Below are 121,896 nucleotides of genomic sequence, written 5' to 3'. Positions count from 1 at the left end.
TTCAGTTAGGTACTAAGTACTTAATGCAACTGCAGTATATGTGTCCACTGTTTCTTTGCAAAGAAGAGGATAGGCAGAGAGCCAGAAATCTTCTAAAATACAAATTTAATCTGCTGTGAATAAAATGCATCTAGATAGCAACAGGCTGCATTACACAGAAACTGGTTTTATGTTTATTTTGAAGTCCAGAATAACAATGTTCTTCACTAACCAGCTGCTAATAATAATTCAGAAATACTGGTTTTAAAAAATCACACCCAAATGTGTGCTATGTGTGTCCATGTGCATACTTAAAATTTATATTTTGGATGTGATCCAGTGATGTATAAGAACGCACATTTATATCTCTAAGTTGTGAATTCTGAAAAAAATACGTAATGTGCTTTCCCGAATGCAAAAACATGCCAGAAATGCTCAAGCTTCAAGGCTGGTTTCTAAAGAGATAGGATTCTTTTAAATCTCTCTCTCCCTCCCTTTCCCCTAAGCCTCTGGGTCTGAGGCACCATGACCCTCTCTTCTAGAATTGTCAATATTGGTTATCTGAAGTAATTCCAAGAAAGAACACATTCTCTGAACTAGTGAGTACATCTCTTTTGAGCATTTTTGTAGTGCTAGGTCATCCAGTCTTCTGCAAAACCCTGTAGATATATTAAACTGTATATAGAAATGGAAGAATAATGTGCTTACTCACTTCTTCATTTGATTATTTGTTAAATGTTGGAAATGTTTTAAATATGCCCATTTACAGCTTATTATGTTCGCTGTTAATGTACCATAAAAAATGGGCGCAGAACCCGTGTGGTCATTCAGTGGTCTGTTTTTGTTGCCGAGTTCCTCAGGCATAGGATTACTGGGATGAACCATGGGTGGCACCATCTTGGGCTCATTCTGCACCACTGTAGCACCCCTAGACTCCCCTGTCGTTGAGTGCAATTCACTGGGGCGGCCCCTCATTTTTCCTGAGTTCCCAGCCATGGAAGCAGGAGGTGGTGAAAGCAAGCCTGGCTAAGGTGAGCTGTGCGTAGCGATTTATCCATGACTTGGCAGAGAGCATCCTGTGCCACATGCACCACTAGCGTGGGCTGTGGTGGTACAACTAGACAGTTGTTGGCACAGACTCAGGCCCACAATCTGGTCTGTCTGTCCAAGCTGCACCACTACCTGCTTGGTGCAATCCACAAGGGTCCCTATATTTCGTTTTGGAGTAACTACAATTTTAGGCCTGAGCTGTGGCATGCTGGATAACATGCCACCCCCAATCTCCAGGGGGTTCCAAGAGCGCTTTACCTAGGGTCTGTTTCCTTTTGGAAAATAAGGCACAGTGGAGACATGGTTTTTTTACACACATATACAACCTGAGCCTACGATGGTGGGGTTCACAGCATTAACACTCCCAAGAGGTTCTTGCTTCTTCTTGGATCCAAACAGAAATCAGCCATTGCTTTCTGAATCTCTTTTCAAGCTTGCTGTGTTTTAAAGATTGCTACTATTTTCCTCCAGCCCACATCATTCCGAACTGTAATCCCCAAACTCTCCACTCTGCTTTGTCTCTCATTGTTCAGAGAGGGGCTCCATCCATTTGCTGGCTGGCAAAAAGACTTTGCTGATGGCCCACCTTCCCTGTATTTGTTGTCTGTTGATAGCCTGTCTCTCAGGCGATCTCGTAAACATCGGAAACTGATTTGGCCTGTATTTTAACACTTTGCGAAATCCAGTGTCTGGCAGGCAATGTTAACACCCCAAACGTAATTACATTACCTATCAGACCCAGTAATGTAGGGGAATCTGGCACCACAAACCCTGGCATCTGCAACTCATAACAATATTGTTGCTAATCACTTTTAGATGTTCCAAAGGAAGTGGTTCACAAATGGAATAAAATAAATAATGAGACCACAACTCCTAACTGCTCAGGTTTCATGAAGCACTTTTTCTGAGAACTGTGAAAGAAGGGGAGGGGAGGACAAGCTTTTTACAAAAAAAAAAAAAATTAAAAGAAAAACCAGTTACTTTTCATCCCACCCATGTTACTTGTGGTGTCTAGCCTGTTACAAGGCATAGTCCTGAAGACTAGGTTTATACTGGAAAAGATACCGGTAGATATCTTAAAGCACCCATGCAAATCCATTGTTACTTAAGTTAAATTTCATAGTAAATTGTTCCTAGGTGTGAGGATACAGTATGCCAAAGGCCCATGTACATGCAAAGAGAGCTTTGTGGCTGGCACTGCAGTGGCACTACTGTACCTGACTTTCCCCTGATTATTATAGAGGCAATGTAAATTGACTAGTAAGGGGCCCTGGGCATGGAGTCCAGCTCACTAGCTTTAAAATTATTCAGGTTTAAAGGTAAAGGTAAAGAGACCCCTGACCATTAGGTCCAGTTGTGGCGGACTCTGGGGTTGCGGCGCTCATCTCGCATCTGGCCAAGGGAGCTGGCGTACAGCTTCTGGGTCATGTGGCCAGCATGACTAAGCCGCTTCTGGCAAACCAGAGCAGCGCACAGAAATGCCGTTTAGCTTCCCGCTGGAGTGGTACCTATTTATCTACTTGCACTTTGAGGTGCTTTCGAACTGCTAGGTTGGCAGGAGCAGAGACCGAGCAAAGGGAGCTCACCCCATTGCGGGGATTTGAACCGCCGACCTTCTGATTGGCAAGTCCTAGGCTCCGTGGTTTTACCCACAGCGCCACCCGCGTCTCTCGTTCAGGTTTACTAGTGTTCAAATCTGGTACAGCAGACGAAAGAAAAAAGGGTTGGTCATTATATATACATTATATGTAAAGAAAGTTTATGTACACAACAAGGCACCTGTACATCAGTTGGTCAGCCAATGCTCAGCTAAATGTGATATCTTTATCAGATGATGATACAGAATTTCTATATTGAAATATCAATTTGTGATAGGTCCTTCACACATGCGGTCAGTGAATATTGATCATCCGTGTTGTGGCTTTTGCTTTGCTAATATAGCATGCAAATCACCCACATATTGGCAATAGAGATTCTGGCTGGTGGCTAGTCTTATAAAATAACACCACTCCAATCCTATCTATGCTTGATAATTGCCTTTCTCAAATTTCAAAGTGTCCATAATTTTTATCTTGTCAGATCCAGTAGAAGTTCTATCAAGCCCAGGGTGACTCCTTACCCACCAGGTATTATTGGACTACAGCCCACAACATCCTTGATCAATGACCAATGAGCTGGAGTTCAATAACATGGCAGCCCATAGGTTAGTCACCCTGAATTTTGCTGAAATTGCATTCTGTTGCCTATCGAAGCACAGCTCACTCCTGGGGTCAGATCTCGTTCACATAATGACTGGTTTTATTTCATACAAGAAGGCTAGGAATTTACTGCTTAATGAACCTCTCTGTTCACTGGTCTTATCATAGGTTCTTCCACAAATTCAATCAACATGACTGGTTTTAATATATAAACATGTGCTTTCCAAGAATTGTGATAGCCTTTTAATTAGTATTTAGTTGTGTGTGTCTGTTGGATTGACATAAAGTGTAGCCCAGCCACAACTGAAATAGATTCTGCGTAGCAGCATCTGCACACTGCTGGTGTACTATAGCATGGTTTAGAATAGATACATCTGCTTCACATGGAGTTTGTTCCTCACTTCCAGAGGCTTCTAGGGGTTGGTGGTGGTGCAATAAGGCTTCATGCGATGTGAGAATTCACGAGGCAAGTTGTTCCACTCCCTCCCCACACTGCACAGAAAGATTAGCAGAGTGGGGAGACCTTTGGGAAGAGATGAAGCAATATAATCTGGCTCCCAATGGCTGCTGGTTATTAAATGTGCTAATAGGAATGGCTGGGTGGAGGCTTTTAAAGCAGTAATAGTGAACCTGCAGCTCTCTCATCTTACCCAAGCCATCATGGCCAATAATCAGGGAAGATGTGAGTTTTAGGGCACAGTGAACACATTGGCAAAAACGACTTCTTTCCCCAAATAATAAAAGAACCATGGAGCCCACTGCCTTATCACGGGCTAATTATTGAATATTTATTTAGCATGGCAAAGGTGCATTAGTTGCTGTACTCAAAATGGAGCTGGCAGATTGCCTCATAATTTAAGCGGCCTTCAGTTGCTTTCCACCCCGGGAAGGGCAAAATTCAGGACCCAACTCCTCCAAAGAGTGGGATGAAAGAGCAGGGCTTGGGATGCCCTTTCTTCCAGCAGGTGGCCTCCCTTCCATCTCTAAACAAGCTGAGCTGGTGGAAAATGTAACCGAAGAAGTACTGATGAGCTTATTTGTTGTCCTTAGTTTACAGCTAAGAAGTCTTTTTTTTCCTTTTACCATTTTTTTTTTTTTGGTAAGAGGATTTGAACTTAAATAAAAGTCAAAGTTCAGTAGCAGCCCCAGCTGTGTGAGAAAATGCAGTGTAGGAAGGGGGAGCGGAAAGGACTACACAGGTCAGGCTTGCCTGCAGTAGCTTGCTGGACTCTGGCTTGTTGTTGCTGAGGGTGTGGCCTTTTCGGATCATTGACACATGGATTGGATGAAGGTTCTGCCTTGCCTCAAACAGAGGCTTCAATTTAGGGCTGCAGCTTACTGATAGGGCATCTGCAGGGTATTCTGAAGGTCCTCGGTTCAGTTCCTGGCATCTCCAGGTAGGACTCAAGAGAGCCTTGAGAGCTGCTTCTAGTCAGTGTAGACCAAACTGAGATAGATGGATTAACGGCTTGACTAGCTTTCCTCTGCCATTACCTAATGAGCATATTATTAAAATGTATGGATAATTCTTATTTCAAAAATATGTTTTGTTTGTTTGTTTAATGACTGCAGCTCCAGTCAAAATATTCTAAAGATCGGACAATGCTCATGACCCGTATTCCAGAAAACCTGTTGTTTTTCAAAACTAGCCCTGACAAAGTGCCAAAATGCAGATAAGAGGGCCAAGTACATGGAATTTGTTTTAAAAGGGGAAGGTTGAAGGCAGCTTTTTGTATTTTATACTTGTTTTTAGAACAGGAATGCAGTTCAGTTATTATGTCTGGTTCATCTACCAGGGTGCAAGTCTTTGGCTTTTTAGACATACCATGCTAGGCAGAAGGAACAGCTCACATGTTGTGACATTAGCCCCGTGCTATTAGTGTTTGGCTTAAATGCTCTCTCAGCAGGCTTCTCTCAAACCATTCCATCTGGTTTTAGATAAAGAATCAACAAGAAGTCTTTTCCTGGAATGAGTCAGCTCCTCAGTTTGCATCTCCACACACCCTCCTCTCAAAGCCTAGTTAAGTCTTGAGAAACCACTCCTCTTATTGCAGCATAATGTTTGAATTTGTATCATGCTTTACAAATATTTCAATGATCACTAACTGTGCTTTAGCTGACCTGATTGATTTTTCTGGGACTCCAAAATATTCTAAAAGGAAATTTAGAATTCAAAAGGAAATATTCTAATAAAAATAGCCCCTCCACTTATATCCTCTTCCACTAAAGACTTGCAAGGTATTTTTATTCGTTAAATGTGTTTATATCCCACCCTTCCTGCAAAGCAGACAGTGGTGGCCAACATATCGATACTAAAACAATACAAATGAAACTTCTAAAAAGAGTTAAACTCATAATAGCAATCGCCTACTATAACAACTCATCATTTCAGGGTGACCAGGGTCTTTCAGCCATCAAACCCCAAGGCTAGGCATAGGCAAACTCAGCCCTCCAGATGTTTTGGGACTACAACTCCCATCATCCCTGACCACTGGTCCCGTTAGCTAGGGATGATGGGAGTTGTAGTCCCAAAACATCTGGAGGGCCGAGTTTGCCTATGCCTGGCCTAGGTTAACCAGAATGTTTTGAATTTATGGAAATAGCAAAAATTATGGAGGTGCCTCTAGGAAAGAAAGCAGCAAGATTTCAGGAGGCTGGATGTAGTGGTTAGGAAGTAACGATGAATGGGACTAAAGGTCGCACAAGCGACTCATAATGCTGATTTGAGGAACAAATGTGGCACAAGGGCAAAAGGACTTGAATGTCCAGCATTTGAAAAACAAGCAGTACTTGCAAAGAACACAGGATAGACAAGAACAAGATGATATGTCACTTCAAGAACATTTCCACGAAGCATGGGGATTGCAGAGATTCTGATGAAGAGCTAGATGGTCACCTCTTCACAGCACCATGTTGTTTGCCTAATAGGGCGATTTTTACCAGCACACCTTTTGTATAGATTTTGAAACACCTGAATTGGCCTGAATTACTTTAGAGGTCCCCAACTTCAGTTACGGTGCTTTGGAGAGATCCCCCTTCAGCTCAGACAAGCCTGAAATTTGTCAAAAGTGCCCCCACTTTTGGGGGGGATCTGTCTGAATCTGCTGCTCATGCCTGTCCTTTACAGGTCATTGGGTCTGACTCCCAGGTAAATGAAAGCCACTGCAGAGATCTCTGTGGAGGCTAAAGCGAGACTTAGGGTGCAGCCCCCAAATCTCCAAGTTAATAGAATTTTTGTCATTCTTTTTATGCATTTCAGTGCAGGTGCTGCTCCAATTTAAATGCGGCATTAGCAAAGTTGAAGGCAACTGTTTTATAGATTTCACCAAACTATTTCATTAGAAGTGCAACTGCATTTGTCCACTTGTTTCTTTCTAAAACAAATTAAGTTGTTTTGCCAACTCACTTAGGTCATTAGCACGGTCTTTCAGCAGCTTTGGTTGCCTTGGTTCCAATCCATTAATTTAAAACTGTGGCTTCAGTGAGATTCTCATTTGTGACTTAATGCTTTTATTTTATCCAAGAAAGTCCTTTGTCTCATTCTGCAGTGAACCCTGCTGCTTTAACCCTGACCGGAGGTTTTGTTTCACTTAGCTGGCAATGGAGCTCAGGTTCTGTCATTCACACACACATTTCTTTTAAAATCCTGTTGCATGCCTTCCTCATTTAGTGAATTACTGTATTCTCAGGAGGCTATTTCAGGAGCAGAAAGCGCTCTATTTGTGTTCAATTTGGGGAATAAGCAGAATGGTTGCTCGTCTTTAATTCCTGGATTCTTCATCTGCCCCCACTGGGATAAGGAAGGGTGGGGTCAGGTCACTGCCGTCATATTTAAAAGGTATTAACTGCTCTCAGGAGGTATAAAACTGTTCTGTTCGTGCTTGTTCCCTCAACCCTCTTGGAAATTCCAAGAATCTGTCACCACCCTGATAATTCGGAGTGGGGAGGTGGGGAGAAGATGGTGGAGGGGTTTCGTGTGCAAGATAAAAATAAATTTTCAGTAAAGTTTTTGGCATGCTTCTGCTTGTATTATTTTCACTGACAGTACTCTAACGCAACCACACACAGACTCCCAGGTAAATGTTTATAGGATTGCAGCCTTAATTTTTGTAGGTTAATAGAAGGCTGAACTCCATCTGCAACGCACTGTACAAGAAACAAAACGAAAAACCCTACTTCAAAGGGTATTTGAACATGTAATGAAAAAGCAGGTTTTTATTATGTCATTTTGTCCATTATTCAGCATTGCTGTAAATGGCTTACATTTACTGCAACTTTTGTACAGACGTGTGGCTTTGAATTTAATAGAACAGCAAAATTTAAAATGAAAAATAAATGCTCAACAGTTCCACACAAGATTTTACAATCCAACATTTCACTGTGTAGGTGAAAAGACATGGTTACTACAGAGTTATTCGGCATGAATAAAAAACTACAACTTTTTATCTTTAAACAGGAGTCACTTGTTTTAATTTTTTTTTTACACTGTTTAAAATTACTGTGATAAAAATAACAAAAAAAAGCTTTTTAATAATGCCATACACCAGCATAATATAGGATTTGTCCCCATTATATATCTTTTGTATAATATACAAAATAGAACGTTGACACACTATTGAATCCGTGCTATTAAGCCTGGGCTTGTATGGTTTTGGGAGGTTGGGGAGGAAGGAGGCTATTTTCACACACGCAGCCTTTTTACCAGCAAACAAAAGCCTCAAAAAGGGCCCTTCAGTGTTTTCCAATAATATCAGGCTCTATTTCTTGCTTGAAAGTACGGTTCCTACATTGACAGCAGTAGCATAAAAATGTGTGTACATTCAGGGCAATTGTGCCCAATTGGTTTTAATATTGACCAGGCAGTGGTGGATGAGGCTCAATTCTGAAAGAGGCTGGAGACTCTGGTCCCTTTCCACAAAGTACTTAAGCACATACTTTATCTTGCAGTGGGTTCAAAACGCCAGGGCCTTGCCACCCATTCCTCGGATGTCTCAACCCTCCTACACTTGAGGGGCCAGAACTGGCCCCATGGGCTAGTCAAAACATGCAAAAGTTTTCCCCTCCCCTGACATCGATTTCATTTGCCATGCATTTGCTGAAAATAGTGGGAGCCTGTTGTTCTGTGATGTCCAAATACCACCCCATCTTTCTATGGGTGTTCCAAAAGGATTCGCTGACATGTCATGCAGGGCATAAACAGCCCCATCATGATAAAAGCTTTGTGTAAACACCACAACGGCAACTTAGTGCTGATGCAACAGTAAAGCTAAGGAGGCATTAACTACCCAAGTTAATTTTAAAATTTTAACTCTTATGTCCAAAAGCTTACACAGCACCAGGGAAAGCATTTGGGTAACAGTATGCCAGGTAGGTTCTATAAAAGTTCTCGGGCTTCTGCTTGACGAAGCGGAAGAACGTCTTTGGATTTATTTTCACTTTACTTTGGCACTAAAGTACATAACACTACTTGTCAACAGAAGACACCTTCTGCAGACACAACTGTAGCTCTGGACCCAGCTTTTCTGTTGGAGCGGGGGGAGGGATGCATCTCTCAAAGGAGATGTTAAAAGCTGTAGAAATTACAGACCTCCCCACCCCACCAGCTACCACCCACCTGTACATTTAATATGGTTTTGTAAATAGTACTTAATTTTTTTAAAAAAAACTAAAACAGGTTCTGCCTGACAGCATTTGATTTAACTCATTCTTTGCAAGTGTAGAAGGGTTAAGTTCTTTGCATAATCAGCATCGGAATACACACTAGGTTGAAGAATTAAGGCCCCACTGAGTTTCTGCATGCTGAACAAAATGAAGATGTGCTATCCTATCTCATGAGCCTGCATATTTGTAATCGCTCCACATGATGTGCGTATATGAATATGGTAAATGGGACTAGCCTCGGTTCTCAGTTCTCCACCGTCTGCTTTCTTCCCACCTCTGTTCCTAAGACGCTGTTATTTTGTCAAGTTAAGTGGCTGTGTTTCTAAAGGTAGGCTGGCACTTGTTCCCCCAGTTGTGCGCACTTTCTCAGCCTCTGCTGTTTTCAAGGAAACTCAATGCTGTATTTTTGGTTTAATATGGTACGGCTGGCAAGATTGGCAAACCAATCCTAAGCACATTTGCCTGGAAGTCAGTCCCAAAGATTTTATAGGACTTACTTCGAAGTAAGTGTGCTCAGGCTTAAGGCTAAGGCTCTCAGTTACTTTAGTGGTGTATAAGTGATAAAATTTCCTCTCTCCGCTTGCATGCCCTAACATATCCTATGAAAGGCCATTCCTATTAGTTTCCAAGTGCAATTCTAACATACAGCATGCATATCTGGGGCTACCCATGTTATTTCTGTTAGCATGTTGTGGCAAGGCACTGAAGAGACAGAAGTCAGAATATTCCCTGCTTTATTTGAAGTGCTGATTTTCCCCAGCATGAAAAAGACTAGCCAGACAAGAAACAACATACCTTTTGCTGATGCTTATGTACTTTAAATGGCTTGTACTTATATTCTTAACAGCACATTTAAATTGAAAGTTCTTTTCCAGAATCAGCATTTTTAAAAAGTGAAATCAAAGTCCAAAAACTGAGCAAAAATACATGAAATCAAAAGAATTAGAGCCTCTTTTCCACTGCTGAAATACTTGTTTGCACATAGTCATAATATTGATTTCTGTATACCTCACTTGTATAGGTAAACCACCACAAATACGTTGTCCATGGATGCAGTGCTAGCTTCCTTAAACTTGGACTAAAATGTTTACTACACATCAGTTCCCAAGTTCAACTTTCCAATTTTTCCTTTCCTTTGAAATAAAGACAGGGTGTCATGATTTATCTTTTCAGGAACCTTTTTGAAACCAAATACTTGAGTCTCTTAGCATTAACTAAAATCAGGCAGAATACACGTTTTCATCCCAATGGTTTGCAAACTAATGTTAAAATACTCTCTGAAGCTTAGATTAACTGTTAAAACATACATACTTTAAAGAGCTTATTCAAGAAGAGAGACAGGTTTCTTACCTGTTTCTGGTATCCTTTGAGTGGTCATCTGTGCATAACACAACTGTATTCTATGCAGAACATGTTTAGAACCTTCTAGAGCCCTAGCCAGGGAGCTGGTGCTCCTGTGGAAAAGTTCACAGAGAGAAACGCAGGCAGCACATTCTCAAGGAGGTGGCGCTTGCCCTATCCCCCCCTCCCCTCCCCAGTTAATTGCAAAGAGGCTCGCAGCACCAGAGGATGAGTTACTTGACAAAAGCTCTGTAAGGTTCTCAAGATGCTATGCATAGGTGCAGCACCCAATTGTGGGACTGCACAGAGATCAAAAAGAATAATTACTGTTATTAAAAGGTAGTATTTTACTTGAAAGTAGCTGGGGATTTCCATTTATAAGCTTAACGTTTGTTGTTGGTGTTTTGTTTTGTTTTTTAAAAAAAGATTTAAAAACAGATAGTTCAGGTAAAACTCCTATTTTACCAGGAACATTTTTGTTGAATAATTAGAAATGTATTTAGTAGACGGCGAACAACCTATGCTCTATTATTTACATATTGCTGGTACCTGTATGCATTTTAACTGCCAAATTTGTCTCACTGTTTTGCGGTGCTCTGTGAGGCTATATGTGAAAGTAACCCCATACATAGAGAAGTGTGGACATACGAACACACTACTTTATTTTTGGGGGGTGGGATAGGGGGAAGGGTCAAATAAACCTGCACATCTGCTGCAGGTTTAGTCCTGGAATGTGAGGGGACCAAGCGCACGGGCTGGGCAATTAAATTCAACCTCCAGCTCCCGTGTTTTTCTTACAGCGGACTAATGGATTTAGGTTTCAGCCCGAGGAACTCCCACCAAATATGGGTAAGTGCCTTTAAAACAAAAAGGAAAGCAAAAGGAAAAGGATAAAAACAAACAAACGATAGAAACACACCAAGTAAAACTAGAGTACCTCTTTAGATACTTCAGAACAATGCTGCCAGGATTAATACTTCCAGACAAACCACAATTTGTATGGGTTACCATTTAACACATTTGTGACCCCTAGAAAAAATATATCACATGTCATGATAAAGCAATCTGTCATCTAAAAACCATTCTTATGATACACTATACAAGCTATTTTACAATAATTTTATAAATTGCTTTTAAAGCTGTAGTAGCCCTTCCTTCCTTTTCAAACTCTACCAAATGATATCTATTTGAAAATATAACTAAAAAAATATTAGTAGCATCATATTATATTTTGATTGTTAACTCCTGTTAAGTAATTAAACCCCCATTAATTTCTTTTTACAGAAATATCCAGGCCACTTTGAACAAAAATATTTTTTCTTTCTTTCTTTCGAGTGGCGTAGCATTTACAATTTTCTGAGAATTCCTAAGGTGCTCAGAGGATAGGCTACTACAGCTTGCAAATTGTTTTAAAATATAAATCAATGATGACAAGGAAAAATTCACAAGACTTACATGGTTGTAAATTCACAAGACTTATATGGTGGTTGTTTTTATGGCACACTAGTAGTTTGATGCAGAAGGGTTGGGAGACGTACAGAGACAAAGCTCTAGTCTACACCACTAAATCAGTAGCGGAATTTTCGTGTTCTCCAGGAAACAAGATAGGATTGTTTGGGTGACGAATGAAGTGAAAATGGGTGTGTAACAACACAAGTTTAGGGTTTTTATTTTCCAGAAGAGATTTGTTTCTTTCTGTAGTTTGGTCTATTTTATTTTCTGCATAAAGGTAAAAATCTTACTTGAAGTAAAATCTTTTAAGAATCATTATAATACTAAACATAATATATACTGGGCATAATTACATTTATTTTTTTGTAATTCAATGATATTTATGTATATGTATTTATATAAAGTATGCATACGTGTACATATATACACATATAGAGTTCCTGACTATTGAAGTCAACAGAAATTAACCATCAACTTAAAATAGAGTCAAGATTTTGCCCAATCCAGGGAGTGATCCACAAGCAGAAACTGGCTTCTTTCTACTTATTGTTCTGCTTTACTGGGGTTCAAAAAGCTGCTGCAAAGGTAGGCTTGGGTGTGTGTGTTCAGGACTCGGGGCACTACTGCACTGGTGAGGCATGAGCTGCAGTACTATCATCTCGTAAGGCAGCCTTGCCATCCTCCAACCCCTTCCCTATAGGTTGTAAGAAGCGGCAGTGCCAATCACATCTTAGGTTGGAGGGAGCAGATTCTCTGGAATGGCAACACTGGCTGTAATCCAACAATTCTGAGAAACCCAAGGAGGCAATTGCACAGCTTTGCACTTGTGGGAAAAAAGATGAACTGATCATCAATATTGTCCTCCAAATAATTTAAAAAAGCACAGGTTTTGCTACTTCTCAGTTATGTCCAAGGAGAACAGTAGACATGCCAATTTTGGTGCACATCAGTTTTGTTCTGCGTTATGACAGCTGCTCTGGATTGTGGCCACTGTATATATAATATACACTGATGCACACAGAAGTATACACTCATATGGCAATAGACTGAGTATGGAAAAAGTTAATTTTTCCATGTAGAAGTAAACTTTTAAACAATTATGCATATTTTCCTGAAGGTTTCCTGATGGGCAGTCAAGACTGATGTTTTTACTGTCAATCCAGCCCAAGAATCTTACAATTATGGCTATCACATTAAATGTAAATATCTAGTATGCTTTGTTTAAAAAAAAAAGTTTCTGTTGACAAACCTGTTTAAGACAGAGCTAGTTTGCAAGTAGCTCACAGAATCTTTGACCAATATCAAAAGTATGCATGTCCAGTGTTCAGGTTAGATTTGGATTACATTTCAATCCCTCCCACCCCACCCCCGCCACTGAAGAAAGCTGATTTTTATAGGCCAAATTTAAAAGGTGACATCTAAAAGGTGACTATGACAGTCTTGATCAGGTTAGAAAAGTCAACCTATATTCACATGAGTATACTTAAAAGATTAATATCTAGAGGTCATTAAGCTATGAGCTGCCCCACTTTAAAAAAACAGCTGTACAATAGGCATCTTGACGTTTTACAAAAATTATGTAAGAAAAAATGAGCAAGCTTAGTTCACTGTATATAAAGTTAAAGGAAATTGCTAAAACCAGACAGTAATAGCTATAAAAGGCACAACTTCCCTTTTCCGATATACAGTTGTAAACTTTCTTCATGTTACATGCATAAATCAAAATGCTACCTTAACTATACAAAAAATCTATACCAAAACAAAAACCTAGAAAATTTTATCCAGCCAACTGCAGAAATTCCTAGCAGAATGTTGACAATGTAGATTCTGAACTTGACACTGCTGTTTTGGTATATCCTATCCTGTGAATATGATGGTGTTTCTGGAGGGAAAATCCCAAATCATATTTCCTTCTTTTCCTTCTTCCTGTAATCATTCAGTTTGAGGCATCTGCTTCTGAAACCTAGGTCTTGGCCCTCTGTAAACCACATGTAGTGCATAATTACAAAACAAAAACAAGAACACCCAATATAGTTGCAAGGACAAAATTAACAAATCTTTTAGTTTGTAAAAAAGAAGCTATAATTGACTTTTTTTTCCTTAAGGCATTATTTCTGTATTAAGGCAGTCACTTCTGATGAAATAGGAGTTTCTTGATATTCCCATTTGAATATTTTGGTAACTGATTGCTGATGATTTCTGCCAACATTTCTGGAAATTCAATACTCATGGATTTATCCAAAAACGTTTGGAAGCAAAAGCTTAGAAGATTCTCAACCACCTGCAAATGATAAGAGAATAATTTCTTAAAGGAAGCCTGAATTATGAATACAGTGTAGCATATATAAAATGCTGCAAGACGTTAAATATATCACAGCACAAATTAAAACTGGCAAAAGAACGCTGGCTTAAATCAGATTTCAGAGCTGCTTATGAGTAAAACTCTTGTTATAAAAATCCACAATGAAATACTGACATATAAAATGCCGTCAGGATCCTTCCCACAGGGCAGTTGGTGGCAGAGTGGCCCTGTGAGGGACGCACTGATGTCTTCTTTGCCTGCATCCCTACTCACTGTAATACTTTACAATCAATGGCCTAGAAGGGGCAGTGGGAGTCCAGAAAGGTACCTTTCTGAAGAACCTTAGCTTTACAATCAGGAAAGCTGTGCCTAGATGGCTTTTTCATTGGCTAGGTTTCATCCACATTGGTACTATCCTCAAATTGCACAGAATCAATGTATGGAAGCAAAACTTACATCATGCATGGAGTCCAAAAGTTTTGTCAGTTGATAAAATCGCTGCCAGTTCTGGCTCGAGTTTCCCTCTCTCTTCACTATAGCTTTCCCCAGTTCTTTGATGTAGGTCATACGAATTTCATCAAACAGAGCCTGACTCCTCAAGCCCTCCTTAGGAACTGAAATATGGAGATTAGTTTTTAGATCACCTGAGTTTGTAAGCGTCATACAACAGGATGTTTCTATTTACCGTAAACCAAGACAAGAGAAGTTAGAATCATGGTTTTAAATTGTGGATATTTATGCAGACAATTGCAGAGAGTTCAGAGTTTCTGCATAAAATAAGTATTGTGAATAACACCATTAAAAAGCCGTTTTGGTTTTGCAGTCTAAGACAGTATGTAACACAAGGAAAATCAGTACCCACACTTGTGCACAAAGCTCTCAAATTATAGGAAATTCTAAGTGACCTTGTCCATAGACATAGTATGGTTGTAAGATTTTGCACTATGGAGATTAATGTTTCCTGAATTCATCCATCAACCATGTCTCCAAATGGTTGTATTTCCAGGAAGAAATAAATGGCTATTGATTCTGTTTATTCTTCTTGTGTACCTAGAAAAAAAACACCTCCCTTCTACTGAAAAAGCTTCTGCAAATTTCTCCTCCACAGGACACTACTGGGCTTTGATCACACCAGAGACTCATACCTATTATCAGAGTCGACTTAAGTCTGAACAGAGCTTCCTTGTCCAAGCATTTATGTGCAAACTGCCACTTTCATCAGCTCTCCAGCTACCACAAAGCTTGAACCCGTTTAAGAATTGAACATTTTAGTTATTTCTGGTGGCAAAATCGGTTTGGTCCAATAGATATTGTGACAAATTGTTAATTTCAAAATAATTTCAACATGCTTTTTTGGACTATCATTTATGAGGTACACAAATGCTGACCCAAGACTGACAAAATGTGGGGGCCACAGAACTCTCTAATAAACTGGATCTGAGAGTTCTAAATTCAGTTCCCAGATCAGTGTTGAAGGAGAACTCTTTAAAAAGTGGTTTTGTTTTTTAAAAAAGAGGAATCACCAATGTTCACGTACTTGTAGAGAGAAGCAGCAAGGTTTTCATGCAGAGATATTCCTCGTATGAAACTTGAAGACGTGCTAACTCATTAGTAACCATCAGCAAACGCTTGCATTGTTCATACATACAGGGTAAATTCATTCTCTGCCTGAGGAGTAAATAGAATATACACATCTGAATCAGTACAAAAGAAATTACTTTGTACCTTGTTTACCAGTAAGGAGATGCCTCTATTTACATGAATTCCAGAAATTATAGGCTGGTAAGATATGCATACTTTTTCCAAATGAAGTCACAAAGCAATGCCTTTAAATAAACTGCAGTTTTAATACTATTGTGAAAGGTTTACTCATAATAGTAAAATGGTATTTTATCATGAAGGGTAAAATAGATATACAGCAGAAAGGTCAGAAGGAAAATTCTGTAAATAAGTATACAATTGTTTCCTTTTAAAACTTATTGCACTTATGGATTCTCCTATACAGTGAACGTGATCCGTGAGGGATGCATGTTCGCAACCTGCAGCGGCGCATCTGCGGGTTGTGATTTCGTGTGCATGCGCAAAGCGCGATTTAGTGCTTCTGTGCATGCGCGACCCCCAGAAGTACCCCTTTCAGTACTTCCGGGTTTCGGCAGGTCCGTAAACCAAAAAACAAACAAACAAAAATCCACAGCCTGAAGCGTGTGTAACCCGAGGTATGACTGTTTTCCATGCTTTACAAATCATCTAGACATAAGTTATTAACAAGGCAACACAATAAATAAAACAACTAGACTTGTAGCCATAGATGACCAGGAAGGAATTCCATACCGACGACAGAGTGGGTTGGCAGAGGAGGAACAAAACCCTCTACTCCTTCTCTGACAATCCATGGGATTGGGGATGGCTTTGAAGGAAGGAAGCCAGTTTATTAGCACTTTCCCTGATCTACTAGCCTGTTGAGAAGATATTTGAATTTCCAGTCTGGCCACAAAGGAAGGTAGGTTACTAATGTAAGCGTCTCCCCTTTTTCTTTAGAGAAAGTTTAAGCCAATTCTTAGGACTTTATTTCACCTTATTAAATGTTTGGGCGGGATATTTTATATACTGGTATTTACTGATAAAATACTGATATTTTTAATGGCTAAGAAAACAGCAAGATCAGTTCAATTTTAGAACTGCGTTTGTTGAATTAATATTGCTTTTTCCTATTTTCAAATTTATATCCCTTTTGCACTTTGACAAAAGGGTGTAGCAGAAAGGCCCACACCCTGTGATATGTTTCTGCTTGAAGAGGATGTGGGGCGTAGCTTTGAGGCTCAAGATGCGCTAAGCTGTAGGTCATATTTTAGATGCTTTGAAAGCCTGCAATTTTAGAATCCTGTATCATTACCTGCCACAATTATCATGCAGTACACACTTTATGTGAGAGCTAGTATAACTCCTCCCCAATACAAATGAACAGGGAGAGGTACTAGCACTTCCAAAACATGGGGGTGATATCCATCCCTGTTAAACTGTTCTCACTATACCTTTCCTTGGTTCAATCCACCCAAAGCTGTTCAGACCATTGAAGATCCTATCAGACACAATGGCTAAATAGAACCTCTTTGTTCAGAGACAGCACACCTATGAATACCAGGTGCCAGTGACATCAACTGCCATAATGCCTTGCTTGTAAGCTGCCCAGAGGCAATTTTCTGGCCACTATTGGAAATAGACTGCTGGAGTAGATGGAGACAAGTAACTTGCATTGAACTTATTTAGTAGTCTTGGGCAGTTACTTATTTCAGCATAGCTCAGCTGTTTGGAGCATGGTGCTGATAACAGCAATGATGCTTATTCAACCTGTGTATGGGACAGCTTCATATATCTGCATTGCAGGGGGTTGGACTAGATCCCTTGCAACTCCAAAATTCTTTGACTCTGTGACCCCACATTTGCTGCTGCAACGTAGGAAGAAGAATGTGACAGGAGCTGCTATGACCTCCTGATCCTGGGCACATTTTCTGGCTCTGCTCTCAGATTTTGTTTGAGGAGGACTTGCTATTTGTCCCAAGGCTGCCAGAACCTGAACAAACATCAGGTGCAGGGAGCTGGACCTTGCAGAGTCCCTTGTAAATGGCATTATGTTTGCAAACCACCTTGAATGATATCCTGCCTTTCCACCTTTAGGCAATCTTTTAAAATCAAATCAGTCAACCAGCCAACTCAACACTAAAAGCAGAGGAAGAAGTAATTTGCTGAAGGTTCCATCTAAGCCCCAAACATAAAACCCACAAAAAAATTCCCTTTCCAAAAGTTCCAACTACTGGCCCAACATACGTCACACTGCTCTAGTGTTCTTTGTGCTGAACTGTGTTTCTAAACTCAATTCAAAGTGTTCATTAATATATCTAAAGCCCCAAACAGCTTAGTTCAATATTATTCAAAGAACCGCCTGCACCCATGTAGTGGTGTCTATATCTTAAAATCTAGTTCAGAAGGCCTGCTTCAGCACCCACCAGATGGGTGAGGATATGGATTGATGGTAGTTAACTGGGGTAGGGCCAAATCATTTCTGTGTTGTGCTGGTTATTTTAATGTTACTGTTTATTCTAATTTTATGTATTATTGACTGCAAGAAGCTCCAGGTGGCATACATAACCACCGGAAGTCAGTTATACCTAAGTTCACTCAGTAAGCTTCATGGCTGATTACAGATTTGAAAACTGATACGCCGGGTCCTAATCCTGCACTTTATCCACTACACCACACTTAACAGCTGCTTTTTAAAGAAAAACTTTTATGAAATATGCAAGCTGCTTTGTGAAGGATTTTCTCAAAAAGCAGAGCAAGCATATCTCCAATAAAATAAATTATCAAATGCTAGGGACAACCAATATGGAAAGCCTATTTCCTTCATGGCCATCTTATGAGTTTCCAGAGGGATCAGAATAGCTCAAGTCAGCCTTTCCAAATCTGATGGTCTCCAGATCTTTGGCTCTCCCAACTTTCATCAGCTTCAGCAACCATGGCCAATAGTCATGGACGATGGGATCTGAAGTGCAAAATATGGGGAGGACATCAGCTTGGGGAAAGCTGGCAGCTAAATTTAATGGGTAGCTTTTGTTTTAATGAGTACTTTGAATTTGGGGAAGTGTTTGATTATTGTTAAGTTTCATCAACTAATGTTTCCTAACCATTGATATTGACCATTAAATTGTGCTAAATAGCTGCACTGTGCAATTAAGGAGCACTGGGAAGAGGGGCTGCTTGTAACTGTGGCCTTAAAGTGCACAAGTGAGAATAATTATATATAAAAAGCATGAACAGTGAGTAACATTCCTACAGCTAACCTTCTCTTCTAGGAAAATGAATAATTAGTAATGATATGGTGCTACAGCAAATCTGCAGTGTAATTACATTATAACTACCCTGAAATTACAATTCCCACTTCCTCCCTGTGGTATATGTTCTTGCTCCTATTCTGAGTATGTATATTTATTTTTGAATAGCTTAGACTATGGGTTCCTAAGCAGAGCTATCTATTCAGAACATAAATATAATCTTGGTGGTCCAATTTTTCATTCTACAATTGCCTTACATCTGCTTCAGCTAACTTGCTATAGCCATAGGTTGGTAACCTACTACTCAGATTACTGCAATGCATTCTACACAGATCTACCTTCCAAAACAGTCTGGAAGCTTCAGTTTGTCCAAAATAGGTTGACTAAGTTATGGGTGGGGAGCTGTCCAGAGTTGTTGGGGCAACCCAGTCAGATGGGCGACTTATAAATGAAGTAGTAGTAAAAAAATGAATGAGTGAATGAATGAATGAATGGATGGGACTGGTAAATATAATTATATCATACCAGTGCTTGATCATCTGTAGTACCTTGTAGTCAGTTTCCAGTTCCAATTCAAAGTGCTGGTTTTAACATTTAATAACCTAAATGAGTTGGGGCAAAGCTACTTCTGCAATGCCTCATCAGAGGTCATTCTCCAGGTTCCCCTACCAAAAGAACTGAGATGGAAGGCTACTATGCAGGCTCCTTAATTTTAGTTTATGAGGGCTACAGCTTTTTTGGTAGAAGAGGTTATATAAAGCCCTGTATATTCTTATTTTGCTAGATAAATTACCTGAAATTATTTGCTTAATAGATGAGAGGTCATAGATTATTTGCATTAGTAAAATTATTGGTTAACCAACAGTTATCCATAGGTGTGAAATTAAATTAGCAAATGGGAGGTGGAAAAGATTTACACCATCACTAATGGGAAATTTATATTGTGCAATACAGAATTTATGCAAGTCAGGCTGTACTACATGCCACTTGCAAGTCTCATAAGATACAGTAGCCTACCAACTTGTATTTCCTGTTTCTCTCATACACAGACACACGCACAGAGCGAGCGCTTTGTTAAGGGATTTTAGCAAACAACACTTGGCTAGGAGATAAGCTGAGATATTGCATCCATGACTGGTTAAAGCAAGACCTATTATGGACTGATGCAGGAATTGGGAGTTCAGAAATAGCCACATTTTCATTGTGCAATTTATACCTTAAACTGGTAACACTGATGTTAAGAAAATTGAAATGCTCAAATATTCAGGTAAATGATCAGCATTCCAAGGAGTAAAAATTGCTGGGAAACCAGATTACTTCTTCCACAAAGGTCTGTCCCTCCTCCCAAGCTCAAATGGAAGTGCCAGCCAATATTCCTGAACTAGTGCCAATACATCTATTCTGCATTCCCTTTATAGTGAGTCTGAAAAGACAGATACCCTCCCGTAATACACAAACTACTCTGAGAAGCACCTATATTTCTCACAACTTCACTTATCAGATGTTTCATTTAACCTCATTAAATGAGACTGAAAGTGGTGAACCTTTAGTTCATGTATCTCTCCTTTTCTCACTTATTCCCAGACCTTCACTTCAGAGAACTAGAAGTGCATAGATATCCATCAAGCTACATAACAAGGACTATGTATATGGAGTCAGCAAAACAGCACAGGCCAATGGAGCTGGCTAAGACTACAGTCTCTCTGCATGCAGTTTCCTGTCAGCTGGGTAAGCAGCACCTCATAGTCTCTTGTAAATGTAGATGCTGACTAAAAGGCTGCAGCAGTATTTTCTTGGAAATAATGTTAATGAAAGGTGGTGGGTATTTTTTGAAGCATTCATTTATAGATAAATAACAGGAAGTATCATAATATGGGAGGGCATTTATTTAACCTTTTATGTGTTTTTGTAGTATAATATATTCATTTTTATTTGAAGTTGCTACCCTTATCAATTTTATATTGGTGAAATCCTTGGTATTTGCAGATGATCATGTACAGTGGTGCCCCGCAAGACGAATGCCTCGCTAAACGAAAAACCCGCAAGACGAAAGGGTTTTCCGATTTTTAGCGGCTTCGCAAGACGAATTTCCCTATGGGCTTGCTTGGCAAGACGAAAGCCCATAGGGAAATCTCCGGGGACAGCGGGGAAGCGCAGCGCGCCTTCTCCTCTGTTCCCGGGGCTTGCGGTGGGAGGAGGGTTTTTCCTCCCCACCGCCAACATTCAGAACAGCTACCCCTATCCGCAGCTTGGAGAGCCCTGCGGGGAAGTCCTGCAGGGCTCCCCACGCGCGAGGGGCACTCTGCTTAAGAGCGCCCCTCGCGCGGGGCAGGAGGCTGCTATCCGCAGCCTAGGCAGCCCTGGGGAACTCTTCTGAAGGCTGGCGGCGGGAGAAGGGCTTTTCTTCCCACCGCCAGCCTTCAGAAGGCTGTTCTGAAGGCTGGCGGTGGGGAGAAAAGTCCTTCTCCCCCCGCCAGCATTCAGAAGAGGTCCGGGGACAGACTGTCCCCGGACCTGGTCTGAAGGCGGTCTCCATAGGAACGCATTAATTGATTTTCAATGCATTCCTATGGGAAACCGTGCTTCGCAAGAAGAAAAACTCGCAAGAAGAAAAAAACTTGCGGAACGAATTAATTTCGTCTTGCGAGGCACCACTGTACTTTAAAACTATATCCCTGTAGCATTAATGGGTGGGCAGAAAAAGTGGATTGTGTTAGCTCTTATGGTGGCTAAGAGACTTCTACTTTGAGACTGCAAGGACAAAAATCCACTATCTATTACACTATGGTCTGAAGAGTTCATTTCATACAGGCATCAATCTTCTGTGGTTACCTATTTGGAGGGTTTATATTAACTTATATGCTTTTTTTAAATGGCACCGAAGTTTATCCTGTAGTATAGGGCGGTATACAATTTTAATAATAATAGAAATAAATAAATAAAACCATTTTGATTGGCATAGGCAGTTTCCTATGTTCCTATATATGGAAGGGGACACCTGCCTAGCCAGCCAAATCAACCCTGGTGATCAATGGGGTGACAGATGTCACAGCCAGATCATCCTCACATATATGGTGGGTTAACCAGAAAACCTCAGCATCAATCTCCTTTCATGAAATGCAACTAGAATACAATAATCAGAATCGGGAAGAGCACAGTATATCTCAGTAAGCTACTTTTTCAGCTTCCTTCTCAATCCACATAACAGAATAAAAAACAATAAATTTAGCTATGATGTTTTATCACTCAGTATTTTTTTTTTAATTCACTATTTGCATTCAATACAGGGACTGATATAGAATTTCCACATACTGTATTTCATTAGGAAACCGTCATATTTCAAAGTATACAGGTGGTTATACTAAGCCTTTATTTTTGACGCAAGCAGTATCAATCTGATGCATTGTTTCTTTCAGGTCAAGATTGGGTTAATGAAGGATAAAACAGCAAAAGAGAAGAAGCCTCACAGTAGAAGAAATTATTTGTCCACTAAAGCAAGTAATGAACACAAAAGATTACAGTGCTGTAGGTCAACATGCAAGACAGGCTTCTTCAGGGAGGAACAAAGTCATTAAGGATGAGATCATAGTCCATCCTTATTGTAGTTGCTCAATAGAATTTGATACAAGTTTTCTATTTGGGTGAGTAGAATAACACAACACTTGAGAAAGCTTTTTTTTTTTTTTAAATAGCCAGGTCAAGTTCTGTTCATCAAGATCCTTGTAGGGCATCGAGGTTTGCCGTAAACTGAATCTACCTATGTTGTTACAGTATGTAATTTTTTCATGAAACTGCACCAAGTGTCTACAGAAAGTGGTGAGAACATCCCACAAGTGACTATTCTGGCCCTGCTGCAGAAAATATCTACCACAATCAGAAATGTTACAAAAATGTAAAAAGGCTTGCTTTTGAGGAATAAATATACAGACGCTTTTGGAAGCAACTGTTCTCACACAATATTAAAATACAGAAATAATAGATGTGTTAAGATTTAGCGCTTACTTACTTACTGTTTCAGAGCTTTTTTCAATTGTGCAATGTTACAGTGCCATGCAAATACCATTACTGTGTTACTAGGATTCTGTGCTACAGTATCACATGTATTAGAAGTGTCACCATTTATTATGTGAAACACTGTCTGCAAAGGGCATCTGAAGGGAAGAGTTTATTTGAGTGGAAGGAACATTTAATGCTCTTAACTTATTATGACAAAAGGATTCACATATGCAAAAACAAGGTCAATGTAGCCAGACAATATCAGTTTATAGTTGTCAACAAATAATGTTAGACAAATACAGAGGTATGATAATGGAACTATTATTATTGTGTCAGTAAGCTAGAGCATTTCAAAATTAGAATTAAACAAGACAAACATGCACTATGAAAGATGGCAGTTTTAGAATGTGAGAAGCGGAGTCTGTGGAAAAATCTCACAGGTCAAAGGGGAAGAGAGAAATTAGTCTCCAGAGGAGTGTATCCTCTGTGGCATTCAGCCTTTATCAATTTGTATAATTTCAGTAAAGGTCAATGTTATGCCATTTCAGCCTGCCTATATTATCCTTTGTTCTACTGTCTGCCTACCCACCCCCATTTTTGATTCTCAGCACAACTGTGCATAGCATCAGAAATAGCACCAGTTATTTCATCTAATAGTGAAATGCAGGGTACCCAAATAGCATACTGCTATAACAAGCAAAAAGAAAAGCCTAAACAGAAACAAACAAATCTAAATATATTCTTTGCTTAGTTGAATATTTATTAATAGTAGACAGGCACTCTAATAGATATATTTGACCAATCAATTGAATTGTGACCTAACCCTAGTACTCACAAAAGTAACCTTGTTAATATATTCAAAGCATAATAAAGTAGAGATGGATCGTGCATATATTCTAACAACTATTTTACTGGGAGACATCACTAACATATTTTGTGCCCCCCCCCGACTACTACTATCCTAATGTGGACATCATCACGATGCAAAACAAACCTAACCAACTCATCATTCCCCACCTCACCTTTGGCTTGCTTCTGGTAATTTAAATTTAGCCAAATTAGGTTGCCAACTAACATATGCACATTAGGTCCTCCTAATGAGCTTCATGCTGAATTGAACCTAGGTGCCCCTTGTCATAGTATGACACTTCCTAACTATTGCACCACAGTGGCTCTCATCCTGCCAACTTGTGTTGCACAGGAGGAACACCACTGTAGTGTTACCATTTTCAACAGACAGATGTAGTTATGCATTATTAAAGTAAAAGCCAAAAGAGATTTTTTAATACCTTCATTTCTACTGTTCTATAAGCAGTACAAGTTACTGAAATATTCAAATTCAAAAATGAATAAGGAATTGTTTTTTATAAGCTAAGTCTTTATACACAATTATAGTACTAATTGTGCACCTAAGTTATAAGAACACATTTCTAGAAGTGTAGCCAAGCTTTAGACACACAGAGAGAAGGACTCGAATACTACTTACTCATTGATGATCAAATCTGGTGCAAAACACAATAAACTTCCATTAGCCTGTTTATATGATCTCCATCCTAGGGCAAAAGCCATCAGAAACATCCACGAATACTGCAGAAGTGTCATTTGGTCATCCAGATGCAAGTTTCTGAAACCTGATTGGAAATAAAAGGTACAAGATCTAGCACATTTCCTGTTGTAATTAAAGTACTGCTTGTCCAAAGTGTTATTTTGAATCTTAAAGTTCAGAATGACTTCTTGAGAGGGTCCAGAGTCAAAATGCATCAAAAATTCAGTAAAGGGACATAAGATTCAAAATAGTTTTATGAAATAGTAATGCTAAATAGCAAAAAAATGTTAATAAGAGACATATTAATACCTAAAGGTAAAGGGACCCCTGACCATTAGGTCCAGTTGTGGCCGACTCTGGGGTTGCGGCGCTCATCTCGCTTTATTGGCCGAGAGAGCCAGCGTACAGCTTCTGGGTTATGTGGCCAGCATGACTAAGCCGCTTCTGGTGAACCAGAGCAGTGTACGGAAACGCCGTTTACCTTCCCGCCAGAGCGGTACCTATTTATCTACTTGAACTTTGGCGTGCTTTTGAACTGCTAGGTTGGCAGGAGCAGGGACCGAGCAATGGGAGCGCACCCCATCGCGGGGATTTGAACCGCTGACCTTCTGATTGGCAAGTCCTAGGCTCTGTGGTTTAACCCACAGTGCCACCCGCGTCCCATATTAATATCTACAAATATGCAAATTACAGTTGATATATTGCAGTGAAATGTAACCAAGCTCTCTCCTTTGTATAATGCTCTTTGGAAGAGGCAATTTCCACTGGAAAAGGAACATTAAGGAAAAGAGTGTTTACTCTTTTCCCTGCCAGGGAAGAAGTTGATGAGACTTTCCAATCCTAGTATTAGTTCTTGTTTCATTTTTTTCCTTTCATGGCAAGCCACAACAATTAACAGTAAGGGAATAATTTATCTCTGTGTCATTTTGGAGGTAGAACTGCAACCTATACAGTGGTACCTCGGGTTACATACGCTTCAGGTTACAGACTCCGCTAACCCAGAAATAGTACCTCGGGTTAAGAACTTTGCTTCAGGATGAGAACAGAAATCACGCGGCAGCAGTAGGAGGCCCCATTAGCTAAATTGGTGCTTCATGTTAAGAACAGTTTCAGGTTAAGAACGGACCTCCGGAATGAATTAAGTACTTAACCCAAGGTACCACTGTATGCTGTTACAAAATGGAAACCAGGAAACCAAACCTTTCTCTATGGTGTAAGATAAGAAGCCTATGATTTAGGGCTGGACAATGTTTGGTTTTCAACATCACAATCTGGCAATAAACCACGATTGTGAACTATGCCGCATTGGCCCCAGCCCACAAGGCACAGGGTGAAACTGCTGCAGCTCTTGCCATGGGAGTGGAGGCACTTTCACCCCAGTGCCTCATGGGCAGGGGACAACTCAGCTGGTTTGTGCTGTTCAGCTGGGGCCCCCACCCACGCAGGCCGGAGGCTTCTTTCTCCTGCTTGCCCCAAGATGGAGGGAGCCTCCGTTCGCAGGGCTCCCTCAAGTGTAACGGAGCCCCAACCTTGCCACTAGCTTGTGCGAGCTGGAGGCTCCTTTAAAATTCTCCATTCAGGGGCAAGCAGCCACTAAGTAGAGAAGTTTAAAGGAGCTGCCTACCTGCATGGGCAGCTGAGGGAAGAACAAGTTGCATGACGGCCAGAGCACAATGGCTGATTCACCTGGCAGTATATTGCAGGTGAAATCACTGCTGCTGCAGAGACCCACTGTGGCTTGTTCCTCCCTCTCACACTGGGTGCTGACAGCAGAGGGACTCGGCAGCAGAAGCGGCTTCACCCACAATATACCACTGGGTATATTGGCCCTCCTACCGGTCCTGGGCAATGTATTGATTCATGGTTAGGAGCAGAATATGGCCTTGCAAAACACACTTACATTAAGGAAGTATAGTCTATATTCATGTAATACATATACAAACCTGGTATTGCCTTTGCCCATTTCACAGCAGCAACCACTTGCCTTCCTCCTAGCATATTGAGAGTTGACATAATACGCCAAGTTGTGTCTGGTACTGTGCTGTCATAGCCTGAAAACATCACTTCTGGTTCAATGACTTCCAATAGGGAAACCAGAGTAGGCGTTAGCTGTGGCAGGGAGGCAGGAACAACAGCCTTATTTGTGGGACTTTCTGCAGTCTCTCTTCCTGCAGCCACACTAGATTGCTGGATTCCTTTTATCTTTTTCTTTGTCTTTCGTGCTAGAAATTTTTAAGAAAATAAAGTCAGCAATGCTTTCTGGTTTTATTTTTTAATGTTAACACAATCAATGCAATCTTCTATGCTGCAGGCATACAACAGACTCCTTATGGCAGGGAATCCTGTGGCCTCCTAATCTTGTTGGAACAACAACTCTCATCATCCCCAAACGTTGGCCATGCTTGCTGGAACAGAGAGGAGTTGGGGGCCACAGAGGTTTCCTGCCCTTCCTTTATGGTTTATTTGTATGAACAGAAAACGAAACCTTGGATTAAATGTGAAAAGGAAGAAAAAGCAGTAGTGCACCTGGGGGAAATTACTAAAAAACTTATTCCATTTACAGCTTTGGAATGGAATGGTTTCAATGAGGCCTTTGCATTGCACTAAAACCAAGACAACAGAACTTGGCAATGGATGAACAAAACTACATACACACCATGGAATTATGCCTACATGCACATAGAATCATAGAATGCATTACTAGAAATGAATCACCATAGCCAGGATTTTAATTTGTTTCTTCTACAGCTGGACCAAAAAAGATAATTGTTTTTCTGACAACTGCTTGCCATTATAATTAAACTATGGAATACATATGCCAGATAAACTGCTTAAAATACACTTCTCCATATACTGTTTTTATTCACATTTCCACAGTATCTATGCTGCCTGCATACTTTTTTACTTATACGAACCATATATCCTGAAAATTTTGCAATACTGTATTATCTTACAGTGGAATTACAAAAATGGACAAAATAAGAGTACCAGATAATGAACAGCAATTATAAAGTTAATACTGGTCCCTTCCAACTTCACAATTCAATGAGTAGCAAAGAGCTGTAAAGCACTTAGCCAACTAGGACTTTGAAAAGATAGCAAAGGGCCAGATCACTTGCATGCAGCAGTGCTTCCACGTGGTGCTATACACTTGATGACTCCAACTGCAGCAGTGCTTTAGACAGCAGTTGCCATTACAGAAATCACAGCAAATGTAAATCATGGAGGCACTTGTGAGCTTACCAGTGATCTTGCCTACTCCATACCTGAGTTAGCACACAATTAGAGGTGTTTTTGAAGACACATACATGCAATAACATACAAAATCATTAGTTGTGTTATTAGCTATTATACTATTGGCTGCCTATTACCTACTGAGATCGAGGTGATGTGGTTGACATTTAAAGTACTAAACAACTTGGGACTATTATACCTAGGCAGACTGCCTTCCCCAGTACAGACCAAGTTGATCTTCCAAGGAGACTCTGCTGGTTGCTCCACAACCACCAAATTGTCATTTGGTGACAATGTGGAAGTGGGTCTTCTTGGTGATAGCATCCACACTCTGGATTGCCCTTGCTTAGATATTTTGTAAGACAGAGATTTAGATGTTTTGTAAGACAGAGACCAAAACGTATGCAAAAACACAAGCAGCCAAGTATTTTAGTTGTTTGTCCAATTAAATTTGTTATCTGCAAAGGCCTAAAACATACCGCCTCTAAATTAAGTTTCTGGTAAAGACATTCTATTGTTAGACATAAGGGCTTAAAATAATCGAAACACTTTATATTTCAGGGGCCTCTAGAATTATATAGTCACAGCATTATTATGAAATTGCTATAATAATTAGCAATGTTTACAAAGTTTGAATGTGGGGGGGGATGAAAAATGTCTTTGCTCCTAAATATAATGCCACATGGAGAAGCAGAGACAGATCACAATGCAGGCTTGCCTCCCTAACTACTGAGCTAGAAATCACAGAACTGCTGGGTTGGAAGGGAGCCCGGGGATCATCTAGTCCAACCCCAGCAATGCAGCACCTGCACTCTGTCTAATGGTAAGGCCAGGTCAGTTTTCCTATCACACAAGTGGAAGTCTTCATTCTGCCAAACACTACTAACATTGCTACTACAAGACTTCCTGGATTGCAATGACAAGCCTGCAACAGTTACCTCTCCTCAGCCAGAAAGGACCAAACATGTGAATTTGCTCATTATGAATTTGCCATACAGTATTACTGAATGTTATCACCTATCCATACTTTAAAAGTTTCATATTGTTGACAATTGATTGCACTCAACCAGGTGCTACTCAGAGTAGACCCACTGAAATTAGTGAACAGAAGTTAGTGGTGTTGATTAACTTCAATGAGTAACTCTGAGTAGAACTGGTATAGAATACTGCCTGATGAGTCAACATTTTTGTTTCTTCCTGATTTGCATTCAAGCTGTTGTACACTCAAAGTATGGGGTTTTCCCAACCACAGTATTTACTGAAAAAAGGAGTGCACAAATACGTGAAATCGGAAAGTGAAAACAAAAAGAAGAGAAACGGAAAAAAGAGAATAGCGTGCATACAAATCATACTACAGGAACACTTCAGTGCAAAATACAGTTCTTATGAGAGTCTGGGAAAGATTGGAAATGCATGTTGAAAGAAATATCCAAGTTCTGCCAAGAAAGACGTGCATATATTAAACATATACAGTGATAAATAGTTACTCAGAAAACATTAAACAACTGCATATATTGCCACTAACCCACTTAAATAAGTTAAATAAGTTGGAATCCTTGTTATTAAATATACCAAGAAAAAAGCACAACAAGAACTCAGGCCAATGTAAGTTTCAATAGTGGGAGTGGTCCCTACTCACAATTCAATAGTCAATAGGACAGGTACAGGGCCCTGTTTTGATGTATTCACCTTCATCAGCTAATTTTTAAGTTTGAAGTTTGTAAGTTTGAAGATTTTCAGATAAATATATCCTGTTATATATAGATATATAGAAAATAACAGGATATATTTATCTGAAAGTCTTCAAACTTACAAACTTCAAACTTACAAATTAGCTGATGAAGGTGAATACATCAAAACAGGGCCCTGTCCTGGTTTCCAATCCATAATTGACTTCTGACTTCTGCTCTATGATTGAAACTGAGTCTCCATCTGCAAGCTGATAAATTATAAGGATCAACATTATTGTCGAGTGAAAAAGAGAAAATCTTTGTAACGAATTATTGTGTTATACATATCTCTTTGAGTTTGAGTTTGTAATCTCTGTTAGAGTTTATTATCTCTATTTGAGTTTGTAATCTTTATTATAATACATACTTTTGAATGGATTAGTTTTTGTTACTATTGACTATTGAATTGTGAGTAGGGACCACTCCCACTATTGAAACTTACACTAACCCACTTCATGCATTATTCCAGTGATGGGATCAATGTGTAGAATGAAGCAGAGGGACTAGGCCACCAGTCCTGCACTCAACATCATGCAGCTTCCCCCATCCCTGATGTTCACATATTAGGCATGGATTTCTGAGTCTATGGGTACAGGCTGCCATCACAGCTGCGCATCATAGGAAAGGCCAGGAAAAAGATGTGCGGCATTGGATGCAACATGTCCCCACTGTCCTTTTCTATATTTGGGACATCTTCATATGAGTAATGTGCAAAGAGGCTTTCCATCTTTTATATATGCAAAGATGAAGGATTTTCTAGGTTTCAGCTTTAAAACATTTCAAGTTACCTTCCAGGTTCATGCCAGCTTGAAGACATTTCCGATAGCGGCAAGCTGGGCAGTTTTTTCTCCGGATTTTGTCAATAATGCAGTCATTTCTTCCAGCACAGAGATAATTGTGCTGCCCTGCATTTGCAAACAAAGCACAACACCTTTATAATTATGAGCATTTAATTTCTAACATGCACTTGTTGGGTTGGGGAAGAGAAGAAACAAATGGACTTATCTATCATATCCATGTACATCAGGATGGTCTAACGTTTGGGGACACCCCTTGCCCCTTCAGCCTTTGTACTGCCTTCCCAAAGCCAGGTAAGCGAGGTACTGGGCTTTGGAAAGGATGCATGAGGGCTCCGACAGGGTTCTACAGTCCCCCCCCTTTCCCAAAGCCTAGTTAGCTCTTTCCCAGCTTTGAGAAGGAGATGGGTGGGCTCTAGGACCCTGCCAGAGCCCTCACACCTCCTTCCCAAAATGCAGTGTCTTGCTTAAGGGGCATGAAGGGGTGTGTGTGTGTGTGTGTGTGTCAAATTTTGGTCTCAAGCTCCCCCTCCTTTTTTGGCTCCATGGGCCAGATCTTTATCAGGATCTTACGCACAGGTAAAATCTGACAGGTGAGCAGGCTGTCCACTTTACAAAATCCTTTGAAATCCAATCTTAAGCAGGGAAGGAAGAGAATTGCAAAGGTTTTTTGCAAACCCCCTCCCATTTCCCTTTTAAGACCCCAATATCAGTGAATTAAAAGGGAAGTAGGAAGAGGTTTTTTAAATCATCTGCAAGTCTCCCACTTCCCTTTTTTGCTCTGAAAGGGGGGGGGGGTTACACAAAAAATTTGAAGAGTCAGATGAGAGGTATTGGAGAGGGAGTGAATATAAGGAAGGCCTACATTGTTCCAGTATTCTATAGGTACATGTCCATGAAAATCTGAGATGGATGAGACAGAAAGAGGCTGAACATCTGCAGCAGAATGTCAGTTGCTAGGAAATCAGTGTGGAACTGGAGTACTTTTTATGACCACTCACATTTTTATATCAATGTATATATCCAAGTAGTCATTTTATTGTACTGTATAATTTCTCCAACACAGAACTTTTGAAAAAAAGTAAACTGCTTTTTCAAAAACTCGCTATGGAATAGTTCACTATAAAATGTCTATCCATACTTTTTTCCTGGAACAGAATTACGTATTCTCTGCATTTTTTAGGTTAAAGTTGGTACCACCAGAGCAAGCAGCCAGTAATCCAGTTTGAGAAATTTTGTTTTGAAATGCTGCTTTAGGACATATTGATTTTACCACTTTAAAAGAACAGGGAGGAAACTATTTGGTTTTTGGAGCTTGTGAAGCAGGCAAACTAAATCCTTTGGAATTTTTATGGAACCAAAGATCCAAGTATAAGCAAACCTTGGAAGCAAAGTAAAGTCAACTATAACTTTTAAAGAGCAGATTCTTTCCATATTGAATTAAATAGCAGTGTTAAACATGAGCAACAATGGGAGAACAGTGAACCTTGGTAGATCTATTTACCAGGGTCTATTTACTAGAATCTATTTACAAATAAAATCAAACATTGAAAACAACTTGACCTAAAACTTGTCAAGATATAAATAAAATCAGAAGTTTTAAAACAACTTATTATCTTATTGTATTATGGATGTTTAACATTACATGTCTGGCTTAGTTTGCTGTAAACCATACAGGAAAAGTTCCTGCTTAATATTAATAGGGGGGGGGCGGGATTCCAATGCCTGGTGTGCAAGGATCATAAACAACACTATGGTATGGTATCTTGGAGGTTGGGTAAGCAGTTACACTGAGAATCTTCCGGCACAGAGTGGGGCCCTCTTTGTGTGGGGAGACAGAGAAAAGAGCAGACTACCATTAGTGAAAAACAGGCTGGGAACTTGCTAAAACCACTGGTTGTTTAAACTGTTTGAACATCTTGTGTTTGCTTTTACCTAGGTATTTGGTTAAATTGGAAATTTTTAATTTTATTAATGTAGTTTTGCTTCCTTTTCTCATGACATAATTGTTAAGTTTCTATTTCTTGGGCTTGTTTATATGTGTTTTTTTTTGCAATATTGTATACTACTTTTCTCTGTTTATTTTTATTACTTTGCTCCATGCTCTGGGATTGCAAATATTCAATGACAAGTGAGCTATACCATAAATGAAGAGTGGGCTGTATTGTAAATAAAAATAAACAAAACAGCCCTCTTTGGATGTTCGTTCTTTCATGTTAAGTAAATACATGAAGAAGAGTTAGGAGAGCAAGCTAGTTCTGGCTCCACCCACATCACCACCCATGATTTGGAGGGCGAAAATCTGAAGAAAGTAGCTTCCACAAGTATAGAAGGCTCCCACTTTAGAAGTCTGCCCTCCAACTTGTGAAAAGCAACGGAATCGGAACAGGAGGTAGAGCCAGAATGCTTATTCCCACCGGCTGCTTTCACGTGCTTACTTAACACGCACATACACACACTCACACAGAAAAATACTTGAAGATGGCTACTGAAGACCAAAGATTTTGCAAGAGATAGGAAGAGATAGCATGGAAATGAACTCCAATAACCTTTGTAAAAACCCACAAACATTTGAGGTGAGATATAGACCATACGTTTTAAATAATTGCGATATATCCTACCTTCCACGGCTCTTTTGAAGAACACTTTGCAGCTGCCACAAGTTAGGACACCATAATGACACCCAGAAGCCTCATCTGAGCAAACAAGGCAGAGCTTGGGAGGTGGTCCCGTAGTTGTTGAAGAGGTAGATGGTGAAGTGCTTACATCAGATCTCATTCCAGGGCTAAGGAAACAACAAAACACAGACCAAACTAAAGAAAGGAGTAAAAGTATAGAAATACTAAGTTACAAAAACACTGACTCTTACTCTGGCTCTGTTAACCAAAACACAAGAAAAGCATCTTGAGTTTTTGCTGAATTCATTATACTCACAGTAAGGTACTTCACATTTTAAAACCATAAAAAGAAAGTGCTGTTACAGTAATACTGAAGGCAGAGCCTGGGATTTTAAAAGGCACAATATTTAAAAGTATGTTTTCACCCTATTTATTCCATAATTGGAAGAAAAAACAAGTAGGGAAATGCATTGTGGATGCATGCTATGTACTTGTATTTAATGTATGCAATTTTTATTTCAATAAATGGTGCTTGGATGTCAGCTGGAAGTCAGCCTAGATGCTCTTTAAAAGTATTATCTTGAGGCCATTAGGATCAACCATTTTTTTAATGCTTCATTTTGCACACATGATACTTTCAATGGGATAAAAAACACACAACACTTTCTGTGGGATGAAACATTACATAATGATCGGCCCATTTACAACTGGAACTAAGCTTGTTGCTGAAGGAAGTTTGAATCTGTGATGCAACTGAATCTTAACATTTGAGCTTACACAGCAAAATTGAGCAAAACAAGGTGCACACTTCTGAGATCTGCTTAGATAACTGAATCCTAAGCTCCAAATGAAGAGATGATGCAGGGCTTGTTTGGATTGCAACCAAGAACAGAAGCCACTGTAGGTTTATGCCACTATATGCTACATCCACCAGCCACAAAGTTGAGGCCCAGGCCAATGTGGATAACCAACTTTTACTCAGGCACTTGGCCTCATGGGCGCAAACAAATCCATTTCATTGCCCCTTCCTTGGAGAAATTGGTATGAGTGCTCAAAGCACCAGCAGAACACCCCTACAATCCAAGTTATGAACTCCACCACTATCCTAGCTGTTGTCCTTTATATTTATATTTAGACTTTAGTTAAACCAACAGTCTTAGTTCTGTTTAGAGGTGGTATTGCCTCTGTGCACTTTCAAGATAAAACTCCAGATACCCTCCTTCACTTAATTAATCTAACCCCCATAACACATAAAAATTTACTCAATTAACTTTCCTAGGGCACATGGTAGTATGCCTATATTCAAGAAAGCTTGAAATGAGAGGTAAAGCTGAGTGTCATTTACATGCTGATGACATTGCAACCCAAATCTCTGGAAGACTTCCCCCCAGTGGTTTACATGGCTCCCTTGTTCTTTAGTATTTACAAGATAATACTTCTGTAGGACATAATAAGGCTTTGGCTGTAGAGTAGAGCAAAAGTTCCCCAGCACCATCTTCTGGAACCTCGCCTTCAGAAGTACCACAATCACTTTAAAACCATGCCTTCCAAACTAATCCAGATAAGGTTACCATGGACAACGGTACTGAAAGCTGTTGAGGTCCAGGAGAACTAACAAGGTTCCTCTGAATACCAAGGAACTGACACCAGATCTACAGACAGGCAGAAAACATTTTGAAGTAGTTGTACTGATGACCTAAGTCATATCCTCATTCTAAGCAGAGACCTCAATAAGACTGCCAGTTAAACCTGTGAGAAAATCTCCAATTGGCTTCAGAAAACCATCCAGATCCATCAGCTTCCAGGGAGTAGACCAAATCTGATCAGTTAATGATCTGTACATACCAATGGAGTTGTTTCTCTCTCACACCCACATATTATTTCCCTCTACTTCTGTAGAGAAACAAGATCCAAGGTACACCCTGCCAAGAATTGGTTCAGATCTTGAGACAGGTCCATGGTTGACAGGGCAGCTATGAAATCCTGAGCTGCCCCTGAGAAGACAGCATCAGCATGAACATTTAAGTTCCACAAGACTTGGAGTTGTCAACACAACACTCAAGACCACAAGGGAGGGACATAGAATGAGGGCTTCTCTTAGCACACCGTCATGAGAACCCAGCACAAGTTAGAGACACTTAAAGCTGACTGTTGGACTGATGACAGAGAATGTACCCCTAGAACAAAGTAACCCCTCCTCCAGTTGTCTGAAACTATACAGCAGGCATCTCTAGTTTGTGTGTAAAAACTAGGCTACTGAGCAAAGGTAATATTTCCATTAATTGCTCCACCTACTTTTGCCTCTGTTCCCAACCCTCACTGGCATGTGTCCCAAGGATGTTATTCACAAGGGAATACAGCTCATGGTCTGAAAAGGTTCCTCATCCCTGAGTAAGTTTTAGCTTTACTTCATAACCTTTAAAAATACAATTCAGCACAACAAAAATGCTTCACTGCAGTGATGCCCACTGCTAATACTTCCCTTACAGTCCATTTTTTATTTAAACAAGTTGAAGAGTAAAACTACTTTTGCAAACACAAAGCTAGAAGTGGGAGGCAGGATTTATCAGATTTACAGCCCAGAACTAGGCAGATGAAAAAATGCAGCAGTTATAAAATACAGGTGTGTTGGGGGTTCTTAAACGCCATGATTATTATCCAGTAACAGCATGTGTTTAAAATGTTTTTTACCTTTTATTCTCAAAAAGCAGGTTTATACCCCATTATAAAATAAGTGTATTTACTTCCAGAAGGCAAAGATAAGGGTCCTCTGAAAGTTCAGAGGACAATTTCTATTGACAAACCATGTTACCCAACCTAATTTTGTTTATTAATGATTTGCCAAAGTCTTTCACTCAAGCACAAGGTCCAAACTTACATGTTCGGAATAAATTGTCTAATATTACACTAAAAGGTAGGATTCAAAAATGCTATTTTTCAGTGGAACTCACAGGCATAAAATGAAAGGAGCAACATTCACCGAAAGAACCCAGTACAACTGGGAGGAAGGTCTATGAGGAACAACAGATAACATTATGGCTAAAACAACGTGTGCAAATGGTACTGAACATAGTTACAAGCTAACCTGAGAACTCTGTATTAGCTTGGAAAGTTTTCAGGAAGTTGCAACAGAAGAAATTTCTCTCATCTACCAACAAGCCTTCAGCTTCACCATACTTTTGTGCTAACCACCATGTAATAAATTCTGCCTTTCTTGTTTTCTGTACCACCCTGCCCCTTTTAAAGGTAAAGGTATACTTTATTCCATATTTCAGAACATATTTTTGCATTGTTTTGGGAAAGTTTTTAAAATAAAAGCAAGTTTAGGATGCCTGTTTATAAAGGTGTGAAAGCTAAAGGTTAAGTGTCACAAACTTTCTGTCACAGCTCAAGGGTCTGATTGTATCAAGTTTCCAAGGCTTGGTGGAGAATATTTAAACATTTGTAGAAGAAAATATTCAAATTGTTTTATTTCTGGGACAGCTGATATAAATGCTACACAACAGGGTGGGAGTGGGGGTGGAGGAAGAAGAGAACTGCTCCTATTTTGGCATTATGAACTCTAATTGCTGGTTTATGAGTCCTTCCTGTTTCATTAAATGAGATGGCAATGCCTATACAGTATTTGAACTGCAGTTCCACTTCAACTACAAGAAGAAACTGCCAGTCTTGTCCCTAATGCTCCTAACATCTACATGAATATGATGGATATGTCTGCCACTGAGTGGGGCATTCTTTACCAATGATGAATGGCAACTAATGGGAGAAAGAGGCATGCCCTTTCTAACAGTAATCAAAGGGCAGTGGTTGCATGGGGTCATTCAGTGCACAGCTATTAAGAAACCTACACCAAGTGGAGAAATGTCATTAGCATCATGCGTTTATTTGTATGCTACTCTTCCACAAAACTATGCCCAGGGTGGCTCACAATATATCATGAATAATAATAAATATAACAAAAAAAGAACAATTTAAAATGATAATGTCAATAAAACCTAACCTGAACCGAAAATAATTATGCCATACAATCTACTACATATTTTAGACTACATATTTACTACATATTTCTGTTTGTTGTCTATATGTTCAGACACCACTCGAGATATCATCACCAAACTTGGCAGGAGGAGTCCGAAGGTGGGAGTGGCAATCTTTGTTAATGTTTGGATGCTAGCCACCATTTTGAAACAAGGCGGTGGACCAAATCATCACTTTGGCCTGATTTTGGCTGTGTTTTTTGGTTGGCTTTCGTTTTAGCTCATTCTTCGCTGACCTTCCCCTCCTTCAGTTGTGTCTTTTGACATACAGTAGGTTTGGCTGCCTTTGATATATCACTGCCAAATACAGCACAACAGTTCCCAAGGTGAGAGAGGTGGGCATATTTAACTTTTGGATGCCAGGCAGAACGCTAAGTCATATGTTGGTCAACTAACAGTACTGAAAAACAACTGATACAGATACTAAAATTATTCACATAGACTGAGCCATTAGCAGGGAAAATGGTAAGTTAAATTACATCACAACAATCTATTACTATTGATTTTAAAAACTCTGAACAAACATCCTTAAAATAAAAAGTCTGAAAACTGAAGTTTTGAACTTCCTGTAAGATTCCAAAGAAATCTCATTTTAAAAAACGATTGCACTCTAAACCACAACCCTGAAACGCACAACTACATTTCTAACTCTTAACGGATTACATGCGAAGTGAAAAGAGTTGTGCTGAAAAAAATGAAAATTCCAGGAATAACATTCCAGCAATTCTTAAGAGATTCACTTTTATTGTTTAAATCACTGTTTAAAAAAAATCACAGCAGCCTGCAAGGGAATTTTTAGAAAGTTTAAGCCAAGATTATAATTACTATTGCTGCCAGAGAGAAAGCAATTTTGCTTCTACAATACCTTATTTTTAGCTTTCATTTTTATAGATATTGCAAGAATGTTACGATATTTTGAGATTAGGTAAAATGATAGTTGAGCATTTCCTCAATGTTCAAAGAACACCTCTTACTGCCCTGCCATAGGCAAATGACCAATTAATGGGGCTTTCCTCATCTAGGAATGTGGTATAAATGAACACAAAGGTTCTATCATACAGGTTGTGCTTCATGAACTGTAATTATTACTGTCTTAAGCACTCTGCGTCTTGAGTCCCTGCAATAACAAAAGGCTCTTTCTACAGTACAGATGACTCCCCTATTATGGGCAGGTTATGTTCTGGGCTGCCACACACATAAGTGAAATTGAGTAAAATGGGGTGCACCCTCTAAACACACTTTGTATTTTATTTTAGATTACGTGAAAATTGTTCAGTTTGGTTGTGTATTTTTTTGATGTTTTATTTATTTATTGACGAGTTTTGTTATGCTGAAGTTATGTCTTTTTTTCTTGTTGTAAGCCACCATGAACATGGTTTGAACTGTGGAAAGGTGGCGTGCAAATAATATTATGTATGTATGCAGGTACTCAAGAAGGGAAATTTCTGAAAAATGGAATGAAATATAAGAATGATAAATATTGTATACAATGCTTAGAATATGACAAGCAGACAAACTAATTTGTACCTTTCCTACTGACTGAAAGAAGACAGCTATGTCTGTAATTTAGTATGTATTAATAGCAGCTTCATGATTTATGCAATTGTTGCAGGTACACTGCTGTTACACAATACATAAAGCAGGGGTCGGCAAAGTTTTTGTGACTTGGGCTGGTTCATGGTCCCGCAGATGCCAGGGTGAGCCGGAGTGCATGCACACATGCGTAAACGCTCCTTCTGGCGCGGAGGAGGCGTGCACAGCTTCTCATTGGCTGCAGCAGCTTCCTGCAACCAATGGGAAGCCAGCCAGCGTCGCAGAAGCTGGTCCCTGCTCTGTTCCAGTTTAGCACGGCACATGGGAGCCGACCGAGTAGGCGGTGGTGGTCCATGGGCTGGTTAAATGACCCCCATGGGCCTTAGGTTGCCGACCTAAATGAGCAACATACACATTTATTTTATAAAATTCACATACCACTTGATTGTATGTGGAATCTCTAAATGGTCTACTCTACATCATCTAACCTCCATCTGAAAACAGGAGTACAAAAATTAATTCTAATGCTAAGCAGGTATGCTACTGGTCTACTTCTAAGTATGATCAGTCTGTTATATCAACCATAATCTCCTGCAATGCCTCAAGGGTGAATTTCTTTAATTCTGTTATGAGATTTTAGGACACTAGGAAACCATGCCCCTCTGCCGACTTATGTACCCTCCCCTGACAGGCTGCACACCTGCAACCTAAGATTTCTCTTGTATGGAAGGTGCTTCCTGCTTCAAGCCCCTCCTGGTTCGAGGAAGCAGTGGGGCAGAGGACAGTGGGGAGTCTACTGACCCATCTGTCTGCTGAACCGCCTCTTCTTCTTCCACCACATCCACTGCACCTTCCTCCATCTCAATCTGCCTTGACTATCCTTCTTTCCCTGGTTCCTGTATTGTGGGCGACGTCATATCCCATAAATCTTGTCCCCTCTTCTGGTTCCCTCCCCTGGTCCCATCACACACTCTTCAGAGCCCTGCCAGTCCCTGCCAGTTTACTACTTTAAAAACAGGGAAACCAACAGGTCTTTATTAATGAAGGCCATTTATATAGAACTTGCTTAGGAGATCACTCTCTTATTATAAGATAGCCCACAGGAATCTTAGACATTGCACATTCTTTGTGCAAGTATATAGAATGCATTTAATATAAAACTACTGTCTACTTGTGTTACCACAAATATTTAAAAGTCTAACAAGTGTAAATGGGTATAATTATTATCATGGTGTGATTTAGTTTTATTAAAGGATCAGCTGTGTAGCATGTTTATACACAATGCCCTTCTTTACAAGATGCCAGGAGGGATGCTTTTAAACTACAGAAATTCATACCAGTAGTCAAAAGCAGAAGCACAGTTTTTGACAAAATAATATGTCTTTGAAGAAAATACAAGGGTATATCTCTTAGAGCAGCGGTTCTCAACCTGTGGGTCCACAGATGTTGTTGGACTACAACTCTCATCATCCCTGAGCTCTGGCCTTGCTAGCTAGGGGTGATGGGAGTTGTAGTTCAACAACATCTGGGGACCCACAGGTTGAGAAAGGCTGTCTTAGAGGAACAATTTCTTTCTAGTCACCTTTTTCCTTGTCTACAAAAATCAGAACATTTGACTCATGCAAAGCCTTTCACAGAGTATTTTTACATTGCCCTGAACTGAACCACTAGTTCAATGTCCTTGACGTTTTGTCACACTGGGGCAATATTATGATTTGTGATCTCTATTGACCCAGAGACCTGCTGCATCTTTTCCTAACTATATTTTGCCATAGAGGCTAGTAGACCATATTATTTTCAGACTGTAGCGTCTCAAATATTTCCAGGAAATACTTTGAAGTTTTCAGTCACTAGTCTAGATTAGAGGGATTAGCATATTAAAGGGAGAGGATCAAGTGGGTGGGGTAAAGTTTGAAATTGGGAGTTGGAGTCAAATCCCCCCCCCAAAAAAAAACTATTCCAAGGTTATTCTATAAGGTTACTAAAATTTGTATGAGGTGAGGATAATGGTTTTCTGCTGAGGTCTTCCACATCCAAAGCATTTGGAAACCCACTGAACTTTTATTGAGGAAAGTGAACAAACAGTGTAGCATGCTGTTGGTTTTGGAGACCCTAATGCAGAAGATACAGGATGGCTTCCAATTATGTATCTCTAGTGACAGAAAGCTCTTCGATCCTGGTTGGGATTCCATGAGGAAAAACAAAGGGTGAGGCTAGTTTCCCCTTCATTCTGCAACCACCTTGGAAGGTCCCAAAGTTTGTCCCAGTGGAACAGCACGGTGAAGGGGGACTGCAAAAGGAAATAACATTATGCTAGCTGTGTTTGAGACTCCCATTGCTCTAGGCACATTCTACAAGAGGGCAATTCATTAGCGCAAGCAGTTTCTGAGCTCTGAGTGCAGTACTGCGCCTAAGATTTCAGATTAAAACTGCAGAGTGGAAGGAACAGAGGACCTTCTTCTGCCTCCCCACTTCCATCTATTCTCTGAAGACTGGAGAAGAGACCCTCTCAAGAATATTAGGGGGGTGGGCAGGGGAAGGACTAGACCACGAGAAAAATGAAGATAATATTTTAGCTGCAGTTCATTCATTTTCAGCTTTGCATTCTAGTTATAAAAAAGTGTACCTAGATATTCCGTTGTGCCCATAACCTAGGTTTAAGGTACCATTTAGCTCTTAACTTTCATATCTCAGTTTCTAACACTGCCTGCTAGCAGAAGGACATAATTGGATACAAACCCTTAGATAAAGTTAAAACAATACAACGTTTGTGCAAAGGCCGTCAAGAAATTCCTCATTCTATCCTAAAAGCAAAATAACCTTTGTTCGCCTCAGACCTTATACAATCCCTTTAAGACTAATCTAGCTTTAAGAACACACAAGCACGTACAATTATGCCTGGTTTGTGTCAAATTTTGCTAAAAGGCACAGTCTTTGAAGTAATGACTTAGAAGCAAAGGTATGATGATTCTGTTGTACCACTAATTTTACGTTTCATCTCAGAAATATTTTAAAAATGTCAAATTGATAAACGATAAAGCCTGTGGGTAAAGAACAAAGCAAACCATGCTACTAGGCTTAGCTCCTTGTTTTGGTAAGCTCTTATTAAAACCTGTGGTTAAATGCATGTTTTTAGAGGGATTAACACAGGAACAAAATTTATGGCTGTGCTTTTCGCGCAATGGTAAATTATGTGAATATGTATTCCTTGTAAAACTCCTGTCCTGCTTATACCCACAAATAGCATTTCATCATGAAGGGTTCCACACTCAAATACACCAAATGTTTTTAATTTATGCAAGCATTTATTTACAAGTTGTTGCACCTTCCTTCAGGCACAAGCTCTCAGGGAGGCTTACAAAGTTAAACAAAAATGGTAACAAGTTTTTAAAAATCAAAATATAAGCAATGATGTAAAACAGTATACAACAGGAGAGCAGTAAAGCACAAGATAAAACCAAATAAAGTAAAATATAGAAACAACAACAAAAGCAGCAATATAAGAATTTAAAGTGCTGGAAGTTCTGGAAAAAATCAAAAGGTCTTTATCAGGCTTCCTCAACCTTGGCCCTCCAGATGTTTTTGGCCTACAACTCCCATGATCCCTAGTTAGAAGGACCAGTGGTCAGGGATGCTGGGAATTGTAGTCTCAAAACATCTGGAGGGCCAAGGTTGAAGAAGCCTGGTCTATATTCTGGTGCTGAAAAGCCAAAGCTAATACCAGGCCAGCCTCCCTGGGAACATCAATTGGCATATGGAGTGTTCCAACTAAGAAGGTTTTTTCTCTGGTCACCCCAACTTTTGAAGGTGGTGGGGGACGACGACACAGAGAAGGTCACAAGGAATATAACACTTGGGGACATCCTTCCCAAAGCTGGTCCTTCAGATACTTAGGTCCCAAGCCTTATTTATTTCGTAAGATTTATGCACTGCTTAATTGTAAAAAGAGAAAGAAACAAACCTTAAAGAATTTTATGGAGTCAATTTTATTGCCAATTTACCAATTTCCTGTGGACCAAACGTACCTTATGCTGCTCCGAACTAATGTTTTGAGAATCGAAAAATAGTACTTGTACCACAATTGCTGCTTAAGTAACCTCAACCATGTGCCACAGTTTTGTTTTGTTTTTCAAAGTCCGTTATGTCATCATCCAGACAAAATATGTAACTAATTGAAATTCAAAAAGACCAAGTCCTCAAAATGTAAGGATTTTCTTGCTGGATTAAATTATGGTTCACATAGTCCAGCATTCTGATTCCAACAGCAGTCCAATACCACTGGAGAAACTCGCAAACAGGATGCAAAAAAGATGAAGGCCATTCCCCATTGTTTGTCCCTGGCATCTGGAACTAGTGTTCTCTAACTCTTGGGTGCAATGTTTCAGAGTCAGGGGTGAGGGTTGGGACTGTAACTAGAAGGGTGTGTGTGAAAACCCCCTGCATACATCCCTACTGCATTCAAGTTTTAGTATGTTCGAGAAAGTCAACTCTTACATCCTTCTAAACACAAATGCACAATTTCTGGCTAGCCTAAGCTGCAGGTCAAAACTATCTCTATGTTCCTGCCCCTTCTAGCTTGTCTGGTGCTCAAAGAGGGGGTTCAGAGCACCCCTTTGTCAAGGAGCAACTTAAGAAGCTCCTTACCATTTGGTGCTATTATGGTGAAGGTTCTCCAGAGAGCCAGTGTGGTGTAGTGGTTAAGAGTGGTAGTCTCGTAATCTGGGGAACCGGGTTCACGTCTCTGCTCCTCCACATGCAGCTGCTGGGTGACCTTGGGCCAGTCACGCTTCTCTGAAGTCTCTCAGCCCCACTCACCTCACAGAGTGTTTGTTGTGGGGGAGGAAGGGAAAGGAGATTGTTAGCCGCTTTGAGACTCCTTAAAGGGAGTGAAAGGCGGGATATCAAATCCAATCCAAACCTTGGCCTTGCGGTTACTGAACCACCTCCCAAGTTTTCGTCCAAGCTGGAGCGAAGGTATGGGCTGCTGCGTAACTGCTAGGAAAATTCTTCTCCCACTTTGGAATTTGAAAGTTGGTTGCTTATCACACGACATGGCAAGTCAAGTAAAAAAGTGAAAGTAAAGTCATACGCACACCAACTACGTACACAGCATCATTGTTATCATTTCTATATGCTTGGTTGGTATACAGTATAAAGAAGAGGCCATGCTACTAACCTACACATTTTGGTGATGTGATATTCACAAGTGTTTCTATGAAACTGATTATCTGAAAATAAACTAATCACATCCACATGTATGGTAGACTTCACACACATTGCAAAAAACATGATGTTGATAATGGCAGGTATGTGTGCATCTCAACACATAATTCAAAATACAAGATATATTATCATTTCTGTATGCAACAATATATAATATACTGTTATAGCAAACAGAATTTGAGAAACATTTCTCACATTTAATGGACTTGTAATTGACTAAACTGTCAAATTAAATGAAATGGATGCTCACATATTTTCTGCACACATACATAATAATTATGATGAAATCTTAAATTACATCCTGATTTAAGCAAAATATAAACTGATTTTAAATGTTTTATATATGTTTTATTGTATTTTTACTTATACTGTTTTACTCATATTGTTTTGCTGCTTTGTTGTTTGCTGCCCTGTTGTTGTTTGTTGCCTTTCTTCCTTTGGAAGAAAAGGTGGGATTAAATTTAATGTTGTTTTTTAAGTGTGGGATATATTTTTGTGGTTGGTTTTTAGTGTAGTTGTTTATGTTTGTCATTTAAGAGTTTTTTTTAAGATAAAAAGTGGTTCAGTAAATTTATAAAATAAAAATATTTTCTTATGTCATAACTGGAACTGTAGGAGGAGACTGAATAAGTTTTTTTATTTTAAGAAACCATGATCCAGAGGGAGGGTAGGGGAAAGAGAAAGACTTTTTTTTTTAGCAGACAAAATATGTTGCACCAGGGTAAGGTATACTTTTAAAGGTGTAGCAGATCAAGAGTTTTGACTTAAAATAGCAAATTATCAGAGCATACATTATATAATTGATACATTTAACTGTAATTGAGATTTTTGCATGCATGACAAAGCAACTATAACCAAAGCAAAAGAGCTTCTTTCTTGGAACCACCTTAAAGACTAGGTTAAAAAAAAGACAAAGACATTTTTCTAACCCAAAGTACAAGTCACAAGTTTCAGGATAGTTGCATGCCAGCTGGCACAAATCTTATTTACAAGCTCACTTGCTGTCCAGCGATGGATCCACAAACTACATGTCCAAGATTCTATGGCGTGTAAAAGCCACTCATTTTAATAAGTCAGGAAATTATTTTGACTTTCTAAAAATTAATGCACTGAAGAAGAATGTCACAGTTTGCTAGAAAGTGAACATATGCAGGCCCTCTAAGATGTTGAGCAAATTGCTGTCATGTTCTGAACAGTATACTATTGAAACACAAGAACTTTAATAAAAGTTATCCATGTGCAAAAGTTACTTGTCTGAAGAAAATTAAAGGACTGAGGAATTAACTCACATCTGTAAAAGATCTTATCCGATTCCCATATGCTTGCAAAACTAACTTTATATTAAAGTAGAAATTTAATGGCAGGTGTTGTTATGCATGTTGTTTGGTCTTGGCTAGAACAAAAACAGCAAAGATGGACAGAACAGGGAAAGCAGATGCCACCACCTTTCTTTTATAATCTGATCCATCTGAAGTAAGGGTCATATGAATTTCCAAAAAGTGTTGTTCACAGAACAAATTCGTAGACTGTGCTTGTTACTATTATCCCATTTGGTAATCCACAATGTTTAACCATAGCAGACCATACCCTCGTTGCTTGCATTGATGAAACTATAAATTCTCTTACCTGGTTGGAAGGGGAAGAAAAAAAGGGTTACGATTTTGAACTGGGTCACTGGCCTGATCCAGCAGGGCTTTTCTTATACTCTTATGCTCCTTAACCAGGCACTTTTATCACTGCTAATCAAACCAAACAAAAACCGGTATGTCGTGACAAAATTCTATTCCTCAGAACAGCCATTTTCATGCAGAACTGAAGAAATCACAGACTAAAAAAAAAGGTATGTTTTAGTATGCCTCAGACTCTCTGAAGCGATACACACTTTCAAAATGAAGATGCAAATTTAGAGATGTTTATGCCCATGACAATGCAGTCATGTATATAGAAAAAAACTGTTCTAGAAGAATGATTTGATGTAGGACAGTTTCCTGTGGCTGACTCAACTTTATTGATCAACATGTCCTAAGACTGGCCTTTGAGAAGTGACTGGTGTAACACCTTTTTTAAAAAAAGGATACAGAGAGATTCAAGGAGATTACAGACAGATTGGCTGAAAGCCTGTTCCAGGTAAATTGGTGCAAAGCACTGATTAAAGATACTAAGTTTGCTGAGAAATAATCAACATTGCTTCTGCAAACGTAGGTCCTATCTTATGAAACCTTTAGAATTTTTGCACGTGCTGCAAGGCATGGTGATGGGGTGATCCAGTAGATGCTGTTTATTTGGACTTTCAAAAAGCTTTTGACAAAGTCTCTTACCAAAGACTCCTACACAAACTTATGAGTAATAGAGTAAGAGAAGAACAGGAAGGAGAGTGGAAGAACTGTGCGAACATTATTCTCACAATGGAGGGATGTAATCAGTTAGGTCCACGAAGCATCTGTACTGGAAACAGTACTTTTTAACTTGTTTAAACCTCAGTCAAATAAAAGGATGTAATTTTCTTTGTATAAACAAGGTCGGTACTATAGATGGGGAAAAAAGTCCTATCCGTCCCTCACCTCCCCACCTCAATTTTAAACAGTATGATATTGCCAGTATGATATTCAACAATTGTGTGTGTCTCCTCATGAACACCTTGGATTGTAACATTACATTTTGTTTGGAAAGGTGAGCTAGTAAAGGTCTGGCAAACCAGGACAAAGGTGCCTTGGAAGTTTCCCACAAAACGCATCTATTGAAATGGACAAAGAAGACTCCACCCCCTTCCATACCACGACGGGATTCCAAATATCCCCACCAGCCAATATTTGTGCTGGACCACCCACCTCATGTCATGATGACAGCAGCTGATTAATGGTGAAAGCAACTGGTGGTTATAAGGAATACCCTAGTGCACCTGATCCCAGCAGGACTCTATCAGTGCTGATTAGCTCCGGATTGTTCCTGTATATCTGTGTCTGCATCTGTCCTACACCTGATGTGTTTGGAAGTTGGGCATGATTTGGGTGGGCCAAATTAGAAGCAGCGGGCCTAATTCTTTTTGATAAGCAGAAACCAGGACCATAGGATTTTTTGTGCACCTAGAAATCTCAGTTTCATGACCACACTACTCTTTTGTGAATCTTTTTAACTGCCCCAGAACTAAGTGGGACGCCAGAATATCAAAGTCATACTTGTCCTTCCCAGGATTTCCCCTGCACGTTTTTTGTTAGCCAAATTGTCTGCCAGCAAAACTAAACATTTATAGACCCTGGCTAAATGTCCATTCTTAAATCTCTGAATCCCTTAATTCCAGGCGGTTCTAAATGTACACCCTGCAAAGACAGACGCAACCTGACTAACCCTGGTCTCCCATCTGACTGTTCTTTGTCCACATCCCTACTCTGGATTATGTCTAGTAAAGTATTGGCGTGGCTGAGGAAAATCTATTATTTTTACCTTCTTTCTGGATATTACCCCAATGTTAGGAATCTTCATTCCCACTTCCAGTGTTTCACACAGCATGTGAGGAAGAAACGTTCTGTGTCTTATACTTCAGACTGCTTCCGAAGCCAAGCATTTCACTACACAGCCTCTGTGGCTGGCAGCCATCTTACTAATCCTCTGCTCTCTCTCCCCCCACCCCAATCTCTGGAACAGCCTTAACAGTTAACTACTAAACCCTGTTTGCATCTTGAAGCGAATGCAACCCACAACTGCGCGTTCACCACTTCCGCGGATGAGCGTGACGTCATTTTGAGCGTCTGCGCATGCGCTCCATTACTTCCGGGTCGCCGCGGAGCATAACCTGAAAATGCTCAACCTGAAGCACATTTCACCCGAGGTATGACTGTAATGTACTTTCTCAATAAACCTCAATTTCTGAAATGGCTGTGACTGCATCTCTCTTGCTCTGCAGTGTATCTTGTGAAGACATTTTGCTACTTCGACTAAACAATCTGAAGTTACTCAGTCTGCTGTAAATGAAAGCCAGGACTGGAGTGAGAAACTGCTCCTCTAGCATATCTGAGCTAAATTCTCTCAAACTATTCATATTTTGGAATGGCTTATTCCCTAAACGCAGAGAAATAGTTCGCAGATGTGTAGACACATGTTCCGAGTAAGTGTGGTAACAGTGAGTAATGAGTGTAACTCTTCTGGAACAACCCTGCCCGTATGAAGCAGAAAACAAACAATATATTTGGGGAATCTTCACCACTTGCATTTTATGCAGGATGGTAATGCCGATCAGTTAATTCAAATCTATGCAATATACTGTAGTAGGTGAACGGATGAAGATCTAAATAGTGAAATGAAACACAGAGGAGTAGTAGAAGATTGTCTCACACATACGCTGTACTTGATGATGCTGTCAGCAAATAATAACTTTTGTGGGCGAATGAGCCAATATGTTGTCTCATGCTACATATAGAATTTTCACATCCCCTCAAACACAGAGCTTCTTTGATAACTTTGAGACATGTTTTTGCTACAACATGAAGAATGTAAGCTTTACACCAGTATCATCTCAAAATTTAAGAAGTTTTTAACTTTGAAGTATGGATATTAGCTATGAAAGAATGACCAGAAGACATAGGCTTAGTTGCACACTTTCTCCCTTAGAAATTGCTTGGCAGTTTAACTGGCACATTTGCCAACAGAATGGGTTTGAAATTCTGAGAATTAAAACAAGTGTGCGTAATCTAGCAAAATGTTACTCATTAATTGCCTCAATCAAATGGAACGGTCAACTGCAGCTATGCCCCATTCCATTGCCTTGACTATGAGTCAGTCAAAATTTTGCTGGCTTGTACTCAATGTCACTGATTTCTTCCTCCTTCCTGCAGAAACATTTCTTATCCTTCTCAGTGCTTAAACATACCAAGGCAATGGGCAACAGAAGAATTTTCCAATCTCTACCTAGGTGGCTGGCATTTTGCTGCACACCTTGCAGGAGATTTCCTTCAAATCTCAAAGCATTTCCAACCATACTATTTTTGTACACCTCTGAAGTTTCTCCCTATGCAAGTGGCCCATGTCACCCACAAGAAGCATAACTCAACGCTAGAAATGTTGTTGGCACCTGTCTGCTCCAGAGGCAATGCAGTAAGCACTCTGGGGGTGAAGTCAAACCACTGTGTTAGCAGTATCAAAGTGACCTCCCCAGCACATACGCCTTGGCAGTGTGTATGAAGGTCCTGGGCTACTCAGACGACAAGACCCCCCTCCCTCTTGGCCTTGCTGATGAGGTCCAAAGGAAAGCAGAGCAATACATTTGGCAGGAGCTCAGCTGCAGGAGCTGCCAGAAGGAGGCTGTGATGGACAGCAGAGCCAGACCAGAGTCTGGTGATGAAATTCCTCAAAATCTCACCAGAGTGCAGGAGCCTAGCTCTGATTGGCTCCCAAGACAATGGCTAGAGGGGGTGGAGCAACACTTTGGAGAGGGAGAAAAAGAGAAGCAGTTTTTAGATAGGGATAGAAAAGGGAAAGAGCTGGAGTTAGAGTTTAGTTTGAGAGATAAGGCTTGATTTGAGATGGGAGACAGTGTGATTACGATAGGGTTTGTCTGAGAGAATTGGTTCTGATTTGAGATGAACATCTTCTCTAAAGAAACGATCTACTAATGGTCTGTTATACTAATTGAAATACTTCAGGAGTGGGGTTTTCAAGAGAGTGGGTAACTGACAAAAAGTGCCCCTCGCTCATAAACCAAAGTATTAAGATGGGAAGTAAGCTGTGCTGCGTCAGAAGTATTTAACTGTAACACCTGCCATAATAACTAAGTAAAGGAATGAGAGTGAAGTAACAGAAATTGAGTTAAGCATTTTACCACCTATTCTAGAAACCTGAACATCTACCTGAAGTTTAAAAACTGATTTTTAGCTATTGAAGTTTAAGAAAAGCTGTACATATACTACTGTGTTTAAGCCTGTGACATCTTTATATTTGGTTTAAGTAATAAACTGATTTCTACCTGAAAGAATGCATCTCCTGACCCAACTTTGTTCCACTTTTGTAAATAATACTCCTCCTGAGACTCCCTGAATCGAAATTTCCCTCCCACAAGATAGCCTGTGGTAAATTGTATAAATTGGCTTTATTGGTGAACTGTGTGGTGGGTCCACTATATTTAATTTGAGGGTAGTTACAGGGCTGAGTCTGCTACAGAGACATACAAGGCGCCATCCAACCATCTTAGGGACTCCACTGCAGATTTGAGTAGGCTTTACTTCTTAGCCTTATATTCTCCTGAAGATATCTCACAAGCCAGCAGAAGTTTAGGATCAGTTTTTTCCTTCTCCTAGATGGGCTACCCATTTGCCCCTCACTTCCCTCGCAGTGGTGTCCAAACTTTTTTCAAAGAGGGCCAGATCTGATGAAGTGAAGGGCCGTGGCGGCCGGCCAAAGTTGTTGACCCTTTCCAAGGATTGAAGTTGTTGAGCTTTAAGGGGTAGAGTTGTTGAGCTTCTTTTAGGATTGAAATTGTTTCGTTGAGGGTTTTTTAGGAGTTTACCCCAGGAAATAAACTGCCACAGGGGCCAAACTAGACCCTGAAATGGACTTTGGACATGCCTGTTCTACAGCATGTGCAGAAACGTCTTCTTGGCTATTTGACCCACTATTGGTATCACCCCCACAATCTGCTGGAGCATGCAGGGGTTTGAGACCCATCGGCTACTCTCACCTGGTTTAATGTAAAATTAGTAAATGAGAATTTTGTTCTCAGTGTATGAGAAACATGCCTCAAAGTCAATAAATCAATGGCTAGCGTCACGAAACATGTACCAACTTCTCACATCATTGTTAAAAAATAGCAGAGGGAAAAAACTGTTGACCAAATTTATACCTAACTCTGGGTGAACCAACACGCTACCCTCCTGAATGTATTGATGCACCCTTGCAATTGTTCACATACCTATGCTTCAGAGAAACAGATTAGTAGACTGCTGATAAAAAGAGGCAGTGCTTTCTATTACAGTGGTGCCTCGCAAGACGAAATTAATTCGTTCCGCAAGTTTTTTCTTCTTGCGAGTTTTTCATCTTGCGAAGCACGGTTTCCCATAGGAATGCATTGAAAATCAATCAATGCGTTCCTATGGAGACCGTCCGGGGAAAGAGGGGAAGCGCCGCGCGCCTTCCCCTCTGTCCCTGGACCTGTTTTAAAGCAAGGGAAGGGGCAGCGGGGAGAATCGCTTCTCCCCGTTGCCGCCCCTTGGTTCAAAAGGGGTCCGGGGAGAGAGGGGAAGGCGCGCGCGCCTTCCCCTCTGTCCCCGGAGATTGCTGGGCTGGCAACGGGGAGAAGCGATCTTCTCCCCGCCGCCCCTTGCTTCAAAAGAGGTCCGGGGACAGCGGGGAAGACGCGCTGCGCTTCCCCGCTATCCCCGGAGCTTGCGGGGCAAGCTTTGTTTTGCGAAGCAAGCCCACAGGGAAATGCGTCTTGCGAAGCGGCTAAGAAAACGAAAAACTCCTTCGTCTAGCGAGTTTTTCGTCTTCCGAGGCATTCGTCTTGCGGGGTACCACTGTAGTTGTCATCAGAACAAACAAAAACAATAACCCAAAATTATACTGTAGCCAGCTCCTACATATAACACATACCTCACTTATTTCAAAGGTAGAGCCATGGTAGAGCCTACAGGATTAAGTACAGTGGAACCCATGTTACAAACACCTCGGGTTACAGACGCTTCAGGTTACAAACTCCGCTAACCCAGAAGTAGTACCCCAGGTTAAGAACTTTGCCCAAGGTTGAGAATGGCAATTGCGTGCTGGCAGTGCGGCAGCAGTGGGAGGCCCCATTAGCTAAAGTGGTACCTCAGGTTAAGAACGGTTTCAGGTTAAGAACGGACCTCCAGAACGAATTAAGTTTGTAACCAGAGGTACCACTGTATAAGTGTCTGATTAAATGGATTTGGAAAATCCAGTCACAATCTCCAAATGAAAATTATTAAATGCTTAGTTTTGACAGGCAAAATGAGTATTCCTCCCTATCTCCAGATACCAGAATGGTGCTCCCCATAGTAGAACAAATTGTTTTAGTTTGTCTTTACACAGGAACCACTCTAGTATCCACTACAAACCTTCAGATTAGTTGAAGCCATTTTCAGGCAGTTGTCATGCATAGAATACTAACTTGGGAAAACTTTGTGCCCCTTTCACATAGCAGTGCACATTCCATCTGCACTATTTTGTCTCTCTGCATTCCCTTATCCTTTTGTGAATTCCTGGCAAACGAAGTAGCACATCTAGAATACAACACAAATAAAAGGCTAAATGCAAATCTGTACATCCTAGGACTTCCATGAAATGATTTTCACCTGCTAAAACCAATCTGGTATTAAGCTTCGGGTATTAAATGGATATTAATGATACTGTTTTGAATATAAACAGACACACGCACACATACACTTGCTTATTCTTCCTAACTCTTTCTAAGTGGTACTGAATATTCTTCTCCCAACCCTGGTGCTCTTCAGTTATTTAGCTGCCCAGAGTGGCCGGGGAAACCCAGCCAGATGGTCGGGGAATAACAACAGCAGCAACAACAAATAAATTATTATTATTATTAACTACTGAGGCTGATGGAAGTTGTGGTTAAACAACATCTGAATGACACTGGAATGGAAATGCATCTTGAATTTGAGTGTTCTATACAGCCCACTTCAGGCTTTATCATGCCATGGGGCAACATGGGTATAACACCAACAACTCTTAAAAGAGTTCAAATGGCTAACAACTGTCATGAAACCTACTACAGCAGTTACTCTTGTTGCTTTACCTACAAACTATGTAACAACTTCTCATAGGGCACTCATGTCTGTCATAGCCTTTGCAGTATCAAAAGACTGTTGTTTTTGCTAACAGATTTCTTGTAGCATGCACACAGTCCATGAAATTTATGTAATAATTTTTTTTAGGCTTTAAGGTGCCGCAAGAGTCTTCATTTAGATTTAGTTATGGCTGCACTTTTATTTGGGAGCAAGACTTAATTCAGTAAGATGTGTATTGTGGTAGGAAAAGCTCCAGCAACTCTCAGGCTCATGCATGTTTCCTCCCCCTCCAGTACACCTGCAAAGAGGGCACTGGAAGCTTGTGTCCCAGTTTTAATTAACTGCTATTTGTTGTTCTGTGCAAAACCAACATGATGAAGCTATGGTTTGTATGAAACAAGTCAATGTCAGACATTAGGTTAAGATTAACCATAGTTTTTAACCATAGCGTAAAACACATTTTAGGGTTTAAACTGAATATTAAACTTCAGTTAATCAAAAAAACATACTGCAGCTCTCAGTCTCATCACAGCTGCACTGAAAGAGATAAAAGAGAGTGTGAGACCCTAAGGGTTGTTGCGGTTTGTTTCTGCCTGAACTGGCCCAGTCTTACTTCTGAGAAAGCATGCATAATAATAATTTAATAATTTATTATTTATACCCCGCCCATCTGGCTGAGTTTCCCCAGCCACATCTGATCAGGTTTCACAAGGGCTCCAAAATGAATCTGTCAAAGTGACTTTTACAAGAGAAATCAGATGTGCTTGGATAGGAAGTGAGAAGCATAATGACAGACTAGAATAACTATTTTTAAAAAATTAAACAATACATGGAGAAGCAGGCGAGATATAAGAGCAGATATCAAATCATGAAATGTTAAGTCTAAATAATACATCACATGTGGCAGAAATCTACACAACTAGCAATTAGCAAGTTGGGAGTACCTTCAGAAATCTTTTAAAATGAAAGCTGTATTTGAAATTTTTAAAAAGTATATTTAATAATAGACAGATTAGCTATGTACTTCCACAATGATACTGGTTTATTCTTTCAGCAGACTGGCCTAGGTATGTTCCAAAATGCATGTACAATCATTAGTACTTGCTGCATAGATCAGAAATGGGGAATCTGTGGTGTTCATATGAACTATAGCTTCTATCATCTCTGACTACTAGCCATCCTTACTCCAGGTGATGAGAACTGTACTCCAACAAACTCTGGAGAGCACTATCCTTGCTGCAGAATCTCATTCACGCACAATGTCAATCCACCATTTGAAGGCTTATTCTTTCCCCATTTCAATTATTTGCTTTCCCTTTAGTACAAACTAAATTTTGCCATTATTTTGCAAGCCATGGTTTTTTATTTGGTTTGTAATCCTACCGTATGGCTTTCCCATTTCAACAGACTAAAACCTTTAATATCATCCTTGCAACAATACACACAGAGATGAAATACAATTACTTAAACCTGAGACACTTCAGAATAGGAAAGAGGGGAAACTGGAAAATAACAGCCCCTCTGTTGTCCCCTAGGCATTCATATTTCTGCTGAAATTCAGTTTAAAAAGATGCTAAACCACTGTTTGCAGCAACTGTTGTTTAAAATAAAGGCCACAGCTTAGTCTAAATTAGCAGTACCCAACTGGTGCCTTTCAGATATTGTTGGGACTCCTTACTTCCATTAGTCCCAGTCAACATGGTGAATGGTCTAGCATAATGGAAGTTCAACTCCTGCGTCATCTGCAAGGCTCCATGTTGGCTACCCCTGGTCTAGAGCTACTATAGGTTTTCTCTTTCCATTTGCTTAGTGTCCCTTTTTGTAGTAGAACTGCCTTAAAGGCAGGCTTACTGTTAAAACAGTTGTTAATCTGGACATCACACCAAACCATAACTACAGCGCCCTTAATGAGGGGTAGGCATGATGTCTGAAGTGTTTACATTTAAACCAATAAAATGCTCTGTAAGCTCTTAGGAATAAAACTATATTTAATATTTTCTTTTTAAATTTCCTAATATAGTATTATAACACAAACAAAATAGCTCTCCACCAAATATCAAATCAAACTGTGCCCCTAACTTACAGCCTTGCCAATGAAAATGTGTGAGCTGTTAGTTAAAGACTGCCACTCCAGTAGACTATATTCCTAACCATGTAAGCCTATACTAAAAAGGATATTCTATTAAATTTAATGTGATTTATTCCCAGGTAATTAGGACTTGGATTGCAACTGTATCATGCTGAAAAACGTGAAAGTATGAGTTACTAGCTCAATATGCACGTCCTACTTGAAAAACAAGTTATTCATCAAAACACTGCTATTGATTTTGTAGAGCCCTTTAGTTCTTCTACCAATTGGAATAAACTACTAATTGGAATAAATGTCAACCAGTCAAGTACATTCACTGTTTCAACAATGTCCTACAAAAGAAACATTTTCATAATTTTACATAATTAATTTTCACTTTGTTCTAAAGGTTGTATTAGTCAAGAGTTCAGCTGTGCAGCATTAAAAAGTATAACTATTGTTAGCTATGTCAATTTTATCTGAGTTAGATGGCCATGTCATGAGCAAATCTTAGTCAAAGTTTCTGGATGATGAAATATATTCCAGCCTAGAAACACTCCTGCCGTCCTAAATTAGTCAGCCTTTAAAGTGCCATGAGGATCTTTGGCCTGGTTTGCATGTCACTTTAAATCATTAGGACTGAAGCAAGCATGTAGTGTGCTGGTGTACGCTGCTCAAAAGTACCATGGTGCTCCACCACCACGTGGAAGAGGAAACGAACTAGAGGCTGCGCTGTCATTACGCACACTTTTTTCCTAGCAAACTGATGGTGAACCAATGTTCATACTTGAATCACTATCATGGTTTGTTAGGAGAGAAACAAACAATGAGTTCACATATATAAGCCAGTCTTTGGTTCATTTCCTATTCCATGCAGGAAAGGAAGGAAGGAAGGAAGGAAGGAAGGAGGAGCACTATGGAGACATGAGGAGTTTGCACAAGCAGTTTAGCATTTTCTGAAAAATGTATTTGTTGCTTGAACTATGTATATATTAGTGCTACTTTCCTATAAATAAACTGCAGAACAATCTGAAATAAAAGCAACTTCTAAATACACTGTTTAAATTAAATATCAGAAATAGATTGGGATGGCATAAAAAAGGAGTCAGCAATCATTAGCTTTCATATTTCAAAGCATAGTATTTCACAAGCAAGAATTTCAGACATGCCAGGCAATGTCATCAGTTGGATAAATATTACCACTAAACACTGCCCCCCAACTCCTAGGTATAAGTTTACCATTTAATGCATATATTATAGATTTTACATTGCATTAATGTTAAAATATATTAGAAAAATGTATCTAATTCTCCCCCCATATTCTTATCAAAAGGAATAACTCAAATCACAGTATCTACAGTATTTAAGTCTCATGAGTTTCTCACTGTGTTTCTTGAGTGACATTTACTGAAGTAACTGTATAAGTAACTTGATGATAAAAAGCAGCCTAGCAACAAGTCCCCTCTTCTTCAGCAGAAATTCCTCAAAAATGTTCCAAAAACATGCAGTACAAACTGTTGCTCATTATAATATCATAAAACAAAACATACTAGTTGCAAACATTCCATGTGAAGGGGTACAGTATGGTATTCACAATGAGATTCCCATGAGCAATGAGATTCCCTATCCATCCCTGCAGCGTGAATCGATGGGCAAGAATGAAAATAGGACATTATAAGGAACAGGAGCTTGGTGCATGCCCCAGAATTCTTAGAATGTCTTACCACTCCATGCATACCAGCATATGCACATCCAGGTGTAATAAGGGAAGTCCCAGATCAATTGCAAAATAAAAACCTGTATACCATTTTGTTAAGTATGCATGCAGAACAAATCAAGATTTTCAGATAAGCCTTAAGGCAATTTCAATATGTAGGATAATTTTTTAAAGCAAGGTGCAGGCTTTAAATCACTTGAAACAAAAGCATAAATGAAAGTTTAAAATAAAAGTGAGAGAGGCAACAATGAAAAAAATGTAAGTTGCTATCACCACATTTCACATTTCTAGGTTCTGGATAAATTTTCTGTTCATACAGACTTGGAATGAAAACATACTTTTAAAAAAACTTCTGCTCCAAATATTTTCCACATTTAGCATTATCAAGAAAGACTACTCCATGTTTTTTTATCAACACAATAAAGTCTTCCTATGATTCATTTCTCAATGGTAACCAAAATGTAGATTGAAACATAATGTATTATCTTTTCTCTTTTAAATACTGTTGATCAAGGGGAAGGCGGAGGGGAATCCTACTTTGAACACTAGATTTGTAGGCTGTAGTTACTATACCAAAGCAGGCACAGCACAACATGATGGGAATTCACCAAGCTGTGCATGTTGCACACACCATTTTAATGAAATGTCAACTGTTCTGCTAGTTGTAGAAAGCCTTCTGCATGAATTATTTGGATTTAAGATCTATTTGTGCTTAACATTCCTATTTTAACATTTCCCTGACATATATTTTAAATCATGATTCATCCTTTACTGCTGATGGTCGTTTTATTTAATAAAAGTAATTTCTTTATTGCAATGTGTTAATTCATGCACACAAGCACGAGAAATTATTATTCTCTTTCTAACTACAGGAAGAGACAAAATGAACATTGCTGAAATAACTATCCTTGTAATAAGTTTAGAACAAAAACATCTCTTACCTTGAAAACCCATTAGAGAAGACAGGTCTGCCAGAATAATTCAAAGCCCCCATTGACGTAAGAGCATCATCCCCAGATCCCTGGCACCTATTCCAATTTTCTGAACCAGCAGGATGAGATGGAATGGCATTGAAAACTGGTTTCTGATCCTGCTGTTGAGTGACAGATGCTGTGTTCAAGTCATAGTGGTAGATTTGTCCTCCAGACGTGCTGACACCATGAACCGAAATAGCAGATGTCTTACTTCCAAGCATATTTGACCCAGAGAAGTTAGCCTGACAATAAACTGTGCCTATTTTCTCTTGCTTTATTACCCCAGGGGTGCACAGTTCAATAAAATCTTCTTTTTCAGTCTTCACTTGTGGCAACTTCACTGTGGAGCTGTGCAACAGATCCCCACACTCATTAATTTTAGGCTTAGTATCTGGTAAAATCGGAGGCTTGCAGTCCTCCATTTCAGTTCCCTCCAGGATAAAACTCTCATCACCAAGAGGTGAAAGCAAGCTGCTATCATCCAGCATGGTGTCCATTCTCCAAGGGCTCCCATTTGTTTCTTTTCCTGGAGACACTGGTGGCAAATCAAAATCCTGCAAAATATCAAAGGTGCTTTGGTCTTCAGGAAACAGCTTCAAGTTGCCACCATTAGTGCCAACCTGGCTTTGCGCTAAAGCCCCTTGCCCTAAAGTGAGATCATGACTAGCCATGCTTGGGAACTCTTGTTCTAGAGGCACATCCACAGATGCAGTACCCTTTGAGCCTTCTGCCTGACTAGAGGATTTATTCAAACTTGCAATGCTTTCTTCCAGGAGCCTAAAATCCGTTTCTGCCGAAGAGAGACTGATTTGGCCCTGCTGAGGAAATCCAAGTTCGTTTCCCATCACTTTTGCCTCTGTCTCCCCCATATACAGTCCCATGGAGAGCGACACTGCTTTAGACAGATCTGGCTGCGGCACATTGCTTCCCAATCCCTTTGACAAGTCAGACACAGCAGGCGGTTGCTTGGAATCAGACTGAGAAGGGGTAGGCAAGGGAGACGTAGCTGCAGAAGTCTTGGCAGTAGCTCCTCCCCTAAAGGATGGATGGAAGTCCATCACAATTCCTCCTTTGTCACGGAAGTGAGCACTTTTCCCTGCTTCCTCCCCTCCAGAGGACTTCAGTGATTCTTTGGGCTCCATTATTTTAATACTGGTTATAAAGAAAGAGAAATATTCAGCATTAGCATAAAACTTGAATAGTGCAAATCCAAAGCCCTTGAAGCTCCAACACTGAAAGAACAGACACATATTCAAGAAAACGGTAGACATTAGATTAACATTTTCCAATACTGGAATGAATTTCTAACCCAATCCATCCAAAGGGCTGGAATTTTTCCAAGCTTTTCCCAATCTAGGTTATAGTAAAAGCATATTAAACTAATAAAAATAACATCAACTCATCACAACTGGAACATACCAGTAACATTTGTCACTGATGCAATAAATATTGTTTACTGCTGCATACATACTTGCAAAAATCTATGTGACAACTTCCATTCCCATTCACTTAACACACCACCCAGGTTTTTCAATACTGCCTAATGTACCAACTTAGCCTAGGGGGGAAAATTCCCAGGTGATACCAGTGACTTTCCAAATGTCTCTCTCTCTCCCCCCCCCCCACTTTCACCAGGTTTTTGTAAAAATACAATTTTAGAAATATGTTGTTCCACTTTAGTCCAAGGCCATGGTCAGTTTCCAAGTAGTAGATTGTAAAATGTAGACATGTGTATTTAAAAATAAGTGTGTGGAGAAGAGCACACACATTTAATCCTCTACATTTCATATTATTCCCGGAGAACGCAAAATAAAAAGTAGCCCATTTGTAGTGAAATCCTTACAAGAAATGAGACAGACAGTTTCCTTTTAAATTTTAAACCTTCCATATCTTGTACCAACTTGCATGGAGAAAAAGCTAAAGTCGGCATATGTTGTATCTAAAAACTGCTGATGCTTGTGTAGAAATAATTGCATTCCCATCAATAATTGATCAGGAGGTCAAATTAGGACAAAAATGACCAGGTGTCAAAAGGACATTGAAGCCAACATGGAAAAAAAGTTTACTCTTAAAGTAACAGAGAAATTTAACAATGTGTATTTAGTTTCTTTTAAGTTCTCCTTTTCAGGGCATTGCATAGATTTCCCCAAAACACTGAAAGCTGTAAAAGGTGCTAAAAGGATAGGAAGCTTTCCTAACAGCTCTCTCCCAAGCCAAAACAAAAAGGCATAATGCAAAAGAGAAACAGCCTACTCTTGTCAAAAGTTGCACGAGATACTTAAAAAAAAAGGGAGCCATCATGTAATTAAAAAAAGCACACAGTTGCATAGTTTTGAGGGGAAAAAAGGGAAGGACAAGGGGAACAACTGGAGTTACCACATTTTCACAGGTTTCTCTTGCACAGACGCAAAAGCCATTAAATGATAGGCAACGCCAAAGGGGGAAAATCTATAACGATACAGCTCCTCTCCGCCCGCGAGGAAATATATCTAAGCACCTTCTTTCTGAGTTGAAATTCTCCTTTTCAAAAAGCAGATTTCGAAAAGAAAAGAAAAATGTGTTGGGACCTGTTGAGCATTTTGCCTGGCACGCCCACCAGCCCTTTGCTTCAAAAACTCCAGTTCCGAGTTTTCGACGACTTCTTGGTTTCCAAACCCTTGGGGCCCCGTCAACTAAACAAAAAACAAAAAAGCACGACGGTGGTGGTGGGGCTTTGAGCGCCTTTCAAAATTAGAAAAAAACCCCAAAACCCGATTCTCAACAGATGTTCATTTTTTAACACACACACACACACAAATCAACTGGAAGCAAGTTGGGCGAGGAGGGCAATAAATTATAGCACTTTTTATCATTAAACAAAATTTCATTTCTCAGAAAAGAGATACTATATTGGGCATATCATCCTTTTGGGATTGAAATTGGCCAGAGAAGGTTGTGAAATAGGATAGCGAACCAGTTTCCGCACCCCCCCTCCTCCCATCCCACGCACGCACACGCATATTGTGTGTGCGAGAGGGAGACACACATACACACGCACACCCCTTCTCTGACGTCCAAATTTAACGTGGACGACTTTAAAGTTGAGACGAGGAGCAGCGCTTCTCCCCCCCCCAACAATCTTCCTCATCTCTCTCCAACCCCCCCCCCAAAAAAATATCTGGCCTCACGCCTCAGCAACAAATCGCCTGGTCTTAACGGCGGTGGGAAGCGGGTCGAAGGAGGGAGGGCGGGAAGGAGAAGCCGAAACGGACAGACATTACTGAGGAAGGGACGGAGGGGGGTGACCTCTACGGGGGGGGGGGAGCAGGCCGCCGCCGCCTTCTCCCGCCCTCCGCCTCCCTTCGAGAATCCTAAAAGTAGAAGCCATTCCTCGGCCCCCAACCGCCCCCGCCGCGTCTCGACAGCCAGCCAGGCAGACGGACATGGAGAAGAAGCCACCCCTTACCTTATCCAGTGGGGGCGCTGGGACTCCTCTAGCCGCCAACTTCCATGGCTCCGGCACCACAGAGCCAAGCGAATAAACAACTTGGAAGGCGCGGGGCGGAGGTTGGGGGGGGGGGAGAGACTGGAAGGAAGGAGAGTTACGGGGCGACGGGATTGGGTGTGGGGCGGCGGCGAAAGCTGCCGCCCCTTTGCAGATGAGAATGCAGCCGCCCCCCTCCCTTCGCCCCACACACGCACACAGGCGCCAGAAGCAGCAGCAGAGGCGGCCCCCTCACCTGCTCCTCTTCTTACCCCCCTTCTCTGTCTGTCTGTCTGTCTGTCACACACACACTCTCTCTCCTGTCCCCCCTCAATTAATTAAAGCCCCACTTGGCGCGCCCCGCTGCCTCTCCTCCAGCCTCAGCCCCCTCTGCATCCCCGCCTTCCCCCTTCTGCACTTCACACCCACCCAGCGTCCCGCCCTCCCCCTTCTCCTTCGCCTCCCTTCCCCTCCTCTCCTCCCAGCCGCCGCACCGTCCGCGCTCCCCTCTACGGCTTTGCCCCAGCCACAAAATGGAGGACGGCGGCGCTAGCAGCCGAGGCTGCTGCCTCCTCCCCCTTCTCTCTCCCTCGCTCGCTCGCTCGCTCCCTCCGTCCCCTCCCCCTCCCCCGCCCCGCAGACATGCAAAGAGCGCGCGAGCGAGACGAAAGGGAAGCGGCGCTCGCGCCCGCCCGGCCGCTCGCGGGCGCAGCATAGCAGAGAGCGCGTGTCCAGGGAGAGAGAGAGCGCGCATTGCGGGGCAGCCGAGGGGGAACGGTGCAACCTGTTGACTGAGAGCGGCAACTGCAGCCCCGAACAAGGGCCTCCTTTTCGCCGCCGCCTCAGTCTCCTGCTTTTCGCAATCCCCCTTTTTAGCCACGGCGGCTGGCTCGCTCGCTCGCTTGCTTTCTCTCTTCCACCCTCCATTTACCTACCAATACTTTTCTTGCTCTTTTCCTTTGCTCGACCCTTCCTGTGCTTGCTATCCCCCGCGTTTGGCGGAGGGGGGGGGGAAAGAGGAAGGAAAAAGTGGCGCTTGTTTTGCGACGGGCTCCTTTTCAGGCGTGTTTACTCAGAAGTAAGGCCCTCTCGTTTTGGCGGGGTTTACTCCCATGTAACTGCGCTGGGTGGCAGGTTTCAACTTGGAAACAAATCTCATTCAGCACAGTGCGATGTATACATATAATACTGTATATATAAATAGATATAGGTCCACCCTGTGTAGGATAGGTCTTCCTTTAGGAGAAGTGAAGGAGGGTTGCCCAGTTTTGTGAGGAGCAAGTCAAATTCCACTTTCCAGGGAGATCCAGTGGGAAATTATGACCAAAGATAATGTGAAATGGTCCAAATTATATTTTCCTGCAGCTTAGAAAACACTTTCACATTTAGTAAAGGCAAAGGCTGCCACCCTAGGCACATTTTAATCAGGAGAAAGCCCTATTGGAAGATAGTGGGATTTACTTTATAGAAATGTGCCTATGGTTTGCACTTAAGGAGTAGCACCTGGCATTGTCACAACATATATCCCCAAAGTATCCACATTTTGAGAACTTCAAAGTTCAGTGCAGATTGGCGAAGTTTCTGTCAAGCTCCTCTTAGCATGGTAGCAACATGGAAAGGTTTTAGCTGAAGCTCCAGAATCAAGAGGAACTTCGTCAAATGGAGATAAATGGAAAGGAAGCCTTATGTGCTTCATCCCAAACTTCTGGGGTCTTAATAAATCTAATATCCGGGGTTGTGTAGCATTACATACATGACTTTTTGCCTGCTTTGCTGGAAATGTGTGTATTTCAATAAGATTGCTTACACAATGTGCTACCAGGAGAGCACAACTCGACTTCCGGGTTGACGCCTCCGGCAATGGCGGAGCTCCGCCGATCGGGAGGAACTTGCTCCGTGAAAAGCAGGGTCCGACCGCCACGGCGAAGGCGGAGACCCACAGAAATCACAGGCGGGAGAAGCCTGTGAACTTGGGATTCGGCTGGCACCTCTTGCGCCTCCCCTACTCGCGGGGAAACCCTGTTTTGGGGATCCGGAGCGACGTGGGGTGAGTGGCGCGGTGCTTTGAATCGACTGCTTCTTTCACGGAGTGAAGCCGCATTGCTGTTGCCGGAGAGCACTGACTTTTTCCTGTGGACAATTGGACTTTAAACAACTACCCGTGAGTAGATTGGAAAATTTGGATCTTCAAATATTCTAATTTGGCAAAGTAGTGGGAAGGCTCTAAACAGGAAGTCCGCCTCCCGTTTTTGTAAATAGATTGAAGCAAAGCCGTTACAAACTAAAGTCTCTGAAAGTTTTTGGATAAAGGATTAAAATTTCACTGGTTAAAAATATCAAACCCCCCCTTGGAAGCAGGAGAAGAGGGGGGAAGCCGTGGACCTAGGAAGAACCTGCAGGAGAGAGGGAAAAGTAAACTACCACTGCTCTGAACCTGGGGACGGTCTGCCTGATGACGTTTGGGGAAGGTTCACTGACAGAACGGATTTGACAGATACTTAAAAAATTAGAAAGATACTGTTTCCATTGATCTCTTCTGAGTTTATTAAAGGGAGGAAAAAATAACTGAAAATCGAAACTGTTTCTGTGACTGAAAGAACTGATACAATTTGAAACTGCTTCCCTCTAGAGGGAGCATGTGAAATTGTTACAGGAGTGTAACAGGGTAAACTCCAGCTGCAAGATAAAGTTCCTGAGAATCAGAGATTGACCTTGGACTATTCAAAATGCTGATAGGAGAAGTTATTGTGACTGCATTACTCAAAATAAATCATTCACTTGAACAGTTGCACAAAAATGTAGATGACATGATCTTCAAACTTGACAGCTGGGAATAGAAAGTGACTAACTTGAATCAAAAAGCAAACAACAACATGGACTTGGTACAGGAAAATATCTTGGCAAGACAAATGGTGGAGGAAGAGGAGAAAGATGCCGTTGTGAAACAAAGTAATTCAAGAAGGATCCTCAGTTCTACAGAGGCAAATCGAGGATTACAAATGGAGGCCCTGCATGATTGATTTTAGCAAAAACCAGAGCTTGAGGATGGGACCCTGGCTTGGACCGAAGAACGAAAGTTGGAAAGACCCCTTCATCCAGGGATTAACTGACATCTGGGACATGGGTTGGGGCCTGGAGGAGCTTGAAGCTGTGGGGGCCTATGGACTTGGAGGAATCCTGAAATACGTCCTGAAATACCCTATGGACCTTAGTTTCAAGTATGGAAATTTGGCTGAGCTGTTCAGAAGGAACAAAAGTTCTGTTTGGTTGGAGTTTTCCCGAGATTTGCTCCTGAGCATCAAAGAATATGAAGAAGATCCGCAGAAGGGACTTGGAAAAGAATTAAGAGCCTCGGACATAAGATCTCCAGGTTGATGGAATATATGGATTTGACGGAAAGGACTGGCAGAATCCGAAACCAGGGAGAGGAGAGGGTGGAGGAAGATTGGGAAGCTAAAGCTTATATTTAGAAATTTTGCAAAATTAATGACTGTTAGAAAAATCGTGGAATGTTATTATATGGATTTAGTAGAAATGTTAGAAGAAGTTAAGAATAGATAAGTAATTTAGTCTTAAAGGGAAATAAGGTTAAAAAATATGTTGTTTACAAGACGATAAAAAATAGAGAAAGATGGAAAGGATTTGCTGAAATAATTAGAAGAATGGGAATACAAAAAGGGAGATGTGAGGAAGTCGAGGAAATAAGGAAATGAAGGATAGAATATGGAAAAGGAGAGATGTATTTTAAACTGTTTTGTTTAGATTTATTTATGTGTTTAGCTTAATGGGATTGGGTTGGGGTTTATATTATTTGTATACTGTATTGTATTGTGGTGTTTTTTCATTATTATTTTTTTCTTTCTTCGTTTGTCTTTAAATTTTCTCTTTTCTTCTTCTTTTTCTGTAATCTTTAAAAGCAATAAATATTATTTTTTTAAAAAAGAGAGCACAACTCAAAACAGTTTTGAGGGCTGCTGTTAATTCTATTCATTCAATAGGGCCACATCACTTGACTCCACAGAAAAGAAAATCTTTAATTAAAAAAAAATGAAAAAGAAAAACGAAAAACATTTGTTAGAATTTTAACTGTGAAAAGCCCCTTCATGTACTGCCGCAGGAAGGTGCTCCCCACAGCTGAAGGGGAATAGGATCCCTTGACTGTAGCAACAGCAAACAAGGTTTCTGTTCTCTACTCATTTCTCACACTGAGGGTATCTCAGACACAGGTTAACTGGCTAACAGCAGGTTAGAAAACTGGTGCCAAATGCACTCTGCCTCAGAGGTGAGAAGCAATGCTGATGTGTCTGGTCTGTACCATTTCAGACTGCAAGTGGTGGTTCACATGGTTAAATGCTTTCCCATATTTATTTTGTGTTTAAATCCTTGAGGCTGAAACATTTATTTTGTGAGAGGATATTTATTTATTTGTATGTAAGACCATTCAGACATACAAGCCCTCACCTACAAACTGAAACAGTACAGCCAAGACAGTGGTTTACTATCTCAATGAGAACAGGTCTCTTGTGATCAGGGGTGTAAGAAGGCACCATTTTCCATTCTGCTTATTTGTTGCATGCAGCAGCATTGCTTGCACTCCACAGCAGTTTGTCTTCTGCCCCAAACTACATTATTTGTCTTTCTGCTGTTGGTGAAATTGCATAATTACATTGACATTGCTTTATTCCACCCCATTCATTTCCATACAAAGGAGATGCAATGCAAATAGGTGGAAACTGTGTATCATTTGCTGACTGAAAGCGGCAACAATAGTGAATACTGATCTGATTCGCTGGATTGATTTCTGGAGATGGGACAAATAAATGAGCATCAGCAGTTCTTGTTCCTGTTTCCACTTTCATTGGAATCTTCCAGCATTTTTTCTTGTGATCCAAGCATTCTTCTGTACCCAGTTTTGAGTGATTATTCGATCTTAATAGAAAGAAACCCCAAACAGATAGACAGATAGCAAATGCTTGGAATTCACCTAGGCCTTTAAAAAAGAAAACATCCTTAACATACTTTACCACATGTGTGCTAGAACTGTGATGATTTCCTTACTGCTTCTGTTCTAAAATCTAGCTGTATGAAGGGGGCTCTTGTTCATTCCACTCATGAAACTACAGTTACCAATATTCCAAGACTAAATAAGTTCTTTTCTGGTCTTTACTTTTCTGAAAACAACAAGTGAATGCAGAGCCTTAGATTTGCTGTGACTGGCCAAAGAATTATAAATGAAGAGTATGAATTCTATAGCAATTGCTCTTTTTGCCCTTACCTGTGTTGATATTTTAAGATGACTGTTTCAAGTATTTCCACTGATGTTAAGAGTCCAGCCCTATCTAGCACGTCCAATGACCAGTGATGATAGGAGTAACGTTTGGAAGGCCAAAGGTTCTAAAGCAATGACCACACAATTATTTATTAAATTTGCACCCCATATTCTAAGCAAATGATGCTCAAGGCAGTTAACAGTAAAATACAAAGTAAAAATGAAAACATAAAAACAGGCAAAACATTAACAAAGCCAATAAGAACAGTCAGGTGATCAAAGGGCAACATTTACAGTAAACCAAACATGAGACCAAAAGTCTCACTGAATAAAAATGCATTCACTTGCCAGTAGATTATTATCAGGGATGAGGCTAGATGAGCCTGTCTTGGCAAGGAGCTCCAGAGTGTGGGAGCAGCCACTGAGAAGGCCCTGTCTCAGACACCTACCTAACATGCTTCAGATGTTGGGGCATACAGACTCAAATGAAAGGGCATGGTCTTTCGGGTAAACCAATCCCAAATCATGTATTGTATTCTGAGTCATAGCCAGCATAGTGAATTGTGCCCAGAAACAAGGTAGCAGCCAGAGCAGGTGTTGAAGCATGGACATCACATTGCAGTTGTCTGTAAGGAAAATATTGCTGATATTTTTCAGGTGCAATATTTATTTTCACATTTTGGATATCTGAAAGGCAATGCAAATAAAAAATGCTGAAAAGCATCATGGCAGGGTAGTTGTGAAACACACATGGGGCAATAGACTTTTTTTGGGATTGTGCATTTTCCTAGGCTAGCATGTTCTAAGCCTGGATAAAGAGGAACTGTAGAATGAGGCGGAACAGCTTCCCCACAGATCCCACAAAATTGTGCTGCATTTCAGTGGATTTTGGGAAGGAGCTCTACTTGGTAGATTGTATCCAAAATTATTTCCATTGGTAGTGCCGATGAATTATTCTAAGGTCTGATTGACCATATTTATTTACTTCACAGCCACAATGACTGCCAGATTTTTTTTCTTCTTGTCTGGCAATCTTACCAGGGACATGTGGAAAAAGACACTCACAAAAAAGTGGGGGGAGAAACACCCAACCCGTCCTGCTTTTATTATTACAGTTTCTCTGGCACCTGATGCTACTGTTTATACTGATATGAGAACCTGAAGCTGACTCAGGGTTCCCACCGCCCTTTCCTGGTGAGGTAGCAGTCAGCCAAGCATACTTTTTCCACAATAGGAGAATTTTGTTTTATAGGAGTTTCTGCCTTTGCAGTATGAGCCTTCATCACCAACTCTCCTATGCTTATATTTTGGGACATCATTGCAGCCTCTTACCTGTAGTGACCAGGAAAGGACAGCACGTGAGAGGCTTTGAAAATGGACCAGAGATGACACAGCCAGCTGAAGTCATATTCTGTGTGAAGGCTGCAGACATTAAAACAAAGCCAAAACGGGCCCCAAAGCTCTGCATATCTGCCCAGTGTCCTACTTTTTAATCTATTAAAAATGTGTCCTTTGTTAAAGGCATTGCTCGCTTAGCTCACAGTTCACTAGAAAACTGCAAATCAGTAATTACCATCTTTTGCATGTGTTTGTGTGTGTCCTTCCTTCCTGTTTTCTTCTTTTAGATAAGCCATTTGAAGGGTACATTTTGAGGTTTGGGGAAAAACTAGCAAAGGTAAAAATCAGATGACATATGATATTTGCTCAGGCTTGTGAAGGGGTGAGGTGAGATATTTTTAGCTGGTGCTCCTCCCTCTACTATATCATGCTGCTGCTGCTGCTTTTAGTATGATTTTTATTCTTATTTTAGATTGCATGCTTTCATATAGATTTTTTTTAATTGTTTGTAACTTGCCCTGGAACCTTTGAGCAAATGAAAGTTTATAAGTGTCATAACCAGTGCTATTTTTCTAGAAAAAGCAGTCCCCGGAACTCACCATGAATGCCTCCCTTGTTCTCTTATAATGGCAATGGCGCCCACCTGAGAGGTGCCAGAACTGAGTTCCGGTGAGTTCCGGCTGAATAAAAGCCCTGCTCATAACTAACTCACTCCACAAAATAACTTGCTTTGTGTTTTATGTCAGAGATGGAGAACCTATGACTCTCCAGAGGTTGTTGTGCTCCAAATCCCATAATCAATGGCTACTGGTCATGCTGGCTGGGGCTAGTAGGTGTTGGAGCCAAACAGTGTCAAGAAGACCACAGTTTAGGTACCCCTCTTTTAGATGTGTAGGTTGGAAACAAAGTTTTACAACTTCATTAGAGAGGCACAGGCAGTGCTTTTTCTGGGGGTACGCAGGGGTATGTATACCCCTAAATATTTTGGGAATCTTCGTACTTTTGTCCATTTACTGTATTTATTTTCCCCGATTTGAACTATAAAATCGTGATTTTCTTGAGTCAAAATGAGAATACCCCTAAGCATTTTCTAAGAAAAAAAAAAGCACTGGGTACAGGTATTCTGGTGATTGGATGATGCTTCAAAGACTCCTGTTCTAATTATTTATTTGGCTGATGCTGTGAAAGTCATACATAGAATTAATTCTGAACTATCACAGGTGGGAAACTGCATCACTGGTAGCTTGACGGGCGACAGGCAATACATAATAAATTGTGTAAATACATAACTATAAAATTTTAAGAGTGATGGGCAAATGTAGAAAATCTGAAGAACCTCATTAAAAGCATGAGTCTGTGACTTCTGGGTGTTGTCCAATGTGCTTCAGCAGACTGGCAGACCTAATCCTGAGAGATCTTAGTTGAAACCCCATTTCAGACATCTCTTAACCTCAGCTCCCCAGTTGATGATGGTAATGATGATGGCGAGATGAAAATGAGCACCAAAAGAACAAATTTAAGGCAAATATTTTCACTGTCATACCAGGCTTCCCGCTTCTGGAGCCAGAGGTAAATCTGATGCTGAACAGAATGGTTGATTATTGATTAATTATTTAATTTCTATACCACTTAATATATTAAAAAATATATATCTAAGCAGTGTGCAGGAAACAGAAGCAACAAACAAACTTAAACAAAACATTACAAAAATACAAAACTGGCACCCACCCCACATTCATTGCCAAGAACATGGCAATGCCATTGCACATGAATCTCAACTAGCCAGCCCACCAGAAGGAGCGCCTGTTTGTTTACCCAGTCCCCCACTTGCCTTGCCTGCAAAGCTTTTGGCAAAACTGGAGTTGTGAGCTTCATTGGACAGGAAGAGCCAGGACACTGTTATGTTGGCAAAAGTGAAACTGTTTCTTGAACCTTAGTCATTCTTAAAAGCAAGAGAGGTGTTGAAAAGCAGTAAATTGTGCTCACTATTGTAATGTACACACAAGATAGTTGGATCTAAACGATGTAATGCAAAAATTATGAAAGCCAGTAACTAATTTTAGAAATTAAATGGTTTAAACCTGAGATTATGTGTATTCAATTTGCAGGCATGCTGTTTGTGATAATATAGAATACCTGGGTTGCATCCAGTTAAATCCATTCTAATTAACGAACCTAAATTTGTTCTATTCATTGATTCCAGTGGCCATACTCTGAGTAGGACTGGCATTGGCTACCACCTCTGGAATCCATACAGCTCTTAGGATTGCTAAGAGAGCGCAACAAAAGAAGAGCCGACTGTGTCTCACATTCCGCTGGTCCAATTTGCATTGAGACAAATGCATAACATCAGATTAAAATCTGTTCCTTACAATTAGGTTTCATCAGATCTTCGACATCCTGTTATCTAGGACAGAGCCACAGTTGATATGGATGCTATAATATCTGAAGATTACCCTGAAGAGTCAGTCTGCCTAGGATATCTCCCACTCTTCCTTTAATGTAGTGCCAACGGAAACCCTTGAACATTTTCCTTTGGTGACACCAGTCCCAAGTTGCTAGATCTGTACTGTCAAAACACTGCAGGTTTCTGTACTTCTTCTGTAGAAAAACCAAGACCTTTCCAGAGGGTCAGAGTGAGATCATGCTCAAAGGTGTTAAGCTTCATTGAAGAGAACCTTTCAAAACACTGTAAGATTCATGAATAGTTGAAATGCTATGAGGAGGAAGACAATAGAATAGCTTTACAAAGGACACAGCAGAGTGCTAATTAGCTTAATTAAGGAGGAGGAGCCTCCTGAAATAGTCCTTAGGGATGAAGTCATGTATGCCAAAGCACACAAATAACTTCAATGTTTTGAAGTCTTGTGGAAACATCTGGCAGCAACATGCATCTTTGGAGAAACTTTTTTTTTAGTGCCTCCAGAAAGGAAAATTCCTTGATCATGAACTGCATTCACAAAATGGGGGTGTAAGAGTTTTTTTGTTTTTTGTTTGTTTGTTTTTATATAGCCCTTATGTTCCTAATGTTGTATACCACCCTGATCTCTTTAGATAAAGATATCAGGATGGTGTAGAACATTAAAAATGTAATTTTCGCAGCATAATGAAAAAAACATAATACAGAGCATAATAATCATACTAACACAGTTCATCCACCACATTTAACAGGCCACAGATTATTACTAAGATTCTCAGAATCTAGGGATGGTTTCTTAAGGAACTGCCTTATCACCGCCTTCTTCAAACAGGCAGGAACTGCCAGGAGATGAACTCCAGGCAGCTGGCTCTTCCCTGCTGGATTTTTATCAGAGGGGTAAGGGTCCAGAGTGCAGGTAGTCACCCAGACTGATGCAAGTGCCTTGTCCACATCCTTGAGCTGCATCAACTGTAATTCATCCAACAAAACAGGACCAGACAGTGCTCTGCACATCCCTTGAGATTCAACCACTATAACTGCAGAGTCAAGGTCCCGATGAATGCAAGTGATTTTATTCTCAAAATGCTTGGCAAACAATTTGCAGCAAGCTACCATTGATTCTACCACCTCTTTTGGACCAGTCTGCAAAAGGCGCCACACTACCCGGAAAAGATGTGCTGGATGGCATAGTGAGGATGCAATGGAGGTAGTAAATATGCCTTCTTTGCTGCCTCCACTGCCACTGAGTAAGCTTGAAAAGGCGCACTTTGGTTCTATTCAACTGGAGTTTTCCTCCACTTGCATTCAAGCTGCCTCCCAGCTTGCTTTTTGGAGATCATCAGGGCTTCAACAGGAGTGCCAGTCATATCAGCTGGAAAACCCCCCAGAGCTGTCTGGAAACCATTCAGATCCATCAGCCTTCGAGGGTGACCATCCTAATAGGTCCCCTGTCTCTGCAGAGGGGAAAAGGTCTGAAAGCCTAAAGCTCAGCAGGAAGACAATGACAAGGGGTTGATTTCAAGATCACCGTCTTCGTGCCCAGCCAAAAAGACAAGATACAGAGTGCAATATTGAGGGATGCCTGCGTCACAGGCCCAGCAATACTTCAGTTCATGTAGGTGCAGGTACAAGGTCTTCCTCTCTGTGCTAAAGTAAGCATATACTGTATATTCATGCAGTGGGCAGGAGGACAGAGAGAATGGTAAGTAAAGAAAGAGATAGGAATGTTTCAGGGCCTATGGTCTCACCCTCAAACAGCAACATGGGGAGTTTTGTGGGACATAGAAACTTAGTGCAGAATAGGTAATAATGCACTATCTTTTCTTTCTCCGTCTCCTTGTTCTTCAGCGGGAGAAAGAACAAGAAGATCGAGTATAGTTTCTCACCCCTTTCCCATCGCAAAGATAGCACAGCAAATAATACATAAAAACCAGTCAGTGGAAAATAATGTGTAGAAGGCAATTTGTTCTGTGGCAAGCAGTTGATCCTCTCAAAGTCACTGCAGATTATACCCTCTGCCATTTCTGCTCTTTTGGTTAGCAAGGGGAATAATGTATAGTGTTGGAATTGGTATGTTTTTTTAAAAAAGGAGAGAAAGATTGAATGAGGAAACGTCAGGGGTCACATAACACAGCCTCTTGTCTTGTGCCTCTCATGAGTATTCATACTGGAGAGGTGCCTTAAAGCTTGTTTCATGAGTGCTATTGGAGAAGTATAGAAAAAAGAAAATTGGGTTGCCAGTAGAAATGTCTCTGTGACTTCCTTGTTCTTGTGCTTCCCACAATTTTATTTTCCCTATAGAATAGGCTTTATCTCTTCTTGGACCTTAAAGCTCAAACTAGTGAAGACAGAATGTGGTGGATCCCATTTTGGCAGACAGCACTCACTGATGGTCCTTCCATTGTGTTTAGTGTAGTCTTGGGTCAGAGAAGGTCATCTTTCCCTCTCTGTCACCTTACCCCTCTTTGGGTGAGATGCTAGGTTCCCAAGGTTCAGACCCTGAGACTCAAGGAGAGGCTCCTGGTGGGATAGATAGAACCATTTCCTGTTGGAGAGAGTCAGCAAGCATAGTTGCCACTACCCCTGTAACTAAGGTTGCAAACGTCAATAACTGGAGATTTTAAGAGCTCTAGACACAAATATTTTCAGGTCTGCACTAACTTTTAGGGGAGTCAATCCACATGCCATGCCATTTCTATCTAGTGGTAATGATAAAGCCTAAACAACTAAAGCAAAATCCGATGGCCAGATTGCTCACTAGGGCAAGACTAGTTAAACATTTAACACCAATCTTGGCTCAACTACACTGGCTGCCAGTTAGTTTCCAGGCCCGATTCAAAGTGCTGGTGCTGACCTATAAAGTTTTACACGGCTCAGGACCACAATACCTTAAGGACCACCCTTCCCCATATGAACCCACCTAGAACCTTGTCATCCAAGGCCCTTCTCTATGTCCACTCTGCCCAAGAGCTTCTGAGGATGACAGGACGAGAATGGGCCTTTTCTGCAGTGCTTCTCCATCTGTGGAATGCTCTCCCCAGAAAGGCTCACCTGGCACCACCATTACATATCTTTAGACACCAGGAGAAAACTTTCCTCTTTACCCAGGCCTTTGGCCACTAAACAATGGCAAGGTTGCAGGTTCAATCTCCATATGGAACAGCTGCATATTCCTGCATTGCAGGAAGTCGGACTAGATGATCCACAGGATCCCTTCCAACTCTACAATTCAATGATTCTATGTCTATCGTTGTCATTTCCCCCCTGTGATTGTTGTATTTTTATTATTATTATGCTATATAAATTATGTTTATAATGTTGTACACTCCCTTGAGATACTTGGATAAAGGGCAGTATATACATTGAATGAATAATAAATAATAAAAACTATAAGCATGAGCATGTTTTTCAGTTCCATTTCTTTATTGTTCGGTAAGGTCACGCTGCCCTGCAATCCACTCCAGCCGAATTCCAATCTAACTAGGTCAAGTTGTAAAATTAATTCTGGAATTGGAATGTGCAAAATTTGCTGCAGCTTTCAGTTCCTTCAGTTCATTTCAATATTTTCTGTCCTGTATGTTACCAGTTCACAAATGCAGACTGATAAAACACTGTGAAAATAAATACTGATGTGATTCCTTTCGTGGGGTGTTTTACTGATGCGCACATGCACACGAGATGCAATGATAAAATACCACACTAAAGGGGTATTTATGCAACTGGTCATACTAGGGTTGCATTTTTGCTGCAATTTATCAATATGCATATCACACGTGCATCTAGTGCAAACAGAATATTGATACAATCACATGCTTGACTCCATCAGCACATGCTCACAGTTAATGTAAAGGGGTAGGGTGTAATGAAGAGAAAGATGTGGCAAATTGTATTCACATGCATTTTTACAAAATTCAGAATTTATAACGAAAGAACAACAATGGTTTTCTAATCATTAAGAAAGGAAAAACTCTGGATATTAGGAATTTTGGATCACTATAGCACATACTCATGAATTATCCAAATTCAAAGGAGTTCAAACACTATTTGTGGTGCCAATGGGAGCTTTAGTTCCATTTGCAATTTTCAGCAGCCGTGGGGGGGTGTGTGATTTCCATCAGGATCACTATTGGGGTGCAGGGTTGACCCCACCAATGCTGCCCATGCACTGTAATCCTGTGGGATATCATCACCCTGAACTTAAGTTTATATAGTTTCAATCTCCTGATGTGACTGCAGTCCACACAATTCATTCAGGGTGCAGTTAGGTTCAAAGTTAAATCCATGTTAAGGGATGATGATGTCTGGAGTCAGACAAATGGTCCACGGTTAGTAGTGGCCGGCTTGGTGAGGCAGAGTTGTGGAGCTGTCCTCATGAGACCAGGGTTGCTGCAGGGGCAGCGCATGGCAGCATCAAGGTTGGGCCTGTGGTACATACCCATTTGCCTCATCCCAGCATCTTCTCTTGTCAAACAGACATTGCAGCTTTGTGAAGCATTGCAAAATTTGTTTTAACTGAAAGCTTTACTACCAGACTTTTAGAAGGCAGCTCTGTTTAGGGAAGCTTTTAATGTTTGATGCATTACTGTATTTTAATATTTTGTTGGAAGCTGCCCAGAGTGGCTGGGGAAGCCCAGCCAGATGGGCGGGGTATAAATAAATTATTATTATTATTATTATTATTATTATTATTATTATTATTATTATTATTTTGTGAGGTAGAAGAAACACGTACCACAGGCAACTCTAGCTCTGTTCTATCACATTTGGCTTTGTGAAAAAAGCTATTGTCTGTCTTTAGCCTCTGTGTCCTGTCCACAAACAGTCTCAGATACTGTCAGGCTGAAGGAGTGGTCAGAGAGATCTGGCTACATGTTTAACAGAGGCAATTTATACAGTTAAAACCCATGCACCTTGAATCTTTGGGAGCTGTGCTTCAAGAACAGGAGAACCTTGATGGCGTTTACTCATCTATTTACAACGTTCTTTAGGAGGAAAAAAACAGCATACATTACCCTCTCCTGTTTCCCTCTCCTGTTATTTATGCAGCCAAATTCTTATGCAGGTACCTGGACGTACAACAAGCCTTATCTGTATGATATTCACAGTGCAACGCTGATGCAGTCTTCTGCTATCTCTCCTCCGTCGACACCCTACATTCCTTGCATCTCTCCTTTAACCCTTGACCCACTTAAAACCTCATCGTTCCTGCCTCCCATCTTCCATGTGCAACAAAACTGCTAAACAAAGGTAGAGGTGATATTTTAATTTTGCTCTTTTACTAGTTTCTATAGTATTACAAGAGAGCACTGTTATCGAAGGGAAAAACTGAATTCAAAAGCAGCTGTCACCACATCGCCAGAGTTGTTCTGTTTCTGTTCATTACAATGGAAAGGTTTTAAAATGTTAGAAAGCATTAGAGTGGTTGTTTCAGTGGTAGTCCTTCATAATAACTTGTATCTTTTCCCCACTGGAGGTCAAAGCAGCTTAGAGAAGGCAATTTTCAGCAGGAAAACAGCATGAGAGGAAATAGTTAAGAAGCTCTACTCCTCCTGCTCTGGTCTTCTGCTACAAATTGAAACCTCAGCAGTTTCTCTCTCTCTCTCTCTCTCTCTCTCTCTCTCTCTCTCTCTCTCTCTCTCTGTGTGTGTGTGTGTGTGTGTCTGTGTGTGTGTGTGTGTGTGTGTAGTCCCTCCAATAGCAATTACATGTATAGTTTTGCCTGTGGGAAGATGGGATGACAGAGAAATTTGATTCAGTTTACATTTAAAGGCAAATTTAGCTAATTCACACTTTCCAAAATAAGATATGAACTGAGACATAGCCACACTCCAAAAGTCACTTCTCCAAATTTTGCAATGCAATACAATTCTCCAGTATATATAGAAATTTGTGTGCTAGCACAGGGTTTCCCAAACTTGGGCCTCCAGGTGTTTTTGGACTACAACTCCCATCATCCCTAGCTAGCAGGGCTAGTGGTCAGGGATGATGGGAACTGGAGTCCAAAAACAGCTGGAAGCCCAAGTTTGTGCATATAAAGTGTGCATATAAATGCCTATACCAGCAAAAAATAGCCTTCAAAAATGCATTATGTTAGGATAACTTGCTTTGCAAAAAATGTGTATAATAGACAACTTTGCATGCAAACATGTTTATTAGGAGAATTTTGCAGTAAAATACTTAAGTTTCATGAGGACTTTAGAAAAGAAAAGAAATCACAAACAGATATTGAAATATGAAGAACTGAATACAAGATTGGAAAAATGAGAAAATGAGAGAAATTAAAATCAACATATTCATCCCTAGTGAAAAGGGGGACTTTTTTTGTATAATTATGATGCATGCCAAATATTAGAGGCATTTTTCTATACAAATTGCTCAACAGTAAATATGAGTCCAAATTAATATCCAAGTCTTAAATGATCATAAAACATCCTAGCAGTGCACTCTGTGTCAATTCCTCAATTTATTGACCATCCTATATACTAGATTATATTAAGGTATGTCACTGACAGAGCCAGTGTGGTTTAGTGGTGAGAGCATCAGACTAGGAGCTGGGAGAATAGGGTCTGAATCCCCACTCAGCCATGAAGCTCAGCCTAACTTACCCCACAGGTAGATTAGGCTGAATGGGTTATGAACAAATTATTAGGTTAATTATTCAGTTCAAGTCTTCATTGGTCTAGTGCAGGCTTCCTCAACCTCGGCCCTCCAGATGTTTTGAGACTACAATTCACATCATCCTTGACCACTGGGCCTGCTAGCTAGGGATCATGGGAGTTGTAGGCCAAAAGCATCTGAGGAAGCCTGATCTAGTGTCACCAAGATGTGTCCCAGATATATGCAAGTTATGGGTATCTTACCATCCTTCATTCCTTTACTATGCCAAAACATATATGTGATTTACAAGATGTACTGAACTTACAAGTATTCCAGAGTGACTTGCTTCCTTTAATGTGAAGAGCAGCCTAAGGTCTGTGGATCCTTCATACATCTGGCCTTCAGTGTAACTGTGAGATTTCCTGAACTTGTTTACACGGCTTTATTGTCCAAGCACATTACATTACCCAGTGGAGATTTATAACCAAAGCTGCAGATCAGAATACAAATTTGAAGGAGATAAAGATCTTGGCAAGGACATGCATCCTCAGTTCAGTGTATTCAAGACAGAGATCCTGCTGTTCGTCTATTTGGCTATCATATATTGCTGGGCTTCTCTTTGATCTTGCCTCACCTTGACCAACTTATATTACTAGTGCAGATATCAGGAAAAGCCAAGGAATTCCTGTACTAATGACTTCCTGCCTAAGATCCAGCCACTGTAACGCTGCCTCACAAAGATGGGGAATAGAAATACAGGTCTGTGTGATAGCAGACATAGCCAAGACTAACATTGACAGGTTGTAAATAGAGCTGAATACGAAGGCTGAAAATGCTTTTGAAAAAGCGATCATCATGGTGTGTACAGTCATCTCACTTTCACCTCTTGAAAACAGGTTTTTGTACTTCTTTCAAAAGCCTACAAAGGCTATTTGATCAGAGGTGACAAAAGAACAAAAGCAGTCTGAGTGTACACCATGGGAAGCAGTTTCCAGAGGGGAAGTCATTGTATTGTTGCAGCAGAAACGCACAAGCTTTTGTGCACCAGAGTCTACTTCATCAGATGGATGGACTGTATCTCAGCCCAGTGATTCAGTTGGCAGGTATGTACAGGAGTGTAAAAGGAGAGGATGTGTGTGAAAAAGTTGGAATTAAATGGCAATGAAATGCAAAAAGTACAATCTTTGACAATGTAATTATGGTTGATGCATGATGTAACTGAAAGTTTACATAAGACATTAAGAAAGGGAGAAAGGCACAGTTTCATTGTCTCTCACCCCAGAGTCAAACATAGTTTCCATTTAATATGCTCAGACTGCTGTTTCAATTTATAAATGGCTCAGTGTGCAGAATTATGGTAAAGGTGGCCTTGAAAGAGTAAGGCGAGGTGATTTAGAAGAGGGTTTTATGGGCTATGAGGGGCCAGTGTTGGGTACCCATGGCACAGCAATTCAGTCTGGAACGGTTTCTAAAAAACCCTCTCTGTTTCCAACATATGCTGTGATCCAGAGGCATATTATACTACATGCTCCAGCACTGCTCCAATGCCTCTTTGCCAAATCAAGGAAGGAGACATCTTCGACAGCCTCGCCTTCTTTCTGAATGCAATGTGCCCCCCCCCACTGCATATATTCTATTGCTGTAACAATGTGGGATGGGGGTGGAAATTGATGCAGCATTTAAAGGTGAACCTACCTCATTTGCACTTTGCAGTTCAGTATGCAAACCAAAACACAGCCATCTTTCAAAAATTCTCCTTTTATCAAACTTCACAATGCAGTACACAGGGAATGTGCAGAAAAATGCATATAAAGTATGTGTAAACATGCATTTATCTGGGAAAATAACATGCAACATGCATATTCCTAGGATTATTTGTCAAAAATGTTTATATTAGGTAAAAGTATATTCAAAACGTGCCTATTTAAAGAAATTCCTACAAAAATGCGGATGAATTATCATGGTGACTTTTTTTAAAGGGCAAACTGATGTGGTAAATGAACCTGAATGATTACCCGGGCCCTGCCAACTGTGTAGTTGTGTTGGCATTTTGTGTAATGAGAAGACCCTGTGAGAGAGATGTAGGGCATCATTACTCCTCGTGCCAGTACCACCAGCTCCCAGGGAGAGGATAGGTGACATGAGCCTGAGTAGAAGCCATGCCCAAGACCCCTCTAATGTGATTCTGTTGGGGAAATATTGGGGTCCAAGCCCAATACTTATGTTGTGAACTCCCCTGAGATCTGCGGACGAAGGGCAGCATACAAATTTTACAAATAAATAAACAAAACACAACAAAACTGGGGAGGCAGAATGAGAAACTGAGAAACCAAAGTTGCCGGCTTTGCCAGTCCATGATAGTAACACACATGGTAGCAACATATGCTTTGCAGAGTTCTATGGCTGCACTGGGCTAGGGTAGGTTGGCTGTCCAAAAGACCTTTCATAACACCGTATGATTCATATGAATTGACATGAAAACATTTTATCAAGGCTCAGTATAGGCCAGTGAATATGCTACATACAATGATGTATAACTAACCTTGAAGGGATGTTCTGTAGAAGGCAGATTCTTGGAACAATGCACTGAATAATACAGATGAAAATCTCCAGTGATATGCGGATGTAATATCTGTTAGGAAATACTTGTATGTATATAAGACCAGTATTACCCTCCCCAATTATCTTTCGCTTCATGCTGAAATTCTCTCAGGAATATCATTCATCAGGCCACTAACAACCTATGATTTATTCTTCTCCTTTCAGAGGCACTTCTTCATTTTTTATGCAACCAAATTCATTCTAAGGCCGCTCAAACCAATACAATAGGAAAGAGAAGATAATAATTATATGATGAAGGTTCCAGCACACTTCAGCGGTGAGGGTATTCCACAACCTAGGAGCTGCCACAGAGAAGGCCCTCTCCTGGGCTACCTACTCTGCCACTCCACAGTGAGGGCACTCAGGAGCGATCATGTCAACAGCCCTACACATCTCATGAGAGCCTTGACAGAAGTGCTAGCCGTGTCAGCCAGAACATCCACCGAATCATTCGGGAATCTAGTCTCCATCTTAATAGGTCCCCTACCACTGCAGCATGAAGTACAATGTTCAGCTTGAACCACCCTAGGAAATGATCTATCCTTGACAATGGACCAGGAAAGGAATGATTGAATCAGCGAAGCAACCAAAAAAAGGGCAGTGTGGTGCAGCAGACTGCTCTGTGAGAAGGAGAGGGAGGCAAGATGTGCCAACTAAACTATCCAACCCCATCTTTGGCTCTCACCACTGGCCCTAAGACAATTCCCTGCCTGCCTCCATGAAATATACTTGGAGTCTCGTGATTTCATGCTCTTTATTGCAGCTTGTAAAACAGTGAATGAATTTTCCCCAAAACCTCAGGCTTTACATACATTATTTACACAATGAGTCCCATCTGATTGGCTGATTCTGCTTCCCTCCTGGAGCCTGATTGGGCTGCTCCTGCAGGCCAATCAGGTTGTTGCATTCTAGGATCCTACCTCCCTATTGTTCTAGGATCCAAGCTTAGTACATAACACCCCACTAAACAGCCTTTTAACCTACTTTCTGGTTGAGCTAACTCTTTGTGCTGACTAGGGTGGTAAGGCAATTGGGCGTGGGGCCTCAGATTTTTAAACCAAAACAAACTTAGCTTCCACAGTGTAAATATTTATTGAGAAAATACTATGCAGTGAGGTTACCCTAATTTTAAAACATTTCTAACAGTTTTATCATAGAATCATAAAATTGTAGAGTTGGAAGTGACCATAAGGGTCATCTAGTACAGCCCCCTGGCATGCAAGAATCTTTTGCCCAATGTAGGGCATGAACCCAGGACCTTGAGATTAAGAGTCTCATGCTCTACTTACTGAGCTATCCCATCATAAGAGCAAATGAAAATTACACAGGAGAATACACCCATCTAAAAGGCTATGGTTTTCCTACCCATGCCAACACTTAACAATTTCTCTCAGTCACAGGATTGCAGCCTTAGTTTAATTCTGTACTATTCTTCAGCTGTAGCAGATGTTTTCTAGTACAGTTTACAGTTTCTAAAGTCAGTGTACTTTTAAAATTTACCATCATACTTCAAAACTGTGAATGAGAGTCAGATGTAAGTAAGGAGGTCAAGAAATTAAAGCTTCCCACATATGTTGTATTTTTGGATATTTCTACTACCATACTAATGCACTAAAAAAGAAACAGTTCTAAGTAAACACAGTCAGTCTATCCCTGCTTGGGGAAGAACATACATTGCAACATCAGAATCCTATTTATCATCAGAATTTGTAAAACACACAGCACACAAAGCACAGCCCTGGATGTACACCCCAAAAGAGATCATTGACTTAATTGTGTGTGATAACACTGTCTTAACATAGCTTTCAGTTCTCACTGCCAGTTAAGTACAGAAGCAAACCTCAAACACGTTGTTGCACAGAATGAGTTGTTGTCAAAGGCAGTGGCATCTTAAAATAATATAGCAACAGGAAAATGATATTGTTCATGCCCTTTTCTCCGAGTGAAGGGAGATTCCAGGGGTTCCTGAGCTTACCCAGGGTTCTGTGCCTCCTTTCAGCTCCCAGGATCAGCCAAAACTCACACACAAAACTTGCCCCACTAGCCCATTGCTTCCCTTCCTAGAGGAAGATGTGGCATCCAGCCAAAGGAGGTGGGGAAAGGACCACCCTCTCTTGCTGGAAGCATCTTCAGCTGTCACTATGGCAACACATCTCACTCTTTCAAATGCTGATGATGGCACTTTGCTGGGCTGCCTAAAGCCATTAGCCTCAAAGAGGAAGTGCTTTGACCAGCTTCTTCTGCTACATTCTAAGCCTTATGGATACAGAACCACAGGCCTGGAAGCAACCCACCGATATCATCCAGACCAACCTTCCCATCCTATAAAAGCAGCATGCTTCAAGATCCCCGTGGGAGTGCACTCCACTTGAGTGCTTGGTTCTTCAAAAAGCAATGCCCCCCCCAGCAACAACCAGTCATTTCCAGAACATTTTCTTACTTTTTAAAGAGCTGTTTTTCATTCAACAGAATGGATATTCCTTTTCCAGTACCCCTTAAGGAATGAAATCGACTCACTAGATAATAAAGTCACTGCAAGCTAGCCTTGAGAGCATCACCTCTTCCATTTAACTTGTACAGGATTTGAGAAGGTAACTGGAATTAGGCAACTGGAGTGAATAGGCTTCTACTTACCATCAGCACCCCCCATAAGCTCAGGGCTAGTGTCTTGGTAATAAGGGGGACGCTCTTCTTCCCACTGTACACCTAAACAATTTATCTGTATGCAGCCTGAACTGCAGAATTGTTTTGGTGGTTCACTAAAGAGAGCGGGGGGAGTCTTTTCCTGGAAAGGAAAATTGTGTGCCATTGCTCATCCTGTTTTGTGTGAAGCAGATAGGTTGATTTGCTTGTATGGTGAGGTTGCTCAATTGCACTTACAATACACTAAGTTGTAAGGAATGCTAGGGAATGATTTATGAGGCTCACAACAGCAAGGAAAAGGTCTAGATTTGTTATTGCAGAAAACGATTGCAAACAGCTTCTATACGCAAATTGCTGGTTTGCAAAGATCACAGGTGTCCATAGTGGGCCATATACGTTGGGAAGCAGGGGAGGGAGGTGGCACTGGGTTTTGCCGCACCACAACACCCTGCCATGGTGGGAGAGTTTTGCTTCTTGACCTGCTAGCGGAGCAGCGGCAAATATGAGGGAAGAAGGTCTCAGCAGCTCAGTGGCCTCCTGACTCTCTGATGGTTACCGCAAGTATAAAAGGAACCCAGCAGTTGAGCTTCATGAAATGAAGGGTTGGAGGGAAGGTGGATAGTAAGATGTGCTGGGACAATAACCAGCAGGCAATCTTTCTCTTGAACATGGAGTTTCTGCCTGAGACGTTGGCTGATCAAAATTAAAGGCAACCTGCAGCAGGGCAGTTACCTGAGTGAGGAAGCTATTGATCTGTATGCCACTCACCCGTCTTGCACTCTTGCACAGAGGTGCTTTTGAAACTCTTTCCCCAGGCAGCCTTTGGATAGAGATTGCATGTGGGATCTTGTACAGTCATACCTCGGGATAAATACACTTTAGGGTAAGTATTTTTGGGTTGTGCTCTGCGGTGACCTGGAAGTAATGGAGCGCGTTACTTCCGGGTTTCGCTGCTCGTGCATGCGCAGACGGTCAAAATGATGTCACGCGCATGCGCAGAAGCAGCGAAACGTGAACTGTGCATGTGCAGAAGCATCATACGTTCTGTTCAGGATGTGAACAGGGCTCTGGTACCACTGTATATGCTAAGCCTGTATCTGCTGAGCCACAGAGATAATTTGACTATATGTCTGGAATCCCTGGGTATGTTGCATGGGGCAGGGAAGTCAGCATGCCACATGCCTCATCCATGTGAGACTACCAAGGCTCCACCAGCTGCGCCCTGCCAACCATATGGCTGGAGTGCATGCAACTTGCCTCCTAAGCCTCCTTAGGAGGAGAGCGATCCCTGCAGAGGCTTAGGATGGAAGCTACGCCCCACCAACTATATGGCTGGCAGGCGCTCAGCTTCCCTCCCAAGCCTCTGTGGGGAGTGCTCTCCAGCAGTGGCATGGGGGAGATGACACACGTTAGCCCTGACACTAGGCACTATGGCAGCAGGTTATTGAAAAGTATGTTATATGAACTATATGTTGTTGTTTTTTAATTTCTTTGTTTGCTCTTTTTTGTTTGTTTAAAAATTGGAAAATTTAATAAATATCTTAAAAAAAAATAGAAGTCTTCTTTTTTTCCATTTAGGAGTGTGTGTACCTGAGGTCCTGTTTACTGGCCTGTCCAGCCCTATTGCCACCTGCCCCATAATCTGTTAGCAGCCCCCGTTGGCACTTATGCTGGTACTTTTCTGTTACTGATCTTCTAGTTTTCACTCTCTGTGATGATTTTTAGATTGTGTTGTTGTGTTTTTAGGTTATACTATGATTTGTAACGTTATAGTTGGTTCTTTAACATGTTAGGAGCTGCCTTGAGAGGGGAAACTCTGTAAGGTAGCCTATAAATACATAATATAATACTAATAGCAATGATAACCATTGCTGTATTCAATACCTTACACAGCAAAAAAAAAAGGGGGGGGAATAGCTACTTTTGCAGTATTTTGACTTGTCTCTATTAATTACGTTTCATTAACTGCTCTGGCGTCCAAAGACATATGACAAACTTAATGATAATGAATAATGAATAAGGCAAAATTAAAAGCTTCCTGAGGAAATTTTCTTTGAATTGCCCCAAGATGAAGAAAGGAATAGCTAGGGGGGGGAAGGTGGAACATTAATTCTAATTTTTATGCAGAGGCCTTAAGAAAACAGTGGTATTTCAGATTTGAGTATTTGGCCACAGATGGACATTTCATGCTTTCTTGACAAGTCAGAACACTCCTGCCTTGTAACCATGTAATGGGGCACAAGGTTTGAGCCAAGCTGCAAATGAAAACAGTCGGCCATTCACCAAAGAGTTTCTTACCAGAGCATCATTTTAAGACAGCCCTTTAATAGTATGGACGGATGAGAGGCAAGAAAATTAGAGACCCGGGGATGGCAAAATAGATTATCCCTCCTAGTTTCTAACTATAGCTTGCAAAGACTGTCTATTGCTCATTAAAGCCTTCAGCTCTAATAAGATAGACTCCCCTTCATCCTCTGTGCTAAACTGCAGTAATTAACACGTTCGAAAGAGGTCAAGTTTAGCTGTTGAAAGTAAGGAATCTCTTGAAAGATACCTTTGCATTTTGAAGCTCAATTTACAAAGATACATTGATAGAAATTGGATTGGAGCACTGCAAAAACTACAGTGGTCACAGGGTTTATAGAATTCAGCTCTTGCTGAAAACAGCAGCTTGAAATTAAAAGGAAACTGCTCTTTAGCATTGTATGTATATTTGTTGGTCAGCAACCATGTTTTGGGTCACAGTGAGGGTCTGGATCTAATCAAAACATGCCCAGTGGGGTGGTTGTGGTAGCTATGGGCAATGCTGGTGGCAGCATAATCAGATAACTTCATGCCATGCCAATTAAAATGCTGTCCTCAAAGAGGATAGCACCACCCCCAATCAAAATGCTGGACTGGGTAGGTCACAGGGCACCCAGTGTGTGAGAACTGCTTTAAACCTGATTGGCTGAGGACAGCCTATTTAGCAGCATCAAGCATGGCAGGAGGGGGAAGCAGAGGGGAGCAAGAAGAAATAGAGGGTGCTGCAGGAGCACTGGCTTCAGAAATAGCTAGCCCTCCTTAAGAAAGTGAGTTCTGAAGCTACAGATTGCCTCAGTGATAACCACAGTTAAATAAATCAAGCAGACAACTAATAAAATTTTTTGCTGTCTGTATGAAACAAGGGGGTAACACCCAAGCCACCCCTATTATAGCAGAAAGAGCTTCAATTAAACACATTGAACTGGGAGGATTGTTTTAGAAGGCAAAATACTCAGGCCAGTGGGTGTCCCTGATCATTCTGAGTGTGATGACATGATTCGCTTCTTGGTGTCCTGGTGGAAGGGGATTCCCTGTGTTCTGAACATACAGACTTTGGACACTGTTAAGATGCATGGTGGGAGAGGGGACCTAAGGTTACCATGTTCCAAACCATGCAGGGCTTTATAGATTAAACTCATCACCTTGAATAGCTCTTAGGAACAAAGCAGAAACTAAGCAGATAACAATGCAGACCACAGGACACAAGCAAGATTCTGCCGCTGGTGAGGCCATAGGCTACCCCTTCACTTTCAGGTTTGATAGACTCTGTTTCAGGAATCCTTCTGCACTAACAACAGTAGTGTCCACATACTAGCATCAAACAAAATTGGGCTGGGGATTTAAGATTAAGATAAGAAATATAAATTACGTCAACATCATGGGGCAAAAGAGGCTTAGGCTACATAGATAAGAATGCTTGCAAATCACATCATGTGGTGTGCATCGTTCCACTACTGACAGCTTGCACGACAACACTATCCAAACATGGACTATATTGATTGTTGAAGGATATGATCTATCCCTAGGCAGACTGCTGAGTGGGGAAGATTAATAAGGCTGTAATTCAGTAGCTTCATAAACCAGTGGAAAGCATTCAGCTGCCATCTCTGGAGCTTTAAAAACCCCCACTTGGCATAGGATTTTGCCCGCCCCTTGTGTGATACTAACAGCCTAAAAACAATAATTGCTGCCCAGCAGTGCAGAAACATAATCAATGCACTTATTGAATTACAGAGGCAAAATAATATTATCATCCAAATTACTGAACTGGCCCCTAAATTTTCTGAGCGTGATTTCAAATATAATTTAAGTGAAATCGAGAGGTATAATCAGATTTAAAGGCAGCTCTGTCTTTAAACATAGTAAGATGTATGAATAGAAAAGATAATGCTATCCATTCTAGATTGTGCCGCCAAGGTTAAATATGGAAAGCTGGAGGTTAATGAAAACAGTTTGGCTAAGACAGGAAGACGAATGGCTTATGAAAAAGAATGTCTGTGTCTTACTTGGCAAAATAGTGAAAGAAGGATTTGCAATCAATGAAAAGGAATGCCGGAAAATTAGCACATTTACCGGTAACTTTATTCCTGTATTTAGAGGTAGCAGTGTTGGCCAGGAGTGCCTTTCATTAGCTGCATGTTAACCAGACTCTGGCCTTTGTTAGAGTAGGTATCCCATGAGGCTATACTTTCATAACCTCAGGAACTTGTTATGTGCTCAGATCTTTGGTCCACCAGTATTGTTGACTCTGACTTGTGAGAGCTCACCAGGTTTTCAGACAACAGCTGCTGCAAGCCCTACCTTGAAAGCCCATCACAGGCATAGGGCAGGACCATGTCTCCCTGGATGCACCTCTAGTTGTGGTCGTCAGATCAGACCCTGCTTCATATTTCCTCATTGTGGGAAGTGAAAATATTTGCAACTCGGAGCAAGCCAGTGATTATCATTGTTTTGGGTTGGAGAACTCTCAGCTAATAAGCCAGAGTAGCCTGGCTAGATGTGTAAATTATTAAGAAACCAAGATTGGTGATGGCCCACCAAGGAAAGCATCAAGAGAGAGTGAAGACTGCCATCCTCCAGCTGTGAGACCAAAGGAGTTTAAGATTTCAGGGTGGATGATGTAAGAAAACAGGAAAAAAGTGTCAGTTTTGAAAGCAGAGATGGTAGGGCCAGAGCATGAGCGGGGCAGCCTGCTTTATGCTGCAGAGAGGGTCAGACATGATATTTAGGGGGTTTCTTGGAAATGGAAGCTTGCAGGGCCCTATTGGCATGTGAATGCTTTGCACTCTCTCCATCTAGATGCAGATTGTATATATGTATAAATAAACCGTATACTGTATCATAAAGACACCACAGACTCTGCTGTGCCTCATTGTCTCAAAAGGGAACACAGACTTTGGTAAGCGCTTGCAAACCCTGGAATTTCACACCTCTCCTAGAGATTGTGGTGGCGTGTAACAATATTCATGGATCCAAATGAGAAGGGACATGGGATGGGTGGGGGAGAAGGTGCAGTATGTGCTATAACATGCTGCATGTTAATTGGAAAAACACCAGAGGGAAAGAAAGCAGTATGGAATGGCAAAGAGATTTATTACACCCCACCCTCGCATTTACAGTCGACCCTGAACAATGATTTTTATTTCTGCTTTTTCAACTCAGTGCACATCTGCTTAAAATATATGCACACATTTGGAGTGCATAGAACAGCAGCACATATAAAGCAGCTGTTTCAGAAGCTGTTTGGGTAAGTCTGTTGCTTCCCTTTACCTCCTTGGGAACATGAGATTTGCTGGTAAGCTGGTGGGCAGGTTACTAGGCCTGCAAAACAGGCATTCTTCTTACACTGTCAGCAAAATGCAGAATAGGAATAATGACAGTAGCAGCAACAGGACCAGAGGAGAGGCAGGAGCCAGAAATATGAGAGTGAGAGAGGGAGAAACAGTGAGAGAGGAAACAGGAGGTTAAAGAAGAATAACCTCAAATGCTTTGTTGTATTTCCAGGAGTGACTGATCAGGATGATAGCCTTTCACAACTCAAGCAGGAAGCAAAAGCGGCTCTACTCACTGTGGTTCTCTACTTCTACTAGGGAGGTAAGAAACCATTGCTTTTCATTATGCCTTCTATTGGTTGCATGCCGCCCTGTTTCTGTTCTGCTGCAGTTCATCTTTTGCTGAAATCACTGACTGCTGTGGCAAAATTACGCAATTTACATAATTAATTACATAAATTATGTACATTATGTAGGCTACATTGTCATTACATTATTCCACTCCATTCATTTCAGTGCAAAGTAAACTCAATGCAAATAGTGGTGGTGTGAATGCAATCAATTGTGTATTGTTTGTGGACTGAAAGCAACAACAGCAGTGAATACTGATCATATTCACATAGTGGAATGGATTGATTTCCATTCTGGTCAGGGGAGGAACAAGTGAAAATCAGCAATCCCGGCCTCCCACCCCCATTTTTGTTTTTGTCAGTATTCTCCAACAACTCTTATCTCTACTCTGAGTACCATTAGCCAAGCTTAAGAAGTGCCTTAGATAAGGCATGCTTGGGTTGGGGAGAAATGGGAAAATTTGGAAAACAGAATTGTGCATGCTTCTTAGATGCCCTGTTCTTCCATTGCCCTGAGGTATCGTGGATGACACTGTCCCATTGCCGTTGCTGGAATAAGATACAGCTGCTGGTTGAATTGTCTTCTGTTTGTGAAATTGGAGTGGAGGGGCACCATCTTGTTTTTTTGCCTCGGGCAGTAAAATGTCTTGAGCCACAGCTCAGCCAGTCTACCTCAGCCACAGCTAACACCTCTACAGCCACCAAACCACTTGAAATTTCTCTGCTTGTGTACAAAAATGGGTGCTTACATTCCAAAACTGCTTTTTGGAAGATTTGGCATGGGACGTTTTTTTCTTGTGCTCTCTGATGTTTCTGTATCAGCCTAACACACAGTTTAAGTCAGTCCAGTCCAGTCAGGTGACATGTATTTAAGAATAGAAACAACTTTCCAGACCAGCAGCACAAGGCAGTTGGCCAGCCCATCCTGGCAAAGAGCACGCAAGCTCATTGGCATCAAACCAGAACTAGAACTGCTGACATAAGAGTCATATGTATTTGTCTTTATGTATGCAGCTCGGTGGCAGAGCTTCTGCTTTCCATGCAGATGGTCCCAGATTCAATCCCTGGCTTCTCCAGGTTGAGCTGGGTGTGCCCTTTGCCTGAAATGCTGGAGGGTCACTGCCAGTCAGTGCTGACAGTTCTGAACTAGATGGACCAATGGTTTGGCTTAGTTGAAGGCAACTTCTTATCTTGTGTACAAAACGCCAAATAAGATGTGGCTCTCCATTAATGACCAATGTTCCCCAGGCATCATTTAGCTGAACGATAGGATAATTGTTTATTTCCCTTCTTAGCGGATTGCAGTATTTGCTAGGAAATCACGTTAAGCAATGAAATTTAGTTTTATACCACACTTAGGCTGCAATCCGATATTCCAATGGTGGGCTAACCCCCAGTTCACAGGCCTAATCTGCCCCTTCCCAGCAAATCCTTCACAGTAGGCCACTTATTTTGTCAGTGACTGTGGCAAAAATACGTTAAAAATAGACACAACATTGAAATAAGTGGAGCCCAGTGCCCCAATGTCACACCTTCCTGGTAATCACATCAGTCATTTGATGAGTGGGAGCAGTAACCTCTCTCCTCCACTGATTTGCATGGGTGAGCTAAGGACGAAGCCTATTTGTATGTCTCTCTGTGTGTGTGCACATATGAAATAGTGTGAGAGAGTGTGGGCTGGCCACCCCCAGACATATAGCCCCTGGAGGGTTGGCCAAGAATGAATGTGGGCCTCAGGCCAACAAACTTTAATCACCCCGGTATTCAGATTTTCCTGGTGGTAAGCCTCATTGAATTTAATGAGACTTACGAGTAGACATGTACTGTATAGTAGGAATGGGGAGCTGCTGTTGGGCTCTGACTCCCATTATCCCTGACTGTTGGCCATCCTAGCTGGGGCTGATGAGAGTTGGAGTCCCACAAAATTGGAGGGCTGCATATTCCCCAGCTCTTGAATGCTATTTCCATTGCTATCTGTTTGTGGTAATCCTATTTATTCACCTCTATCAAAGGCTGAAGAAAAGAAGCTGGACAGGATCACTTCAAGACAACATATCTGACCCTCCATTAATGACCAAATCTGGTGAACCCACAACTTGTGTTGACATGGTTTGCACAACACACAAAGCCAAACTATGACTTAGCACAAATGTGTGAGCTTCATGTCCACTTTGCTCATCCTTCTGTTCTGCTGCTGCTGTACCACTGTGAGCTAAACTATTGTTTGGTTTAGCATGTCATCCAAACCCAGGCTTAGGGTTTATTGCCTGCAGACAAACCACAAGCAGTAAGCCATAGAGCAAACCTTAGCTACAGTTCATGGTTTGTCTGGAGTGAGACAAACCATGGGTCTGGGTTTGGATAATACAGTAAACAAACCATGAAGCACATTAGCAGCAGGACTGAGTCCACACATTAATGCTAAGCCATGGTTGGGATTCACATTACATGTGAAGTGGGGCATTGTAGTGGAATTTGGTAAGGAATTGGAGGAAAATAATATTAGCAGAGAGCACTAGATATGGCATGTCTGTAGCTGGGTTTATTCCTTTTAACTCCAGCTGCTGGAAAGTCCTGAATCTTCCAGCTTTTGAAATGAGCTGTCAGTAATCCCAGACATTTTCCTACCTGAGGCAAAAGACAAGGTGGCACCTCCCCATCTACATCCAGAAGTCATTCAGATTGCCTCTTGAATTGTATTTCAGTACTGGCAAAAGGACAGTGCCCTTCACTGCAGGCTAGCTAGCACATACAACTCTGCCCACATCCATCAGCATCTGAGGCAGTTGTCTCATTCTGCCTAATGGTAGGGCCATGTCCCTAATAGTCATTGGAGCCTTTTACAGTACAGTCCTATCTGTGTATACTCAGAGCTCATTTCAGCTTACTTCTAAGGAAATGGCTGTAGGATTGCTGCTTTACTTCCACACACACAGAAATTTCAGATTGTTAGGGACAAACAACATAAAAAAGAACTATATTTATGCAAACAACTCACATCCTTTTCTTTTTTTAAAAAAAGAAGAAACATATTTGCTGTTGTTCTTAGCTTTCTCAGACCCCCCCTTTCTGCCACACACACACACATTTTTGAAACCAAACATAGCACTAAGTGAAGTTTGTTTCAATTTGTTTCAGGAAAACAAATTCTGTTATCACAGAAAATATGGTCAAAATTCTATTTATAATCTTTGCTGCTTATTATGGACAGATCTCCCAGAATATTAACTGTACATAATAACTGTGAACAGATGGCAGCCTCAGCTCTTTCTTGTAAAAATTATTAATTCTTTTATCCCTACCATCCAGTGATAAACCACCTGGCTCTTTATTGCTCTGACTCCTTCCTTCGCCCCTCCCAATTCTCATCCTCAGATGTGATGTGACCACCTGCCGCAATTCCAATTGTTTTGGCATAACTCTAAAAAATAAGGTCTAGAGCAGGAATAGTCAAAGTGGTACCCTTTAGATGCTCTGGACTAAAACTCCCATCAGTCCTAGCTAGCATAGCTAATGGTCATGGATGAAAGGAACAGTAGTTCAAAACATATGGTGGGTACCATGTTGGCTTTGCCGCTTCAAACTAAACAGTGTTTCCGGTTACGCTTGAATTCTGCTTAGTTTAAACTGTGATTTGTTAAAACAAACCAGGAACAAGTGATCCTGACTTGTTCATTAACCACAGTTAAAATGAAATCGAGTTCCCCAAGTTTATACATAATAGAGAACTCTAGTTAGCTCATGGTTCAGCATTGTACATTTGAATCTTTCATCATTCTCACAGATACGTGAACATATGAGTGTTGATGTAACCATTTACATACATCTCAAGAAAACTTTCTTCCTCTAGTTGACAATGTTGCTAACTTGTCTGAATGCCAAATCATTGCATATTTCCTGAACTGCTTATACACAATAAAATTTGTAATCACATAAAATCGCTTGTGTAAATCTTTTCCCATCTCTTTTAATAAAGAAGAACATTATTTTCTGCCTCTTCCCATTTTGTGAAGATATAGTGTATATTCTTGTTGGTCACAGCTGTGCTGTAGCTGACTGAGTTGTCAAAGAGGCTGCTCTGTGGACTTAAATGAAGCTGGAATATGTTTAATGTTCAAGAAAATATGTTCTATTATGAATCCAGATAAAACAACTCTGCTTCCCAACTGAAATACATAATTTCCATCTGCCACTTGCCTTAATCAGTGACAAGCACAAATGGAAGAAAACACAGAACTGCATACATAAGCTGTGCTAGCTCTAAAAAGGGCATTTTTAAAAACCCAACTTATGGGCTATGTGGTCTTCACTGCTAGGGAATGCACAACTGAAACAAACTTTGTGGAAGTGCGAGAAATGGAGAGAGAGAGAAACTAGTAGCTAGTTTCTTTCCCTCCCTGGAAAGTAAGCAGCCCAGACTCTCTGTATTTAGCAAGGCATGCATTTCCAAAGAAGACATAAGGAAGTGAGGTATCCAGCCTTTCCTGAATGTCAGTGAAATTAGATTTCATGGAATGTCTGAAATCTAGCCATAGCACAATACTGTGACATGTGCCCCAGGTGAGCACTCCAGTGTTTACCCAGGTGCAGTTGCTTTTTAAATGAGGTCACTGGAGGCTTATGGCATTTTTGCGATTATATGGTTGAATTTAGGGATGGGTGAATCTGTTAATTTCACTGCCTCATTTTTTCTCCACATCAATCTGCATTTTTGTTTTGTTTTTTAAAAAGCTCTCAAGAAAATTCATTAACAGTTTAGTATAAATTTATCCTTAAATGTACATTTCCATATGCAATTTTGCATAATATACCCCCTATTTTGCAATGCAACTTCCCCTAATAGAATACACTTTTGTATGTTATTGTTGCTGACATATGCATTTATATTACCGCAGTATATGCATTTCTTGACAAATTACTTGGCTGACAAGATTCAGAGAAGTGCTAATCTTGAAGGATAGCTGTGTTTTGCTAAGTGCAAATTAAATGTGAATTGAATTTCTCCTCCATCCCTAGTGAAGATACAGCTTAAATCTAACAGATGCCCCAAATTCACTATTACTCATCAGAGTCCAAGGGAAACCACCAGCAGGTTCTTACAAAGAACAACTCTCTCCTTCTCTTTCTCTTTCTCCTTTTCCTCCTTGACTAATTCAATCCGACCCCAAAACTGTCCCACAGACACAGCTGGATGACGCCATCTGCCCTGGAGGATGGGAGATCGGAGTGGAAAGACATATCCCTTCTGCAAAGGCCAGCCACTGAAGCCCTTTGGTGCCAATCCCCTCAACACAACAGTACCGGCCAAGTTACTCTTGTTCAACTGGTTTGACACACTCAGCTAGGCTCTTTTTACAACCAATGTTACAGGGTCAGGGCAGGAGGAAATCATTCAGACCAACCCCCATTGCATTTGCAGTGCAATTCACTGGCACTCCAGACACAGGATTATTCTTTTAGAAATAGCCAATATGGAGTCCCTGATCTGGATCAGACTCTGGAATGGGGAAAAGGAGGGTTTAGATCTTTGCTCCCATTGTGGTCCTGGTCTTGACTGGGCCTCCTAAGTATATTGCACTAACCCTTGCTCCATGAGTCTTTTTGGCTACACTTCTCTTCTGCTCACTGCAGGAAGCAGACAGCACCAGGATTCAAGATGTAGTTTGTTAAGGGTGCTGGGAATTGTACATCCATGAGGGGTAAACTACAGCTCCCAGGGTAATGAACGCTCTCACCTTCCTTTGTGGGCTCCCTTTGCAGGACCACACACAGCACCCCCGAACCACATGGGACTCACCAGCTGGTTGGGCTGGCCCACCTCCCTGTTGTGGGGAGTTTAAACTATCCAATCAGCGGCTTACTCAGAGGCAGGGCCAGCCGAGCGGACCGTGTATGGGCGGGCTTCCCTCTGGTCCACTTGAGATGTATATATGCACGGCGGAGCGGGCAGCAAGCATGCAGTCGGCTCTGGAGCTTCACCGGCCCAACCCTCCCTTTGTCTAATGCTTGATTGCAGGTTAACCATTTAACTATTTTCCTTTCAGGTCAGCAAACGTTGCTAAGGTCTTTTAAAGGAACTTCCCTGCTCTGCAGGTTTTGCCTTCCCCATAGCAATTGTCACAACTTGGGCGGTCCTTTAGTCTATATGGGGGGGGGAGCGATTCCAGGGTTCCCCATTAAAGGGGTTTTGTGAAAAGGGAGACACTGGCCATACACTGAAAGGTTCTCAGTGAACTCCCCTGCGTTGCATGGAAATGGGGTGGGCTGCCTGCATACACAGGCGTCTTGCAGTGTGCCTTTCCCTATCCCATTAACTCCAAGGAGCCCCAGTTGCCCGGCTGCGGGACTGGGAGGGATACACGCCCAATGCCTAAGCCAAGGTCTTCCTACATCTGAAAGGTATAATAAAGTTGTGGCCAATTTTAATTCCATAACATGTTGCCACAAGTTATTATGCCTTCTGGTGGTCTCTTGGGGTCGGGGGGGGGGTCTGCGCCTGGGTATGCAATGATGTGCTTTAAATGTGCAGTGTATATGCGGCTGCACGCGCACACACACTCAGTCAGTCAGTCACACTGCACTTGCATGCAGACACATATAGAGTTTCAAGCCATGCATCTGTTTAAACTGATTTGAGAGCATTTAAGTGATTGATTTACTACCAGTTCTGCTAACTCAGGGCTACAGTGCATAGTTTGAGGCTGTGATCCCAGGCATACAGAACGGAGTTCCACTGAACTGAACGAGGTTAATGTCTGAGCAAACACGCAAACAATTGCACTGCACTGCTTCTCTGCTGGCAGGAATGGCTCGGTTTTGCATTTCTAATCCAGCTTTCTGTGATCGGGGATCCATTCATGTTGGGAGAGGGAGGGAACAGAGAGACGCAAAGGGGCAGTCCAACGTGCAGCAAATGCCATCACGCCCACAATCCTTTCAAGTTGGCTCAATTGTTAATGATCAAGTCGCACGCTGGCTGAACCGCAGTGTGGTGGTGGGGGGGTCAACCACTCCCATAGAAAACGGCACAATGATTTGCTCAAGAAACTGTGCATGAAAGGCTTGCCTCAGCTTAATGGGAGGATTTACAGCTCAGGTCAGCATTACAACAGAGGGAGGCAGTGGAAAATATCCTGTGGGTTAACCCTTCCATTCAGAGGAAATAACTTGGCAGAACCTCCAGATCCAGAAGTCCTAAACAAGGGTCCTTCTAGAAGCCTTTTCTGCAGCAGAGCAGAGCAAACTTTGTGCCCTGCAAAGTATGTTCCTCCTGAGTCCTAACAGCCTCCCTAGCTCCTTGCTATATTTTAAGTCCTCTGTGCATAACTGAAGGGGGCCTGGCCACTCCAGCTTTCCCACTTCATCTTCCTTCCTGGCACTTATCTCCAGACAACCACATGCTTCTCCACTCAGGCCTGGGGTAACATGTCTAAAAATGTCCACATATACTGGGGTAACATGTCTAAAAATGCATATATTAGTGAAAATAACATATAAAATGCATTATTTTGTGTGCAAAAATACACACAAAAATGTGTCTATTAGGATAACTTCATACTAAAATGCTGATGAATTTTCATCACAACTTTTTGAAATAAAGCTCACAAACTGATGGGGTAGTGTGGAAAACCAAACTTTAGATTGGAAAAATGAGAATCATGGAGAGATGGGAATTTACAGATTTGTACTGGATTGCAATCAAATATCACAGTTAGCTGGGAAATATAGCGCTATTTTAACAATTGTGTAATGATAAGAAGTTTCCTAAGATTTTTAAAAGAGAAAACTACAGGTCCCCATATTAGAACATCACTTTGGCGAAGCTGAGTTCACTTGCATGCTTCTCTACAGAAAGCAAATCAATTATGTCTAATTTTGAACCAAATCTGTTACTCTTCTGAGACCCCACTCCTTTATAGTTCAATCTTGTGGAGGCCAGTTCAGAAGTAAATCCATCTGAGTTCATTCTCAGGTATGTGTATTCTAGGATGGCAGCCTGACTTCTTTACAACGGATGAATGATAATCAGTTATTGGTTTGGAGCCTCTGAATGCTTGACATTTTTCCAAAATGATTTTGAAAATCTCCCCAGCTCTGGATGCCTACTGAGTGTATTAAAATCTGGGCATTTTAAATCAGTGTCTCCAAATACATTCTTATCAGATTGAGGGAAAGGAAAACAGGTTAACACTGAAAACAGAGCAATATCAAAACAACTGGCAGCTCCCGCTATAACTTAAATAAATCAACTCGTTTTCTTTATGCACATTCATTCAAAAACAAAGGCAACCTATAATTTTCTTATAACAATAATTTTCTCATAACAAAAGATTCAGTCTGAGTACTTTTTTTTTTTTTAAAAAAAAAGCCTGATTCCTTGAGCCTTCTTTTAAAAGACTGGTTGATTTGCCTGCCTATCCTACATACTGTTTTGTTTTTATTTTGAAAAACTCATTGTAAGCATCCCCCTTTACTTTATTTTATACTACAGTGGTACCGTGGGTTAAGAATGTAATTCGTTCTGGAGGTCTGTTCTTAACCTGAAACTGTTCTTAACCTGAGGTACCACTTTAGCTAATCGGGCCGCCCGCTGCCGCCACGCCGGGATTTCTGTTCTCATCCTGAAGCAAAGTTCTTAACCTGGGGTACTATTTCTGGGTTAGTGGAGTCTATAACCTGAAGCGTCTGTAACCTGAAGAGTCTGTGACCTGAGGTACCACTGTACTTTTATTTCCCATTTCCATACTCTGTCTATAGACTCATTTTCTATTTACCTAAAGAAAAGCAGAGGCATCCTGCTTTGAAACTCCTTCTCACCCTGGGCACACATTTAACAAAAGCATCATTGAAATGTAATCATGAGCAAATAGTCCAATCATTTTTCCTTTTGGGTTTATACTGAATGCCTTCAATTTCACCAGAGTACTGTCATTCAGCACGATTCCTGGCCATCACAAGATTTTTCAGTAAATCTCTTGTGTAGCCAATGCAATTACAACAATCCAAGCATGAGCAAAAGCCATCTGTCAAATCCCCTGATAGAATTTTTTTATTGGGGGACAAGTTCACATTTCCCATTAGTCCCCCGCCCAGCTGCAACAAGCTCTTAGCGCCTGGATTCAAACAGAGCACAACTTAGATGACAGCATGCAAATATTAAGATTTATTTTATTTTAATCCTAATACAGAGAATTTTCAAGGTGATTCCCTACCAAAATTTAAATGGCTTTCTAACGTCAGCGCTAAAACAATGAAAGCAGAAGCTAAGCAGTAAAAGCAACAACAATAAAAACCATAGATAAGGTCACAAGACACAACCATATCAGATTAAATACCACAAACCTGGACAAATAAAAAAGCCTGGTGCCCTTAGAAGTATGGAACTGGGTATGACAACATATCCCACAGCAGACTGTGGATATAAAACATAAAGAAAAAAATTGAATACCTTTGATATTAATATTTCACTGCCATGTGACACCTGTAAAGCTTAACTGTATATAAAGTGGAGCAAACAATCTTGGCTGGAGGTGCAGTGTATGAAACACTTATATGCATAATTTCTGCTCATAATCATTTTCTGAAGAAAATTAAACTCAAAACAGGCCACGACCTACCAGCAGACCCATTATAAAAACTGTTTTCTCATTCATATACATGTCAGATATGGAAATGATAAGACTTTTCTTAACTGCTGCTGTTACATTTGGTACGGTAATAATATTCTTCAACTGGGTAATCACAGACCTCCATGTTAGAAGACCGGAAGAGAGTGGATTGGTATATTAAGACATATTAAAATACTTACCTATGTATACTGTGGGAAACAACTTTAGGAATTATCAGAACACAGTTATCCAGTAGCGGCCACCTGCTTATTCTATCTTTTTACTCAATAGCCAAGTGGTTTTTTGTGTGTGTGTGTGTTTTTATTTTATTTTATTCCTGCTCTGTGCCCCCCGCCCCCATAGCCTAGTGCCATAGTTGAAATTCTATAACCAGCTGGCGGAAAGCCCCATTGATCTCAGTGGGATTTGATTCTGAGTAGACATGCACTGGTTTGTGCTTCTCAGATCAAACTAAAGCAAGTCGTTTCAGGGAATGTATTCTCAAAAAGGCCCCCTCTCTCCATTCACCTTCTGCCTCCCTTCTGGTGGTGGGGATACCTGGACATGGGCCTCTGAGATAGGTCTTAGGCCAACATGGAAGCAGGCAATTTTTTATACACTTGGTCCCCAATCCTTCATCCATGTATCCTACTCTTGCTACAAACAACAGCACTGTGTATGCAGCCAGGGACTCTGATACATATATGGAACTTTGAGTGTACAATGATGGTGTTATGAACAAAGAGGATTAGGAGCCAGATAGGAGTCCAAGACTATACAGCAATATTTGAGGGCTCACTAGTTGAACTAATTTAAGATACTTACTCCATCTGGGACGGCAGGCATTCTTTGAGAGCCTACTTGACTGGATACATTAATATATTTGTGTGTGGCACTCAAAGGCTAGGTAAGTATTAGTAGCCCCAATTAGTGGTGTTACTTTCAATTTGCATATATAAAACTTGGCTTATTGTTTGTTAAATTCACATCTGCTTTTATGTACATAATACAGTGATCACTGAGGAAGACCAAGGTCAAAAAGCATTTTAAAAAATCCAAGTAGCTTACAACAAGAATTCAAACCATACAAAAAAGTTAAAAACAGATATCAATTAACCATTGTTAATTGGGTGTACACTTAATTACCTGCACAGACTTGGCAGAATAGAATTTTTTTCAACAGACATTTAAAAGTTGAAACAGAAGGCACCTACTGCATCTCTATTGTCAGATTATTCCACAGGACTGGGCCGATGACCACAAGGGCTCAGTTTCTTGTTAGCAAGTGAGCCTTACCAACTTTGTGAGTTATATCTGTTTATATTGCTGATCTTTTGTCCATATACACTGTTGGTGTTTGGATCCTTTTGCTTTGGCAATAAATCCCAATTTATTTATTTATTCTCCCAAGTGCGCACTGGAGCGCCACAAAACTTTGTGCTGTGCTCTGCATCTCGGAACCAGCAGTGCTCTTTGTTCCCACAACAGTCAGGGAAACTTTTCCAAAATAAGGATTAGACAACCTGAGCTGCAAAACTTTAGTGTTATTCCAAAGACAAATAAGATAAGTGGAATAGTTGAGCCAATATAATTCCTCTCAGTCATCCAATGTAATGCCATTGGTCCACAGCCAAAACCAACTAATTTGCTTTCTGGTGGTTTATGAATAGATGGCATTGTTTACAGAAAATGCCTAAATCCTTTTAGTAGCCATCGTGAGCTAAGGGAGATTTAAGACAAAATAATGATATACTGTCTGGGCACAGCCGCTCTGAAGCGCACAGATCTGAAGAGAAATAATGTATACCATTTAGATTTATTGTAAGGTCCTTGCAACAAAAGCGAAGAATACAAGAAAACATACAGGCAACCTTGAGGGCCCCTTTTACAGTCAGGAATGTAATGTTATTACTCAAAGGTAATCAACTATTCACAGTACTTTTGAACGCTTAGTAGTATCTGGAATGGTGTTTGAAACACGCGAGACAGATCAGTTCTTGTCCCACTCCAAACTCTGTTCATCTGCCACCATGTATATTATGAATGAACTACTGGAATGTAGCTTCCAGAAGAAAGTCATGAAGCAATGCAACCATTATGTAGGCTGATTTTGTTGTTGTTGTTGCTAGGATGGCCCTTAAGGAAAGTATACTTGCTTCATAAGCCTCAGCTCACCTCCAGCAAGCTAAGGATTTACCATACAGCTGCAACCACCAGTCCATTTTGCCTTGTGACATTTACTATGGATAGATGAGAACACTAACTTTTAGAAGACATCTGAAGGCAGCACTGTTTAGGGAAGCTTTTAATGTTTGATGCATTACTGTATTTTAATATTTTGTTGAAAACCGCCCAGGGTGGCTGGGGAAGCCCAGCCAGATGGGTGGGGTACAAATAAATTACTATTATTATTATTATTATTATTATTATTATTATTATTATTACTACTACTACTACTACTTACAAATTATTTCAGAACAGAGGCTTTTCTGTTTAGGGAAAAGGTGAGTAAGAGGAGACAAGAAAGAGATGTCCAAAATTATGTGTGGTGTGGAGAAAATGGATAGAGAAAAGCTTTCTTCCCTCCCTCACTACACCAAAACTTGTCCAGTGATGCTGAATGTTGGTGTTCTTTCAATTTGTCACTAAGATCTAGAAATGGGGGGGAGGAAGGGTATAAATTTAATAAACAATAATAAAAATAAAACTTTATCTCTCTTCTCCTGGCTATTTACCTCAGTTCCTCAGACTCCCATCCTGAGAAAGTTAGTTCCTACATCTGCAGTGAAAACAGATGCACCGTCTTCTTTGTAATCTTTGTTTCTTTCCTAGCATACCTTTTACTCCCTTGTCATCCAGTAGTCCAACCACTTCATAAACTGGTTTCTTGCTTCTCTCTCTCTCTCTTTCTCTCTGTGTATAGTTGATCTTAATGTGTTTAGTGATAGGCTCTTTAAAGTCCTTTTTTTTGCATCCCTTATTGTCTCCTTGCATTGCTTTTGTACGAGTTTGTGTTCCTTTTTGTTCTCATTTGGGCAAGACCTACAATTTCCAAAGTCTCTATCCCCCCCCCTCCTTCAATAGCTTTCATGATACTGCTTCTTAACCAGACTGACAACCTCTTTTTACTTGGTGGTATATTTACTCACTGGAATGCATTCTAGCTGAGCTTCTAACCTTGTGGTTTTAAATCACCCTTGAGTGTTCTGAAGAGATTTGACCTCTTTTGGTTTTCTTTTTAAATTCTTTTTACCAATCCCCTCATTTTCGAGACGTTTCCTCTTTTGAAGTAACGCGTTACAGTCTGCAACTTCATTGGCCTCAATAAAGACGCCCATTTGATGAATTGTAATATGACATAACATTTGTCTCTTCCATCATTTTGTGAAATTTCAAGTTAACAGTCATTTGGGTACAGCCATTTAAATGTTTTTCTTCATTATTCCATACAGCTGTAACATAACAGAACCAATATAGCCTCAGAAATAAACAGTCTCAACACTCAGCCTGTACAGTGATACCTCAGGTTAAGTACTTAATTCGTTCCAGAGGTCCGTACTTAACCTGAAACTGTTTTTAACCTGATGCACCACTTTAGCTAATGGGGCCTCCAGCTGCTGCTGCGCCGCCGGAGCCCAATTTCTGTTCTCATCCTGAAGCACTATTTCTGTATTAGTGGAGTCTGTAACCTGAATCGTATGTAACCTGAGGTACCACTGTACTGACAAATGGAATGCCACAATGGCCAAGAAGATAAGACTCTTTGACAGAAAGGGTAACTTTAAGAGGAATTTTTACATCAGTAAATTGGTAAATTTGAGAAAGCAAAGACAAGGACAAGTAATCTTTCTTCTAACAAATGAAAAACTGTGTGTGAAGAAGGCACCAGGTGGAAGATATAGCTGCAATTTTTGGTTTTGTTTCGGTGACACTAATTGCTAAAAACTGGAAATGTGATATGCATATCACAGGACAGTAAAATAATTGAACAGTATTTTATTACGGAGATACGAGAATTTACAACGTGTTTCATTAACTGGGAAGTCATTTGTTCAGCTGAGCATAACTAAAACTTTATAAGCAGTTAAATAGAGGGTGTATAACTTTCTAAGCACTGAAACAGAAACAAAAATGGCAGAATAAGCAATCTGTTGGCTTAATATCTATGGAACGTAATTACTGAAAACATGCCCCACAAAAGAAGTCGATGCAGGTTTAGAACTGATGATGAAGCAGGAGAAATAAAGTTACCAAACCTTGTTAAGGAGAATGCTGTGTGCAACAAACTTCAGGTAAGCTAAAAATAGGTTATCTTGAATAAGCAATACAGCCAGTGACCTGCAGACATTGCTGGATCTATAAAAGGACAATGATGAAACATGCAGTAATTGCATGCAAAGCCGGTCACCATTTTTATATGCATAGAGAGTAGGAGCCAAATGTAAAGGCTTTTACTACAGGGGGTATCGGAAAAGTTGGCGTTCCATCTCTAAATTCTAGAGTGGGAAAAGGTTTGTGTTAATGGGACCTTAAAGTTAATGGGCTCTTAAGGTGAAGGGTGGGAAATAAATAGATAAATAAATATTTAGATTCAATGGACATACAAGCAAAATTCGCAGGGTAGAAGATACAATGTGCATCCTCCGATGTCCTTTCGTGTATTTTGTATAAGCCGAATTTGAAGTTGCATCTTATATTGAAAAACACTATCTTCTGAACCTTGGCCACCCAGATCACCCAATTATCTAAAATTCTTTTCAATGCAGTGGAAGAACACTTCCCCATCATTTAAGATGCTACAGCAGCAGTGGCGGCGGCGTTTTTCTTTTCCCTGTTTCTAAAAAAATACCTCAGGTTACAGATGCTTCAGGTTACAGACACTTCAGGTTACAGACTCCACTAACTCAGAAACAGTACCTCAGGTTAAAAACTTTGCTTCAGGGTGAGAACAGAAATCGTGCAGTGGCAGCGGGAGGCCCCATTAGCTAAAGTGGTACCTCAGGTTAAGAACAGTTTCAGGTTAAGAACGGACCTCTAGAACGAATTAAGTTCTTAACCCGAGGTACCACTGTATACACATTTTTGCAAGATAGTTTCCACCAATATAATATTTTCTTAACATGTTGTTTTCACGAACATATGCATTTTACGCACACTTACCCTAGTACATGCATTTTCTTTTGTATTTTGAAGTTAACGGACAGAGCAAGATTCCTGTATTCCTGCCATTCATGGGAAATTCCATAGTCTGGATTCTTAAGAAACAGATTTTTTTTTTATATGAGTGAGAAACACTAATGCCATATATGCCAACCACATATACAGCTTCTCTTCTAGCCTACTGTATTTATTCCTCTGGTCCAAAAAAGGGGAACTAAAGCAACCAGGGCTCAATGGGACTTGCTTCTGAATAGAAAGGGAATAGATGGAATTGTGGTGCTCTCATCTCTCATCCCCCACCCACGCCAACAGCTAACTGGCGGGTTCTGTGGCCTTCAGAAGGCTATACAAGTACAGCTCCGCTTATCGGATCAAGCTGGGGGAATTGCACCCAATTGTGCTAGGTGAATTCCTATCCTTGCACAGGGTCCTCTAGTTGAATCTCATACTTCCACTGCAGTGGAAATGGCACAAAGAAAGATTTTGGAGGGATGTGGCAGATAGGGAGCACATATATGTATGTGCATATATGAGAAAGAATGAGTCTCCTTGTTTTGAGAGTATATACAGGGTGAGTCCTTTAAAAGAGGCCCCGTGGATAAAGAGTACACATGTTCCACGAGGCCTCTTTTAAAAGACTCATCCTGTATATATCCATTCTGTTCACCATCCATATGATGTACTGAATTTTTATTAAAACGCTGCAGGTAAAACCGTAAATGGATATTTGAACTTATTACAGTTTTTACAGTCTGTCAAAATTTTAGCACAAATGTAGTTTGGAGGTAATATTTTTTGTCAGAAAGAAGTCCCATTGATTTCACTGGGGCTTACTCTCAAGTAGATGTTTTTAGGATTGTAACTGAAAGCAACCAGGAAGTTACATTTTGACGACTGCACTAAATTGAATATTTTGAAAGATGCTCCTTTTGAAAAACCAGCTGCAAGAGAAGGTTGCAAAGGGTTAAGGAATTTTTAAATACAGCAAATCTGCAAGTAAGTCATGACAGCTTAGACCTCTGGCAAAACAATTCACTGCTGTTAGAGTAAAATTAGGTAAGCAGATTAAGGAGATTTATACAGAAGCACCAAATGGAAGAGGCTCATGAACTATAGTAGAAAAACAGTTGCGCAGCTCTTTAAAATTGTCCACAGTTCATATAAGAGACTAATCCAAATAATATCTGGGGGTAGTATGTAAATATATGCCTTCCTTTGCTGTTAAGTGGAAAACATTTTGTTTTTTAAAACAGCAAGTAAAGAGAATCACTTCTAAAGAGCCATGTCTAGATTTAGTGCATAATCAAAAATGACTTTTCCACTTAAAGGAATGACAAAGTCTTATCTGCAAAGAGAAGAGGCCATTGTCTCTTGAAATAGCAATAAGTCATGAATTGGTGGCTTACATGCTTCTTTATGCACACGTTTCCTTTGAAATTACATATGTTTGTGCGCAAGTGTGTTTTGCCATGGCAACCTTACACCACAATGCATCATTCTGCTTTGAAAGGTCATTGGAAGGGTTTTTAATGGGGGGGGGAATGTCAATTAGGTTTTTTTTGAGAGGAGGTGGATTGAAAGAGTGAAAGCAAAAAAGAGCCAAAACAGAACACAGTACAGTGGTTCCTTGGTTCTCAAATGCCTTGGTTCCCAAATGCTAAAAACCCAGAAGTGTTCTGGTTTTCGAACGTTTTTCGAAACCCGAACGTCCCATGCAGCTGCCGGTTATTGTTTCTGGGGCGCCTGCACCAATCAGAACCTGCGCCTTGGTTTTCAAACTTTCAGAAGTCAAACGGACTTCCGGAACAGATTAAGTTTGGCGCTTTTGTTTTTGCTATTTATTTTGCGTTTTTGAGGCTTTTTCGGTTAATTTGTTTTTGTGACTGTGTGGAACCCAGTTCAGCTACTGATTGGTGGACTGTGTGACTGCGGAAATGGATAAAAGCCCCCCATCCAAACAATGACTATCATCAGTGCAGCTAAGAAAAAATAATATTTTTTATTTTTATCATGTACAATACTATTTATTTTATAGTACAGTACATTGATTATTGCTTTCATTTTAAGGATCGATGGTCTAATTAGATAGTTAAATTCATGTTAAATTGCTGTTTTGGGTTGTTTTTAAAAGTCTGGAACAGATTAATCTGTTTTGCATTACTTTCTATGGGAAAGTGCACCTTAGTTTTAGAACGCTTTGGTTTTGGAATGGACTTCCAGATTAAGTTTGAGAACCAAGGTACCACTGTATCCGTAGATGCAACCTAAATCACTAAGCAGACAGTGCTATTCTTGATTGGCTGAGAGAGCTAAGCAAATATTCTTGTTTCAGAAGTAAACAATTTTGGAAAGTACCTCCTTGACTCCTTCTTGAACATCTGCTGAGGCTGGCTTACACATGCGCGCACCATACATGATTCTACATGGGAAGCTGCCAAATATCATGTTAGACTGTTTGTCTCTTTAGCCTAATATTGCCTTCTCTGACTGGTAGTGGCTACCTGCTACCTCAGAACCTTTTATCACATTCAACTTGCCCTCACTTTTCATGAATGTATTTGTTTGTTTGTTTTTTAAATAATATTTATTAAAGTTTTAAGGGGTACAAAAAGAAAAAGTAAAAAACATCATTTTAAACAAAAAACAATACAACACATCACAATAGGTAAAGAAAAAAGGATAAAATACAAAGGAAAAAACAGAAAAATAAAATCCATTAAACAATAAAGAAAAACCAAAGAAAAATACAACAAATCTTCCCATTACTTATCTTTCATTAGCTTATTTCCTTGACCTCCTCACACCTCCCTTTTTTGTATTCTAGATCAATTATCTATTTCAGCAAATCCTTTCCATCTTTTCAAATTTTAGTCCTGTAATTTATCTTAGTATAATGTAGCTTTACTTCCCCTTCTTTCACCAATTAAGAGTCAGTTTTTCCCAAATCCTTTATATCATTCCTGCTCAAGTCACATAACATCATTCCAACATCCTTCTAACATTCATTAATTTTACAATGTTTCTGTAAATAGTCTTTAAATTTCTTCCAATCTTCCTCCACCGACTCTTCTCCCTGGTCTCGGATTCTGCCAGTCATTTCCGCCAGTTCCATGTAGTCCATCACCTTCATCTGCCATTCTTCCCGGGTGGGTAGATCTTGTGTCTTCCAGTACTTTGCAATAAGTATTCTTGCTGCTGTTGTGGCATACATAAAGAAAGTTCTGTCCTTCTTTGGCACCAATTGGCCGACCATGCCCAGGAGAAAAGCATCTGGTTTCTTCAGAAAGGTATATTTAAATACCTTTTTCATTTCATTATAGATCATCTCCCAGAAAGTCTTAATCCTTGGGCATGTCCACCAAAGGTGAAAGAATGTACCTTTGGTCTCTTTACATTTCCAACATTTATTATCGGGCAAATGATAGATTTTTGCAAGCTTGACTGGTGTCATGTACCATCTGTATATCATTTTCATTATATTCTCTCTTAAGGCATTGCATGCCGTGAACTTCATACCTGTGGTCCATAACTGTTCCCAGTCAGCCATCATAATATTATGTCCAACATCTTGTGCCCATTTTATCATAGCAGATTTCAGCGTTTCATCCTGAGTATTCCATTTCAACAGCAAGTTATACATTCTTGACAAATTCTTAATTTTAGGATCTAGCAGTTCTGTTTCCAATTTTGATTTTTCCACCTGGAAGCCTATTTTTTTATCCAAGTTATATGCCTCCATTATCTGGTAATAATAAAGCCAATCTTGCACTCTATTTTTTAATTTTTCAAAACTCTGCAGTTTTAATCTGTCTCCCTCTTGTTCCAAAATTTCCCAATATTTCAGCCATTTGGCCTCCATATTGAGCTTTTTCTGAGCCTTCGCTTCCATTGGTGACAACCACCTTGGGGTTTTATTTTCAAGCAAGTCCTTATATCTTATCCAAACATTAAACAGTGTTTTTCTGACAATATGGTTTTTAAACGCTTTATGTGCTTTGACCTTATCATACCACAAATATGCATGCCAACCAAAAACATTGTTGAAGCCTTCTAAATCCAGCACGTCAGTGTTCTCAAGAAGCATCCATTCTCTCAGCCAGCAAAAAGCGGCTGATTCATAATAAAGTTTTAAGTCTGGCAGGGCAAATCCACCTCTTTCTTTAGCATCAGTTAATATCTTGAATTTTATTTGAGGCTTCTTGCCCTGCCAGACAAATCTAGAGATATCTCTCTGCCACTTCTTGAAACACTCCATTTTATCCAAAATTTGCAATGTTTGAAAATAAAAACAGCATCCTTGGCAATACATTCATTTTTATCGCAGCAATTCGGCCTAGCAATGATAGCTTCAGGTTTGACCATATTTCTAAATCCTTTTTCACTTCCATCCAACATTTTTCATAGTTATCCTTAAATAAATGCATATTCTTAGCAGTCATGTTAACCCCTAGGTATTTCACTTTCTTAAACAGTGTTAATCCTGTCTCCTTCTGAAACCTTTCTCTCTCCGTCACTGTTAAATTTTTCTCTAAAACCTTAGTTTTCATCTTATTCAACTTAAATCCCGCTACTTGTCCAAATTCTTGGATCATTTCCAGTACTCTTTTGGTACTTAACATGAGTTAACTTAACATGGTACTTAACATGGCTCCTGTAATGTCAATACCAAATCATCAGCAAATGCTTTCAGTTTGTACTGTTTAGCTCTAACTTGTATACCTTTAACTGTTTGGTCCCTTCTAATCATGTTTAAAAGAACCTCCAGGACCGATATAAAAAGCAATGGAGAGATTGGGCAACCTTGTCGTGTTCCTTTCTCTATCTTAAATTCTTCCGTCACTACATTGTTCACAATTAATTTAGCCTTTTGTTCTGAATAAATTGCACCTATACCATTTTCAAAACCTTGACCAACCCCCATCCCCTGTAAATTTTTCTTCATAAAACTCCAAGAAATATTGTCAAAGGCTTTCTCCGCGTCCACAATTTTCATGAATCTATTTGTACAATGGACATTCGGGAAAGATCTTAATTTGAACATTTGCATCCAAAATTTGCAAAAGTCATTGTCCTGCCATTGTTATTTGTGATTCCGTTTACCATTCATAGTAGTAAGAAATGGGTTTACTTGAAATTGCTGAACGTATAACAATAGAAAAACCCCAATAGTCCAATCTAAATTCTCAATGCACAAAATAAACATATAAACCTCCCTCTTCATCACAGGAAATTAAAGCAACAACAACAATATCTTCGTAGTGCTAAATATTGGGCTGTGCAATCCCCCACCTGATCCAATTTGGAGCCCAATTCAACAGTCTGGATCAGGTCCCAACCTGACAAATAAATCAGAATACTGTATCTGCATTCACTTGCAATGGGAAACCAAAACAGGAATAACATTTTTTGTTTTTATTTTATTTTTAAATATAAGGATGGGGCTGGGATCAACTGGAATAGGATGGAATTTTTGTTGTTGTTGTTTAGTCATTTAGTCGTGTCCGACTCTTCGTGACCCCATGAACCAGAGCACGCCAGGCACTCCTGTCTTCCACTGCCTCCCGTAGTTTGGTCAAACTCATGTTAGCAGCTTCGAGAACACTGTCCAACCATCTCGTCCTCTGTCGTCCCCTTCTCCTTATGCCCTCAATCTTTCCCAGCATCAGGGTCTTTTCCAGGGAGTCTTCTCTTCTCATGAGGTGGCCAAAGTATTGGAGCCTCAGCTTCAGGATCTGTCCTTCCAGTGAGAACTCAGGGCTGATTTCCTTCAGAATGGAGAGGTTTAATCTTCTTGCAGTCCATGGGACTCTCAAGAGTCTCCTCCAGCACCATAATGATGGCAAATGAACAGGTATAAATCTGGGTAGGGTACTGTGAAGGAAGCGGAATGCATACTGAACAAATGCCACAAATCCCACCAAACAGTTTCTAAGAAACAGCACATATAGAATAGTGAAAGCGGTGGGAGCTTGCTGCATTTTAAGACCATCTCCCCACCCCCACCCCAAACATAGTAGAGAATGTTGGATGAGATTCTGGCTCTGGATTGGAAGGCAGAGCTCTCAATGAGCAAAATCTAGTTCCCCTGCCCCTCTTCTCCCCACCCTGGTGTTCTCTTTCTGTGATGCAACACTTGGGAGACATTCTTTCCACCTGATAGCAATTTGTAGCCGCCTTGACCTCATCCAGATTTGGCACAAATCGTCTCAATTTGGTTTGAGATTCGGACAGATCATTTGCACAGTCTACCAAATGTGTTACAGGCAATCACATCTATTTATCTAATAATAAGGATGGACACGTGATTTTCACTGGGACCAGTGAGAGTGGGGAGGGAAGTTTTATGCCATCCCTCCACAGCCATGAATTCAATGAAAGTTGCTTCACTCCACCCTGCACTACAATTAGCAATGCCGAGTTATCTATCTATAATGAGTTGTTGGAACTGGAAATTACTATAGTTCATTCAGCGCTCTGCATTTAGAGTAATCTATGGTGTTGTTCAGCAGTTGCCTAAACACATGACAAGTAAAACTGAAGCTGAGGAAAGGGCACACACACACACTAGCGGGCTGCTCTTCAAATCTATTTGTTATTAGCGCAAAGATTTGAAGAGGGCTTCATAGCACATTAACTGCATAAGCTTGGAAACCTCCCTAAGAGGTTTACTGTGGCTTCTATTACCTGAACAGAGCTGTAAGAGACAAACAAGACAGCAGTGACAGCTGAAACCTCATAGAGCAGGGAAAGGGAAGAGAGCTGATTCTGAAACTCTGCTGTCCTATTGCATTGTAGCTCCATCACAGTCCTTCAGAAAATTGAACACACTATCAAAAGAGCTGTGATATCTAGCTGCCCTATCTGAAGTCTATTGTTTTCAACTGGTTAATGGACAGTCACCTCAGTATTACAGGACTTTTCAGGATAAAGCAACATTTTTTTATTTCTTTGGAAACTTTGGTAGACATTCCATTCTCGTTCCACATGTTGAATATCCACCGAGGAGATTTTGTGCAAATATTATTGCTTCCCCTGTACACCGTGAACTTGAACATCTCTTTGCATTTGTACTCTGTGGATATCCAGTAGGCATTTGCTCGAAATGGTTCATTAGCAGATAAACTGTTCTGACGCCAGAACCAAGCTATTTTAAAACAATCAGGTTACATTGAGGGGGTGCTAGTGGTGTACAGCTTTGGTGCTCTACAGTTACTTATACTGAGATAGATGATAAATTGAGTGGAGATGCGTTGTCCACAGGCCATAATAAAAAATACACTCTGTAAGAACTTATACTGAGTCAAAGTACTGTAACTCAGTCTACATCAACTGGCAATAACTCTCTAGGGTTTAAGGCAGCATGCCAGGATTTACCACTGAGGTCCATACTGTGAAAGAAAAAGAAAAAAGTAGCAATACAGAAATGAAAACTTCATCATTAATAAAACTTGAACACAAATACGCGTGTGAGTAGGATCAGGGCTGGTTGCAGCCTGCCTTGATCTTTCAAGCTGCTGCGCTTGCCCTAAGAGGAAGAAGTTTACCTTGGGGCAAGTGAAGGCAGCAAGCTGAAGATGGGAGCAGTGACTCCTGGCCTCTGGTAGGGCACCAGTGGACCAGCATCTTTTACTGCTTTGGTCAGCTGTGCTTGCTGGCAACGTCATGTGATTCATGTGTTCTTGAAAAGGCTGCTAGCACCTTGTATAGCCATAAAGAAAGAAAACCTGCTGGTGCCACAGTAAATCTTTTGGTGTTTATGGTGTCCCAGAATACCTAGTGGGAAACTAATGCATTCTTGCTGAGAACCTCCTCTGCCCCACCCAGTATTGGCACAGCTGTCTGTACTCCAAGAACACATGCAACTTGATCCTCATCAATATTTCCAGCCGAAAAGACGGACAATGGAAGAATTAAATTATGGAACTGTAGACAAGGAGGTTCAGAAAAGAGAAGATAGGAAATGGTCCCAATACCTTTAAATCAGTTGAGGAAGCTTTCCTTTTCCAAGAAGATAACTACCACTGCTTCCAACACATATTTCCACCCAGCTCTGGTGGACTCTCTGCTAACATTCTGGATATGGGCAACCCATCTGCCTTACTCAGCACAAAGGAGATGTAGACTGGTAGACCAAATTCTACTTGAAACACATAACCAGTGCTAATTTTACAGAAAACAGGTGCTGGAACTCACCATGAACACCTCTCTTGTTCTCTTATCATGGCAATGGCGCCCACCTGAGTTCTGGCTGAAAAAAAGCATTGGGGATAACAGAGATCCTTAAACAACATAAAACACGTGGAGTCAGGGAGCATGACAGTGGCAAGAGAAAGGGGATTTTTTTCTTTCCCATGGTACCTGTCAGCCATGACTGCTTGGGTGAAGATTATGAAGCTCTGTGCTATGAAGATATGGCTTTCAGATTATGTAAATTCGTAAGAGACAGCTGAAGAAAAACAACAACAAATCTATGAAAACAGCTCTGCATGTAGTTTCTACCGAAATCAATGGCAGTTGTGTGTAGGCACCCTTATGCAGGATTTCAGCCAATGCAAGCAAAAACAGTAGAATCGCATATGATCAGAATAACATTTGTGGTAAGTTTATACTCTTGACAGAAGCATACTGATCCTGTTAGCAACGCAGTAAACATACAGGCAGGGTTTTGTGTAGGTGTCAAGTGTGTCTCTTTGAAGTGCCACCCAAAACAGAAGCAGGGCCTTCAGTGTGTGTGTTGTTGTTTTTAAAGTCACCCTGCAGTTGTTTTTTCTCTGTACAATGATACCATTTTAGTATTTTGTTTAGACATGTCAACCCAGCCGAAGATTTCTGGAAAATAAATATTGCTGCTAGAGCTTTTCTAATGACTTAAAGATGTATGTGTTTGTAGGTAAGTCAGTAGCAGGGAAAGGATAAATTCATGTAAAGACCATAAATAAATACTGAGATTACTCAAATGGAGTGATGGACTTTGCTGTCTGTTTCTTGTAAATACTGCATTCCCCCCCCCATTGCTTTAAATTGTTTCTGGAATGTTGTGGGGGAGGGGGGAGAAATCTGTTTTCTTACATGTCACTCACCAGTATGTTCATGTACATCTGCACATACACATATACACAGCCTTAAAAGACATGCTCACAAAGGTGTTAACGTCTGTACACATGAATATGCTATCGTAACATTTCTGAGGTACATTCCATTACTAGTGGATAATTTAGGACACAATCTGCTGAAGCACTTTTAAGGCCCATTGATTCCAGCTAGAGAGATTTAAGTGCATGCTTAATATGAAGATTTAGTTCTTCAGTAGCCTAACCTTATACATAACTTTGACTGGAAAGTCCTACAAGGACTAAGGTCCTTGTAGATGAATTCTTAGGGCAATGTGTGGAAAAAAAGAGAGCTAAGAATAAAGTGCCAAGGTTCTTTGTACTATCCTAAAGCAGTCTTTTCCTACCTAGTACCATACAGATGTTTCAGACTACAACTCCCATCTTCCTTGACGATTGGCAATGTCGGTTGGGGCTAATGTGAGTTGATGTGAGGGCATCAGGTCCAGGAAGGGTTTTCTAGAGAGTTCAGATTGGAAAGACTCCATTTATTGGCCAAAAGGCTGACATGAAATGAAAAAAAAACAAAGAAAAATGAGTGATATGGAATATTCAGATGAAAAATGGAACACATTAGCATTAAAGAAAAGGTAGTATACAAGAATGACAAGGAATAAAAGTAAAAATACTACCCCCCATGACCACAGTGTAAAAAAATGGAGGTGCACAAATGGGCATTTTGTGGGTCAAGCTTTGCTTAAGCAACAATATCTTCCTGAGATCTGGTGCATTTCTGTGGTTTGTCCCCTATTCTTCCTTCTTGGTCTGCTGGACTGCTGTTTGACACTGACCCCTACCTTTCCTTCAGCTCTGATGTCTAATTGCGACCTTGGCTCTGAGTCCAGACTTGTTCCCTCGCCTGGAGCTCCTTGCTCAACTCCTAGTTCTTGCCTCATGGTTCATCTTGAGCTGCTACCTGCAACTCCTCCCTGACAGTAAGCCCCACACCCCTGGTGCCTGACAGTCACCAGGCTTAGAACAGTGATGGCCACCAATCTGGGTGGCTTTGAAGAAGGTAAAGGCTGTCAGTGGCTACTAGCCACAATAGCTATACTCTGCCTTCAAGGTTGGAGGCAGCATGCTTCTGAAGGCGAGGGTGGTGTTGTACTAAGGTCCTTGCTTGTGTGTCTCCCATTGGAATCTGGCTGGCCACTGTGAGAACAGCCTGCCAGACTAGCTTGGCCATTGGCCTGGTCCAACAGGTTCTTCTCATGCTCTTATGAGTACCAATACAGCATTAAGCAAGTACATCACTGTGAAATCTCTTATTTATTTAAGGTATTTCTTATCCCTCCTTTCCATTGAAAGGGTCACTAAGACCAATAAGCCAAATACAAAACAGTATAAAACAAATAGAAGCACATTAAATGCCCAAAGAAATACTTTCTTTTTAATCTATTAAATTGGCTAGGAAATGAAAAATGTCTTCTTATGTGACCAGATCTTTCTATGTTACATGCATGCACAAATGTGCACACGCACACCTTAATCTTTAGCATATTTTCTGTTATCAGCATACTAGCCTATTGGAGAGCATCCACATTCTGCCTTACGATGGTGGCAGCAGCAGCTGAAGCAGAGGAGAGCTATGAGAGGATCAACATAATGTAATATGCTCTTGGACAGTGCCAGCGTATTTAAACATTTGTTTATTGAGTAATTTATCTCTGGCACATTAGGAGGTCTTTAAAGAGATCTCTGCAAGAGGGGAATAATTGCTGTTCCTCTGATTAAGCTGAAATGCATACAGATGTATGATTAACAGGACAGGGTATTTATATAATATTATCATATCATATAAATAGAGTGGCCGTGTACAAGACTAAGGACAGAGCTTATGAATCATTCATACAGTTTATGTGGCTGAGTGAAATTTGGCTCCTTCTCCAGTGTTTTTATCATCCCTAACCAAATCAAGAAACGAAAGGGAATAGTGCTGGACTTTTGCAATCACAAGCACATTGCGGGAAGATCTCATTAATATTTCCAACTGAGAAGCTAGGACCATCTTTTTTTTTTGGAAGTTATTCAAATTATGTCACAAGAGTGGCTGTTTATAACAGACACGAAACAATGACAAGTGGCTTTAATTTCACCTTGATGCATTTCACTCCAAATACGTACAATAGGACCGGCTCTCTCAGAGTTTGCTTTGCAAGAGTAACGAGTCCTTCTGATTTGTGTGGGAGTATCCTTTTACATTTTGAAATATCGCATTTTACATTCTGAAAGACCACACATCCCTTGATTTGTGCTGGTAAGTGGCAAGACTCAATGAGGAAAACAGGATAAGTTCCAGAAGGATGTTGCTATGTTGCAAGATGCAAAGAACAACAGGGAATCCTTGGGTACCTTAAGAGGCTATGAATTGTTTTGTGTGACATGAGCTTCAGTAAGCAAGCACCTACGCCATCAGTTGCTGAAATATCTAGCTTACATCTGGCAGAACAGGTCCTTGCATACCAAAGCTTGTGCTGTGAGAAATATCACAGTCTCTAAACTTTCATGGGGAGTTTTGATATTATGTATTATTCCTAATGAGAAATCTGTCCCAAGGAGCTCAAATTTAAGTTTCACCAGTGTGTAATGTAATGAATATATATTACAGAATGAGCACCGAGAAATGAACACCTGCTCCTTCGCGGAAGATTCAATCAGGACCATTTCCCTAACACAGACCTACTCTTTTATTTAGAAAAATATATAAATGCAGATGGCCTTTATTGGATCCCAAGCCCCGTGCACTTGGTCCAGCCAGGATTCAAAGCCCGCCACTCCCCAGGAGCCGGCCTAGGAGCTTCCCAACAGCCGACCACCTAACCCAGGCGTTGCTCCCAGGGGGTAGGTATTTGGAGTGATGGGCTATAACAGCTGCCTGCCCTGTAACCGGTTAAGCATCCAGTTCCCAAACATAGACCTAGATGCCCCTCGGAATCCCATCCAGTTCTACAATTCTGTAATTCTGGGACATATATGCCAATAAAGATTTGAGGTTCAATTGGATTCTGTGACATCAGGCAGGTGCCTTCACTGTATGTACTTTTTTAAAGGTAAAGGGACCCCTGACCGTTAGGTCCAGTCGCAGACGATTCTGGGGTTGCGGCGCTCATCTCGCTTTACTGGCCGAGGGAGCCGGCGTACAGCTTCCGGGTCATGTGGCCAGCATGACTAAGCTGCTTCTGGCGAACCAGAGCAGCGCACGGAAACGCCCTTCACCTTCCCGCCAGAGCGGTACCTATTTATCTACTTGCACTTTGAAGTGCTTTCAAACTGCTAGGTTGGCAGGAGCAGGGACCAAGGAACGGGAGCTCACCCGTCGCGGGGATTCAAACAGCCGACCTTCTGATCGGCAAGCCTTAGCTCTGTGGTTTAGACCACAACTTTTAGGCACCTGCTAAAAACATTTTTGTTTAGACAAGTGTACCCAGATATGTGTAGAATGCTGATTTGTGTTTTAATGTGCTTTTGATTCATTGCTGATTTTAATTCTTATCATTTTTAATTTCTACCATTTTTTTGTTTTTTGTTGTTGTAAGCTGCTTTGAGGTTCTCCCCCCTTTTTTACAATCAAGCAGTATCTAAATTTTATGAAATAAATAAATTAGAAAAGGATCCGAATCTCTACCCTTTTTGCTCCTTCTCTGTGTGAAAAGCAGTCGCAGGTGGAATGATGACACCAGTCCACGATAAGGCCTTTGTTTCAGCAAAACGTCATCTTCACTTCCTGGGCTCAATCTGTTTTCATCCCCTGCACAGTGGTGCATTATAGCCTGATTTCATACATACTCCAACTCAATACTTTCAACTGCTGCTTTTCTTCTGATTAACAGATCGTGTGTTGGTTCAACTGTAGATCAAAGTCCCTTCAGCAGCTGACATGGAGAATTATCCCAAAGCACCAGATTTATTATGCTGTCCGTGTACATTGAGATGGCTGTGTAGGAGAAAGGGCACACCATGTATTTTCATGCTGTTTCTCTGGCTAAAGACCTGCACCTTTCATTGCTGGACCTATTTATGCATTGTTTCTTTCCTGCTGGTGATTATGCAATTCTTCTTGTTTACAGAGTACAAACTGTTCTGACAAACAATTAAAATAGACTATAGCGCATGGTTAAAAAATCCTGAATATTCTTCTTCACGGAAAGATCTACCGTTATTGAAAAGGAGCGCTGTGTCAATGGGGGTAAAGTATCTCAAATGAAGCAAATACATCTAATAGAGTCCATGAACCCCAGTCTTTTTACGCTGTTTCAGATCCATTGACCTAAACTATCAGTTAATTCAATTTTTCTCTGGAACTAGTGGTTTAAGGGTTGTACCCAAAGTGTGATTTCCACTCAGTTTGTATGGTGCTTTAGTACAGCATCATGTTGCAGAACTATGAGGCAAGGGGATGTTTGTGTATTCAGTTGAAAGTATATGGAAACAAAGGGTGAATCAAGGACATTAAAAACATGATTTTCTTAATAAACACAAATAACAAACAAAATATACAAACCCTGTGAAGTGACAAATCAAGGACATTTAACTGAGGTGCTCACTAGATGGATCTGTTAAAATCTAGGCTGTACCAGTACTATACAGGGAACTAAGTCTGTCCCATTCCATTTCTCGGCAGATCTTTCATGGAAGATCCTATAAAATCCATTCAGATGCATGCTTTTTATTTTTTAAAAAATAAGTACTGAAGAGATGGTCTGAGGGTTATGTGCTGCCTCAATTCCTTTTCAGAACAGGACACCCAATTGACCACATTCTGGAGCAGCTGGCGCATTTGCTCTGTGTGCAAACACAGCAAGTTCCCCTGTGAGCAGTGGAGCTTGATGATGCTCCATTGTTCTCAGAGGGAATTGTATGGAAAAATAATTATGACTATAACCAGAAGGCTAGACATGTTCTCCCCCCAGAGAACAATAGAACAGCGTCAAGTTCCATTACCTTGCAGTCCTTGCTTCTCTGCTGTTGGTGCTCCAATGGTGAAGAGAGGGAGAGAAAGGGGTGTTCTGCAGCTGATATCTGAACCCAAAACATACCCTTTCCTGCAACATGTCCCCAAAATGGGGGTAGTGAGGCAAAGGGAAAACACACCCCTGCTCTGCCCCCATGAGGCTGGCAGAGCTCTGGATATGGCTGTTCCTCAGCCTCAAGTTTCCCCTCGCTGTCAGATTGCCCTGCCCATTAGTTTGAAGAAATCTCACTCAGTAAATTCGTAGTCATGTGCTGGGATGCTCAGTGAGTTATCGAGTTCATAAGTCTCACCGACGGGACCTTCTTCTTCCATATAAAGTCTGTGATATGGATCTCCATGTGAAGCAATGGAGGCAAGGCACATTATGAATGATTCCATGAAAATTAGAGGAAATGCAGTTGCATATTTCAAAAGCAGCCTCTCTTGACCAAAATATGAAATATGAAATACCCGATTTACTATACACAGGTTTGGATGGTTAGTCCTATACATAGGATGTATGAGTGAGTGATGCCACTGGCAATTTTTCAAGGTGATGTCTCCGATATCATAAAAGAGGGCAGGGAGAAGAAAAAAGGACCTCTGTTTTGCTGTGTCTCCTTTTATTTTGTTGTTTGTTTTTATTAATTTCTTCCTGTTTGTGGCCCTTTCTCTTTCCTCTTTTTTTTTAACATCCTTTTGCTTTTGTTTAGCTTTACTGATGCTGTGAGAATCCTCATATTGTTTCACATAGCATTGACTTGACCTTTGCCTCAATTGTGCAGCTGTCTGTGAAACTAAGGCTGAAACCTGCTTGCCTCTGGAAGCCCAGGCTGCTTCTGAAGGTCAAATCTTTATGAGAGTTTGTGGGAGAGATATGAGAATGAAAGTGTGTGGGAGCACATGCATGCACATCTGCATTTTGCTAAAAGATGATGTGAATTTGGGAGTAATTTTATTTATTCAGGGCAACAAGGAAATAGTTACAGGTCAGAAAAGAGGTTTGACTTCTCTGACCAAACAAAGGTGGAAGAAAGAGGCAGTGAGGGGGAAGACTTTGCAAACGTTTCTTCAGCAATTCAAAACAAACAAACAAACAAATTTCTTTCCAGTAGCACCTTAAAGACCAACTAAGTTAGTTCTTGGTATGAGCTTTCGTGTGCATGCACACTTCTTCAGATACACTTGAAACAGAAGTTGCCAGATCCCTCTATATAGTGAGAAGGTGGGGAGGGGTATTACTCAGAAGGGTGGTGGGAATGGGTGATTGGCAGATAGCTGTGATGAGCCTGTTGACGACTCTTAACGACTGCAATAGGTCTTACAGGAAAAAGCAAGGGGTGAGGTGAGAAGGTGAAAAATAGCTTTGTCATTTATAATGAGATAAGAATCCAATGTCTTTGTTCAGACCAGGTCTCTCCATGGTTTTAAGTTTGGTAATGAGTTGCAATTCAGCAGCTTCTCTTTCCAGTCTATTTCTGAAATTCCTTTGTAGTAAAACAGCTACTTTGAGATCTTGTATAGAATGTCCTGGGAGATTGAAGTGTTCTCCTACTGGTTTCTCTGTCTTGTGATTCTTGATGTCCGATTTATGTCCGTTTATTCTTTGGCGTAAGGTTTGGCCTGTTTGTCCAATATAGAGAGCTGAAGGACACTGTTGGCATTTGATGGCATATACAATGTTAGACGATGAGCAATTAAATAGTCCCGAGATGGTATGTGTGATGTTGTTGGGGCCAGTAATGGTGTTGTCCGGGTGTATGTGGCAGCAAAGTTGGCATCTGGGTTTATTGCAGGCTCTGGTGCCAGTGTCCGTGTTACGTCTGGTTGTAGTATTATTGTGGGTTAGGAGTTGTTTAAGATTGGGTGGCTGTCTGTAGGCAATGAAAGGTCTTCCTCCCAGAGCTTGAGAAAGAGAACTATCATTGTCCAGGAGAGGTTGTAGATCTCTGATGATGCGTTGTACTGTTTTAACTTGGGAGCTGTATGTGATGACTAGAGGTGTTCTGTTATTTTCTTTTTTGGGTCTGTCTTGCAGCAAGTTCTCTCTGGGTATCTGTCTGGCTCTGTTGATCTGTTGTCTAACTTCATCTGCTGGGTATTTTAGTTCTAAAAAGGTTTGCTGTAGATCTCTTAGGTGAGAGTCTCTGTCTGTAGAATTGGAACAGATACGGCTGTAACGTAGTGCCTGGCTATATACAATGGACTGTTTGGTATGTTTGGGATGGTAGCTAGAGGCATGTAGATATGTTTGTCGGTCAGTTGGTTTACGGTATAAGGTGGTGTCTATGCGTCCATCCTGTATTTTTATAGTAGTGTCCAAAAAATGTATTTCTTGCATAGATTGATTCATTGTTAGGTTGATTGTGGGGTGAAAATCATTGAATTTCTGGTGGAAGGTGTCTAGGGTCTGTTGACCATGTGTCCAGATGATAAAAATATCGTCAATGTATCGCAGGTACAAGAGAGGTTTGAGTGGGTAGGAGTTTAGGAAACGTTGTTCTAAATCTGCCATGAAGATGTTGGCATACTGTGGGGCCATGCGGGTGCCCATTGCTGTGCCGCTGATCTGAAGGAACAGGTCATCACCGAATTTGAAGTTGTTGTGGGTAAGGACAAATTGGCAGAGTTTGGTGGCAAAGTCCGCTGTGGTTTTATCTGAAATGGTGTTCCTTATAGCTTGTAAACCATCGTTGTGTGGGATGTTGGTATCTTCAGCAATTGTACACCTTCTAATATGCTCTCTGAAATGACACAATTTGAGATAAAGCCTTCAAGCTAATGAGAAGCCTGGGAATTACACCTGCAGCTGGCATGTGCCCCTGATAGATGGGAAGTTCTTTATTTGTCTAAAGCAAACTCCAAAGATAATTTAGCTGATTCAGATGCCTGAGTATTTATTAATAGAAACTAGCCATTTTGAGCCAATTGGCTAGTAGAGGAGTAAAAAATTTCAGGTGTGCAACAGGACCAGCCCAAGACATTTTGTTGCCTGAAGCAAATGATGCCACCCACCTTCCTTCTATAGGCAAAATTCAGCCAGGTTAGCAGCTAAATCTGGCTTTGACACTGGTGACCGGACAGCCTCCCCCACTGCAACCGAGCTATATAAACTAGTTCTGGTGGGCAGAAACAACTCTGTTCATTCTCCACTTCTCAGAATTGGTCACCTGAAGCAGCTGCCTCACACTCTCTCATGATAGGACAGGATCCCGTAGGCAAAAACATTAGTCTTCAATCTGGATGGGAGAATGTTGGTTTCTCTCAGTTTCTCATTTTTTCCAATCTTAAGTTTACTTCTTTAGATTTCCTTCCTCCCCCTCCAAATAGTTTTTATTGAATTTCATGTTGAGAAGTGAAAATGTAACAAAAGGAAAGAAAACGAAAAATTGAATATGTCAACCAGTGCAACTCCACAGGAATAATATAGTACCAACTGATACAAGGATTCCCTTTAAAATAACAAAGGTATTTAAAAATAAGTATTCTCTGCCTGTGAGTTCCATCATTATTGAAAATAAAGGCTTATAAAATCTTAGATGAACCAGACGTTTGCATATACTGGTGACACGGAGTGACTGTGTGCCTCAATATTTGTATAAGAAATAAAATAATGTCATATAGCACAAAAGTGGTCATTTGAGCTTTGCTGTTTAGATACTTTTAGTTTATGATGCTGGAGTACCAGCAATCCAGATTATTAAGACTGAATGTCTTCCAGGATTTGACAATGGAGCCAAATATAGCAATGGAGTTCTCCACACTTCCACATCAGTTTTTTTTATTTAAAAAAAGCCTCATGAAAATTCAGCATTTTTGTGTAAATTTCCCCTAAAACACACTTTTATTGTGTGCAGTTTTGCCTAAAATACACATCCTTACAAAGCATATTTTCCCTAATGTGAAGCATTTCTGTATGCTATTTAAACCAATAATGCATTTATAGGCACACTCATTTTGTACACACTACTTGGTTGGAAAACTGCACTGTGAAGTTCGGAGAAGTGCAGATTTTGAAGGATGGCTGTGTTTCAGTTCATTTATTGTTTCAGAAAGTACAAACTAGGTAAATTTCCCCTTAAATGTGGGTCGAATTGAATTTTGCTTCCATCCCTAGTCCCAGATTAGGGAACTGCTACATTGTCAAGCGTATCAGTAAATGCACAGTAACTAGGCTGCTGAGTTAGAAAAGGAAGATCCATCGAGCACAGCAATCTATCTCCAGTGATGACCTTGGACATTCACAGGCAAGACATGCTCTAAGAACGATGCAGTGCTATCATTTATCCCAGGCAGCCAGCAGTTGGAAGCATGCATTGGCTCTCAATGGAAATGAATGGTTCAGGGTCACTAGGAGACTTCCAGGTGTTGACCCCGACGTTACATTCACTACTTCCCATGTTGCGGTTATGTTTGACAGCACAAAGCTGGCTCTTCGAGTGACCCCTTTCAAGCAAACCTCCTCTAGTGAACGTTGGAATATTTCCCTGTTTAACCTCTGCACTCGAGAATGAATTGCAGTGGGATTCTTTTCTTTGGATGTGTGTTGTTTTCTTGGCTGAAGCATGCTACTTAAACAACCTCGCTCGTCCAGCTGCTCTATACTTTAAAACCCACTAGAAGCTATGCATCTTCTGGAGGAATAAATTCATACTTGGTAGGCCTATGCAGATTTCTGTTCCAGTTATCCCACCAGCTCCATATATTCCATACACTGCTGTTCTAGCAACATCCCAATCTCCCCACATATTTCATTTTCACTTATTTATACAAGAAGCAGCCACCCATATTCAACAACCCCACCCTCTCCCAGCAGAAACACCAAATATCTATTAAATTACATATCACTTTGGTCATTTCGGTTTTGAAATGAAGGTCTCATCCTGCAAGTTGCCATGTGTTTTCGGAGGCCTATTATAACCATGTTCCACTGATGTTGCTTATGTGATAAAACTATGCCAGGTTGATTGAAAAGTACTGGTTTTCTTGTCTGTTTGACTCCCTTGGACATGGGTTGTCAGGTTTCCTGTCTGTTAAAATTAAGTTCCAAAGTTGTGAGATCCAGATCTCAGAGAGGTCTGCATTTAGAGTATTCCAATACAGTAAGTTGTGTTGCTGGCCAATTTCAAGATAATGGTGTCCTCCCTGTCACCCACCATTGTTAGTTGCATGGTGTGCCTATGTCCTACCCTTGTAAATCTGGATGATCTCAACACCACTCTTGTGTTTTATCAATTACCTTGAGTACTGTATTGTGTTTCCATTAGACTGAAAGCTACTCAGGGCATGAACTCAGTCTTCTTACAAGTTGTGTAACGTGCTATGTATACTCAAGATGCTCCATAAATAATTATAACGAGCCAGCAGCAGAATGGTTTTATTAATCAAAAACTGTCTCTGTATAAATGTCTCTTGGAGCGCTACATTTCCTGCTTCTCCTTTATCTCTGCCTGATCTTTGGAGCCCTAAATACATTCATGCAAAGGGTCACCGACTTGAGCAACAGGCAAATCATCGAAGGGCAAAAACTCGCTGTGTATTATTCCCGTGGAACTGGAATTTAAAAGGATGAACTTTGGGATGAGCAGGCTAAGCTAACGCCACAACTGTTGTCATTTGATTAAATCAGTCTCAGAAGATTGGAATAGCAAGACAACTATGGTGCGAAATTAAAATCTTTTCATTTATAAGGGGAAAAAATGTTCCAGGCACACAGACAACTAGTTATGCAGGAGTGTAATACATACAAACCACGACGTTAGAAGGCCCTCTAGAG

At 40.7% G+C, this 121,896-nt stretch overlaps 1 protein-coding gene and 1 long non-coding RNA gene across 4 annotated transcripts; one reads left to right on the top strand and one right to left on the bottom strand.

Annotated features, from left to right (window-relative positions):
• Nucleotides 1–7,424: 7,424 nt before the first annotated feature.
• Nucleotides 7,425–60,816, bottom strand: NR3C1 (nuclear receptor subfamily 3 group C member 1). Of its 3 annotated transcripts, XM_053376691.1 has the most exons (10): nt 60,481–60,570; nt 59,603–59,707; nt 57,003–58,187; nt 32,737–32,900; nt 30,107–30,223; nt 26,298–26,576; nt 24,295–24,439; nt 15,521–15,651; nt 14,440–14,597; nt 7,425–13,962 (listed from the first exon to the last, which is right to left on the bottom strand). In XM_053376691.1, the coding sequence occupies exons 2-10, from the start codon at nt 59,611–59,613 to the stop codon at nt 13,810–13,812; spliced, it is 2,343 nt and encodes a 780-aa protein (XP_053232666.1). In that variant the 5' UTR covers nt 59,614–59,707; nt 60,481–60,570; the 3' UTR covers nt 7,425–13,809. The 3 variants fall into 3 exon arrangements, with proteins under 3 accessions (XP_053232666.1, XP_053232667.1, XP_053232669.1); XM_053376692.1 differs by lacking the exon at nt 59,603–59,707 and having other exon boundaries at nt 60,481–60,816; XM_053376694.1 differs by lacking the exon at nt 60,481–60,570 and having other exon boundaries at nt 59,533–59,698.
• A 13,907-nt stretch (nt 60,817–74,723) lies between these two features.
• On the top strand, nt 74,724–89,597 carry LOC128407832 (uncharacterized). The gene is made up of 4 exons (XR_008328917.1): nt 74,724–74,771; nt 77,018–77,224; nt 87,174–87,263; nt 89,304–89,597. It is a non-coding gene; the product is annotated as an uncharacterized LOC128407832 (long non-coding RNA).
• The last annotated feature ends 32,299 nt before the right edge of the window (nt 89,598–121,896 follow it).

This window comes from Podarcis raffonei, chromosome 2 (genome assembly GCF_027172205.1).
Source record: "Podarcis raffonei isolate rPodRaf1 chromosome 2, rPodRaf1.pri, whole genome shotgun sequence".
Classification (NCBI taxonomy): Eukaryota; Metazoa; Chordata; class Lepidosauria; order Squamata; family Lacertidae; genus Podarcis; species Podarcis raffonei.
This window is presented reverse-complemented; position numbering and strand designations above follow the sequence as displayed.

Bases quoted from the DNA above. Each gene is read 5' to 3' on its own strand.
- NR3C1 (XM_053376691.1), bottom strand. The intron at 24,440-26,297 runs GTTTGTATATGT...ATTTCCAATCAG, and splicing joins ATGGGCAAAGGCAATACCAG to GTTTCAGAAACTTGCATCTG. The intron at 14,598-15,520 runs GTACGTGAACAT...TCCATATTTCAG, and splicing joins CTTGCTGCTTCTCTCTACAA to TTCCTAAGGAGGGCTTGAGG.